This window comes from Balaenoptera borealis (genome assembly GCF_965194805.1).
Source record: "Balaenoptera borealis genome assembly, chromosome: 4".
Classification (NCBI taxonomy): domain Eukaryota; kingdom Metazoa; phylum Chordata; class Mammalia; order Artiodactyla; family Balaenopteridae; genus Balaenoptera; species Balaenoptera borealis.
This window is the reverse complement of record NC_138861.1, coordinates 126,497,962-126,619,857: the sequence shown is the minus strand read 5'-3', so window position 1 is coordinate 126,619,857 and position 121,896 is coordinate 126,497,962. Positions and strand designations below refer to the sequence as shown.

General features: G+C 35.6%; 1 long non-coding RNA gene across 1 annotated transcript; it reads right to left on the bottom strand.

The window, feature by feature from the left end:
- Window positions 1–5,435: 5,435 nt before the first annotated feature.
- Window positions 5,436–85,574, bottom strand: LOC309627615. Its single transcript, XR_014243857.1, has 3 exons — window positions 85,010–85,574; window positions 43,010–43,278; window positions 5,436–6,108 (listed from the first exon to the last, which is right to left on the bottom strand). It is a non-coding gene; the product is annotated as an uncharacterized lncRNA (long non-coding RNA).
- Between the last annotated feature and the right edge of the window lie 36,322 nt (window positions 85,575–121,896).

Sequence of the window (121,896 nt, the reverse complement as noted above, 5' to 3'; positions counted from 1 at the left end):
CTCTTAATTCCTTCCTCCCATCCCTTGTAGCATTGCTGTCATTCAGTTCACTTATATATTCATACCCAAGCATATATACACATATAAGATGTATACGTAAACATATATAATCAAGTACATGCTATTATTTTGAACTTACATGCTTGATCAATAAGAAAAATAAGTGTATTTACTTTCACTTATTCCTTCTCTGATGTTCTTCCCTTATTATAGAGATCTAAGTTTCTGACCTATATTACTTCCCTTCTCTTTAAAGGACTGCTTTTAACATTTCTTGCAAGGCAGGTCTATTGACGACAAATTCCCTCAATTTTTGTTTGTCTGAAAGACTCTCCTTCCCCTCACTTTTGAAGGATAATTTCCAGGGTACAGATAGGTTGATGATCTTTCTCTGACCATTTAAAATAGTTCACTCCACTCTCTTGCTTCTATGGTTTCCAAAGAGAAGTCAGACTTTAATTCTCATCTCTGTTTCTGTATAGGTAAAGTATTCCCCCCACACCAAATCCTGGCTTTTTATTTTCTCCAGTATTTCATTTTTGATTTTCAGTAGTTAAAAAGTGATATGCCTAGGTGTAGATTTGTTGGCATTTATATGGCTTGGTTTTCTTTGATCCTCCTGGACCTGTAGTTTGGTATCTGACATTAAATTAGGGAAAATTCTCAGTTATTGTTTCAAATATTTCTTCTGTTTCTCTTTTCCTTCTGGTATTTCCATTACATGTATGTTACAATTTACCCATAGTCCTTGGATATTCTGTTCCTTATTTTTGGGATTTGTTTTCTTTGCTTTTCAGTATAGGAGGTCTCTAATGATGTACCTTCAAATTCAGAGCTTCTTTCATCACTTATGTCTAGTGTGTTATTAAAACCAAAGTAATTCTTCATTGCTGTTGCAGTGTTTTGCTTCTAGTATTTTTTTAAGGATTTCCATCTCTGTTTATACTGCCCTTTTGTTTTTGCATGCTATGTACTTTATCCATTAGAGCCCTCTATCATACAGCAAATTAATCATAGTAGTTTTAAATGCCCTATATTGATAATTTCAACATCCCTGCCAGGTCTGGTTCTGATGCTCTATCTCTTCAAATTTTTCAAACTTTTTTTTGGGGGGGCGGTATTTTTTTTTGCCTTTCAGTATGCCTTATAATTACTTCTTGATAGCCAGACATGATCTACTAGGTAAAAGGAACTGTGGTAAATAGGTCTTTAGTAATGGGGTGGTGAGGTGTTGGGGGAGGGGAAGCATACTATAGTTCTATGACTAGGTCTCAGTCTGTCAGCGAGTCTGAAAGCTCCGCAAGTGTTTCTCATTTTTTTCCCTCCTCCCTCAGGTGGGATGGGATAGCTAGAGTGGGCTGGAGTTAGGGATATCCCTTCCCCCAGTTCCATTAGACTCTGATAAAATCCAAAAAGTTAGGCTCTGGTTAGTTTCTCCTGAGGTCAGGCCTTGTTAAAGAGAACAGAGTGTTCTGGTATATTTCCAAAAGGGTCCCTTTCTTCGCCCCCTGCTGGAAGCATGAGGGGTTATTTTCTGTTATTTCCTGAGAGCCTGGTGGAGCTCATGGAGGTAATCAGTGCCAGGGTAGGAAAACCTGAACTAACAAACTGCTGGTAGCTCAGAGTGGACAATTCAGTTTGAAACCCCAAGGGCACCCAGTCACAGGGAAGCCTGCACTAGCTTTTGAGGTTTATCTCCAGGAGTGCCTGCCACCATGTTCTCACAGTAAATGTTAGATTAAAATCACCTCATGCCTCCAGCAGGGAAGGGGGGAAAGGAACCCTTTTGAAATACAGGAGAACAACACTCTCAGCAAGTCTGCATTGAGGAGAATCTAATTAACGAGAAGAAAGCAAATATATTTAAGCTATGTTTTTATTATGACGTTTTTTCCTGAATATATTGCCAGATGATTTTAGTTAAAATATTATACAATGCTTTCTAAAGTTGTTGGTTTTTAAAATCCAATTCAGACAGAATACATGTGCCAGCTTCCCTGGGACAGCAACCGATACACTCTGTTCATTTATTCTGAGTTAACAGATAACACAGTCTTAGTAACTGAACTCAAGTACCTTTAATCTCATATACCAAAGTGAGTAATGGCTCAGATACGGATTGTTCTAGTGTCACAGAGATTATGCAGCTCCAGGTGAAAAATAGTGAAGGATTGTGTTCTCGTCAGCTGGCTTAATTTTTATACACAATTTTATTTGTAAAAATTTGATCCTAAATATTTCAGATTAAAAAAAATAGTGGTGGTGGGTTTATAAAAATTAAGAAAGTGAGTTTGAGGAAGAAAGAATAGCGAGTATAATTTCTGAACTTCAGGACAATTTCATACAAGAAGTAGAGAAATATGAATGTTAACATGTTAAGTACAGGAAAAGTGATGATCATTTAATTATAAAAGAAGTTTAAAATCTAAATGTTTTATGATAATTGACAGGAATTAAGTTTAAAGATAAAGTTTTATGTTTCTCCCCCAGAGTAAACTAATTTTACATTTTCGTGTTCTTTAGAAACGTTCATACTAAGTAACAAAATTAAGTTAACTTTAGATTGCTGGTTGTGCTTCCCTGGTTGACAGAAATGACCTTATTGCCCAAAGAAATTTAATTACCTATCCATCTGAAAAACTTAATTAGAGCACAGAATTTTGGGTTACTCAGATAGAGTATAATAATGTCTAAAAGATGATGTGCTCTGATATAGAACAGCTGAAATAATGGTAACAAATCAGTGACCAAAAGAATTAAAGAAGAATCAAATCAGCTGAGCAGAGGTTTACTAAACATTGAGGAAGGCTATCTATTCTAAATGCATTTAGTCTTACACAGCAAAGCAATGTCTGGAAAAAAAGTTTTACCTGAGATTTTTAAGATTTTGTGTTTTTTCTACCGTTTAATATGGTTTGGTGAAATAAGAGCCCAGACGGCATGAATCAGGAAACAGTCCCCAATGATTTTTTTTTTTTCTTAGTGTATGTCAACAATGGGTGCATCTTTACATGAATTTGTGAGGAAACTGATATCTAGCTGTGCATAAATCCATGCTATTAAGACATTTTAAATGAAAAAGAGTACTTATAATTAGCATGTATGTGGTAGAAGTCAGCTTCTGAAACTACTAGAAGCTGCTAATTTAGTTCTGAAGTCTTAAAACTTAAAAGGCATGAGAAGTGCTATATATGTGAGAGAATTCATCTGTTGCTACGATTTCTTTTAACCTATCGCTAAATGGCATTTTCATTCCGCATGCTTTCAACTATTCCTTATATTAAAATGACTCTGATTTCTATATTCTCTTTTGATTTCCTAAGCCAAAAATGTGCTAGACAACTAAACATCTCAACAGGCACCTTAAATTCAATAAACATAAAAGTGAAAAATCATGACCCCTAATGAACTTCATTATGATCCAGCCTTTCTGGTTTCTGCTTTTTTGTGGGATTTTTTTGAGAATTAAAAAAAAAAAAAGAATCAATGCCTAGTAACCTACCTACAGTAAAAATCTGGACGTCCTACTCCATTAAACTCCTTTCAACATTGTTGTACCCAGGCCACTTTGTAAAAACCGGAGGAAACTCTACCCAAAACTTGGTTTGAACGTGGCGACAGATGACGACACACATACACCAACAAGGTATGAAAAGATTTATGACTTACATAACTGAGCTCTCCAGGACGAGCAGAGCTGTCACGAGCAAATCCAAAATGGCATAAGAGAACAAGGAAAGCAGCCTGGGTTGAGGCTTTTATTGTGGTCAGGGGGCGGGCCCGGGTGAGGATTCCCAACAGAAGGCAGGCGATTGGGCGGTTTGAATCTCCTACACGTGCTAAAGGGGGAACACCTGGGCTTCCTTATCCTAGTGCCCAGGTGAGAGGCACAGGAAGAGGCAGCGTGAGGCTTAAAAGCTATTTGCAGTCAAGTATCAAAATAGAGTTTAACTCTTTATTACAAACCTCATCCACACAATCACCAACATGTTCTTCCAATGTTACTCCACAAATCTTTCTTAAAGTTTTTCTTTCCTCTCTTACTATCTTATTTTAGTTTTAAGTTATCCTCTTTTCTGAATATATGTGATATATTTCCGACTCATTGGATTACTGTAATTTTGTATTCAAATTCTATCCTTCACACATAGAGTTTCTAGAACACAGCAAGAATTATATACCTTTTTCCCCAAAGCATTACCTCCTCCAAAAACCTTTTGTCCTTAACTAAAACTAAAGGATGTCTTTAACATTGTACATGCAATTTGATTGATCTATTTGTTTATTTTTCTCCTATCTTTTATTTATCATCCATCAATCTACCTCCTTCAATAAGTTCTTTAAATGGGAGCCATGTCTACTAGTTACTGCATCATGTTAATCACCTCTGTGTCTGGCAGAGGGAATGACAATAACAACTGCTGAACATGTGAACATTTGGGGCTCAGGACCACAAAGACCCCAATCATCATCGAAGGCTCCCTATCCATGGAATTACATTTCTTTGATACAATCTGAGATTTAGAATTACATTAAATAGTTAGAATTATTTTAATTAAGAATGAGATCAAAGCTCAAATAATTCAAAACACATTTTCAGTCTTTATGTAATTTAGAAAATATATTTCTAACTAAAGATGAGCAGGTGATAAAGTAAGTTACACTTCTTCAATTTCTCCTTAATGTGTTTGGTGGCTTTTCCCACTGCACACTCTTAGGAAGGGGCTTCACTTCAAGATCACAAAGGCACTGCCTACTTTGAATAAAACTGCATTTGCATAAAAACTCATTAATGACCAAAATACCATATTCTAAAATTTCAGCAAATAATAGCATGTGAATAAAAATTTTTTTAAGTTTTCAACATAACATTTTGAAATGGAAATATTAGACAGAATAACTATGTATGTTCAGTTTTTTCCCAACATGTAATGCATCTGAACCTTTAATTTACCTGCATATACAATAATGGATTTCAAAAGTAACTAAACAGAAATTTGAATATAACTTCATTATTAATTATTTTCTATTATGTTAAAGGGGAGAGACTAAAATATTGCAGAGTACATGGAGTGGTTTTTTTTTCAGTCTTTGTACATGAAATTCATAGTATTTAATGTATTCTTAAAGTATTTGACATGAGAATTCACGTCACTAATATTTGGGAGATATTACCTAGAGCAAAAAAATGCATCTTTAGCAAGATATAATTTTGCTCTACAGTTTGATCCTAGATATTCTCCAAAACTGACAAAGCTATACACTATAAAGATTAGGAATCAAATATCTGTTTTCATTTGAGAGTAATCAGTATATAAAGTAAAAGAGATAAGATCATCCAGGGATTTGATTTAAAAGTAAAATAATTGTAGGTCACTTTTATTTATATTTTACTAATACTAAACTATGAGTCATTATGCAATCAATTAAAAAATTAAAAATCTTCAAATAATTGTCTTCCTGTATTTACATGCAGCAGTTTTACACGATGAGAAATACAGTGTAATTTAAACACAGCACAATGGTCTTCATATGGGTACATGGAGAGTGTTTCATAAATTTGGAAAGTCAATTTAAATCTTCATGTTTATAGTTGTACAAATATTTTTGTGTGCCTCTCTCTCCTTAAGCTAATTTTCAGAGTTCTAAAATAATGTAACAAAAATAAATAGCATACTTGGCTTTCCAAAAAAATCTAAATTACCATATATATGAATTTTAATTGATAAAAAATGATTTAAGTAATTATTATTAAGATATGTTGATATCTTGATTTCATAGTTAAGCTGATTAGATGAGTAACATGCTTTAATAGTAGATAGTTTCTTCAAAGGCATTTTTTAAAATGGTGTCAATTTGTAATTGTGAATCCACATGGAGAAAAATGTTAATGACTGTATGCTTTGATAGTGCCTTCATTTTTCATAATTCAGAGAGAAGTATATAATATACTTCTTTTATCTGGGGCAGAAAATAAAATAAAATGTGAAATTCTGAGGTAATAGGTACCTACCTGAACATCATGGGTGATCATCACTGCTTCCTTCTTCCCTCCAATCACCAATATCCATAACCATGCACTTATCTAAGGACGATGCCATCTTCTTCCTGAGAGGGAGGAGATGGTACATATGGAGATGCACTTTTCCAACAAAAAATCAAGTTGCTGCTTAAAAAGTTGACCAAATGCAGGCAGGCTTTGCAACGTATCCCTCCGAGCTAATGGAGACTGTGGAAATGCTCGTCACATATAGGCCCGTCATGGGTCACTGTTACAGACCTTCAGCCATACAGTAGTTGGGTACAGTTTAATACCCAATGCATAGATTAATAACTTAATTTAGGGTTGTAGTTTTTGAGTGAATTTTTTTAAGTAGTAAGACTCAGCTTCTATGTCTATATTTCATTCAAACCCAGGCAGACTGTTTGTATCCTAGCAAGAAATATTTATTCTTTACCATTCCTACTAAAGTCCATTAAAACTTTCAAAAAGGCCTCAAGAAATTATATTCCTTGGAAAGTCTAGGTCTGAGATAAATGCAGGTGTAACTTCTGATAATACATGTTTACAGTTAGTGGTCTGTTTTGTCCTGAAGAAAAATGTTCTGTCACTGAATTTTATTCATGTTTCTTGCACATCCACATGTGTTGATGGGCATCCACACGGCCCTAGCATTTCTAGAGAGCTGACATGGATTCCTCTCACCTTCATAATAGGGGATTTTTTTCAGTTGAAGTATAGTTGACTTATTAGTTTCAGGTGTCCAACATAGTGATTTCACATTCATGTGTTACACATTGTGCACCATAAGTCTAGTAATGATGTCACTATACAAGTTATTAAATATTAACTATATTCTGTATGCTGTACATTACACCACCTGACTTATTTATAACTGGTAGTTTCTACCTCTTAATCCCCTTCACCTATTTTGCCCAATCCACACAACCTCTCCTTTGCTGTCTCTTTTTCTTGTCTGATTGCTGTGGCCAGGACTTCTAACACTACATTGAATACAAGAGGCAATAGCGGGTAACCTTGTGTTACTCCTGATCTTAGAGGAAAAGTTTTTAGCTTTTCACCATTGATTATTGTTAGCTGTGGGCTTGTTTTATATATATATATATATATATATATATATATATATATATATATATATATATATGTATATATATATATATATATATATGTGTGTGTGTGTATGTGTGTGTGTGTGTGTATGGCCTTTATTTTGTTGAGGTATGTTCCCTCTATATCCACTTTGTTGAGGGTTTTATCATAAATGGATATTAAATTTCATCAAATGCTTCTGCCACATCTATTGAAATGACGATGATTTTTGTGTATTTTTTTAAATTAGTGTGTCACACTGTTTGATTTGTGGATATTGAACCATCCTTGAATCCCTGGAATAAATCCCTCTTGATCACAGCATGTGATCCTTTGAATGTGTTGCTGAACTTGGTTTTCTAATATTTTGTTGAGAATTTTTGCATTTATGTTCATCAGGGTTATTGGCCTGTAATTTTATTTTTTCACAGAGTTTTTATCTGGTTTTGATATCAGGGTAATGCTGGCTTCCTGGAATGAATGTGGAAGTTTGTTTTCTTCTTCAATTTTCAGAAGAGTTTAAGAAGGATAGGTTTTAATTCTTCCTTAAATATTTGCTAGAATTTCCCTATAAAGTTGTCTTGTCCTGGGCTTTTGTCTGTTGGGAGAATTTTGATTACTGATTCAATTTCATTACTAATGATCAGTCTGGTCAGATTTGCTATCTCTTCCTGATTCAGTGTTGGAAAATTGTTTCTAGGAATTTATCTATTTCTTCTAGGTTGTGCAATTTGTTTGCATATAATAGTCTGCAGTAATCTCATATGATCCTTTGTATTTCCGTGGTGTCAGTTGTAACTTTTCCTCTTTCATTTCTGTTTTTATTGAGTTGGGTCCTCTCTCTTTTTCTTCATGAGTCTGGCTAAGGTTTATCAATTTTGTTTATCTTTTCAAAGAACCAGCTCCCAGTTTCATTGATCTTTTCTATTGCTTTTTTAGTCTGTATTTCATTTACTTCTGCTATGATCTTTGTTATTTCCTTGCTTCTACTAACCATGAGCTTTGTTTTCTTTTCTAGTTCCTTTATGTGTAAGATGAAATTTTTGAGATTTTTGTTTGTTTGCTGAGGTAGGCTTCAATAGCTATCAACTTCTCTTTTAGATGCAGATAATATAATCCTGTCCCACGCTCAGCATTAAACTCGAGACTTGAATTATTAAGGCATATCAAACTTGAAACAGAAACTATGGTTTCTTATTCTGATTAGGTATCATATGTGAATATGGTAATGCTGTATTTAGAATACACTTTATTGTCTTTTCAGATGTTCTAGTTTACTAACTGTAGATGGTTAGAGTAAATGTTCTACTCTGAAAATTTACTACTTGCATCTTGTGTTTGGAAGGGATACAGTAAATTTTAAAACTCCTAAAATTTTTCTCATAGATGCATGAGAATGTTTTAATAGTATTTCATAATATTTATCATTTCAAATTTTAATTTAGTAAAAACAACTATATAACTTACATTTTATTTGAATGCAGAATGTCATGCTTTAGGAAAGAAAACAGTTCACTACTGAGATTTGATGATGTTATTAAATTTCTTTCATTTGTCATTTAATTTACCACTAGATGGACAGAGTCAGGAGTAATATTATAGGTATTAAAACTCCAAAATTCTAGGAGAAATAGAGGTTACACTGCAAACAAAAGTTTTCACTGGTATTGGCCTCACAGTCATGCTGAGAGTTTTAAAATACATCAGCATCAGTGTATCACACCAAAGGAACATGAGATAAATTTGATTCTTTTGCTTTGAACGGTTTATTCCTTTAATCCTGAAACTACTTTCCAATTTTTTAAAAAATAGGTGCACTTTGTTAATATTTTTAGCTTCTACAGCCATATTCAGTGATTATCCAGGGTTAACTGGGTTATGAGTGACTGATTATTTTGGTCTCTCCATTAGGCAACCTAAAAGGTATACAATCAATTTCTGACTTTGAATCACACATGAAAAAGACTAATACTAGCTAAGAAGTACTTAATGCAGAAGACAGAAGTGGAGATTCAATAGACCCTTACAATTTCAGTCCAAGTGTCTACTGAATTAGAGAAAAATCTTCAAAACAGAACACATAAATGTATCAAATTAATTTTCTATTGATTATATACAATTATGTTTATTCTTGAATATAAAGTTATTTAGTTATAGACTATAAAGACTGTAAATATTCATGCTTTGAAAATAAATGCCATTTGTCTGTGATGTTTCAATTATTTTCTCAAAACTTCAGATCTTTTATATGCAGGTATTTCAAGTAGGTCTCAAGCCATTTTATGAAAGCAAATATTCATGTTTGATTAACAATGTATGAATATTTAAGTGCATAATATTATATTGAAACTGAAGTAATTTTAACAGATGTAAACTTGCCACCAATGGAATGTGAAAATCCCAACAGAAAATGTGATTGCAGCTTAAAATCTAGAAGTTTATTTGGATATTATAACTGGCATTTCATGGACTGAAGTAACATGATTATGCAGTGTGTCTTAAAGGTAGTCTATAACAAAATAAGTGTTAACATTCTTTGCATTTTCTTTCTGAAAGTTTTAAAATTCATATTTCATTGGTATATCTGGTATATCATGTATTACTAGAAGCAAACTAATTATTTCTTTAATACAGCAAAAATGCAGCTTTGACCAGCTTCATTATTCTTCCTTGAAATTAAAACTGCCTTCCTGTGATAAAACTATATCAAATTGTTATGAAGATACATTGTGTTTCAGAACCTAGCAAACTTAAGTAGAATTGAAGTTTTTTATGCATGTGAAGGTGTACATTTGGAAGAAAATGCTACATTTTGCAATAATAACTGTCTTGTATTCCCTTTTTTATGATATGCTTGAATGTAGAATTAGACAATGAAAGAGTTACAATATAACCTGTCCATTATTTTATAATGTATAATCTCAAATAAATGTTTCCATAAAATAATAAAATTGACTAAGTATAAATTATGTATATATGTGTACTTTTGTGATCTCTATGTACTAAGCATGAATTAGCATGTCATTGTCTTTGTTAACTAACAAAATGGATTTGTAAACTTACATAAATATTTTCTAGCTCGTGTTGGCAAATTTTACTTAAAAAAAATATTTTCCAAACTCAACTTAACTTTAGTAGCCACTGGCAAAAAAAAAAAAAAGTGGAAACCTCAACAAAATAAATAAGCCCCATGTGTCAAAAAATAACATAGAAGTTGGAAATACTAGATGACTTTTAATAATGAAATAAAGGAAAGCTACGGTACCTATTGCCCACCAGCTTACTGAAGTATTATTTGATAAAGCACTGCTTTGGAAAAGTAAGACAGCAGAATTTATCCTACAGTATACTAAGGACTGATATGAGTTAATTCTAGTCAGATTGAATCAATATTCTTATGTCAGACTAAATTAGACCCTGCTGTAAGAAATACCCAGGATAAAACTAAGGGTCACATACAAAACCAACACACCAAAACTACAAAACATTTTTGAGAAGAGTTAACAGAAAACTAAATAAGTGGAGGGATATTTTTTGTTTGGAACATTTCACATTTTAAAGATGTCAATCCTGTTAATGCATTCTCTGCCAAAATACCAATAGTGCGCACTCGCTCTCTCTGATTAAAATAGCAAAATCAACCTTGAAAGAGCATAAAGATGCATGATTTCATCTACCAGTTATGAAGGGCTACTGAAAGAAAAACCCTCAAAAAATCTACAGAAACCAAGAGAGGGTGGTATAGATGCTAGGGTAGCAGATTGGAACAGAATAGAAAGTCTCAAAACCAACCTACATGTACAGTTAACTGATAACATTTCAGTGTAGCGAGGAGAAGATGGTCTCTGCAATAAATTCTGTTGGGTCAACTAATTGTGCATATGGAAAAATTAAATATTATTTTACCTGACACACAAATATTAACTCTTAATGAATTGTATATTAAACTATGAAAGTTAACAAATTACTTAAAAATAATAAAATGTTTCTATTAACTTGTAAGCAAAGATTTTTTAAACAGGACACAAAAGTGCTATTCATAAAGAAAATATATTGATAAATTTGACAAGATTATAAGTTTTTTATTCAAAAAGAAACTATAAGAGAATGAAAAGGCAAACCACAGAGTGAGAGACAATATTATAATATATATATATCAAAAAAAGGCCTGTATACTTTTAAAATTAAAAGTAAAAAAATAAGTAAGAATTGGGTAGGCTCTACCTGATGAAGTATTCCCAAATAGCAGGTATATATGTGAAGATGTGTTTAAATTCACTAATAATTATGGAAATATAAATAAAACCTCAATTCAGCATCACTACAGCCCATTAGAGTGGTTAGAGTGAGAAATACAGACAATACTACGTGTTGATGAGAATATGGTAAAAATAGAATTCTTATACACAGCTGATGGAAGGGTAACTTGACATATATCCTTTAGAAAACCATTTAGCAATAATTAACCTAGACCAAACATCTGCAAACAAAATGGTACAGTACCTCCACCTTAAGGTGGAAATACATTCATGAGCACACTAAAACACATGTTGAAGATATTCATAGTAGCACTAATCCTAATAGCAAAAAAATGTAGAAGTAAAATCACGTGTCCATTGATAAGTATTTAGATAAATGTAACTGAGATATATTCATACAACTTAATTATAGCAATTAAAATGAGCAAATTATATCCATACACAACAAAGTGGATAGGTATCAAAAACACAGCATCACAAGCAAGAAGCCAGTCATAAAAGAATATAGATTATATAATTCCTTTTATCAAAAATTAAATAACAAGGGAAATTATTAGGAATCAGGATAGTAGTTATACTGGAGCAAACAGTAACCAGAAGGAGAAACAAACGGGGCCTTTAAGGGTGTGCTTATGTTCTATCTCTTTATCTGTGTGCTGGTTTTATGGGTTTATTCAGTATGTAAAAATTGAGATGCACAATTTTGGTTTTTAAAATTTTCTCCTGGTATACTATATACTGATAACACTTTGCTTAAAAGATAATACAAATGTCTACTGGCTGTTATAAATATACAACTCCATTATTATACTCTATACAGGGCTTTAAGTGAAACATGAAAAGTATTAATAACAACAGTAAAAAGCTGTGTCAAGGCCTCTGAGTGCTGAGATGAAATCTTACAGCTTTGAGTAAAGATTTTAAAAAGAAAACAATATTGCAAAAACATATTGTTTTCAAATCAAGAAGTGAAAAAAAAAGTAATAACAAAATAAGCCTAAAGAAAATAGAAAATAGCAGGGAAATAGTAAACAGGGACATGAGTGCTTCCACTTTCTCTGTGTATGTGGGGTTTTTTTTTTTTTTAACATTTATTTTTTCCTTCCAGTTTTCTTGAGATATGATTGAACTGTATAAGTTTAAGGTGTACAGCATAATGGTTTGACTTACATCACAGAATGATGACCACAATAAGTTCAGTGAATATTCATCATCTCATGTAGATGCAAAATTAAGGAAAAACTCTTCCTTGTGATGAGAATTCTTAGGATTTACTCTCTTAACAATGTGCATAGGTAATGTAGAGCAGTGTTAGTTATCTTTATCAGGTTGTACATTGCATCCCTAGTACTTATTTGCCTTATAACTGTAAGTTTGTACCTTCTGACCGCCTTCATCTTATTCTCTCTCCCTCCACCCCCTGCCTCTGGTAGCCACAAATCTGCTCTCTATGAATCTGTTTGTTTTTGATGTATAATTGACCTAAAACACTATGTTAGTTCCTGGTGCACAACAAAGTGATTTAATATTTTTATATATTATAAAATGATCAACAGGATAAGTCTAGTTACCATCTGTCACCATACAAAGATATTACATTATTTTTGATTATATTCCCCACACTGTACATTTCATACCCATGACTCATTTATTTTGTAACTGGAAGTTTGTACCTCTTAATCTCTGTCACCTATTTCTCTGTTTATGGTTTTAATAATTAAAATACATGTAACAAATATGATGTAGTATTGAAACTGGCTATATCTAAGGAATGAATTTATAGATGCCTTTTTTAATATTTTTTCTTTTTTTTTAATGTTCTTTTTTATTTTTATTTTTTTAATATCTTGTTTTTTTTGTTTTTTGGTTTTTTTGGCCATGTGGCACGGCATGCAGGATCTTAGTTCCGACCAGGGATCAAACCCATGCCCCCTACGGTGGAAGCGCAGAGTCCTAGCCACTGTACCACCATAGAATTCCCTTAATATTTTTCCTTGTGGGTCTTTGAAATGTTTTATAATAAATTATTAGATGAATAAAAATGTATATTTGGCTTAGCTCTCTATCATAAATCATAAACATTTCTGCTGAATTTTTCTGTTATTCAATCAAACGGCGTAAGGACTTTTTCTCCACTAAAATGTTTTAAATACAGAAAATTTTTACCCTTTACACACCTTTAAGTTTATATAGACATCATGGAATGACGAATATTTTTAAATGGTCACAGGAGTCAGGGAAACATAGTTACTATGGGGATAGTGCCAGCTCATAAATTGTACTTATTGTTCAAATGTCTCTGAAGTCACGATTAACTGCATGCGTTTTTCACCTAGAGCTAAAACTTTGCTCCCTACACCAAGATCAAAACGTTAATGTGCTTTCTATCTTATGTAACAGTAGTTCTGTCTGTTTTCTCCTGAAAGCAGCTTATGCAGCTTAGAATTAAAGGTGCCTTGGAACTTTTCAAAACATAAATTAAAACCTGAAGCTATATTTATGCTCCAACGATAACTTTGAATAAAATGTCTCTTTAACCTCAAACATTTGAATAACTTTGATGTAAATTTCCCCATTTTCATTATTTTTCTGCACTTCAGGCTCAACTTTTAAAGTAAATTTTTGTTCTAGCATGCACATTCAATCTAGTCCAGATGGAAATTGATACACACATATATAATACAAATGAATGCTTCATGTGTGCATGTGCATCTATATCTATCTTCCCACCTACCTACCTATTTGCATGTCATACTTCTAAAATTAGCATTGTTTCAATTTGTTTGGTCCTACTTTGAAATATCTAATAAAATTAAAAGAATGTGAGATTTTAAAATGTACTAAGAGATGCATTTTCTAAAATTTTAAGATAATTTATAAATATTTCTTATGCTTTCTATTTATTTCTATCTACATTATATACTTTGTTCAGAATTCCACCATCTGTGGTAAAAAATGGCAATAATCACTTAATTCATCTTCCTATTTCCAAACATAACCCATCAAATCCATTATCTACCTATCTATCACAAGTACCTTTTAAAGAATAATTTAATTATTTGATAAATACATTGTCCCAATAGATAAAGTCCAAAGTCTCTTCCATAACACACAAAATCTGACACTCATTTACACCCTCAACTAACCTGTTCCCTTCTTGCTTAATCATCATCAATAATAAAGTGCTTTCTCATTTACACAATCTTATTTCACTCTTCTGTGTCTTTCTTTATGCTTCCTACATGAATGACCATATTCCTCTTTACCATAGTTTTTATTTTTCATTTTATTCTTAAGTTCTCACCTGTTTCTAAAAAGCCTAGCCATATCCAATCCCTGTATTTTTTTCCAAATACATCCTTCACTCAGCTGAGATTGCCTCTCATCTGTTCTCTGTAATACCCTACATTTCTATATACTTATCACTGTCTCCGAAGGGTAGATAATTTATATATATCCCAGTTATTGAATATACATATAACAATATACAAATATATATATTCACATACATACATACATATATACAATATTATAAACATATATGCACATATGTGTATATATAACTGCACATAAATGTATACACATATCTACATGAATATGTAATTTTAAATGTTTCAATATTAATGTGTGGTGGTTTTATTACTCATTTAAATGCCACTGAGGAAACTGAGCTCATTCATTTGTCTCTGTTTAGCTATATAATAGAGAGCATAGATTTGAACCCAAGAATACCTGAGCTAAATAAGCTAGTGCTTATTTCACAATGCTACATGTTTCTAATTGATGTATCAGAATTAAATGAAGTGAATCATCATAAGATAAATGGCTCAGTATCATATTTTAAACAAGAAACTTGTTTTTCAACTTTTTTTCCTCTGAAAGTATTTTCATACCCAAAATACATAATTATTATACATTCCAAAAATTATTAAATATGTCATTATGATTAATTTAAATTATTTAAACTGATATATAATTATGGAGTTGGCAGATAATATCCATAATCTTAGTGAAAGCTAATACATAGTTACTAAAGAGTTCAAAAATATTATTAAAATTGAATTCAATTAGAAATAAAGAAGCTGATTTCTAAATATGAAAGACATTTTTTTACTTCAAAAATTTTCTATGTAAAATGTATAGATCCATGAATGAAGCAATTAATTCATATATCCAAAATTATACCAGAGTACTGTAAAAACATTTACTATTTGTAAAAGGAACTAAATTAACTTTTCTTTATATTGACATCCATTACATCATCAGGTTTTCTTCCATATGCATAAAACATAATTTGGTGTCATAAATCTAGAGGCAGCCAAAAATACAAGCCCACATATAACATCCTCCCTATGCAAATTGTGCATCTGTTGCTGTATAAGGAGGCCAAATACTTTCTCCAACTAGACTCAGAAATCCATAATACAGGAAAGATAAAATCAATCAAAACCAAATTCTATTAGAAATATTTAAAATGGTAATATATTCATACAATATCATTATGTGCATGGAGTCACTAAATTTCATAGGATATTTGGACATTAAATCATACTTTCATAATCCAATACCCATTGTTCCCAACAAAGAAAAGTTTCCTTCGCATTTTAATCAGTATAATTATTACTTCTCAAACTATTTTACATTATCATATTAACAATTTCTTTTCTGGTTAATATTAAAATCTTCCCAATAGTCATCTATAACAGGAGGTTAAAGCAAGGGTAAAGTAACATGACATTTTTCTTAAATTTAAATATTATATAGAATCATTTTCTCTGTATAAGGAAATATTGCTTGTATACTCATGCTTTTATTTGCATTAATAATATGTATGACTTAAACATAAACAATGCTTTATAGTTTTAGAAACATGTTTACATAACTTTTTTTTTTTTTTTTTGGCTGCTCCACAGGGCATGCGGGATCTTAGTTCCCTGACCAGGGATCAAACCCGCGCCCACTGCAGTGGAAGCGTGGAACCTTAACCACTGGACTGCCAGGGAATATATTAAAAAGTCTGGCTCCAGGCCTAGATCCTATGTGTGATCTTTCAATTCTGACTGTAGGTCATCACAAGGCTTCACCTAGCAAGTCTCAAAGGGGAAAACAGCCCTCTGTGCACAAGACTGAGTGCACATCTAAGGCATTACAGTTTTCTGGAGAGAGATGTAAACCCAGATCCACTGACCTCCTCTAAGTCCCTCCCTGGCCAGCCATGCTCTGAAGCCTGTTTCTATTCTTAGCCCAGGTGTCTTCATTCAGAGGCCTCCTGGTGGAGGGGATGGAAGTTTAGGTTGAAGCACTGTTCAGGAGCTCCTGCTTAGACCTCCTTTTGGGGTAGGGAAGCTTTGACTAAGATACTTCTCCACTCTAACTCAGTACTTTTCTACTCCTAGCCCTTCCCTCTCTCCCACCCCCAAGCTCCCTGGGTCCACAAAATGTCAGGAGTCTTTTATTCAAGTCTTCTCAGCAGTGAGAGTATTACCCCCACTTGTGCTACATGTCATCAGACTGACTCTTCCCAATACCAGTCCAGGGGAAAAATGGAACATTCCTGCCTCTCTTTTTGGCTTCCTGCCTACACTGTTGCAGTAAATGAATAAAGGCTTGATTCTCATTTTCAGTTTGGCTCCTTGTCCTAACTGACCATTTCTACACCCAGCAGTTCATAACTTAATCTTATGTTTCTCCCAACCACTCTGTGAAGACAGTTGATCAACTATTAATCCCAATACATCAAAGAGAAAATCTGATACTCATGTAGAAAATTATGTGCTTTAAATATAAGACATGTTTTACTGAATTCTGCCAATGACATTTAAGATTTGTTAAATGTGCATTGCTACTAGGTTTGTGCTTCACTAAATACTTTTGAATTTATTATCTACATATTTAATAAGAACTGAGTGATGTTAGGTATTAACATTATTCACAGGAGAAACAACATCTAATACTTATGTTGCCCGTGGGTAGAGCTCAATACAAAAGTAATGATCTCCAGAATATACAATTTATGAAACAATCACTGATACCGACCTCTCTTTACGAAGTGATTTGTATTTTATTCTAAAGATGTTTCTGAGCCTATCTATTGCAATTGTTTTTTCTCCTAAGGGTATGATGCACTTGCATCAATGTCAGTGACCAGAGATTCACTATAAATAATCTGTAATGATGAGGCAGGGGAAAGGGATGTAATTAGAAGGATTCATGACAAGGGGTTCTCTTCCACCCCCCACTAGGGTGTCCTGCCACGTATTGTCACCAACGTTTTAGATCACTGATAAAACAAATAAAAACAAAATCAACAACAACAAAAAGAAGTGAAAGCCAAGCACTCTGCACCCCTTCTCAAAAGTATATTTTTTAAATGTTTACTTTGTATAGTAATATAATAGTAATATATTTCTTGTTTCCAAACTTAAAATTCTCAAAACAATACACTGTAAAAGTCTAGTTTCCATCCTTGTGCCCCAAATAAGTAGTCCTGAATCTAAACGCAGATAAAAAAAAACAGTGTCTTGAAGAAAATTCTGAAAATACTGTATGCATATTTGAAACAACACATATATTCTGTTTTTCTGCTTTTTTTTCACACTAATGGCATTATAGTATTAACAATATTCAGTAATTTACTTTCTTATATTTATATCTATTTCATATATTTATGTCTGTATTCTTAGTGGTCAATTCATACCAGTGCATATACCCATTCCTCATTCACATTTCAGCTACACAGAAACTTGACTGACATAACTTATTTACCCAGCAATAAATGGATGAGCATCTTGTTTCAACATTATTTTGCCATCAGAAATAATGGTGCAATCAGCAACAGTGCAATAAATAACTCTGCATATATTACTTTTTGTATGTACAAATATATCTGTAGAATCAACTACTTGAATGAAAATTACCAGGAAAAATGATTGTAGAATGGCATCTTTGAAAAATATAGTTTTAAAGTGATTTATTTGCTATTAATTACTTAATGTCTGTGACAACCACTAGAATATTAGCTCTTTAACTCTGTCTTTGATAAAATTTAGTGCCACTCCAAAGTGTAATAACACTGTTTTGCATCATGTCCTTGTTATTGAATGAATGAATTCTATGGACATTATGAAATGACAGGTTGCTTATCTAATAGCTGCCTATATATCCTTAAGCTACATACTCTCTCTCTGGAACACTTGGCATCATTAACTATTTTTTCCATTTTGAAACATTTTATACTACTATTGGCTTCTTTTGGCTTACCACTCTCTCCTAGCTTACACCTTTATACTATTGGCTTAACCTCTTATGCTACTGGCTTCTCTTTTTCATTTTTTTGCTGTTGTTCCCTGGGCCTTGTTCAAATACCTAAATGTATTTGTTGGAGTGCCTCATGGACTCATCTATACTTATCTAAATAATCTCATCTGGTCCCTTGTTTTTACTTACCATGCTGTGCCTTCCCACAGACATACCTTCAGCACTGATCTTTAGATGTTCATGTTAAACTGCCTTCCTGGATGTTTGAAAACATCCCAGTTTTAAGTGCATCACACCACCACTACCCACTCTGTTGCAAATGCCGGAATGCACTACTAATATGCATGTCTAGGCCAAAATTCTCTCTTAGCTACATTATTCACTAGGCTCCTAACTTTTCTTGAATCTTGTTCCCCTAAAAATCCATTCTTCCTAGAGCAGACACAGTGATCACTTACCATGCTAACGCAGGTACCGTCACTTCTCTTCTTCAAGCCATGGAGCGGCTGCTCACTGTTCTTGCTTTCCTTTCTTATGTCATCCACTCTTCTTCCTGATCATCATTCTCTGTCAGGCACAGTGGTCACCTTTACATTCTACTATTCATTTGTCAAATATTTATTGAACAACTATTATGTGCCAGTCTTTACCTTCACTGACAGGAACACTGCTGATAAAAAATGGGAGGTAGTCAAAAGGTACAAACTTCTGGCTATAAATAAATAAGTCATGAGGATGTAATGTACAGCATGTGACTATAGTTAACAATAGCATATTGTGTATTTGAAAGTTGCTATGACAGTAGATCTTAAAAGTTCTCATCACAATGAAGAAAACAATTGTAACTATGTATGGTAATGAATGTAGCTAGACATTTCATAATATATACAAATAATGAATCATTATGTTGTACACCTGAGACTAATGTAACATTATGTCAATTATATCTCAATTAGAAATTTTTTAAAAGGGAAAAATCCCTGTTTTTATAATGCTTAATTATTTTCAGAGGAAAACAGGAAATAAAACACAAATAAATACATAATATGGCAGTGGTAGAAAGTACTAAGAATGAGGAAAAAATAAACAGGTTAAGGTTAAGGGTCATAAAGTGATGAGAGATACAGTATTTACAATAGGGTTGCTAGTAAAAGCCATAGCTGTACTGAGGAACAGAACAGTAGGATGAAAGAGGAGCATTTACAAAGGACCTGAAGCAGGAACATTTTCTGTGCATTGAAAGAAGAATGTGACCAATGTGGCTGGAATGGTATAGGTGAGTGAGCAAGGAGAAGGAATTGAGGATAGTTTATCAGGAGGGTAAGATTATGTAGAGCCTTGTTTGATATGAAAGTTCTTTGGCTTTCATTGTGAGAGTAGAACCACAGAGATATGACACGATCTAACTTCAGTTTTGGAAAGATCACTCTCAGGGTAATGTGGAAACACAGTGGGTGGATATGGAAACAAGGATAAAAAGAAGGAGACTTTTTGGAGGCCAACGCAAAAATCTAAGTAAAGGTGATGGTGCCATGAACAGGCTAAACAGTGGAGTTATTCAAAAGTTATCTGATTCAGAATGCATTTCAAACTAGATTTGCTAAAGAATTTCATGTGAAAGATGAAATAGAGGCATCCAGGATGGAACTGTGCATTTTTGTTGTTGTTTGTTTTTAGCTTAAGCAATTAGAAGATGCAGCAAATTGACCAAGTTTAGAAAAAGCAGCTATTGGGGGGTGGAGTCTTGCCTTGTTCACAGGTCAGTTATCTGAGGTGGATCCAGAAAAGGGGAAAAAGGGCCGGCGCCCCTCGTCTCTGCCTGCGCTGGGCCTGCGGTGGGCTCTTGGTGCTCCAGCCAGGTGTCAGGGCTGTGTCACTGAGGTGGGAAAGCCAAGTTCAGGACACTGGTCCACAAGAGACCTCCCAGCTCCACATAATATCAAACGGAGAAAATCTCCCGGAGATCTCCATCTCAACGCCAAGACCCAGCTCCACTCAACGACCAGCAAGCTACAGTGCAGGACATCCTATGCCAAACAACTAGCAAGACAGGAGCACAACCCCATCCATTAGCAGAAAGGCTGCCTAAAATCATAATAAGGCCACAGACACCCCAAAACACACCACCAGACGTGGACCTGCCCACCAGAAAGACAGGATCCAGCCTCACCCACCAGAACACAGGCACTAGTCCCCTCCCCCAAGAAGACTACACAACCCACTGAACCAACCTTAGCCACTGGAGACAGACACCAAAAACAACGGAAACTATGACCCTGCAGCCTGCGAAAAGGAGACCCCAAACACAGTAAGTTAAGCAAAATAAGAAGACAGAGAAACACACAGCAGATGAACGAGCAAGGCAAAAACGCACCAGACCTAATAAATGAGGAGGAAATAGGCAGTCTACCTGAAAAAGAATTCAGAGTAATGATAGTAAAGATGATCCAAAATCTCAGGAATAGAATGGAGAAAATACAGAAATAGGGAAAAAGAAACAGCCAGTGAGGTTGGAGGATGGAGTTAGAAAATATTTCAAGGAGGGAATGATCAGCGCTGTCAAATGCTGCCAAAAGTTCAGGAAGATGAGGAAGAAAGAGTGAATATTGGATTAGGCAATGTAAAGGCTTTGATGACCTTGAGAATGGCCTTTTTTGTGGAATTATGGGTATATTAGCCTGAGTAAAGTGTGTTCGATATGCAATTAGAGGAGTGCCAGTGAAGACAGGGAACATAGACAACTCTTTCCAGGTTTTTAGTGTAAAAGAAAAAAAAAAACATAGTTTCTACAGTGATGTGAGGTCAAGAAAATATTGTTTTAATTGAGATGGGGATAACATAGCATATGTGGATAACAATGGGAATGATCCAGTAGAAAGTGAAATTTTAAAACACGATGTGACACTGCAAGAGAGAGAGGTGGCAGATGCAATTAAGAATGGATGGGCTTCCAGGGTACTTTCAATTCTTTCAGTTTCTGCTTTGGCTAATTTGAGGTTCTATTTTTAGTGTATAAACATTTAAGATTGTTATTTCTCCTTGGTGAACTGACCCTTTTATCAATATATAATATTTTCTTTTTTCCCTGGTAATTTTCTTTGCTTTGAGATTTACTTCTGATAGTAATATAGCTACTCAAGCCTTCTTTGATTAGCTTTTGCAGAGTATAATTTTTTCTATCTGTTTGACCTTAAACTATCTATATCATTATTTTTGAAGTGAGTTTCTTATAGACAGCATATAGTTGGGTCATATTTTCTTAATATTCTTTGACAATCTATGTCTTTTAATAGATGTTTTAAAATAATTTACACAAATGTAATTATTGATTGATTTGGACTTTTTTTTTTTTTTGGCTGCACCATGCGCTATGCGGGATCCTAGTTCCCCAACCAGGGATTGAAATCGCACTCCCTGCATTGGACGCATGCAATCTTAACCCCTGGACTGCCAGGGAAGTCCCTGGACTACTATTTTTTGTTATTGGTGTTCTTTCTTTTTTGTTCCTTTGTTTCCCCTTTTCTGTTTTATTTTGGGTTATTTGAATATTACGTTCCAGCTTAATTTATCATTTGTAATTTTGAGTATATCTCTTTGTATAATTTTTTTAGTTGTTATCCTAGGACTTAAAATGCATACAGACGATTTAAAATCAACATTTTTTCTACTTCAAGTGAAATTATATACATATATATATATACACACACACACACATAAACTATACATATATACTATGAATATATTCTCCTCTAGAGTTCTTAAAGCACGTTTAGCAATTGAAGCGTGTGTATGCATATAAATAACATACATATATGTGTGTGTATATATATATTACACAATTGCCAAACATTTGCAAATATTGACTTAAATATTTATCATTTCTGTTGCTCATCCTTCCTTCCTGATAGTCCAGTCTTCTAGGTTTCCTTCTGGTATCATTTCCTTTCTTTCTGAAGAACTTTCTTTAGTAACAATTTTAGACCTTATTTGCTGGCTATGAATTTTCTTAGTTTTTCTTCATCTGAGAATGTATTTTCACTGGCTATAGAATTTAGCATTGACAGTTCTTTTCTCTCAATACTTTAAATATGTTGTGCAACTCCATGGTTTCTGATGAGAAATCTCTAATTATCTGAATTATCGTTACCCTAAAGGTAATACTTTGTTTCTCTCTCTGCTGCCACTGCAGTCACCAATGCCATGGCACTGTCTATGATCCGGGGCACGAGGAAACAGAAAAAGGTAGAAGAAAAAAGAGTTACAGGGGTTTTTCTCGACTCACTCTGAGCTTTAGAAGTTGAGTTTCCTGCTCCTTAAGCCCAAAGTAGAAAGCTTCTCCTGGAGCTCTCTGTCTGCACCATCACATTCTACCCAGGTTTCCAGCTAAGCTAAGTTCACGTGAGGGGGCTAGAGGCATCAGAGAGGAAAATAAAAATTAAGATCACGTAGGTTCAATGGTACTTCGAATCTGGTCAGGCAGTTTCTGTTTACTTTTCAATCCTCAAATACTTTCCCCACTCATTCTGTCTAGATCTCATTGTTGCATTCCAAGGTAGAGTCAGGGTGGCATATGTGGACACCATATTACCTGGATAGTATCCTAAGGAAATTTCTTATGTTTTCACCTAGGATTAAGGAAATAAAGGATCTATAGGAATAATTTAAATGGAAAATGAAAGCAAAGAAAGTTTTCCTGTTTCCCCCTTATTGTTTTCTTCTACATTTCAGTTAATACATAGACTATTTCAATACACCAAGTATACCTATTTTATATCTGCTATCATATGCACTGTTTCTCCCATCTTCTACACAGGTATATTATGTTTTGTACCTGTCTTTAACCTAACCAAGAGACACTGATTTGAAACAATTCTGTTATCCAACCTACCCAACCTACTCTGGGAATGATTTGATCAGTATGTCTGTGTTTTGTATGTCCAAAGCCATTGTAAAAAAGTTTGAACTTATAAAAAAAAATGATGGATAAATGTGTTGGGGTATGTTCATATGTCTGAGACAATTTGTAAGAATATTAGGTCTGTCTAAAATGCTTCTGAGTCAAATAACTGAAAGAGGGTATGTCACCAAAACCCTGTAATGGAGTTTCCCTACACTGACTACTACTCAAATCCCAGTTCCTCTATCAGAGTCACCAAAGTCATTCTCATGCAATGGTTTCATTTTCTGTGAAAATCACAAACACAATCACTCAAAAATATCTGCAGTCACTACACTATGAGGTTGTAGACAATTTGGATTAACTGTCTTATAAAACTGATGAATGTTAAAATGTTCTTTGTGTTAGTTACAGGATGTGCTTACAAGCAAAATTACAGTCATGGGAATAGCTGATAGTTTCAAGAAATAAAATCACCCATTTCACAATATTTTCACAACTAGAAACCAAAGAACACAATTTTGTGATGTGAGGTGTAATGAAAAACATGTTATCATCAATTCAAACTATTTATATTTTTATATATAAAGTGAAAGCCTGTAACTTTAAATCTAACAGTGAGGAAGTGAGAATACTTTGTGCTTGTAATGAGATTTCAGTCAGTCAGTGGAAGGATAAGGCAAGCTGTGCTACCTTTGCCAAACTGTCAGCTTATATAACTACCTTGTGGGAAAATCACTACTAATGTTTGAGAATTCCTAATGCCTTAGAGCTCTCTTCATGTGCTATGACATGATAATAAGCTATGCCAGGCTGTGTGGGCTCTGTCTCTGCCAACTCATGAATATATTTTTCAAAAAGTTCCATAAACAGACGGGAGTCTAAGCTGCTTCTGTCTTCAGAGCCTTCTGTCAAGAATTTAGAAGCTCTCTTGTTGGAAAGACAAAATTAAATCGAAGCCAAATTGAAAATGTCAATCCTTACCAAGAAAATAACATTTAGGTCATAGTCAACTCCAAATGGTCTCAACATCATAAGAAATTGTAATTTCTAATCCAAAATATTTGAATATCTAAATCATATATTAGTGAGGTGTATTCTGAGCTCTGTAAAGTCTGTGAGGAAGTATCATACTACTCTCCTGCTTCGCCAAAGCAGTGTTATGAGTAACCTGGCTGTTTCTTTGTTCTTTACGGTTTACGCTTCTACTTTTTTCACCTGAGTTCCTTACTTCTAGACTTCTTTTAAATTGATGTTGAAGGGAGAATAAAGTTAATTGTCATCATGAAGAGGTAGAAATATATGCTTGCTTGTTTGTTGTTTTTTACTTATGTTGCAACTTGCAGAGTCATCACTATATTGGAATCATAATATGGTAGACTGCAAAATTTGCCACAAATCCATCCTTTCTTTGTGCCCATATCCTTTGTTAGTGCATCACTTTGCCATATGATTTCCTTTGACCAATGGGATATTAGGGAATTTGACATAGTGGGGCTTGCTTATTGGTTGCTTCAGGAAATGTAATGGACTTGGAGAAGCATCTCTCAGATCCTCCTTTATGGGAGGATGTATTTTCCAGCTTCAGGGAGTGCGGTTAGCAGACTACCTACAGTTATCAGCTCCCTCAGAGTCTACCTCAAAGATTCATGTTGCTGGAGGTGAAACCTTTAGGACAGTCACTACTCAATCTAGGGCTCCCAGATGGGCTGGAGTGAGGATTCACTGGAGCTATTTCACAGTCTGACTTCTCTCTCTCCCCAAATATGCTTGTTTTTGTTTCTGTTTATAGATGTTGGTCACAAATAAACATCATGCACCCCACAATCCATCTCCAAATCTGATCCTGAAAAATCCATCCTGAGACAGAACTCCATCACCACGTAAAGAAGCCTGGGTTAGTCTGCTAGAAGAAGAGATAACATGCAGAGAATAGATGAGCTACTCCAGCTGAGGCTCCACTGAACCAACCAAACAGTAGCCAACTGGTTAACCGATTAAAGACACGGGAGTGAGCCCAGCTGAGAAGAGCAGGAAAATCACTCAGCTGAGCCCAACCCTGGTACAGGTTAGCAGTTTGTGATGGGATTAATGGTTTTTGTTTTAAAACACTTAGTTGTGTAGTGGTTTAGCACAGAGGAAAGGTAACATTAAAAAACTTTGGACACCTAAAACTGAAGGACTGCTGAACAATTGGGAGTTTGGGATTGACACGTACACACTGCTGTATTTAAAACAGATAACCAACAAGGACCTACTGTATAGCACAGGGAACTCTGCTCAATACTCTGTAATAACCTAAATGGGAAAAGAATTTGAAAAATAATAGATACATGTAGATGTATAACTGAATCACTTTGCTGTACACCTGAAACTAACACAACATTGTTAATCAACTATACTCCAAAATAAAATAAAAATTTAAAAAAAGGAACAGGCAGTACTGATTCATTGATTTGAATGAAATTCAAACTAGCAAAAGGACCAACAACTTGGACTAAAGGGGTACGAGTTACTTAAACTGTGAAGGGGCCTCTGGGTCCCCAACTGTCTACAAACAGAAAGCACATGGGCAGAACTATTAAGCTGCAAATATGGACTATTTCTTAGGAAAAATAAAGGAAGTCTTGGAAAAAAGAGTAAATAAATTGGAGGGCAGAGCCAAGAGACTCAAAGAACGTTGAATGGGGGAGGAATTCCCAGAGAGTATCAGAGAAAGAATGACAGAGGAGCCACTTCCAGGGCGCAAAATCTAGGCATAATGAAGGTACAGTCTCTGTCACCAGAGAGCTGGATTTCAGAATGCTAAAGAGCAGCAGCTCTTATGGGAAAAGAAGTGTCCAGTGTAAGTAACCCCTCTCTCAACACTGCATGTTGGGTGAGTCAGCGGCAGAAAACATCTTTTTTTTTTTTTTTTTTTTCTTTTTAAAATTTATTTATTTATTTGTTTATGGCTGTGTTGGGTCTTCGTTTCTGTGCGAGGGCTTTCTCTAGTTGTGGCAAGCGGGGGCCAATCTTCATCGCGGTGCGCGGGCCTCTCACTATCGCGGCCTCTCTTGTTGCAGAGCACAGGCTCCAGACGCGCAGGCTCAGTAGCTGTGGCTCAAGGGCTTAGTCGCTCCGCGGCATGTGGGATCTTCCCAGACCAGGGCTCGAACTCGTGTCCCCTGCATTGGCAGGCAGACTCTCAACCACTGCGCCACCAGGGAAGCCCGAAAACATCTTTTTAGTTCATTAGTTTCTAGATCAAGAGTAGCTGTATTCAAGGAGCTGCCTCCATATATGATTAAAGCTCACGAAATCCTGGACTGCATGGCTGATACCATTAATTTTATGAGATTTTTGGAGGTCCTAGGATGGCAGTGAGGATAATCCTTTTTCACAATTATTAAATTCAGGAAATTTAATGTTGACATAATACTATTATCTATAAATTCTGTAAATCAGTCTATATTCTAATTTAGTCAGTTGTCCCAATAGTTTCCTTTAGGGCATTTTTTGCTGGTACAGGTCCCAGTTCGGATCATGTGTTGAACTTAGTTGTCACGTCTCTTTAGTCTCCTTTCATCTGGAAAGGCAAATCAGCCTTTTTTTGTCTTTTAAGAAACTGAGGATAATTTTTATGTGAAAAGAATGTGCAAAATTTCTAGCCAGAGGGAGTACTATAAATTGTAAAAATGTCTACAAAAGTTTCCTCTCCTTTTAAAAAAAAAAAAAAAAGTTTCTTCTCCTTAGTTCCATGTCCTTCAGTAATGATTTCTCACAATGAGAAATTATATTGGCCATGTTACCTACTTTGCCAGTGGGTCAATAAGTAAATGTAACACAAGTGAAGGCTTAAAAATGCTTGTGCTTTAAGGTAGGTTTGCTTGTTGACCGTGGGGAAACACAGCAGTGCCCTGTGAACTAGCCAACCTGCTGGCCAATGAGAGACCTCATGGAACAGAGAAGAGCCTAAACAGCTGATATTTCCAGGGAGCAAAATCTAGGCCTAATGAAGGTACATTCTTTGTCACCAGAGAAGTAGACCTTGTAATACTTGCCTGGCCAGATTTCAGGATTCCCTGCAGTGCCCCCTTCCCTAGCTGACTGGCAGCTGACAGCGGACATGCACAAGGGTGAATCAGCTGAGATGAATAAAATTGCCCACCTATGTCAACCCAAATTGCAGCCACAAAACTTGAAGCCAAATACACTGTTTAAAACCACTAGGTGGTTTATTACACAAGAGCTAACTAAAACAATCAAATGTAAAGGGTACCTTGAATGAATAATTTCATGAATATTAAGCCACAATGTAATATAAAATGGACTTTTAAATCTTTAATGTGACACAATCCTTGAGCTGCTATATGCATTAGGTATGATAATATTTCAAATTTAATTCCTTCTCACTACTTCGCCACAGTTCAGTTTTTACTTGAGAAGACCAGCATATTGTTATGAGAAATATCATATCGCACTGATATAAATGCATTATAAAAATAAAATTCAAGTAATATTTACTTCAATTAATTTTAACATGATTGCTTATTGGTTCCTGAACATATAAATCAATCATTTTTGATAATTTGACATTTTAAGTATATAATTTATTAAAACAAAAAGTCTTAAGTAACTTCATAGTTTTCACTTTGAAGTAGTGTCTTCTACTATATTTTTAATTAGCAGTACCTAATTTTGAACATAAATGTACTGTTAACCATATATATTTAAGGGTTATATATATTTAAGGATTTCATCATGGACTGTTTAAAAAAAGTAAAAAACCAAAATCATCAAACTATCATATTTGTTGAGAATAGAGAACCTGGGAAGGGGGTTGAAACTACGGCTCTGTTACATAGTCCTTTTATGTGGCAATCAACTTTCCGTTCTATCTACGGTAAGAAGCTTGTCCATGGCCAAGTCAATAATTATAGAATCAAATGGTACATCAACTTCCTTCCAAGGTTTAACTTGGCACACAGTGCTTTGAAAATAAAACCATCATAAAATATTACAACTCTTGAATCTAATATCCTACTAGTGTTTCTGACCCAGTTAGGGGAAATAAGTTGAAATCCTTTCATTAATATGTTAACAGAATCATTTTAAAATTGAATTTTGATAGTAATCTCCTTGAAATTGCTTATAAAGAATGGTAATATATTGCTGAGTTTCTTATGCTACTTTTAAACAGATAATATCTTTTCTATCTTAGGACCTTAAAATATCAATGCCAAGTTCTGTGTTCATCAATTTCTTGGCAACAAAATAACTTTTAATCTGTTTATTCTTGATTTGAACATTTGCTAATTCTTTTGTTTAATTTGTGAAGAATAAGTTTGGTAGAATGTTTAGATTCTATTCAAATATAGATATCTACTCAAGTATAGATACCCTATAATTGTAGGAGGTGAATACGATCACACTTTATAAATATTGCCTAGGTGGTGTCATATCTAAGCATGTTGTTTGTAAATATTGATGGGTTAAAAAAACCAGTGGGCAATTTATTAAAAATTCAGATGGCGGGACTTCCCTGGTGGCACAGTGTTTAAGAATCCATCTGCCAATGCAGGGGACACGTGTTTGAGCCCTGGTCCGGGAAGATCCCACATGCCACAGAGCAACTAAACCCGTGTGCCACAGCTACTGAGTCTGCGCTCTAGAGCCTGCGAGCCACAACTACTGAGCCCACGAGCCACAACTACTGGCCTGTGCACCTAGAACCCGTGCCGCAGCAGGAGAAGCCACGGCAACGAGACGCCAGCACACTGCAACGAAGTGGCCCCCTGCTTACTGCAACTAGAGAAGGGCCGTGTGCAGCAATGAAGACCCAACGCAGCCAACAATAAATAAATAAATAAATGTATTTCTTAAAAAAAAAAAAAAAAAAAATTCAGATGGCCAAAGAATCATGTTGGTAACATTGTATTGCTAATTAAAAGCTAGGAGCTCCAGGATTTGTGAACCATAATTCTAAAGGAATTCATTGATAATAAAATCACCTAAGTGAACATATTAGATAGTATAAGAAAAACATAGCAGTGATCTTTTTCCATATGACAGAAAAATGAAACATTTTGAAATAACATTTTTTTCTATGTCTATCTTTTTTAGTCTTAAAGAAATGATAAGAAATGGGTTACCATAAACATAAAATAGTCTCAAAGATATTTGTTCAAAATACAAAATCCTATTCTACTCCTTCCCATATGAATCAGAATTTTAGAAATCAAAGCCCAAGGAATCAAGCCCAGAAGTTGATTGAATAAGTGCTTCTCAAAGTAATTCTTAAAATAGAGCACTTACTAATGAATATTTTTATGTTGATATACTATCTACTGCTTAGTAAGTATCCACCTTCGACATGCATTGTATGCAAATGCCTCTCAATCTCATTTATTTTACTGCACAAAACAAGCATATGATGTAGATATTCTCATACTTATGCTCCAGGTGTAGAAACTGTGGTGAAAAAGTATTAAATAATTAGCCAATGTCACATAAATATTAAGGAATAAAGCCAGGATACAACTCAGGTCTGTCTGATTTCAAAGGAGATAATAATAATTTCTCATCTAAATACCCTAATATTTTACTTTGATTCTTCAGGTCTTAAGCTGACTACAGCAACCAAATTCAGTAAATGAAAGCTACTATAAATGTTATCACTGTGTATAGATATTCAGAAATTGATATCTAAATTGTATGATAAACAGACACTGAAATTAGAAGAAATCACTAGGATAAACTTAGTGGTATCTTAATTTAAATATGTTTTATTTCTTGAAAGCTTCTACTGTACTCCAACTTCAGGAAAGGCTGTGAAAATAGCATAAAATAATAAATACATAAACAGTATCAAAGGGTTATAAGGTAGGTGAAATAAATGCTAACAAATAGATAGATTGGAGTAGGTAAGATTCTTGTAGGAACAAAACATTTATGAAGTATTCATCACCTTGTTGATGGATGCTCTCTTTCTACACACACACACATACACACACACATACATTTTTTTCTTGTGGTGTCTTTGGTTTTGGTATCAGCATAATATAATACTGGCTTCACAGAATTCACTGAAAAATGTTTCTTCCTATTCTACTTTTTGGAAAGTTTTGTGAAAGGTTGGTGTTAATTCTTCTTTAAACATTTATAAAAATCCCAGTGAAGTCATCTGGTTCTGGGTTACTTTTTTCCAAAAAACTTTTTTTTTTTTTTAATTACAAATTCAACCTATTTTGTTGTTATAGGTGTATTCATATTTTCAATTTATTTTTGAATCAGTTTTGGTAGTCTGTGTCTTAATAGGCATTTGTCCATTTCATTAAGGTTATCTCATTTTTGCATTAATTTATTTATGATGTTGCCTTATAATTATTTTTATATTTCTGTAAAATCTATAATAATGTCTTCTCTTTCAAACTTGACTTTAGTAATTCGATTTTTCTCTATTTTTCCTCTTGGCCAGTCTAGCTAAAAGTTTGTCAATTGTGTTGATCTTTTCAAGGAATCAACTGTTGGTTTTGTTGGTTTTCTTTATTGTTTTCTTTCCTAATCTCTATTTTATTTGTTTCTGTTCTAAGCTTTATAATTTACTTCCTTCTGCTTGCTTTAGTTTTAGTTTGTTCTTCTTTTCCTAGTTTCTCAAGATGGAAACTTGAGTTGCTGATTTGATTTTTTTCTTTTTTCATATAGACTTTTACAAATAATGTGTTTAAAGCTGTACTCCATAAGTTTTGGTATACTGTATTTCATTTTCATTTATCTCTAAGTATTATTTAAATTCTCTTGAGATTTATTCTTTGATGCATTGGTTATTTAGGAGTAGATTTTTTATTTCCTCCTATATTTACTTTCCCAAATTTGTTATTGTTTACTGATTTTATTCTATGATGGTTGGAGAACATACTTTGTATGATTTAAATGCTTTAAAACATATTGAGGCTTGTTTTATAGTCCAGCATATGGTCTATCCTGGAAATACTCCACATGCACTTGAAATGAATGTGTCTTTTGTTGTTATGGGTAGAATGTTCTATAGTTGTAAGTTAGTTGTGTTATAGGTGGAGTGTTCTATAGTTGTACTCCCAATTGGTCTATAGTATTGTTCAAAACCTCTATTTCTTCATTCATCTCCTAATTAGTTGTTCTAATCAATATGGAAAGTGAGGCACTGAATTCTTCTATTATTGTACTGCCTATTTTTCCATTCTGTTAATTTTTGCTTTATGTATATGTTGTTAAGTGCATATGTATTTCTAATTTTTTTGTCTTCCTGATACATTAACACTTTCATCATTATAAAATGTCCTATTTGTTTCTAATTACAATTTTTGTACTAAAGTTTGTTTTGCCTGAAATTAGCATATCCAATCCAGCTCTCTTTTGATTACTGTTTGCATGTATATCTTTCCATTCCATTACAATAGAATCAATTCATTTTTTTCCATTCGTTTTCCGTTTACTTCATCCAATTTGTGTTTGAACCTAAAGTATCTCTTATAGGCAGCACACAGATCACATTTTTTTATCCATTCTATCAATCTCTCCCTTTTGAATGGAATGTCTAATCCATTTATATTGAGCATAATTACTCATATGGTAGAGTTCTGTCTGCCATTTTGCAATTTATTTTCTATTTTTCTTACTTTTTTGGTTCCTATATTTTCTATTATTGCCTTCTTTTGTGTTAAACAGGTATTTGCTAGTATACCTTTAAATTTTTTTTGGTTTTCCTTGAATAAATGCTCACTAGATTGTTGCAAGCCTTTGGTTAATCTACAGAGTTCTGAAAAGGTTGATTTTGCCTTTTTTTTTTTTTTTTTTGGCCAGTGTTCTCATTCTTTTTATGGAAGTTAGGGTTTTTGGAGGGCCTTATTCTGCTATTCTCTCTGATGTCATCCCTTTGGACCATTTTTGATTGACATATTAGAATTGTCTGAATAACTAACTTGGTTACAGCTTCATATTTCCAACTATTAATTTAAAAGAGCATAAGTGAATCTATACCAGTGATTAATTTATCTGTTATGATTTTTTTAAGGGCCCAGTTTCCATCACATTAGCTATTAAATTCACATTCTAAAAAGTCTTCTTTAATAGCAAAATGAGTTTATAAAATTCCCAAGGCAAAAATCACATACTTCTAAGAAGTAATTACTTTAATTATGAACACTGATACTCTTCTGTTACATACCTGATTTTTTGCATTAATTTCAAATTAGATTATCTGCTGTTAACTAAATGTAAAATTATCCAGAGAGAATACTACAATTTCTGTGTCTCAAAATGTATCAAAGAAAATTGGAAAAACATTTTTAATGGCTTCAAAATGCCTAACTTTATATAAAACAAGTCTAAATGAAAGCACATGGTATATATGATGTTTCTGTAATTTATCACCTTACTGTAGTTATGAGTAATATGGATGAAATGAATTCATAAAGTCATCTAATCCAAACTTCTATTATCTCATAAACAGATGGTAACCCAAATTTTACTTAGATACCTACAAGTATAAATATCAATAAAAGACAATTCCTGAGACAGTTTGTTCCATCTTTGGAAAGCTCTAATTATTATAATTTCTTTACCTAAATGAAGTCTACTTCTTTGGAATTTATATGTTAGTTCCTGTCTGAATTCTGGAATAAAACAGAACAAATATTACTTTTCCTGCATAGAAGAACCTCACATGGTGAATATAATGAAAATACTACACTTACATTTCTCTCACGTAAATGAATAAATAACATAAACACAAGAATTGTAAAGTCTTCCTTTCATGTGCTCCTGTTGAGCTCTCAGAAGATAAACTTAGAATCAGTACTGAAAACATGGTTGGAAAAAGCGCTAGGAGTTGTAAGAAATCAAGATGTGTGAACATCCCTTGCTATTCCTCCCAAGAAGTGGAGGTAAATTCCCTTTGAACTTTGGCTATCCTTAGCAATTTCTTGACGTATGATACTGTACAGAAGTGATATTCTGGAACTTTTGAGAATGGACCCTAAGAAACCTTGTAGTTTCTATTGAAGTCCCTTGAAATGCTCTTTCTTAGGGTGTTCCTTCTTGGAATGTTTCCCCTAAAAACTTAGCTTCCGTGTTGCAGAAACCCAAACAACATGAAGAAATTATATATAGGTATTCCTTTTGAAATCTCCAGCTGAACCCCTAGCCGATTTCCAGTATCAACTGCCAGCCATGCCTGTGAGAATGAAACAACTTGGAATTCTAGCCTGGCTGGGTCATTTAATAACCACAGCCTCAATGCCATCTGATGCAATCATATAAAGAACTTGAGGCAAGGAAACCCTAGCTGAAACTGTCAACCAACAGGATCATGAAAGGTAATGATGAATTGTTTTAAGCCTTTAAGTTTAGAGTGCCTTTCTTTTCTTTTTCTTCAGTAAGAAATAAGAGGGACAGAGAAATAATCTCTTGTTCTGAATAGAACTGTTATATTAATGCAGGCTCTTTGTACGAATTTATGCTTTGCACTGCTGGTTAATTATAGCTATATACTTAAACTCCTAACTGAAAATTTTAACTAAACTAGTAAACTAAGTCTTACAGATTTTTTAATTGTAAAAAAATAAACATTAGCACATTGTAAGTTTAGATCTTACTTATTAAGTTAACATTTGCAGAGAGATTACAAATAATTTGCTTATTTTGAATGAAAAATAATTTCACAGGTACCATACATTATTAATCAGCCTTTAATGTTTGGCCTAAAAACCCTCTATATAGAGCCTCAAATATTAAATATGAGAACTTGAGAATTATTTTTTTTGCACCTCATATTGGAGAAAATGGTTAAGTATTAAAAAAGAATAACTGAGTAATATTGAAAATGTCTTATAAACCATGTGAAATGAATATTCAAAGAATAGGAAAGATCTATGACAAAATTGCTATTATCTCTAAAATTCTAGAAAATAATTACCTTTACTTTTTATTTTCTATTTCCCCTACCAATTTTGACTTTATTATCAAAGTTCTCCCTTTTTCCCATACAAGTTAAGAAAGAAAACTAACATGGTGATAAGGACCAGAAGAAACAACTAAAATTCCAAGTTATCTGTAGATTTAGTATATTTAGTGTAGATTTAGTATATCCGTAGATTTAGTATATATATTTAGTATATTATAATGTGCACGGTGTGGATTCTTTTAACATTTCAATGTTCCCTTAGAGTTAAAAAAGAGTGCTGTTTTTAAAAATAGCAATTTGCAAAACTTAGAATTCTTAGAATTCTTTCCCTTAGAATTCTTTCTCTTAGAATTCTTTCTCTAAGACTTGCTTATATTTAACCTATTTATATACTTTATGTGAAAATTAGTCATTTTATTTAAAAAAGTAATTTTCTAATATAATTTCCTGAATTTAAGTGTAAGAAAACATCAGTTGTTTCAAATAACAAAGTCTTCCAAATTGTTTCACTCTCACAGGCATGGCTGGCAGTTGATGCTGGAAATCGGCTAGGGGTTCAGCTGGAGATTTCAAAAGGAACACCTATATACAATTTCTTCATGTGGTTTGGGTTTCTAGAGCATGGCAGCTAAGCTTTGAGAGGGAATTCCAAGAAGGAACACCCTAAGAAAGAGCATTTCAAGGGACTTCAATAGCAACTACAAGGTTTCTTAGGGTCCATTCTCAAAAGTTTTAGTCTTGAGGTCTTTTTTTTTTTACTTTCCTAATGACCATAAACTGATGGGTTTGGGCAAAGTTCATATTAGGAAAAGGATGCTAACACGACCTAGTCAGTAAGGCCTTTGGGGCCAATTCAATGTACTGCTGTAGATTTCACATCTAAATGTATAGTTGGGATATATTTGTTATATGCTTATATATCACTGTCCCATAAATACTGGGGGGTGGGGGAGTCTACAGATTGGAAGGAGCTGCAGGTAGAGAAGTGTTAGTACTTTGGGGTCCACAGAATTTTAATATTCCTTTGAGCTAAAAGTCTCTGTGATTGATGATTTAATGTTTGGAAACAAACATCCTTTCTGGGAAAGAGAGGCAGCTTTACCCAGAAGAGCCCCTTGGGGTATTGTACTCATCACGTCTCTGATACAGATACCAGGAAAACCCATTTGAACAGCAGATTGATAATGAACTCCAACTAAAACTTAATGTCTCACCCATGGAAACCATGTGATTCTCGCTCCTGACCTTCCCATTTTGGGAGTGGGTCAACTCAGACTCAACAACTAACAAGATTGGAAGTGCCCCAAAACCCTCACTAATCAAATGAAAATAGTACCTTTAAGATGAGAGCTGATAACGGTGATCACTTTGTAGTGTATACGAATATTGATTTATAATGTTGTATACCTGAAATTCATATAATATTATATACCAATTTTACCTTATTAAAGAAAAAAAACATGAAAAGAACAGAGCTGACAGGTATCTCACAGCATCTAGGGTTTAGATAAAAATGTTAAATCTATCTTTCGGAAAGAAATTTCATTTCCACTCAGCTATCTGAAGGAACACTGCTGGCTCACTGGGGCCCTTGACTCAGAGGATTCCCTAAATAGCTGGGTCTGGTTTACTCATGGTTCAGCTAACCTGGAAAACAGTGGTGTCCACTGGGCTGCTATGGCTGGTCAACTTGAGTGGCAGCAAACCAGAACTGAAAATAGACAATGATTGTTACAGTAAGTGGGCAGAAATCCAGGCCATTCTCAATTGGTTTTGACCAATACTCCCCTTGATAAACCTCGTTACATTTTTACTGACCCTTGGACTGTTGCTGATGACCTAGCTATTGGGACAGCCACTTTGACAACTACAGACTGGCAGATTAAAGGCTCTGGACTATGGAAACAAATCATTGTTGCTGATCAAACTGTTTGGGTCACTGATATAGATGCTCAGAATAAGGGCAATTCTCTGATGAGAGAACTAGATCACCACTGTCGCTCCCTAGATCCATCATCATATCTGATATAACAACGCCATCTACCAGTCAAAATTCTATGTACAAAGTAAAGACTCTCTCTGTTGCAGACGCTACCACTGCACTCCAGACTGTTGTTCCTGTCAAAACCCGACTTACTTGTCTTTAGGTGAAGGAGACTATACCGCATGGCCCCCTTGCCCTCTCCCTGCCTGCTACCACTACCAGCAATCTGACTACCTCAGACCTTTGACCCCCACTGGTGGCGCCTCACTGCTCTCGATACATTTTGGGTTATGTTATTGTTGCTCTAACACAGAAAATTGACTGTGGTCCCACTACTGTGGTCCTTAAAGCTAATCTGTGTTACGTTTTTGGCTTTTCAGACCATTTGTAGTCTGACAATGGTGCATTTTTTTTTATTGCAGAAACCACTCAAAAATGGACTCATGATCAATGGATTCCATGTACTTTCCAGGCTATCTATAATCCAGTCATCTGATATTGTTGAGCATTGGAACAGCTTGCTCAAAAATTAACTCAAAATATTCCTGACATACCTCCCTCCCCTCCTCCTGGTACACACTCCTCAGAAAGACAGTTTAGTCACTGAATGTAGTTGTCTCCAGAAAAACATTATCTCCTCTTGCCACTTCCTGGGTCATTATCAGGATGACAGTGGTGAAGCGTTATATAATCCTCATTGGAATATTCCGGACTCTTCACTGATCATTCCTTGGCATGTTTTCTTCTTTCCCTTAATGGGTCTGCCTGATTGGCATGCTTTCTGAATAGCAATCTTTCCAAACAGGAGCCTAAGAAATTTAATCTCATTCAGCTGCTTGGATTATTTTGTTGGATTGATATATTCCTAGATAATAATGAAAATGACCACTTGGTTGAGAACACCACTGACAATGGATATGATTTCGTCCTACTATGCAATACTAATTAATAAAATGAATCAAATAACAAACGTAACAACATGTAAGAATCTCAAAACCTTAGGCTAAGTTAAAGAAGAAATGAAAGGCCATGTTATTTTTAATTACCTTTATATGAAAGGCTAGGAAACAAAATTTCTGTAGTAACAGAAAGGTTATGGTTCTGGATCCATTTGTTAAAAGAAGGGAACAACTGAAAATAGGCATGAGGAGTCTTTTAAAGGTGATGATATTGTTCTATATTTTATTATGGCAGCATTCACATGACTATATAATGACCAAAATTCATCAAAAGGTACCCTTTAAACTGATGAATTTCCTAATTCAAGTTATATCTCAACAAATCTGGAAAACAGTATTATTCTTCTAAAACGTGATTTTTCACAGTAAAAAAAAAAACAAAGCCCATCACCAAGATCCAGATTAGCTTAAACAAGTCCCTGTACTCTCACAACTACTAAATTACCAGATCTTTCAGAAATTGTCATAAATGTCATTTCCTAAGGAAAGCATTCCATAAACAGCTTCCTAGCTTAGCTTTAGCCATCTGTGATTATTTTATAACACCTTTCCTTTTATTTAATACCAGTTTACTATGACTTTAAAAATTATATTTATATTTTATGTTTATTTTTGTGTTTAATGTCTATTAATTTGTTAAGCTCATGAGAACAGGGCCCATACATTTAAAATTTTATCTTTACATGTCTAGCATTGTTCCTGAATTCTTGGTTATTTAAGCAATAGTTAAAACTCAAACCTAAAGAAAGCACCTCCTAGCTTCTCTTTCCATATAGTCTCTGTTTATTGCAGAGGCTTTTCACATTAAAAGTAAGCCTTTATACTGGGGAAATTTCTTCAAGACTACTACACTGAAGGTAGAATACTTTGAGATAAGGTGTCAGTAAGGACCCGACAGCCTCCAAATCTTGACTATAGAGGAGTCACCACAGAAACTTGTAAAACTAGTCCAGTATTGAGTAGATTATGAGTCAAGCTCAGATAAACTATTCTATTTTTTTCTCCCCAAACAGTTTTATTTCCCCAAAAAGAGGATTTCAATTACATTGTTGCCAAACAATATATCTCACCCCTCTGAGCAGAGATCAGGACAAAACCTTAAACGGAGAACTGGTCTTTCTTTCACTTAATTCACTTACTTATTTGATGGATGCTTTTCAGGACCAATCTCCTTTGTGGTTCCCGTGCTTTTTCCACTGTTTGTGGTCTGCAGTAGTCCTACCAACTACGGAGTGAATAACTCCGTGGCATCTCTTTACTCAGAAAGGGGAAATATGACCTAAGTCATCTTCATATTTAGTGAGTTAAGAGCAAATTGAAGGATAGATTTGGAGCCACAGAGGAACACGATTTGGATAGAAGATCTAAATGTAGTTGAAATGAAGAAAAAAAAAGTTCAATAATAGTAGTAGATATGAGGTGACTCTTTTCCTTCTCTCTCCCAAATCTAGAGTCAAAATCTGAAAATCAAGGAGATGCGATCAATGTTGAACCTGGAGAGAGGAGAACAGGGATTGGAGTGCAAGCTTACACTACTCTGTCTACGGTGAAGGAAGAAACAAAACAAATGTCCAGTTCAGTTCACCAAGACAGAGGACTGGATATTTACTGTGGACAGAAACATCCAAAGGAAAAAAGTACCTAGATTATCCTTTAATATTTAATGCCAATAATCACACCAAGAGATATTACTAACACCATTTGATATTTTTGAGCATTATACTGGGAAATTTCAATAAACTACTAGATCTAATCCTCAAAACAACTCTACCTGTAGGTTTAGGTAGAATTAATTCCACATCTACTGCCATTCAGCATATTAAAGCCAGCAACAGAATTCTCCCATATTTATCTGACTACAAAGTTTGTACAGTTTCCTCCACACAACTTCCCTTGGGTATCAACTATATCTCAATAACTAACCACAACTTTAGTGTCTAGACATCAACTCAAGGCATACCAGCTTGTCATGAACACAAACACCATCTTTCTATAGTAAATGAACCTGCACCTGGCAGTTTGTCAGTCTGGGAGGGTTGGGGTGGAATCTGCAAACGTTGTACTGGCAGAACAGATCTGATGTCTTTGAGCTATCAGAAAAATGCTTCATAGCACCTTGCACGGCTCTGTCTGTAGAGTGAGTATTGAATGAATAAGTAATTTAAGCAAGGAATCATTAAAGGGAGAAATGAAGCAGTAACAAAACAACCAGGAATTATAACCTTGAATGAATGAACATATATTGTAACTTTTTTAAACAAACAATCAAAAGCAACAACATTCGATTTTTCAGGATTGCCTTTGCTGGGAAGAGTAAACAGATTTAATTTTTCTGAAACAACACTATAAGGAAAAATTCTATTAATGTTATCAATCAGCAGATGGTATATAAAATAAATCCAGAAATAAATCATTATAACTGAGATTTTCCTAGCAACCTCTCCAGATGTTTAAACAGAATAAATGTGGCCACCTGTGACTGCTTATATACAAAGACCATTTCAATAACTACATATAAACAAAACAACCAGGATTTTCATCAGCCCTACCAGGTGCCCAAGTGCATGAGATTCATTTCACTCCCAGGAATTCTTTTTGAGAAAAGAACCTGATGAAAGAGATCGTGAAGAAGCTGCTTATGACTTATCACTCAAAATACACGGATGAATTGACTAATGCAGAAAAGAATTTTCAAAATGCCAGAGGCCATATTGACATGTTGTTGCTAAGTGGTTTATGTATGAAATGCTGAGTTGTAGACAAGCATGACCAGATGTTGGCATCCTCATGGCATCTCCTGCAGTGAAACTTGCAGCAGTGCTGACCAAATCCCAGTGTAGGAATTTTCATTTGTATAAAAATTGTAGCGAAAGAGGGAGCAGTAAATCATGATAATGTCTAATTTTTAATCAACTATTCTAATTTAAATATTCTAACTGAATGATTTTTATCCCTATCTGTACATTAAAGCCATATTAAAATCACTTAAGGGGCCTGTAAAAACTCTCAGAAATGAAAATAGTCTAATTCTATGATTCTCATCACTGTCTGTAAATTAAAACGATATTAAAGCCACTCAGTGGAGCTTTAAAAACTGTCAGAAATTAGATCTCCTAAATAAATCATATATCTGAGGATGGGGTTAAATACCGCTCATAGATATTCCCCCCAAATATATAGCCAGAGTTGAGAAATTACTGCTATATAAAACACACACACACACACAATGTAGGAATTTTTTGAGAATAATTTAAAACCTAAAATGTTAGCTATGAATAATTTAAAGGAAACAGATTAAAATGCAAATTGGGTACATAATTAGAATGGGAGAATTTCAAGAAAGCTTTTAATAAAAAGAAAACTAACATTCACTGCAAAAGGAAAATGTTTTATCTTCTATTGTAGACACAGATTAATGGAAAAAGAAGGATTACAGAAAGGGAAAAAACACATAAACAGAAACTATAAGATGGGTTGTAAAATCCTAAGAATAAACTGGAAGCTCAAATATTTGTTGATGTTATCCATATTTCTGCTCCATACCAGCCTAAGATTTTTTTAAAAAGTGACAATATTTTTAAAGTTCTTGACTTAACGCTCTCCTGTAAGATCTAAAGCTCCACTTCAATGTCATCCTCATGTCCTTCCCCACCTCTTTTTCTCCCACCTCACCACCAACTGTTACTAGGTATGACCAGCGATGTAATCCACCCAGTTTTCAAATTGCAGCTGTCATTAGCTCCCTTTTCCGTGTTAACTCTCTATAATAGGGAGATGAAGCAACTCATGTCAATGAGTGTGATGTCAAATTCTGCCATCTTCCATGGCTGTGCTTCAGTTCTACCCAGAAATCAAACCGTAAAGGACAATTGTGTTTATTCTGTCTGCAAAACAAACTACACATTCAAGCTAAATACTGTGTTAAATTGTTATGATTCTCAAGTAAGACCACTGTACTCTGCCACTCGTCCACATGTGGCACACAACACAGCTTCTGCATAATAGCACCTGAACTCTGTGTGCCAAGCCACAAAGCTCTACGGCCAGACTCTGGCTGCTGCCTGCTGCTGTGAGTACCCACCACTACGAACCGAGTGAAAAGGAACAATAACCTACACTACAGAATCATCCAAAGCCCACAGTCCTTGGCTGAGCACTGCGAGTCATAAATGCTCGCCAGTCTCCAGGTGATCACAGTACTAAATTCATCGGGCTTCACATCTGTTTTACTTCAGCGCCGATTCCCCTCGCGGAGAACTTTCCCCCTTGCATTCTCCTATTTATGGTGCTCTGTTTCCTCTTCCTACCCTAACATAATGCTTCTCTTTTCTAACACAAACCTGTGCGCTTTAAAACTCCTGCTCCGTTAACTTACAACACCCTCTTTTCCATGTCCAGAATTTTGTCTTTCCAAAGCTCCATTCACAAGACAGCAGAGTCCTCTATCATTTTTATGTCCAAGTTTCTCTTTCTCTTGACCCCTTTGCCTGTTCAGCTAAGCTATATCATCCTTGTTTCCAGCATACTCTCTTTTTTGTCTGATAATTCTGGGATGCAGGTATAAATTTACCACATAGATGATACTTGAAGATAAGGGACTAGTTGAGATCTCCCAGAGGAAGGGGAAGATGCAAAGAGAAGAGAGAATGTGCGCACCTTGGTTACCATTTGCAGCTATTTCTATTTCATTCTATCTTTTATATATATATATTTATACATATATATATATTTCAGTTTTGTACTGTGCTAGACATTTTACGTTTACAATCTCATTTATTATTCAACAACATCTACCTCTGTATGATGGGTTTACTAACCACATTAAATAAATATGCACTTTCAGATATGGGAAATAAATGGCCCTGAGTCACAAAACTATTAACATGAAAAGAAAGATTGTTTCTCTGTGGCTTCAAAAATTCATGTTTTTTCCACTATGCTCGTTGTGAAAGACAGATTTTGAACTAGTTTGTGCATATTTTTACTTTCCCACTTGAGGTACATTAAGAACAAAATAAGTCTACCCACTGAAAGAAGAAAGCAGGATCAACTCCCCATTTCTTTCTTCCCTCTTTCTGGCTACAGGGAATTTTCTTTCACAGAGTAGCCATTCTTTCCCAGTAAAGTCATGATTTTGGACTCCTGGACTTTGACTTTACTGCCACTGATTCCTACTAATCAAATCAGAGGGGATTGGTGATCTCAGTAAAACACTGAAATAGGGAGGATGTGCCAACCAAACAGCTATAACCTATAACAAGGGCTAAGACCTTTAACTGTGGTCCCACTTACCAGCTCATGTGATCATGGATAGGCAAACTCTTGGTGGTTCTAACCCCAAGATGTTGGATCTGATTTCCCATTGGTAACTCTACTACTAAAACCAATTTAGAACAATTGTTAACTTAATAAAATTGAATTAAATGGTTTATTTAGTGAGACAAAGCCTAATACATAGACATAAATTAATTTTATGGCCAAGTCTCATGAACAGTTAAAAAAAAAAAAAAATCTCTGATCTCTTATGTATCTTATTCCAAGATATACCCACTTCTTTAAAAATATTAAATATTATTCCAATTATCCAATGCTCTATAGTACATTACTATAAAACTTACTGGCACAAAACAGCCATTGATTCTGTGGTCAGGATTTCAGACAGGACACAGCAGTGATAGCTTGTCTCTGTTCCACAATGTTGGTGAAATCCCAGAGACTGGGGCCTGGAATCTTTTGAAGAGTAATTGACTCACAAATCTGGTGATTGACACTGGCTGTCATCTAAGGGTCTCAGTTCCTTTCCACTGTGCCTGTCCATGCAGTCTCTCCAGATGGGCTGGTCCAGGCTTCCCCACATCACAGCAACTGGGTTCTACAGTCATGTAGCCTGACAGAGAGATAGCCAGACAGAACCTGTAACATTTTTAACACCTAGCATTAAAATTACATAGAATTTGCTTCCACCATATCCTATGGAGTCAAGCAGACCCCATCCCAACACAGGTTCTACAGGAGGGAGTACAGATCCCACCTCCTGGATGGAAGAGTGTCAGTCACTCTGTAAGAACAGCATAAGAGAAAGGATATGTGGCCATCTCTGAAAAATGCAATCTACTACAAATATGGACATGAGTTTACCATTCACCAGCGAGAAGGAGGAAATTCTTCGTGTCCTTGTTCTCATTTCTTCATCCTCTGTTGTTAGGTATTCACAAACAATTAATTTAAAAATTTCCTATATACTAAACCATGTCTCTATAAGGAATATGTAGGTATTTATAAGACTTAACGATAAAATGTTCATATTTTAGGGATAAATAGCTAATTTCAAGAAATTTCAGCTTTCATTGATATGAAAATGATGGTATTGAACAAACCTGTAAGCAATCTTGTTGTGAGATGTACTGTCATATCTATGTAGGGATCACAAATGCATTTGGAAGAAAAGTAGGGTAGCATTTTAAAAAGATCTAAATCACAATAAATGTAGGAAAAAGAAACTACCAAATAAATTCCCAGTGACAAATGTCTCATATAACATCATAGTTGTGACATAATAGTACACATTATTTTCTATAAATGAGAGTTTACTTATAAAGAGACCTTTAAGAAAATATGACAGCACTATAGAACATCTCTAGAAAAAAGAAATTACAGACAAACTAGATAGTGTGCACCAACCCTTACAGTTTTATTAATGCTATTTTTCCAGGTAAATTAATTCTAAGTAATTTTACGTCATTACTAATCTCTCTACATTATTATAGTTCTCATGATTTTATTTGGCTAACATAATTCCCAAAGGGAACTATACTGGGATACATATTTCTTGCAATTATGAGACCATGAATGGTCAAAACTTACTTTAAGAAAAATAACATGCAAAAATTGCCACCTTTGATTAGAATTATTGGCAATATATTTAATTCAATACACTGCCTTTTCCTAAGATGATTCTGCTTAAAGTGTTTTGGACTTACCTAAAAATTTCTAAAATAGAAAAAGCTCAACAGAAAAAGGAGGTGTTTTTTGTTTTGTTTTGTTTTGGTTTTGGTTTTTGGTTTGTTTGTTTTTTAAACCTAGCAGTACCTTTATTCTCATGTATAGCCAACACTGTGGAAGGCAAAAGCCTAAGAGAAAATCTATTAGAATTAGGTTAGGCTAAGATTTGTTAAAAAACACAAAAAATAAACTGAGTTCAGAACTGCACAAACACACAATAAGTTTCAGAAAAAGATGAGTGCAGGATTCATCTAAAATGGTTACAGCCTCTGCATCCACTAATTACCTAAATCACCTTTGGAAAGTTACTCAAACTTTCTAAATCTTAGCGTTTTTCTCCTTGAAGTGCTAAAAATGAAAGTATTTACCTTATAGAGATGACTAAAAAAATAAAGAATATAAAGCATTAAACACAATTCTTGACACATGTTAAATATCAATAAATATTGCCTCTTGTTGTCATTTCCATCCTTGCTCCATTGCTTCTTTCCACTAATATCCTATAAAAGTGTTAGCACTCTACTAATGAGGAGAGTATTTCAACATTACTGATCCACTCTCTTTATAAGATGCATGTCTTTCCTTACTTCCCTGGCCATTCCCTAGGTTTGCTACCTCCTTGCTCTGATCCCAAACCCTCCACTGGTAACATGGGGACCCAGCATGTCAAAATACGATGTTAAGAGGAAGCCACTTTTACATGAGTTTTGGTTAATAATTGCAAAAATCAGTCCAAAATTTGCACACAGTACCAAATAGAATTACCTGAAATACCACCTCATTAGAAAAACCTGAACTAAATTAATGTTGACCATTCTACAATACTGATTACCAGGTTTTATGAGGCATATATATGTGTGTGTGTGTGTGTGTGTGTATATATATATATATATATATATATATATATATATATGTATTTCTGACTCCAACTTGAGAACAAATGCTTATTTTAATACGAAAATATAAATTATTATATACAAAATACAAATATAATGTTATATAATATTATGATAGTATAAAATATAAGTGTATTTAAAGAGTTAATCCTGAAAGATTTTTATGAAAGTAGCTGTGGTGATAAGAGTTTTTAAATCTTCCTACATCTCTGAAACCAACCCCATTCTAAATTAACCCAATGCCTTACAACTTGTCATTTGTCATTTATCTTTCAAGTATGTAGTACAGCCTGTGAATGAATATTTATTTGCATAATTATTTGATTTTCCCACTAAACAGTAAGCTGACAGTGTGCATTTGTTTTGTTTGTTCCTACAACCCCAGTTCTTAGTCAATAGCGAGCAATAAGTAAATATTTTTGAATAAACTGATACCATAACTGCCATCCCTTGTTCTATTGTTCCTTTATTCAATTTTGTCAGTAAAAATAAACTGTCAGTCTCCAGGATGGATACTCGATAACTCACAGAGGAATTTTAATATTTGTATAATGAGTATGTGGAGAATACCTTTAACCCAGTAGCTGAAATTTTTCATTTTATCACATAAATTATAATTAGTTTTTATGCATTTATAAGTTTAAACTAACATACATAATTAAACATTGCATAAAATTTTTCTAGATTATGCGTCAAATATCAATAGTTTCTAAATAGAGGATACATGACCAATACAATTTTATGAAGTAAAGTAAGATGCTGTTTTCTGTTAATGTTTATTAATATTACACAAAAGAAAAAAGAATCAATGTTCATCTTTTACAAGCAACACATTAAGGCTCCTGATTAAATAAGTAATTTTTGTCACTATCCTTACTAACTTTGGGGGGCGGTGGCTTGAATTCATGTTAGTAATAAGATTAGTACTTTAAAAATTTTTTTCATTTCATACTTTTGAACAAGAAAAACGTTTTAAATTTTTACTGATGAATTTAACACCTATTGAATATTTCAGTATTTTGTATACAGGACAGTCTGCAAAAAAATGTAATTTGAAAATCCCTACAATGATAGAAAGTTTAGCAGATTCACTGAACTATATAAAATGAAAACAAACCTAAAACAATCACTTTGGTTAGACTGCCCCATTTCCTAAGAATAGGGGAAATTGAAATTCATGTCTTGGTTAACAATCTCACAGTATTGACAATTTACATTTACATGAACACAAAATAGATTTTCTAAATGTTTGCATATTTTGATACAATTTGGAGTTAAATATAGATAACAAGTAATTTTGCTTTGATTTTCAATGGGGCTTCTCCAAAAGCGATGGCATTTGAATCAATACTTCATATTAAAGAACTACATATGTAAGAAAATACATTTCTCCAGAGACTGGCTGCATGGGGTGGGGATGTGGAATGCATGTTTGACAAATTAAATTAGAGCTTTTAGAACACAGTACACACATAAACACATATATACATCCATGTGTGTGCATGCTTGTGTATGTGTGAATGCAAACAGTACATGAGGGAAATAATCAACTCATGAAAGCATGTTTTAAGACAATGTGTTTCCTAAGGGGAAACTGTGATTGGTTATACACATTTCACTTTATGGGAAAATGTGGTAACTCTGACACCTGGGGAGGGAGGAGCCCTGAAACAATGGTTGTGATCTGGGAAGGTGAGGTATGGCGGTGAGCACCCAGCAAGGTAACCAGATATAGAGTTGTCATACAAAAGAGGCTAATCTTCGTCCAGAACAAAACGGAAAAATAGGTTTTTAATCTATAAAGGTACTATAAATTTGATAACAAAATGGTTGTCTTATCTTATGTAAATGCAATAATAAAATTATTACTTTAGGAGATAACAGCTGAATTATTTAAATAAAATGAGAGAAATCCTATTGGACAAATTCTTTAGAAATCAAAAAAAAGTACAAGGTTAGTTAAAAATCTGGCACTGATACTGAAATAGAAGTTAGAGGATGTACAAGTGGGGAAAATATACAATTCTTTCAGTAGAGAGCAGGACGCCAATCAAGACTAGAATATGGCATAGGAGGGAAAGCTGAGAAAGACATAAAGAACAGAGCAGAGGTTTCTAACAGGGTACCAAAACAATTTGAGAAAAATGGGACAAGATCAAAACTTAATGTCTAGACCCAGGGCATAAGGTCCAACTGGGTCACAAAGCAAGAATGACACATTACTAAGCCTTATATGTAGGGAATTAAAACTCCTTCAGTGCAGCCTGCCTCGAGAGCATGAAATGAGGCAGAAACTAGAGATGGAGCCAAGTGGCCTCAGCTGCATAGAGATGGGACCTCTGTTTGCCTCTCCAGTTATTACTGAACGCCATCCTCTTGGGAAGGATGCAGAGCTGAAGATTGGCATGGACATACGGGGACAGCAAAGGGCTTGGAAATCTGGGCTAGTGAAAAATAAAACATTGAGTATCTGACTGTGGAAGGAATCCAATGCAAACACAAGACTGGGTTAGGGAGAAAAAACTGAGTGACTGAAGATCTTGGTATGGCCATAAAGAGCAAAATTATTTTCTTCTTTCTCTTTGATTAAATAGTTGAATCCAATACACATAAAATTTTCTTTTTTAAAATGGTAAACAGTCGTAAAATTTTAAAGTCACTATGCTAATCATATTTCTATTCATTTGACTATAATATTATATTAAAATACCAAATATTGCATAATATTATACTGTGTAGTATATATACAGTAATATATTTCATGAAACACTCATTTACTTCATATTTGAAAATATTACAAAACATCTAAAAACTATTAGATATATTCAGACACTACTATCCTTTAGCCTTTATTTTAATTTGTAACTTCTAAGGAAAAACTGTTTAGGGAAGAGTGTGTGCAATTTTCATTGAATCCTCCTTAATAACTTGGTCATTAATTTCAAGTAAATCTAACATGCCTTTATGAGAAGAGCTTTACAAAACTGAAACTGATAGGATTCATTTACCTAAAAATCTCTAGCTGGCAAACAAACTAATTAAAATATTATCATAAAGTCCTTAATGTCAGCAAGTTGTTCAGCATATTTCAAGTGGCATTTTGATGCTATAATCTTTTGGTTCTATGTTAGAAAAGTGAATGTGCTCAGTAATCTAAAAAAAAATGCAAACTGAAAATAGACATTCCAGCTATTATATATTATCACGTTCTGCTGAACTTGGAAAAGAACAAGAAAGAACATTATTTGAAAGAATGATGATAAAGCCATCAAACAGTAGGACCTTTAGTAAGCTTTTTTTTTTAGAAACATTGCTTTATTTCTACTAATAATTTAATAGTGTTGTTATTAAAGTTTATCACTTGATATCTGCAAAGTTTTTATGATTTTTAAAACTCTATTTGCCAAAATTTAGGTAGTGTTTCAATTGAGAATACACTTTACAGATGATATTACTTGTTGTTTAAATCTAATGTTATTTTATTTCCCCATTGATATTCCCTTTTATATAAAGTTACAAAAGACAGTAAGAGATAGGATTCTTGAAGCAAGGTTGAAGTGATGTGAAGAAAGGGTCATGAGCCAAGGAATGCAGGCAGCCTCAAGACTCTGAAAAAAACCCCAGAAGGACTATGTCCCCAGAGCCTCCAGGAGGCATGCAGCCCTGAACAACACCTTGGTTTTAGACTTCTGAAGAATTAAGGGGGTGTGCCCAAGATAGTTTAGTTGGAAGACCCTGAGCTCACCTCCTCTCACTGTCACACCAAAATTCCAATTATTTACAGAGCAAACATCAATGAGAAAAATGTGAATACTAACAGAAAACTTTTTCCACAACTATAGATATAAAAAGGAACCACAATGGGATGGGTAGGAGGTACAGAGATGTATTATAGTCAAGATCCAAACTTCTGGGAAAGGTGACCCATAAATGGGAGGATAATCATAATTGCAGAGGTTCTCCCCAGGCGTAAGGGGTCCAAGAGCCACATCAAGCTCTCCCGACTGGGGTACTGGACCAGGAAGATGAGCTCCTAGAACATCTGGCTTTGAAGTCCAGCAGTGCTTGCATACAGGAGAGCCTGAGGGCTGTAGGAAACAGAGATTCTGCTCTTAAAAGGCACACACAACATCTCACACACCCTGAGACCAGGTGCAGAGGGAATAATATGAAAGGAACATGCATCAAACACACTTGCTGATCTTGGAGAACCTCCAGAGAAGCAAGAGGCAACTGGGAGTCCCTGTGGGGACACAGATGTTGGCAGCAGCCATTTTGGGGAGCTCTTTCTACCATGAGGACACTGGTGCTTGCAAGCACCACTTTGCAGTTCTCCCTCTAGCCTATTAACAAGGAGTTTATTTGCCCACCAGCTGGTAGGCACACGTCCCTGGACACCCTAGGCTCAGCAGCCAGCTATGTGGGAACCCAGTCCCACCCACCAGGAGGCTGACTCTACAATTGGGCTCCCACAGGTCCCCCAGCAAGCAGCCTCGTGACCTGACACTGCCTACCAGTGGGCAGGGACTGGCCCAGACTCCCCTGGCCTTGCAGCCTGCTGTGCTGGGATCACTCCATGCACCAGTAGACTGGCACCAGCCCCAGGCCCTAGAGCCAGCTGCCCCAGGACTTGGCCCCACCCACTAGCAGGCCAATACCAGGACCCCCCAGATGCCACAGCCAGCTGCCCAGGACATGGACATGTCCACCAGTGCACCAGGACCAGACCCAGGACCCCATGGTCCCATAGCCAGCAGTGCCAGGACCCAGTCCCACATACCAGCAGGCCAGCAGCATCCCACATAGGGGCACCCCTAGATCATACTGCTCTGATGACCAGAGGGGAGTGTGCTGCTGGGCCTCACAGGACATCTCCTACATAAGGCCACATCTCCAAGACTGAGAAATGTAACCAACCTACCTAATAGAAATAAAAACAGAGACTCAGGCAAAATAAGGCAAAAGAGGAATATGTTCCAAATGAAGGAACAATATAAAACTTTAGAAGAAGAACTAAGTGAAGTGGAGATAAGCAATCTACCTAATAAGGAGCTCAAGGTAATAATCATAAAGATGCTCAACAAACGTGGGAGAAGAACACTGGAGAAGAATGGGTGAACACAGTGAAAAGTTTAACAAAGAGTTGGAAAATATAAAGAAGAACCAAACAGAGCTGAAGAAAACAATAACTGAAATAAAAAATACACTAGAAGGAATCAACAGCAGATTAGAAGATACAAAGAAATAGATCAGTGAACTGGAAAACAGAGTAGTGGAAATCATGCAAGCTGAAGAACAAAAAAAAAAGAATTAAAAAAATGAGGACAGTTTAAGAGACTTCTGGGACAACATCAAGCATTCAGATTATAGAGGTCACAGAAGGAGGAGAAAGAAAGGAGCAGAGAAATTATTTGAAGCAATAATGCTGAAAACTTCCTTAACCTGGGGGAAAAAAATGGATATTCAGGACCAGGAAGTACAGAGAGTCACAACAACATCAACACTAATAGGTCTATACCAAGACACATTGTAATTAGCAAAAATTAAAGATAAAGAGACAATCTTAAAAGCAACAAGGGAAAAGGGAACTCCCACAAGACAGTCAGCTGACTTTTCAGCAGAAACTTTGCAGGTCAGAAGAGAATGGCACCATATATTTAAAGCGATGACAGAAAAAACTTACAATCAAGAAAACTCTATCCAGGGACGTCAGCAACATGGCAGAGTAAGACAGTACCTTTCCATATCCCCTTCAATCTATAACCAGTAAAACATCCAAAACTCTAAAGGGTGCCTCTACCCAAAACAACAGGATGCCAGAGAATTCCACAAATCTATACATTTAAAGGTGGGTGGACTGAAACACATAGAGGAGGTGGAACTGAGGGAACAGCAGAGTCAGTGTCTGTAATACCAGCACTCTGACCATGGCACAGAGAACCCAGTATCAGTAAGGAAGGTGGTGCACATGACCAGCGTCCCCTTCACAGCAGCACCCATGGCCATGGCCATAGATAACTGGCCAGCAGAGGCAGTGGGGACTGGGACCCAGTCCCTCCAATGCTGAGATGACCATGAACCCAGCCCCTGCCCCGCCACTTGCAGTGGCAGATCCTGTGAACCTTATAACACGAGACACAGAAGAGGCAGCTATGTAATGTGGCTCCCTTTGACCATCCTCCTTCTGCTACAGCTGCAGAGTCTGTGACTCAGGGGATCCTGGACACAAGGGAAGAGCCCACCATGCCAGTGACAATAGCAGCTCTGGCAGAAGCAAGGCAGCAACGACCTCAGAGGCAAAAGAAGCTATAATGAAGGCACAGAGCCACAGTTCTTATAGAGGCTGTGGAGGCTGGAATGTGCCAACTCTCAAATATAGCCAGAGGCAGCTCAGGTAGGAGAAACCAAAAATTTGTGTTATAGCACCACCTACCAGAAAACAAAAGAAAGACTCTTAATATCTAACTTGTCATTTAACTTCAAATACAGAGACAGAGGAACAATTCATCAAGTATCGTGAAGAACCACAGTAACGCTATACCACAGGAAGAAAATGACAATCCTCCAGAAACCAACATAGCTGATAGAGAATTCAAAATAACTGTCAGAAGGAAACTCAATGAGCAACAGGAAAACTCAGAAAGGCAGTTTAAAGAGCTCAGGAATAAAATTAATGAACAGAGGAATACTTTACCAAAGAGACTGAAACTTTAAAACAGAACCAAACAGAAATTCAGGAGTTGAAGAACTCAATAAATGAGATGAAGAATATTTTAGAAAGCAGTGGACATTGAGCAAATCACATGGAAGAGAGAATTAGCAGGCTTGAAGATCAAAATCTAGAAATGATACAAGTAGAAGAGGAAAGAGAAATAAGATATAAAAAAATGAGAAAATTCTATGAGAGCTACCTTACTCTTTTAGAAAGGGCAATGTTAGGGTAATGGATATTCCAGAAGGAGAAGAGAAGAAGAAGGAAGCAGAGAGTGTATTTAAAGAAATAATAGCTGAGAAATGAGGAAGGAACTGGATATACAAATCCATGAAGATAATGAACACCAAATTACCTCAGTGCAAAAATATCTTCTCCAAGAAACTTTATATTAGCACTGTCAAAACTCAATGACAAAGAAAGAATTATAAAGGCTGCCAGGGAAAAAAAGGATGGTAACCTATAAAGGAACCCCCATTAGGCTCTCAGCAGATTTCTCATCAGAAACCCTACACACCAGGAGAGAATGGAATGACATTCTTATTAAAGATTAAAGATTAAAACTGTGAAACAAGAATACTCTATCCAAGAGAGTTACCATTCAGATATGAAGGAGAAATAAAGACAAATAAAAACTGAAAGAGTTCATCAATACTAGACTTGCCTTACAAGAAATGTTGAAAGTAGCTCTTCTACCAGGAACAAATAGGCAAAAGTACACAAAACTTTGAGTAAGGTGATAAACAGAACCAGAAAACTGCAACTCTTTATAAGAACAGCTTTTCAAACACTTTATTATAGCCTAAAGGTTAAAGGGAGAAAAAAAGAAAGCAGAAAAATACTGCTATTGCAGTTTGGTAACAAACAGTATAAAAAGGAATAATTTGAGACAACAAACACATAAAATTGGAAGAGGAAAAGGAAAAAAAACTCACATAGGTTAATGAAGATAAGATGCCATCAGCAGAAAAAAGACTATTGAATCTGTGGCAAGTTTTATACAAACCAAAAGGTAACCACAAAACATAAGCACAGAGCAAAGACATGAAACACAAAAAGAGGAAACTGAGAAAAATGTCATAGGAAACCACCAAACCAAAATGGCAGACAGAAACACAAGGAAAAAGAAACAATGAAGATATAGAACAATCAGAAAACAAAAGATAATACTGCAGTACTAAGTCCTCATCTATCAATAATCACCCTAACTAAATGGATTGAATTAACCAATCAAAAGACACAGAGTGGCTGGGCAGATTAAAAAACATGACCCAACTCTATGCTGCCTACACAACTCAGCTCTGAAGACAACCATAGGCTGAAAGTGAAGGGATAAAAGATGATAGTCCAAGCAAATGGCAGCAAAAAGAAAGTGTAACTATACTTATATCATGTAAAATAGACTTCAAGATAAAAAGGTAATAAAAGGCAAAAATGGTTAATATAAATGCACCTAGTTTAGGAGAACCAACATGTAAAAAATAATTATTAATAGATCTAAAGTGAGAAATTGGCAGCAACACAATAATAGTAGGTGACTTTAACACCCCACTTACATCAATGGATAGATCGTTCAGGCAGAAAATCAACAAGGAAACATCAGCTTTTAATGAAATATAAGATGAGATGAATTTGATAAATTTTATAGAATATTCCATCCAAATGCAGCACAGTATACATTCTTCTCAAGTGCACATGGAACTTTGCCAAGGATAGACCATGTGCTGGGACATAAAACAAGTCTCAGTAAATTTAAGAAGACTAAACTCATACAAAGCATCTTTTCCGATCACAATGGTATGAAGCTAGAAATCAAGTACAAGAAAACAATTGGAAAAATCACAAACATGTGGAGACAAAACAACATGCTACTGAAGAACTACTGGGTCAATGAAGAAACCAGGGGAGACATAAAAAAGTTACCTGAAGAAAAATGAAAATGAAAATACAACATACCAAAATCTATGGGACAGCGCAAAAGCAGTACTAACAGGCAAATCTATAGCAATACCTCAAGAAACAAAAGAAAAAAAGTAAAAAAAAAAAAAAAAAACTAAATAAACTAAATTACCCCCAAAGGAACTAGAGAAAGAAGAATAAATGAAGCCCCAAGTTAGTAGAAGAAAGGAAATAATAAAGATCAGAGCAGAAATAAATGCAATAGAGACTAAAATGACAATAGAAAATATCAATGAAATTAAGATCTGGTTCCTTATAAAGATAAACAAAACTGACAAACTGTTAGCTAGATAGCCTCACTAACAACAACAAAAAAAGAGATAAATAAAATCAAAAATAGAAGAGGAGAACTAATAAGGGATACAACATAAACACAAAGGATTATAAGAGAATATTAGAAACAACTCTATGTGAACAAACTGGACAACCTAGGAGAAATGGACAAATTCTTAGCATCATGTAACCTTCCAAGACAGAATCACAAACAAAGAGAAAATCTGATAGACCAATCACTGGTACAGAGATTGAAACAGTAATCAAAGAGCTCCCAAAAAACAGAAGTACAGGACCAGATGGCTACACAGGTGAATTCTACCAAACAATTAAAGAAGATTTAATATATATCCTTCTCAAACTATTCCAAAAATTGAAGGGGAGAGAATACTTCCTAAGTCATTTATGAGGCCAACATCACCCTGATACCAAAAGCAAAGAGAACACACAAAAAAAGGAAATCATAGGCCAATATCTCTGATGAACACAGATTTAAAATTTCTCAAGAAAATATTAGCAAACTGAATTCAACAATATATCAAAAGGATCATACACCATGATCAAGTGAGATTTATTCCAGGGACACAAGAATGGTTCAACATCCACAAATCAATCAATGTGATACACCACATTAACAAAATGAAGGTTGAAAACTATACGGTCATCTTAATAGAAGCAGAAAAAGCATCAGACAAGATTCAACACTTATTTATAATAACTCAGTAAAGTGGGTATAGAAGGGAGGTACCCAACATAAAAAAGGCCATATATGAAAAACCCAGAGCTAACATCACATTCAAAAGTAAAAAAATGAAAGCTATCCCTCTAAGTACAGCAACAAGACAAGGATGCCCACTATCTCCACTCTTATAGTATTGGAAGTCCTAGCCAGAGCAATTAGGTAAGAAAAAGAAAGAAAAGGCATCCAAATTGGAAAGGAATAAGTAAAACCGTTACTATTTATAGATGACACAATACTATGTATGAAAATACTAAAGACTCCACCAAAAACTCTTAGAACTAATAAATGCATACAGAAAAGTTGTAGGATACAAAGTCAATATAGAAAAATCTGTTGCATTTCTATATATTGGGTTGGCCAATAAAGTTCATTTGGGTTTTTCCATAACATCTTACAGAAAAACCCAAACGAACTTTTTGGGCCAAACCAATACTAACAATGAGATGGGAGAAAGAGAAAGTAAAAAACCATTCCAATTACAATCTCAACAAAAAGAATAAAATACCTAGGAATAAATTTAATCAAGATGAAACACCAGTACACTAAAAACTATAAGACAGTGGTGTAAGAAATTAAAGAAGATATAAATAAATGAAAAGATATTCCATACTCATGGATTAGAAGATTTAACATTGTCAAAATGTCCATATTACCTAAAGCAATCTACTGACTCAGTGCAATCCCTAACAAAATTCCAAGGACATTTTTTACATAACTGAAACAAAAAATTCTAAAATGTATATGAAACCACAAAAGATACTGAATAGCCAAAGCAATCCTGAGAAAAAAGAACAAAGCTGTAGGTATCGCACTCCCTGATTTCAAACTATATAACAAAACATAGTAATCAAAACAGCATGGTATTGGCAGAAAAATAAATACATAGATCAATGGAACAGAATTAAAAGCCCAGAAGTACACCCAAACATATATGGACAATTGTAAGAAGGAAGCAAAGAACATATAAGAGAAAGGATAGTCTCTTCAATAAATGGCATTGAGGGAACTTCCCTGGAGGTCCAGTGGTTAAGACTTCGCCTTCCAATGCAGAGGGCGTGGGTTTGATCCCTGGTCAGGGAGCTAAGATCCCACATGGCTGGCAGCCAAAAAACCAAAACATAAAACAGAAGCAATATTGTAACAAATTCAATAAAGAATTTTGATGGTCCACATGAAAAAAACTGTAAAAAAAAATTAATGGCACTGAGAAAACTGGACAGCCACATGAAAAAAAATGGAATTAGACTACTATCTCAAACCATACATGAAAATTGACTCAAAATGGATTAAAGACTAAGATCTGAAACCATAAAACACCTAGAAGAAAACATACAGTAGGCTCTTAGTAATATCTTTCTAAATATGTCTCCTCAGGCAAGGGGAACACAAGTAAAGATAAACAAATGGGATTATATTAAACTAAAAGTTCTGCACAGCAAAGGAAAGAATCAATAAAACAAAAAGACAACCTACTTAATGAGAGAAGATAATTGCAAATGATATATACAATAAGGGGTTAATATCCAAAATATATAAAGAACTCAAACAAGAAAAAAAAGAAACAATACGATTAAAAATTGAGCGGAGGGCCTGCATAGACAATTTTTCAAAAAAGACATAGAGATGGTCAACAGGCACATGAAAAGGCATTCACCATCACTAATTATTAGGTAAATCAAATTAAAACCACAGTGTGATATTACCTCACAGCTGTAAGAATGGCTATTATCAAAAAGACAATAAATAACAAGTGTTGAAGCTACAGTAATCAAGACAGTATGGTACTGGCACAAAAACAGAAATATACATCAATGGAACAGGATAGAAAGCACAGAGATAAACCCACACACATATGGTCACCTTATTTTTGATAAAGGAGGCAAGATTACACAATGGAGAAAAGACAGCCTCTTCAGTAACTGGAGCTGGGAAAACTAGACAGCTAAATGTAAACAAATGAAATTAGAACACTTCCTAACACCATACACAAAAATAAGCTCAAAATGGATTAAAGACTTAAATATAAGGCCAGACACTATGAAACTCTTAGAAGAAAACATAGGCAGAACACTCTATGATGTAAATCACAGCAAGATCCTTTTTGACCCACCTCCTAGAGAAATGGAAATAAAAACAAAAATAAATAAATGGGACCTAATGAAACTTGAAAGCTTTTGCACAGAAAAGGAAACCATAAAGAAGACGAAAAGACAGCCCTCAGAATGGGAGAAAATATTTGCAAACGAACCAACTGACAAAGGTTTAATCTCCAAAATATACAAGTAGCTCATGCAGCTCAATATCAAAAAAACAAACAACCCAATCCAAAAATGGGCAGAAGACCTAAATAGACATTTCTCCAAAGAAGACAGACAGATTGCCAACAAACACATGAAAGGATGCTCAACATCACTAATCATTAGTGAAATGCAAATCAAAACTACAATGAGGTATCACCTCACACTGGTCAGAATGGCCATAATCAAAAAATCTACAAATGATAAATGCTTGAGAGGATGTGGAGAAAAGGGAACCCTCTTGCACTGTTGGTGAGAATGTAAATTGATACAGCCACTATGGAGAACAGTATGGAGGTTTCTTAAAAAACTGAAAATAGAACTACCATGTGACCCAGAAATCCCACTACTGGGCATATACCCTGAGAAAACCATAATTCAAAAACAGTCATATACTGCAATGTTCATTGCAGCACTATTTACAATAGCTAGAACATGGAAGCAACCTAAGTGTCCATTGACAGGTGAATGGATAAAGAAGATGTGGCACATATATACAATGGAATAGTACTCAGCCATAAAAAGAAATGAAATTGAGTTATCTGTAGTGAGGTGGATGGAACTAGACTCTGTCATACAGAGTGAAGTCAGAAAGAGAAAAACAAATACCGTATGCTAACACATATATATGGAATCCAAAAAAAAAAAAAAACTGGTTCTGAACAACCTAGGGGCAGGACAGGAATAAAGATGCAGATGTAGAGAATGGACTTCAGTACACAGGGAGGGGGAAAGGTAAGCTGGGATGAAGTGAGAGAGTGGCACTGACATATATACACTTCTAAATGTAAAACAGATAGCTAGTGGGAAGCAGCTGCATAGCACAGGGAGATCAGCTCCTTGCTTTGTGACCACCTAGAGGTGTGGGATAGGAAGGGTGGGAGGGAGACGCAAGAGGGAGGGGATATAAGGATATATGTATACATATAGCTGATTCACTTTGTTGTACAGCAGAAACTAACACAACATTGTAAAGCAATTATACTCCAATAAAGACGTTAATGTTGATTTAAAAAATAATAATAAAACCAAACATTATCAGAAGGAAAAAATAATAACAAGTGTTGGTGATGATGTCAAAAACTGAGAACCCTCATGCACTGTTGGTAGGAATGTAAATTGGTGCAGCCACTATGGAAGACAGTATGGAGATTCCTCAAAAAATTAAGAATAGAAATACCAGCTATCCCACTTCTGAGTATTTATCCAAATATTATGAAAACACTAATCTGAAAAGATATATGGATCCTCATGTTCATATCATTATTTATAATAGTCAATATATAGAACAACTTAAGTGCCTATTACCAGATGAATGGATAAAGAAAATGTGGTATATATATTTTGAAATACTACTTAGCCATTCAAAGAGATGAATTCTTGCAATATGTGACAACATACATGGACCTCAAGGGTATTATGCTAAGTGAAATAAATCAGACGAAGAAAGATGATTATGGTATCAAATACCATATGATTTCATTCATGGGAAATATAAACAACTAATAAACAAAAATAAATATATGAACAAACCAAACCAAACAAAAACAAACACATAGGTAGAGAGAATAGAGTAGTGGTTACCAGACTGGTAAGGATTGGGGTGGAAGAGTGAAATGGGTAAAGGCGATCAACCATATGATGACGAATGGAAGCTCAATTTTTGGTGGTGGGCACATTTCAGGGTATATAGTAGTAAAATGTAATGTTGCACACAAGAAACTTATATAATGTTATAAATCAAAGTTACCTCAATAAAATAAATTTAAAAAACACTCTATTCAGCAAGGCTATCATTCAGATTTGAAGGCGAAATAAAGAGTTTTACAGACATAATAAAGGCCACATATGACAAACCTACAGCCAACATCATACTCAATGGTGAAAAGCTAAAAGCATTTCTTCTAAGATCAGAAACAAGACAAAGATGCTCACTCTCACAACTTTTATGCAACATAGTATTGGAAGTCCTAGCTATAGCAATCAAGCAAGAAAAATAAATAAAAAGAATCCAAATTGGAAAGGAAGAAGTAAAACTATCATGGTTTGCAGATGAAATGATACTATGCATACCTCAAGATGCCACCAAAAAACAATTAGAGTAAATGAATTCAATTAAGTTGCAGGGTGAAAAATTAATATACTGAAATTGGCTGTGTTTCTATACACTAAAAACAACTATTAGAAAGAAAAATTAAGAAAACAATACCATTTATAATTACATCAAAAAGAATAAAATATCTAGGAAGAAATCTAACTAAGCAGGTAAAAGACCTGTATTTGGGAAACTATAAGACACTGATGAAAGAAATTGAAGACCACACAAACAAATGGAAAGAGAACTATATTCATGGATTGGAAGAATTAATATTGTTAAAACGACCATACTACCCAAGGCAATCTGCAGGTTTAATACAATCCCTATCAAAATTCCAATGGCATTTTTCACAGAATTAGAACAAATAAATCTAAAATTTGTATGGACACACATAAGACCCCAGATATGAAAAAACAATCTTGAGAAAAAACAACAAAGCTGGAGGTATCACACTTTGCTTTTGAACTATACTACAAAGCTACAGTAATAAAAACAGTATGGCACTAGCACAAAAACAGACAAAAAATCAGTGGAACAGAATAGAGAGCCCAGAAATAAACCCACACTTATATGGTCAATTAATCTATGACAAAGAAGGCAAGAATATACCATGGGGAAAAGACAGCTTCTTCAATAAATGGTGTTGGGAAAACCAGACAGCTACATATTAAAGAATCAAACTGGACTACTTTCTTACACAAAATAAAAACTCACAAAAATACACAAAAATATACACAAAATATACACAAAATACACAAAAATAAACTCAAAATGGATTAAATACTTAAATGTAAGACCTGAAACCATAAAACTCCTAAAAGAAAACTTGGGCAGTATGCTCTTTGATGTCAATCTTAATATTTCCTCTTCAGGCAAAGGGAACAAAAGCAAAAATAAACAGGGCTACATCAAGCTAAAAAGCTTTTGCAGTGAAGGAAGTCATTAATAAAATGAAAAGACAACCTACTAAATAGAAGACATTTGCAAATGACATATTCAATAAGGAGTTAGTATTCAGAGAGAACTCACACAACTAAATATCAAAAAAACAAACCTGATTAAAAAATGGGTAGAGGACCTGAATAGACATTTTTCCAGGCAAGATATACAGATGGCCAACAGGATGAAAAGATGCTCATCATCACTAAGTCATGGGGGAAATGCAAATTAAAACTGCAATGAGATATAACCTCACACGTCAGAATGGTTTTTAAAAAAAGGACAATAAATAGCAAATGTTGGTGAGGATGTGGAGAAAAAGGAACCTTCATCCACGTAAATCAGCGCAGCCACTATGGAAAACAGTATGGAGGTGCCTCAAAAAAATAAAAACAGAACTATTATATGATCCAGCAATTCCACTCCCGGCGGATGGTATTTGGTATTTATCCAAAGAAAATGAAAACACTAATTCAAAAAGATACACATACCCCTATGTTCATCACTTCATTATTTACAATAGCCAATATATGGAAGGAATCTGAATGCTCATGGATAGAGGAATGGATAAAAAAAAATGTGGTATATATGTACAATGGAATGCTACCCAGCCATTAAAAAATAATGAAATCTTGTCATTTGTGACCACATGGATGGACCTGGAGGGCATTATGCTAAGTAAAATAAGTCATATAGGGAAAGAAAAATACTGTATGATTTCAGTTATATGTGGAATCTAAGAAACCAACAAACAAAAAAAAGAGCAATCATGACAGAACAGAAACAGTCATTGATATAAAGAACAAACAGGTGGTTGCCAGAGGGGAGGGTGATGGGAGTCGGGTGAGAAATGGATAAGGGAGATTAAGAGGTACAGTAAAAACTTCCAGGGACAAAATAAATGAGTCATGGGATGAAGTGTACAGATTGGGAGTATAGTCAATAATAATGTAATATCTTTGTACAGTGACAGATGGTAACTAGCTTCATCATGGTGATTATTTTGTAATACACAGAAATGTCCAATAACTATGTTATGCACCAAGAACTTACAAAGTGTTGTTGGTCAATTATACCTCAAAAACAAACAAACAAACACACTAAAAACGATCAGATTTGTGGTTACCAGAGGCCGGGTTTGAGGGGAGGGGGATGAATGTGGTAAACTTCCAGTTATAAGATAAATACGTACTAGGGATGTAATGTACAACATATTAATATAATTAACATTGCTAGATGATACATGTGAAAATTGTTAAAAGAGTAAATCCTAAGTGTTCTCATCACAAGGAAAATTTTTTCTTTTATTTTGTATTTGCATGTGATGATGGATGTTCACTGAACTTATTATGGTAATTATTTCATGATGTACGTAAGTCGAATGATCACGCTGTACACCTGAACTTTATACAGCGCTCTATGTCAATTACATCTCAATAAAACTGGAAGAAAAAAAATAAAGTTACAAAAGAGGTTGGATTTTCTCAAATTGTTACAGCTCAATATTATTTTTTTCAGTATATGTTTTCAAATATTTATAATCCTTCTATATACAAAAAGGTGCTCTTTATTCCTTTATTCTTTTGTCAATTCATTTGCCAAGTAATTTGAAAGCCTATTATGTTGCAAGCCCTCTTTTACTCCATGGAGAGATAGCAGTAAATATCATTTATTTCAAACACTACAGTGCTAGGGTCCAACCCCTGTCCCCTACCCCAATAGTATTAATTTCTCCCTCACTTCTCATTTTGATTCCTATGTTATTTACAGTTTCTTCTCTCCAAAATTCCTTCTTTTTGCCCACATTGTTTTTTAAACATCTTTATTGGAGTATAATTGCTTTACAATGGTGTGTTAGTTTCTGCAATAGCAGAAACTAGCATTAATAGTTTAATTAGCATTAATTCCTCCCTCACTTCTCATTTTGATTCCTATGGTATTTATTGCCAGTTTCTTCTCTCCAAAATTCTTCTTTGTTCCCACATTTTTTTTTAACATCTTTATTGGAGTATAATTGCTTTACAGCAGTGTGTTAGTTTCTGCTTTACAACAAAGTGAATCAGCTATACATATACATATATCCCCTTTCCCACAGTGTTGAGAGTTAAATACAAAATCATTTTCTTCTCCACACCCTCAAATTGGTTGTCATTGCCTATAGCAGCAATCTTAGACCTCAGAAGAGGGACTATGAAAGTTTTCTGATCTAGGTAGAAATTTTAATGCTCCATATTATAATGTAGGGCAATATTTACCCAGATTTACTATCTAGAGAACTAATATTTATAGATCATGCCTATTATTTTTGGGAAAAAAAAGGTCTCCTTGGTCTCAGAGGGTCTGGCAATGCACAGCAAAGGTGCACTTGAAGCCATGTGTCTATATTTAAGGATAAAGTGAAGTTAGTGCTCCTGGTGCTACCCATAAAGTAACAGTTTTCTGTTTCTACAAGAATAAATAAACTTTATAAATTCTAACTGTGTTTATTATAAGTTTGAGTAAGGTACAGTGAGGGTCAACTGCCCAAACATTCCAACTCTATCAATTTCACACAGAACGCCATCACACTTTAGTGGGCATCAGTGTTCTTTACAATATTCAGAACAGCCAGAAACATCAAACAAATAAAACCCAAAGCATCAGCTGTACAGCCAGTTAGCCAGACATGGGCAAAATGAAGCACTGCTGATATTTCCATGGGTTAACATGGCAAAACCCCTATATTTTTTAAAGTAAAATGTACTAAGTGCAGGTTTGTGAAGAAATGGTATATTTTCGAATTTGGGTACTTGATTTGGGGAAAGAGCACATATATCATGGAGTTATCTCCAATTAATCTCCTTTACAAATAATCAACTTGAGCAGACATCAAATCGGTCATTTCTAGAAGAAATAGCAACAGGGTATAGCGTGAGAATTTAAATCTCAAGTAAAACATTTTCTATCAAGGAAATTTTCATATTTAGTTTTTCCAAGTCATGTTCAAATCAATCAGAAGATATTTCAATTTATTTAGTCCTGGACGAAATCTATAGGATCTGCCTGGAAAATATGACTTGTCCATTTTGGATTTACTAAAATTCCTTCAAAAAAACACTATATAAAATAAATAAGCCATGGGGATATAATGTACTGTATAGTGATTGTAATTAATAATACTGAGCTGTATATTTAAGTTGCTGAGAGAGTAGATCTTTTTCTCTTTTTTAAAAATTTATTTATTTTATTTATTTTTGGCTGTGTTGGGTCTTTTTTGCTATGCGCCGGCTTTCTCTAGTTGCGGCGAGTGGGGGCTACTCTTGGTTGCGGTGCATGGACTTCTCATTGCAGTGGTTTCTCCTGTGACAGAGTAAGGGCTCTAGGCACGCGGGCTTCAGTAGCTGTGGCACACAGACTCAGTAGTTGTGGCTCGCAGGCTCTAGAGCACAGGCTCAGTAGTTGTGGCACACGGGCTTAGTTGCTCCATGGCATGTGGGATCTTCCCGGACCAGGGATCGAACCCGTGTCTCCTGCATTGGCAGTTGGATTCTTAACCACTGTGCCACCAGGGAAGTCCCTAAGAGAGTAAATCTTAAAAAAAGTTCTCATCACAAAAAAAGAAAATTATAACTATGTGTGGTGATGGATGTTAACTAAACTTTTTGTGGTGATAATTTCGCAGTATATACAAATGGGGACTCGTTACATTGGACACCTGAAACTAATATGTTAAATGTCAGTTATATTCCAATAAAAATAAAATTATTTTAAAAAGGAACGTTATACAGGGTGTCTTCAAGATAATGTGTTTTCCCCTTTGCTTTTCCCTCTTCATCAGATGCTCTTGGTACCACAGTGTAGTGCAAAAATACAGCTATTGGAATTGAAAAATGGTAGCTCATTTGTAGGTTCCACCACTCTTGTTTCCTCATGTCTATTCCAAATCTCCTTGATTTTGTCACTACCTCTACCCCTCAGGGTGAGAGGTTATAATCTCTGAGTGTTATATGGCAGAGGGGACAATGGGTTTATTGATTGAGCAAACCATTATGATGACCCCAATGCTATAATTAATGAGTAATCCACTCTCACATTCCTGGGACTTGCCAGTGTTTATTTTATAGCTCAGGGAAGCCACCCAGTATGGAATGCCAAGTAAAAGGAAAATGCAAAAGAGCGTTTATAGTATCTTTGCAAAGCTGAATCCAGGCAGGGCTTTGGGTTTTGCTACCCTTGGGGGATAAAGGAAGAAGGGTCTGGTAAGTATGTGTTTTGTAGATGTGCTTGATAATGTTTAGAGACATGGTAACAAGAGGGTGGTGTTTAGTTTCCTCATAATTAAATATCTCTACTTAGATCCATGCTATCCTCCTGTTGCTGGACTTTTTTTTTTTTTTTTTAATTTCCTCAGAACACAACAGCTAGCATGAAAATCAGTTACCTCCTTCATTTTTCTTTCCCAAATTGTAAACAGGCAGAAATCTCACAGTGGAGGTCCCACAGTAACCAGGTACTATAAACGCTTTTTTCTGATTTTGCTCTTCCCTGCAATATGAGTATGATTAACATGGGCTGAGATTTATGAACAGTCACCATCCCTGATGTTCTATTCCCTGTCAACTAAACTTTCATCTTTTCCTGCATCCTTCCTCCCATTTCGCCCTCATTCATTTTTCCAGTTGTCCTTTGCATAAACTTTATTTATCAAGACACAGACCTTTTATGTTTGCCTGTTTTTAGAAAAAAAAAAAAAAGTGATTCAGGCATCTTTTTCCCTTTCCAGAATATCATAGTTAAATTCGAGGCAAAAATATCAATTCATTTGAATCATGCAGGAGTTAAATTATGTCTGCCCTCCTTGATTCTCCATGGCTCTGCCTTATTTGATTTCCTTAAATCTGACTTTGGGGGCTGTTTCTATTTACATCAGAATTGATTATAATCTTTACAAGTATCTATCGTTTATTAGTTTACACATAAATGATAAAAAGAAGTTGGAATTTGATTGTTCATGGCTGGATTATCCTGGTCTCTTGTGGTCCCTTCATTTCCCCATTTTCCCCATACTTGTCAGAAATAAAGGAAGACATAAGGGACAGAACTCAAATTCCTCAATTTTAAGTGCTCTCACCTGAGTTATTAAAAGACTATGTTTTCAATATAATTGTAAATTATTATTTACTAATATTACATAACTATTTTTATGACATCTCTCTTCAGTATTTCCTACTCTGATATTATATAAAAACTATCACTGATTGTAAATTTACCAGTCTCAAGCATTGTGCTAAGCACTATAAAATTATCTCATTTAATGCATACAAATCACCCCACGTGGTAAGTCACGGTTAGCCCCATTTTACAGATGAGACAAATGAGTCAAAGAAAGCAGAAGTAATGTGCCCCAAGTCAACAGAGTTTATGGGGAAGAACTCAGACTCAAATCTAGTTTGAACAACTCTAAATCTGTGTACTTTATATGCCATAGACTTTAGAAATATGTTTGCGTTTTTAAATTAACTATAATTTTATTCAAATTTTCAATACTTCCATGACTCTATTTAGAATTTACAAGTACTATTGGTCCTCAGTGGCTTGGGAGAAAGTATAAATCTAAGATAAGAGTGTAGTGTAAGTGTCTGACAATAAGTTTTTTCTTTTGATTGTAACGTGTCTGACAACCATGAGGCATCCATTTCCAAGACCTCCATCTTGAATAAACATATTGCCAGCATATGATATAGCTACTAATAAATGAGATAATAAACCAGGCATCTCAGCCCATGAAGTTCCCCTTTTAGAAAGCCCTGAGTAACCCAGATAACTGACTGCTTTAGAGACCCCATTTTTCCCCTCCTGTGCCCTAATTTCTGCTCTTATATTTTAAATTTGCCAATAAAGAGTGAACCGGTGAAACCCTAGGCACCTCACCCATGACCCCAATCAAGTCAGAACCCCAGGTCTGTGTTCCCTCTCTTTTTCTCCACCCAAGACTTCGCCGTGTGGCCCCTGATGTGTCGGGTACATCCTCTGGGACTTGTGAGTAACAGATATTTTTTTCAAAATTCCCTGATGGTTGTTGCTGAGGTGCGTCTTGCATTCATTGTAAGAACGACAAGGGCTGATCCAGCCACAACATTGGCTCCAAAAGGGGAAATGTCTGTGGGAACTTGCCATAGGTAGTAGGGACCCATGTGAGTGCCACAGGTATTCTCAGCCGATAGATTGAAACCAACACAAAACAAAGGGGTAGCAACCTCTTGTATTTCAGCTCCCTTAGTCATGGATTGCCTTCTAAATAATAACAAAAAGAAAAAAATTTCAATTTCCTAAATCAACAGCCATAGGCTCAGAATGAAATAGGGTTAAGACTGTCCTTCGACAGTTCAACTGTTCTTGGGCATCCTTGAGCTAGTTATTTAGATACAGAGTTTCTTGACATGGTCTCTATCCTAGATTCCAAAGAGATAGTGCAGGAAAATCACTCAGCAGTGTCTGGAACATAGCAAGGGCTCAGCAAAGGGCAGCCATTATTTTTTCTCCCATCTTTATCACAGTATACACAAACTTTTCATAATTCAAGAGAAAAAATTAAGTACTATGTAACACACTCAAAACTCTTACAAAATAAAATCAAATGTACTGTTTTGGCAGTGCTATCTTTCTCGCTCCACTCTGAGTTAAATGGATGACAATTCCAACAGGAAAAGAAAAGTATTTCTTTTACTTTCAAATTTTACAATTTTTCAGTTTTAAAAATTTCAGAGTCACTATTACATTTACTAACAATTCTCACCACAATATATTTTTTTTTCTGTTCTCAGACTATGCTGGTGGTATTGAGGCAGCTGCATATGTTATACGGATATCTTATGAGGCAATACCCTCCCCGCCTGAGTGCAGCACACTCCAATGCTCCAAGGTCTCCTGGGCGGATCAAGAATATTATCATCATGAGCTCTGGGAAAGACAGAAGAAGGATCCTTTGGAAAAAGGAAGAAGAGAGACTGATATTTGTGATGAGGGAACAAGAAATAAAGAGGGCTTCATTTTTCAGGACTTAGAGTTGAACAGAAAAATTCAGTTGCCATAAAATGTTTCCTGAATAACTTTAGATAGTCAAGGGTTTGTTTGTACTGGTCTTCCCATGATTTCCCCTCTCTCTCCCACTGCTGCACAAATACAAGTGGTCCAAGTGTCCAGAACCCATGTGCAGGTCATTCCTCAAGTGCTCCAGGACTCCTTACAGTTTAGTAATTCTATCTACCACCTCCCCCCAACATGCACACACAAAGAATGCGAATGCATCCATGATAATCCCCCTGGATTAGGCCAGGATTAAGAGGATGTTATGGACAATCTCTACTCCTCAATGTCATTGGTGATCCCCATGCTGTGACTTTAGCAGTGCTGTGGATATAATTTTGTCAGGGACATTGGCAGCACTATTACGCATAAATGGAAAACTCTCATGTATGAATATCTGCAAAGATGGCAAAACCATCCTCCAAGCAAGAAATTTTAAGAGATACAAGGGGTTGTATCTTTTTTCTTCTGAGCAACTACACTGCAAAGTCAAAACAAGGACCTAGAGTGGAGACGGTGAAGAGCAGGTAATATGAAGAGAAACTGCACACCAACATGATTTGGCTTAAAGACCTTTCACTTATTATTTACTTTCTTTAACAAGGCAAGCAGCAACTGTGAGCAAGCAGGAGGGGAAGGGGTGGATGCTGTGTGCTCCCTGTGTAGAGATTGAAGGGTCTCTTTTATTGCCTTGGCTGCTGATTACTCTCAGCTGGCATGTCTATTTCTTCTAGCAGATGTCTTTGCCCTATTGGTCCCCTTATGGTCAGCATGTGACCCCCAGAAAGCAGCTCAGCTCACTCAAGAAACACGCAGCGAGTCAATTTCAACGCCCGTCAAGTCTGGCAGGCCAGATGGGCCTCCATGCTAATGAGGGCCTGGGTGATCTGGGTTTGCCTTGCATTCTACTGTCTTGAAGTTGCATCTGGCATATTCTGACTGGTGACAAAGACTCTCTCCATGAACAAACTTTACTTTAGATAGGCTCTTCTGAGGCTCTTTTTTGTCTAAGCCTCATCCTTTGGCCTCAGTCTTTGCTGGGCCAGCAAAGGCCAGTTGTAGCAAGATTTCTACTAAGTCTGTTAAGTGAGAATCCACCAACCCTTGGTATCTGATCAACCTTGATATCTGACCAAATTCTTTATCCCCCTCTCTCAATATCTGATCACCCTGGCCTGCCTTCAGCAAGAATCCTGGTAAGTTGGTTTAGCAAGAATCCCCCTAAGTTTGATGTTTCCACTTAGTAATTTTCCATCCACTGACACTGACCCACCACACACACACACATACACAACGTGACTATAAATTCCCAAGAGAAAATAATATACAAATAATTTCTTAAAAGAGTTTTTAATAGCAGGCATGATTAAAAAATAACAACTCTCAGGAAACTAGAAATAGACTGGAAATTCCTTAATCTGATAGAGCACATCTATAAAATACCTAAAAGTGAACATCATACTGTATTCCTAACAGCTTTTCCCCTTAAATAAAAAAGAGCACTATCCTTCTGCTAGCACCACATTTACCCAACATTGAACCAAAGGCCCTAGTCACTGCAAGGGAGCAGAATAATGAATTAATTAACATTGGAAAGTTAGGAATATAAGTCATTATTCTCAGGTAAAAATGTATTTAGAAAATCATATGTATACTCAGAATATTCTGAATATATATAAAAGGAATATATATACAAAAACATTAGAAATTATTAAGTGATTTTAGTAATGGCACAGGATACAAAAGCCATTTTATTTCTATATATCAGTGTTCCAGTTATCTACTGCTGCCCCAAAACTTAGTGGCTTATACAGCAACAACCATGTTCTTAAATTTCAAGGTTGTGTGGATCAGGAACTCAGGGAGAGCTTGGGTAAGAAATTCTTCTGTGCTGTGCAGCATGAGCAGAGGTTTCTGTGATAGATGGGCTAATCTGGAACATTCAAGACTGATTTATTCACATGCCTGCTGTCTTGATGGAAATGGCTGGAATCCTAGGCTCAGCTAAGGCAGTGGACCATAACGCCTACACAGGGCGCTTCCAGTGTCGGAGACTCAAGGGTAGTCAGATATTTACATGTCAACTCAGAGCTCACAGACACAGCAAAACAAGAGATGGGAGGAAATTACCCGGGCTGGGTAAAGAGTCATTTCTATTAGCAAAAGCCATAACGAAGCCCATCAAGACTCAAGAAGACGTATCAAGGACCCCATCTTTTCATGAGGTAACTGCCACAGCCAGTGACAAGAGTTAAACTAAGCTCTGTGTTAAGTATCATGCACAAATTACCTCCTTCAATTCACTCATACAATCCATTTTTTAGGTGAGAAAATCAAGGCACAGAGATTAAGTAAATTGGATAAGTCTCAAAAAACTGACTCTTCATTAAAAAAACAAAAACCAGAGAATTTGGGGTATCTCTTTAGAAGAGAAATACATGTTTTCACAAATCCACAAATAAAGAATAAGTCAATTCACATGTATCGACAACAGTATTAATCTGTTACGCAGAGTATTAAGAGAAAAAAAAACCTCTAGTGACAAAATGACAACTTGTAAACAGCCACGTACAGCAAAAAATCCAGTTTATTTAAAGTACCAATGAAGCAATGGTATGGAGATGAAGGTGGAAAAAACAATCATGCTAGAAAATGTCATAAAAATGCACCATATTTGTAATAGGGAATTGTGTGTGTGTGTGTGTGTGTGTGTGTGTGTGTGTGTGTGTTGTTTGCTAGATACAAAGATACAGAACAGGAGAACAAAGAAAACATGCAGCTCTCAACTGGAGAAAACTAATAAATATACGTGACTGTAACCAGCTTTCCAAAGACAGGTACACTGTGCTGCACATGATTTATATGTTTAGCTCCTGGCTTGAAAATGAAAATCAGCATTGGCTCCAGAAAAGCTGTTGAATTTTTCTGACGTCCAGCATTACAAGAAACTGTTCAACGGCAACTTTATTCTCAAGAAGCTAACTGACTGGCTTGTAACTTTATGCAAATTTCTACCTGGTAATTTCAGTCTGGGGAGGGGAGGCAGGAGCAGAGAAGAAAGGTTTCACTTACTGAGATGTATAATTCACGGTTAATAAATTATAACAAGCACTAATAAGTAAAGAAACAGTAGTAGCTTAAGGAGAACATAGGAAAGAGGCATTAATTTTCCTCATTAAACGTACTTAATTAACACAGCTCTCCTCTGGGGGCCAGGAAATAATGAGACCATGACAGCCCCTGACTATGAATGCTGCTAAATCTCTTTAAAAAAAAAAAAAAAAAAAAAACCTACAATTACAAAAAATCCCTCCTATTACATTTGAAGAACGATTTAGAAATAATAAGAAAAGTAATTTATGTCTGTAAAAGTAAACAGTACATTTCTGTAACTCTGTAATTTTATAGCCACAAATACATATACACACATACACTCACTACTGAAGGATGTATGTATACATCCTTTTCAAAATAGGCTGAATTTTTTTAAGCACACAATGAATTGATGAAGAGTGTATCTGTAGTTGGTGCACACAGTTAAATGGGAATTTATAAACACCCACAACCCTTTCTGAGACGAAGCACATTTTGCAGGATAGATAATAAAACAATCATTTGAGGACATATCTCATTCAGCACCTTCAAGCATTATGAGGTAGGTGTCTTCATCTCCATTTTTTATATGAGACAACTATGGTTCAGAATGTTATGAAACTGGCAAAGGTTCTGCTCTAGTGAGTATCTGAAATCCCACCATTGGTTTGCTCAAACCCCAAACCCATTATCTTTTCACTTTCCACCTAGGCTTTTGTAGGAGGCAAAAGACAATTTCTGGATTCTACATGCATAAATTAAGATGTATCCTGAAACTTGACCACTGAGCTTTGATCAGTTTTCCAAGGTCAGTCACTGGGGGTGAGGAGTTAGGGCACGGCAGAAAAGCGAGCTATCCGCTTAAATGCCTTCCTCAGACAAAATGATTCAGGCCCCAGTAGCTAAGGAAAAAATATGTCAGTCACCACATTAAATGATTAATTTAGAAGGTATTTAAAGTGAGCACTTTCTACTACATTCCACCATGCCAGGGGCAATGACATGCCTAAAGAAATACACCACACACGTGAGCCACAGAAGCCTACAATCTAATGTGAAGGCATTAAGCGAAATGTTAAATGAAGGATAATTTGTGGTATAGATCTTCCAATGTGACTTGTTTCATGAGTTAATTTAGGAATTAGATTTTCCCTAAAAATTAGTGAGGTATACAATTATTTCTGACTCCCCGCTACTTCTGTGTCATCTGAGTATACCTGAGCAATGACCTTAATTGTGAAGTGCTTCTCATCTTTTCTTTTTTTCTACTTTGTTGGATCATTCTTCCTTTAATAATAATCAGTACATACTATGCATTAGTTTTGCAATCCATAGACTAAATCTGTGATATTTCATTCAGTCTTGGAGCTTTAAATACCATCAGTATGCTGACAAATGCCCAGTTTATACCTTGAGCATTGAGTCTTCGTGATCTCTGCACTCATTTATTCAACACATCTTCACTTGTATGTTGAAAACCCACTTCAGCAAGTAAAATGTGACTCTTGATCCTTCATCCTTAATAACTGGCACATACCATACATTTGATATATTAGATTTTTAATCCTTAGGACCAAACTAGGAGATAGTTTCCATTAGGCTTCTCATTTCAAACATGAGGAAACTGAGGCACTCAGGTTACAATATATGCCTCTAGCTAGTAAGTGGTGGAGATGGGATGCAAACTGCAAACCCAGTCTGTCTTCAGACTCCATCCAATCAACCATGACCCTCTATTGCCACATCTCTTCGGACCTACCTCCAACATAAATCTCAATCTGGATCACTTCTTTGCATCTTCACTGCCACCATCCTATGACATACACATGCATCTCTGCTCAGAGGTCCAATAGGTATCTCAAACTATACATATCAAATTTTTGTTTTTGCTCTCCATTCAGTGAGATAAAACTCACCATGTCAAGCACTGTGCTAAATAATTTTAATGCAGCATCTTCTTCAATCCTTAGAGCAAGTGATGAGACAGGTATTATAATTCTCATTTTATACATGAGGAAACTAAGGAACAGAATTTAAGAAACTTCAATATCGAGGATTAACCAAGATGGCGGAGTAGAAGGACGTGCTCTCACTCCCTCTTGCGAGAGCACCAGAATCACAACTGGATGCTGGACAATCACTGACAGGAAGACCCTGGACTTCACCAAGGAGGATACCCCACGTCCAAGGACAGAGGAGAAGCCACAGTGAGACGGTAGGAGGGGCGCAATCAGAGTAAAATCAAATCCCATAACTGCTGGGTGGGTGACTCACAGACTGGCGAACACTTATACCACAGAAGTTCACCCACTGGAGTGAAGGTTCTGAGCCCCACGTCAGGCTTCCCAACCTGGGGGTCCGGCAACAGGAGGAGGAATTCCTAGAGAATCAGACTTTGAAGCCTAGTGGGAATTGATTGCAGGACTTCGACAAGACTGGGGGAAACAGAGACCCCACTCTTGGAGGGCACACACAAACTAGTGTGCGCATCGGGACCCAGGGGAAGGAGCAGTGACCCTGGGGGATACTGAACCAGACCTACCTGCTGGTGTTGGGGGGTCTCCTGTAGAGGTGGGGGGTGGCTCTGTTTCACCGTGGGGACAAGTACACTGGCAGCGGAGGCTCTAGGAAGTGCTCCTTGGCGTGAGCCCTCCCAGAGTCTGCCATTAACCCCACCAAAGAGCCCAGGTAGGCTCCAGTGTTGGGTTGCTTCAGGCAAAACAACCAACAGGGAGGGAAGCCAGCCCAACCCATCAACAGTCAAGTGGATTAAAATTTTACGGACCGCCACAGCAACAGTCAGCTCTACCCACCACCAGAGCCTCCCATCAAGCCTCTTAGACAGCCTCAACCACCAGAGGGCAGACAGAAGCAAGAAAAACTACAATCCTGCAGCCTGTGGACCAAAAACCACAGTTACAGAAAGATAGACAAGATGAAAAGGCAGAGGGCTATGTACCAGATGAAGGAACAAGAAAAAACCCCAGAAAAACAACTAAATGAAGTGGAGATAGACAACCTTCCAGAAAAAGAATTCAGAATAATGATAGTGAAGATGATCCAGGACCTCGGAATAAGAATGGAGGCAAAGATTGAGAAGATGCAAGAAATGATTAACAAAGACCTAGAAGAATTAAAGAACAAACAAACAGAGATGACCAATACAATAACTGAAATGAAAACTACACTAGAAGGAATCAATAGCAGAATAACTGAGGCAGAAGAACGGATAAGTGACCTGGAAGACAGAATGGTGGCATTCACTGCTGCGGAACAGACTAAAGAAAAAAGAATGAAAAGAAATGAAGACAGCCTAAGAGACCTCTGGGACAACATTAAACGCAACAACATTCGCATTATAGGGGTCCCAGAAGGCGAAGAGAGAGAGAAAGGACCAGAGAAAATATCTGAAGAGATTATAGTCGAAAACTTCCCTAACATGGGAAAGGAAATAGCCACCCAAGTCCAGGAAGCGCAGAGAGTCCCATACAGGATATACCCAAGGAGAAACACGCCGAGACACATAGTAATCAAAGTGGCAAAAATTAAAGACAAAGAAAAATTATTGAAAGCAGCAAGGGAAAAACAACAAATAACATACAAGGGAACTCCCATAAAGTTAACAGCTGATTTCTCAGCAGAAACTCTACAAGCCAGAAGGGAGTGGCATGATATACTTAAAGTGATGAAAGGGAAGAACCTACAACCAAGATTACTCTACCCGGCAAGGATCTCATTTAGATTTGATGGAGAAATCAAAAGCTTTACAGACAAGCAAAAGCTACGAGAATTCAGCACCACCAAACCAGCTCTACAACAAATGCTAAAGGAACTTCTCTAAGTGGGAAACACAAGAGAAGAAAAGGACCTACAAAAACAAACCCAAAACAATTAAGGAAATGGTCATAGGAACATACATATCGATAATTACCTTAAACGTGAATGGATTAAATGCCCCAACCAAAAGACACAGACTGGCTGAATGGATACAAAAACAAGACCCATATATATGCTGTCTACAAGAGACCCACTTTAGACCTAGGGACACATACAGACTGAAAGTGAGGGGATGGAAAAAGATATTCCATGCAAATGGAAATCAAAAGAAAGCTGGAGTAGCTATACTCATATCAGATAAAATAGACTTTAAAATAAAGAATGTTACAAGAGACAAGGAAGGACACTACATAAGGATCAAGGGATCAATCCAAGAAGAAGATATAACAATTATAAATATATATGCACCCAACATAGGAGCACCTCAATACATAAGGCAACTGCTAACAGCTATAAAAGAGGAAATCGACAGTAACACAATAATAGTGGGGGACTTTAACACCTCACTTACACCAATGGACAGATCATGCAAAATGAAAATAAATAAGGAAACAGAAGCTTTAAATGACACAATAGACCAGATAGATTTAATTGATATATATAGGACATTCCATCCAAAAACAGCAGATTACACGTTCTTCTCAAGTGCGCACGGAACATTCTCCAGGATAGATCACATCTTGGGTCACAAATCAAGCCTCAGTAAATTTAAGGAAATTGAAATCATATCAAGCATCTTTTCTGACCACAACGCCATGAGATTAGAAATGAATTACAGGGAAAAAAACGTAAAAAAGACAAACACATGGAGGCTAAACAATACGTTACTAAATAACCAAGAGATCACTGAAGAAATCAAAGAGGAAATAAAAAAATACCTAGAGACAAATGACAATGAACACACGACGACCCAAAACCTATGGGATGCAGCAAAAGGAGTTCTAAGAGGGAAGTTTATAGCTATACAAGCCTACCTAAAGAAACAAGAAAAATCTCAAGTAAACAATCTAACCTTCCACCTAAAGGAACTAGAGAAAGAAGAACAAACAAAACCCAAAGTTAGCAGAAGGAAAGAAATCATAAAGATCAGAGCAGAAATAAATGAAATAGAAACAAAGAAAACAATAGCAAAGATCAATAAAACTAAAAGTTGGTTCTTTGAGAAGATAAACAAAATTGATAAGCCATTAGCCAGACTCATCAAGAAAAAGAGGGATAGGACTCAAATCAATAAAATCAGAAATGAAAAAGGAGAAGTTACAACAGACACCGCAGAAATACAAAGCATCCTAAGAGACTACTACAAGCAACTTTATGCCAATAAAATGGGCAACCTGGAAGACATGGACAAATTTTTAGAAAGGTATAACCTTCCAAGACTGAACCAGGAAGAAACAGAAAATATGAACAGACCAATCACAAGTAATGAAATTGAAACTGTGATTAAAAATCTTCCAACAAACAAAATTCCAGGACCAGATGGCTTCACAGGTGAATTCTATCAAACATTTAGAGAAGAGCTAACACCTATCCTTCTCAAACTCTTCCAAAAAATTGCAGAGGAAGGAACACTCCCAAACTCATTCTATGAGGCCACCATCACCCTGATACCAAAACCAGACAAAGACACTACAAAAAAAGAAAATTACAGACCAATATCATTGATGAATATAGATGCAAAAATCCTCAACAAAATACTAGCAAACAGAATCCAACAACACATTAAAAGGATCATACACCATGATCAAGTGGGATTTATCCCAGGGATGCAAGGATTCTTCAATATACACAAATCAATCAATGTGATACACCATATTAACAAATTGAAGAATAAAAACCATATGATCATCTCAATAGATGCAGAAAAAGCTTTTGACAAAATTCAACACCCATTTATGATAAAAACTCCCCAGAAAGTGGGCATAGAGGGAACCTACCTCAACATAATAAAGGCCATATATGACAAACCCACAGCAAACATCATTCTCAATGGTGAAAAACTGAAAGCATTTCCTCTAAGATCAGGAACGAGACAAGGATGTCCACTCTCACCACTATTATTCAACATAGTTCTGGAAGTCCTAGCCATGGCAATCAGAGAAGGAAAAGAAATAAAAGGAATACAAATTGGAAAAGAAGAAGTAAAACTGTCACTGTTTGCAGATGACATGATACTATACATAGAGAATCCTAAAACTGCCACCAGAAAACTGCTAGAGCTAATTAATGAATATGGTAAAGTTGCAGGATACACAATTAATGCACAGAAATCTCTTGCATTCCTATACACTAATGATGAAAAATCTGAAAGAGAAATTATGGAAACACTCCCATTTACCACTGCAACAAAAAGAATAAAATACCTAGGAATAAACCTACTTAGGGAGACAAAAGACCTGTATGCAGAAAACTATAAGACACTGATGAAAGAAATTAAAGATGATACCAACAGATGGAGAGATATACCATGTTCTTGGATTGGAAGAATCAACATTGTGAAAATGACTATACTACCCAAAGCAATCTACAGATTCAATGCAATCCTTATCAAATTACCAATGGCATTTTTTACGGAGCTAGAACAAATCATCTTAAAACTTGTATGGAGACACAAAAGACCCCGAATAGCCAAAGTAGTCTTGAGGGAAAAAAATGGAGCTGGAGGAATCAGACTCCCTGACTTCAGACTATACTACAAAGCTACAGTAATCAAGACAATATGGTACTGGCACAAAAACAGAAACATAGATCAATGGAACAAGATAGAAAGCCCAGAGATTAACCCACGCACCTATGGTCAACTAATCTATGACAAAGGAGGCAAAGATATACAATGGAGAAAAGACAGTCTCTTCAATATGTGGTGCTGGGAAAACTGGACAGCTACATGTAAAAGAATGAAATTAGAGTACTCCTTAACACCATACACAAAAATAAACTCAAAATCGATTCAAGACCTAAATGTAAGACCGGACACTGTAAACCTCTTAGAGGAAAACATAGGAAGAACACTCTTTGACATAAATCACAGCAAGATCTTTTTTGATCCACCTCCTAGAGTAATGGAAATAAAAACAAAAATAAACAAATGGGACCTAATGAAACTTCAAAGCTTTTGCACAGCAAAGGAAACCATAAACAAGACGAAAAGACAACCCTCAGAATGGGAGAAAATATTTGCAAACGAATCAACGGACAAAGGATTAATCTCCAAAATATATAAACTGCTCATTCAGCTCAATATTAAAGAAACAAACACCCCAATCCAAAAATGGGCAGAAGACCTAAATAGACATTTCTCCAAAGAAGACATACAGACGGCCACGAAGCACATGAAAAGATGCTCAACATCACTAATTATTAGAGAAATGCAAATCAAAACTACAATGAGGTATCACCTCACTCCTGTTAGAATGGGCATCATCAGAAAATCTACAAACAACAAATGCTGAGAGGGTGTGGAGAAAAGGGAACCCTCTTGCACTGTTGGTGGGAATGTAAATTGATACAGCCACTATGGAGAACAGTATGGAGGTTCCTTAAAAAACTAAAAATAGAATTACCATATGACCCAGCAATCCCACTACTGGGCATATACCCAGAGAAAACCGTAATTCAAAAAGACACATGCACCCGAATGTTCATTGCAGCACTATTTACAATAGCCAGGTCATGAAAGCAACCTAAATGCCCATCGACAGACGAATGGATAAAGAAGTAGTGGTACATATATACAATGGAATATTACTCAGCCATAAAAAGGAACGAAATTGAGTCATTTGTTGAGAAGTGGATGGATCTAGAGACTGTCATACAGAGTGAAGTAAGTCAGAAAGAGAAAAACAAATATCGTATATTAACGCATGTATGTGGAACCTAGAAAAATGGTACAGATGAGCCAGTTTGCAGGGCAGAAGTTGAGACACAGATGTAGAGAATGGACATATGGACACCAAGGGGGGAAAACTGCGGTGGGGTGGGGATGGTGGTGTGCTGAATTGGGCGATTGGGATTGACATGTATACACTGATGTGTATAAAATTGATGCCTAATAACCTGCAGTATAAAAAAACAAACAAAACAACTAATACTAAACTTTCATTGGGTTATTTGTATGGGAATATGTTAATATAAATGTTTCAGACATTACATGAAATTTCTAAAAATCTTATATTTGTATTTGTATGGAAATATGTATGGAAATATGTTAATATAAATGTTTCAGACATTACATGAAATTTCTAAAAATCTTATATGTTCTGGTATAATGTTATAAGTAATAATCCTAGTTATTACTTTAAAGTGTATATCTCAGAAATAACTAATTTTCTTGTCAACTGCATTATTATGAACTTTCCTCAAATCTTTAACTGTGGTCATTTTTAAGTCTTTTGTCATTTACAGACAGTTCTGGGTGTACTCTGATGCTCTTGCAAATATGTTCCTATAAAAGGCATTCATCTTCAAGAAATTCATGGAAAAGACTCTGACAAGTACAGGTTTCTGGTAACTGACTGTACTGCTGAACTGAATGAATAAGCATTTTCAGAACTCTAATGGAAAACTGATGAACTCATAAAAGTGCTAACAAAAGATCAAGATGAAAAAAAAAATTAATTACATGGGACTGAGTGAACTGATGAGGATGAGTATAATTTTTGTGACTTTCTGTCTGAATTAAAAAAAAAAAATCCCACAAGGACTCAGAGGCAAAGAATATACAAATCAATTTTCACTGCAAAGTAAAGGAGCTGTTACAGTGGAGGATTACTGGACTGAATGTCAATATTATGACATAGTATGAGTGTGTTTCATGTTTGGTAATTGCAATCATTGTTGCTTTTGTTGTGGTCATCCATGTACAATGCTTGGTGTCAGTCTATTTATCTCTTGTAAAAATAAAATACAGTGTGTGTGTGTGTGTGAAAAAAAAAAAAAAAAGAAACTTGCCTGTGGCCAGTATGTGATGAAGATGAAAGCAAGCAAACCCTTTCTGTCTCCAGCGCCCATGCTCTCACATCCACTGCACTATACAATCCCTCCTCTCCGGGTCTTCCCTGCCGCAGGAATGCACTTCTATCCACATGCCAGGCCAAATCCCTGGGATTTATCCTTGATTTCCCCCCTTTTGCTATTTCAGTTCTTCCCAAAATACAATTATTAAGCAGATTCCCCTCAGTACTACTTCCACCATATATCTCAAACCTGATTACTTCTCCCCATCTTCACTGCTATTATTCTCTTACAGTCCAGTGGGTGGACTGTGTCCCCTCTTCTTGTCTGTAGAAAGAGCTTTAGTCTCCTAGGCCTTCCCAGAGTTCCAAAGAGCAGACCCAAACAGCTAATTATGAGCGAAGTGGAAAATGCAGAAACAAAGGAAAGCAGTCAAGCAAGGAATAATAGCCTGAACAACAGAGTCACAGGACTCCTAGTTCCTCCTGAAAGGGGTATAGGTAACAATCTAAATCATATCTTTGAGTTGTTCTGCAGACACTAAGACCCCCACTGGTAGAGGATGTTGACTACCCAATGACCACAAGCATATAGAGCCCAGACTGGTTGGAACCAGAAGACTGATGATCAAGACTCCCCAAACATCACCCTGTTACCTCATGACTAACCAATCAGAAGAATGTCCATGAGCTAATCAGGGACCCTACAACCCTCACCCATAATGTTGCCTTTAAAAACCCTTGCCCGAAAGCCATCAGGGAGATCAGGTCTTTTGAGCATTAGCTGTTCATTCTCCTTGCTCAGTGTCCTGCAATAAATGCTGTACTTTCCTTCACCACAACCAGTGTCAGTAGACTGGCTTTGCTGTGTGTCGGGTAAGCGAACTTGAGTTCAGTTCGGTAAGAGTTTCTCACTCGAAATCTCAAGCCCTTTCAAACCTATCTGGTTATGAATCTGACAAGGGTAAATAAATAATTTTTTAAAAAGGAAAGGGTAAAAAATGTTTTTCAGTATGCAAGTGTGAAAGACAAGAAGAAAATAGTTGTGTTCTACAAGGGTACAAGGAGAATGATGTCATATTTGGTTAAGGGTGAGGTGCTGGTAAGATCATGTTATACCAGAAGCTTCTGGAATTTCTTTAACAGATGACAGAGAGTAATTACATAAATATCTTCAAATATTTTAAATGTCATATTACAGATAGATAATAAGTTATTCAGGGAAACCAGAGTGTCTTAGAATTATGTCCATCACATAATGAAGAGGCTGAAGTCAGGGAGGCCAACCACATCTTGTCGCAAAACGCCCTTTGTTTAGGCAAAGCTTAACATGTAGACAGATGATGGGGATTCTAACTCTCAGAGAGGATGTTCTGTGCACTCAATTTTACCACACAATTACTAAGTTCAAATGAACGCGTGTTGGGTCTCCCTTAGTAACATTTTAGAGAATTTCACACAGCGCAAACTGGTAGAGACTTCAGAAATGATTAAATCGAATTTTCACATCTAATAAACAAAGGAATTGAAAACAAGATAAATAATGACCTATAATTTATAAAATGCTTTCCCAACCATGGGCTCATTACATTCTTATAATAGCTAGGTGAAGTACAGTAGTTCCTCAGTACCCACGGGGGATTGGTTCCAGGACGCCCTGAGGATACTAAAATCCACACATGCTCAAGTCTCATATATAAAATGGTTTAGTATTTGCATATAACCTATGCACAACCCCCCCATATACTTTACATCTCTAGATTACTTATACCTAATACAATGTACGTGCTCTGTAAATAGTTGTAAATATTGGGTTGGCCAAAAGATTCATTTGTTTTTTTCCATAAGATAGCTCTAGTAGCACTTAGTTGTCTTTTACTTCATTCGAAACAATTTTGTTAGACTGTATTGTGACACCTTTTAAAAAAAAACTTATCGAAATTGGTGAATTTTTGTGTAGCCATTTTAATATTGAAGATGGGTAAAAAGGCAACATTTTTGGCATATTATGCTTTAGTATTTCAAGAAAGGTAAAAACGCAACTGAAACGCAAAAAAAAGATTTGTTCAGTGTATGGAGAAGGTGCTGTGACTGATCGAATGCGCCAAGTGGTTTGCAAAGTTTTGTCCTGGGGATTTCTCACTGGATGATGCTCCAAGGTTGGGTAGACCAGTTGAAGTTGATAGCGATCAAATTGAGATGTTAATTGAGAACAATCAACGTTATACCACAAGGGAAATAGCCTACATATTCAAAATATCCAACTCAAGCGCTGAAAATCATTTGCACTAGCTTGGTTAAGTTCATCGCTTTGATGTTTGGGTTCCCCATAAGTTAAGTGAAAAAAAACCTTCCTGACCGTATTTCCGCATATGATTCTTTTCTTAAACGTAATGAAAATGTTCCGTTTTTAAAACAAATTGTGACGGGCGATGAAAAGTGGATATTGTACAATAATGTGGAACGGAAGAGATCATGGGATAAGTGAAATGAACAACCACCAACCACACCAAAGGCCGGTCTTCATCCAAAGAAGGTGATGCTGTGTATATGGTGGGATTGGAATCGAGTCCTCTATTATGAGCTCCTTCTGGAAAACTAAACAATTAATTCCAACAAGGACTGCTCCCAGTTAGACCACTGAAAGCAGCACTCAACGAAAAGTGTCTGAAATTAGTCAACAGAAAACGCATAACCTTCCAAGTGGAAAGTGTTAATGCAAGACCGCATGTTTCTTTGATGACCAGGCAAAAACTGTTACAGCTTGCCTGGGAAGTCCTGATTCATCCGCCATATCCACCAGACATGGCACCTTTGGATTTCCATTTATTTTGGTCTTTACAAAATCTTCTTAATGGAAAAAATTTCAATTATCTGGAAGACTGTAAAAGGCACCTGGACCAGTTCTTTGCTCAAAAAGATAAGTTTTGGGAAGATGGAATTATGAAGTTGCCTGAAAAATGGCAGAAGGTAGTGGAACAAAAGGGTAAATACTTTGTTCAATAAAGTTCTTGGTGAAAATGAAAAATGTGTTTTTTATTTTTACTTAAAAACTGAAGGCACTTTTTGGCCAACCCAATACAATGTAAATGCTACATAAATAGTTACTTGTGTGCAATAACTTTGTTTTGCTTTTTGGAACTTTCTCAATTTTTTTCAAATATTTTCCATATGCTGCAGATGTGGAACCATGGATACAAAGGGCAGACTGGAGGAGGTAAGGCTATTTACATTCCCATTTTAACAAAGGTATCAGTCCAGCGTTATGAGTGTCTGAAAAGTCCCATGACCATTAAACTGCCATCAAGGGGCTCCTGCCACACAGGAACAAAAATGGAAAAGGAACATAAGATGCTGAGACTTAATATTTCTAAAAGGGGTTGAATAAGTCTTTCTCTATAACATCAGTGAGATTTCCTTACATCCAGTTTATAAGCAGCTTTATGTAGTTCTCTGAAGGCATAGACATTAGAGCTTCATTTACTAACAAAATCATAACATTCTATTTACGGTATAAAACAAAAAAGAAACATTATTATTGACAGCAGAGATCTGAATTCATAAGAAAATTCATTATTTCCTTTACTTACAAGAATGAAGAAAAATACTAGAAAAAGTAAGCAACTACTATTATTTCCAATTAACACATTATCTTCTTCATGAAGTAATAGACTAACAAATCAATAAGAAAAAGAAAAACCCCAATAGAAAAATGGACAATTAGCAGTTCCAAAAATAAAAATGGCAATAAATATATTTCTGTTTTTTGAGAAACAGATGGAATACAGAAAACATTTATAAATAAGGAAGATGAGTCTAAGCAGAAAGGGAAGAATAACTGCTATCAGAATTAAAACACCTTGGAGGGAAAGAAGGGAGCGAAAAGAGAAAACATAGAGAAGGAGTAGAATTCCACTGGTGTCTTTGAATTGGGGTAATTGATGTAAAAATTAGATGATAACACCAGTTTAAAAAAAGGGGGGTGGGGGGAGCTAAACTGAGATGGATAGACATACTGAAGGTCAGGAAAGTTTGAAAACAGTTCATTATGTGCCTCACTTAAACCAATAGATTTTTTTTTTCCTGTTATGTTGTACATATAATGAGTTTTCTGAGTACAAGTATTTTTAAATTCAGGCATGAAAGAATATCATCCTTCCTGTTTTCATTAGGAAAGTAACCTTTTGTTAATAAAAACAGGTTTCCTCATCCTAATGTATTAATAAGTGCACATTTACACTGTAAATGTATATTTACACATTATTGACAAAAATGTCTCTTAAGGACACTTTTGGAGTGAGATGAATGTGAGGGGTCAAACATTACCTAAGGCACAATGAACTTGGTATTAGACCATAAGGATGTCATACATTCCTTAGGAATAGAAGATTTATCTTAGAGTCACTGTCGTGTAAAATTCCACTTCTCTGTGTTTGTGTGTGTGTGTTTGAAGAAGGCACAGTAATTATTTAAAAATAGTTAATCTTCCTTGATATCCAGAAATATCTTGTTCTGCTATCATTTAAAATAATTCTCAAGTCTTAGTGCCTTTTGGAAAATGCAAGCATGTTTCTAACAAGTTAGTTAGAAACATGGGTGCTCCTTTACGTGGAATATTATCAGAAGCTTAGGTTTTATTTACTAATGAATTTCTATGTCAGCAAGTATATATTTATTACCTACCATATCCCAGCAGATTTCCATGGGTTATGAGAAATTTAAAACAATAAGAGAGGGTTATAGCTCCAGGTCTTTTATTGTGATACTTTGCTCCTATACCCTTTCATGTAAATTGATGATGTTAGATTAAATGATTTGCTAAGAATCTTCTGGCTCTGAAATCTTATGATATTCACCTAAAAAACTGTTAGTGAAGAATACTGCGGTGGATTAAAGACAGTCACAGATGCTTTGCTATTTTCCCCATCAAGGGATACTGCTGATTTCTCATCTCTAGAGTCAGGGATGCCCTGTAACTGCTTAGACTGTTGGAGGTGGGGAAAATGATGCTGTACAGGTCCAGGTCTAAGGCTTGAGAATGCCTGACGGCTTCCACTTTCATGCTCCTTGATGACCCTGAGTTTCCATGTAAGAAATGTGGCTACTCTGTTAGGGATAACACATGGAGACACCAGATGGAGAGAAGAGGCCCTGGAGCTACTTGGAGAAAGAGGGACACGCTGTCATCATAACCTACCAGTTGACCTCAGACGCCTCCAGCCCCAGCTGCCATCTGATTATAACCACGTGAGACCCCAAGTGAGGGCAGCAGCAAACTGCCCAGCTGAGCCCAGTCAAGCCACGGAACCATGAGAGATATTAAAAGCTACTATGCTTTTCATTTAAGCTTTTCATTTAACTTTAATTTGTGTTACCAAGTTCCAGGATTCTTTGTTATACAGCGATAACTGAAACAGATATATCTCAGTATTACAATAGGTATAATTACATTACTTATCCCACAAATGATATATCTCAGAACATACATAATAAAGTACCTATATAAACATATACAGGCAGTTCTGCTATAATCTAACATATGCAGCGCTAAAAAAAAGTCACCAAACTGAAAAATCTTGCAATGTAAACTACAAGGCCTATGGGAAACATGGAGTTAGGCAGACATCACTCAGAAACTCTGTCAGTGACACATAAAAAATAAAGCTAGGAACCGAATTAATATGACAGCACAGGTTTAAACACGTTAAACAATTGACAAATACATAAAGATTACAATAAAAATGGCACTTTACCTTGAGAAAGTCCTCAAGTTTGTGGAGTGGGTGTCAGAAGAGTCGCAGCTGTAAGTTATTGTGAATTGGCCCTCATCACCAAAGGGCAGCTAAAGCACACCCTGACTGCAAGAAAGTTAAACATTCCCCAAATTAAAAAAAAATCCAAAGTTACAATTTCCCCAAACCCACCTCAACCATTGTATATTTCAATTCCAGCTCATAATAAACTTCATCTGTATGATATATGGTCCAGTAAAAAGATTAAAATACTTTCCCACCTATCATTAAAAATAACTTTCAATTTTATCAAAATTACTCAGATATTTGCCATAATTTTCAGAAATACTATTTCCCACCCCCAAGAAATAGCTAAAAGGAAATGCCTATTGTAAATCAACAAAATTAAGTAATAACAAATCTCTTCACAAAAATGCAAGTGTTGTTTTAAGATATTTTATTATTTTAAAATCCCTTCTTTTTAAAGATGCTAAATAAAAATTTTAAATAATGAGACCAGTTTTGGGTCAAGATTTTACATACGTGAGGAGATGGCTTCCTATTTTTCCTGTTAAGAGCATTTACGTAAATACTGTGGGAATAGGGGAAAAAGAGATAAGCTTTGTTAGAGAAGCCTCTTGGCATGTATAGTCCTGTTTTTAAGGATCTCTACTTTACATTTGAAGTCCAGGAAAGTTAAAAATGCATGTTTTATGTAGACTTTTGAGAAATCCTCTTAAAAGGTATTCTGCTCCAGTACGGCTTGCTAAGGGCAAAGAAAGAATGCTTAAGTGTTTGAACAGTTTCACTTGTCTCAGTATTTAAGTATTAGTATTTCAAGGTAGATATTTCCAGCTTTTTAAAGTGCTTTTCTCAGAATCCTTCCAGATTGCATATGTTGCTATATTACAATTGTTTCTAAAAGAAGTAAAACTTCAATCCTAACTAAATTTGAGATTCAAATAAGCTCCCAGTAAGAGGAACTAATTGAAAAAGATATTAAAATACATTCTGTCGAGCTGGAATCCCTGATATGTTACACAATTCCAGTCCCTCAAGCAACGGAAGACTTAGTTTAACAAACCTATTGAAGAGGCAATAACAAGTTTTTGGTGAAGATCAATAATTAAAAGGGGGTACTCCCTCTTCTCAACGCTGGAATGTTGCAAAAAGAGACACATAACTCACACTGATAAGAGGTGTTTGTTTCGTTCTGTTTGATTTAATTTAAATGATTTCAACTAAGAGAACAAAATTAGTTACTTGGTCAACTTTGTCTCAGTAACTAAACCTAAGAGAAACAAAAGTGTTTCATTTCTTTTACAGTTAATATGTTTACAAGTCATTATTTTTGGACAGGCACACTTACCTGAAGTTAAACTTCAAGCAGCTAATATCGGCACGTGAGAAAATTTTCAGCCAGGCAGGACAGAGCAGAGAACTGCACGATCCATCCCCACCTGTTTCCCTTTGGAAACAAACTTCACAAGCAGGTGCACTGGTAGAGGCCCCATAACCTCGCGGTAGCACGTTACTCAAATCAGCCACGCAAGATCTAAGAACCTGGTGAGACTCAGACCGCAAAAGCCTAATAAGCAAAACCCATCCGGGAGGGACTGGCTTTGATCCCACCTGGAAGACAGATTCTAACTAACTTGATAACAAGATGCCCAAGCGCCACAGCTGAGCCTGTAACGTGCGTTTAAGAATATTTTAAGGATTTCTAATTAGATAGGAAGTTAACAAATATACATACAAAAATAACCTCAGCATACCAAAACTTTCAGGACAATGTTTTCAACCCCAAATACTCCAGGGAAGCATTTCCTCTTGGTCTAAGTAAACTTATTTAAATAAGAGAGGGAAAGCTAGTTAAATAAAATGAGTGTCAGTTTCAGGACTCCTTTTCGAACCGCGAAAAACTTGCCCTGACCGTGCGCACCGCCTCCGGAGTCCGCATTCCAAGTCGCCGAGGACCGCCCGGTCCCTGGTGGTTCCCTCGGGCTGCGGGCGTCCGGGGATCCGCCTTCCCGGGTCCTCGGCCTCCGCGGCTCCTCGCGGCGGCCCCGCCGTTCGGGCGGCTCTCGGGGGCGACGCGGAGCCGGGAGCCGGGCGGGGGCGACGCGAGGGCGGCCCTACCCCTGGCGCTCCCTGGTTCCCTCGGCTGCGGCCGGTGAGCGCCTCTCCGGTCCGGGCGCGCCGGGGGTCTCGTGCGCTCGCTCCGACGCGCTCCGTGGCCCCAGGGCCCGCCCGGCCGCGCCGCCGCCGTCGCCGCGCCCTCCGCCCGCCTCCCCGCTCCCGGCCCGCGCGCGCTGGCCCACCCGCGGAAGGGGAGGAGGAGGGGTCGGGAGCCGGGAGCCGGAGGCGCCTCCATCCACCTGCCTCGCACCCGGGTCGCCCCCGCCGGTGGGCCTGCCCTCGGCCTGGGCGTGGGGTCCCGGGCGTCCCACTCTGATCGGCCGGATCCGGGCAGGTTGCGGGCAAGTTGGTGGCGGTCGCTAAAGAACAACCCCGTCTCGCCGCCTGGGAAGTGGGTGCGAGTCTCTGAGGCGACGACGGAGGGCGGGTTTCGGAGGGCTCCAAAGTTGATTATAGTCACGCCCAAGGGCATCTACTCCCAGCTTCTTAGCACAGTGGGTGGGAATAGTCACCGTTACTCCGACGCTTCATGTAACGATAATAATTATTAGCACAGTATTACACTGTCATTTGGCCTCGGCATATTTATCCTTAATCACTGCCACCTGCCCGCTCTCACGGCCTTCCTGGAGTTTCTTTTCTTTCCTCACGCATACTCTCTGGACTGCCTGAGAGCTCTGCCAGCAATGGGGCTGAGATTATGAGTCTAGACCTACATATTCAGCTCGGCGCCGCTATCACATAGTAGGCTCAAAGCTGGTTTCCTTGAACGAATGCATGAACCACTGGTGAAAGTCTTTCTATAAATGAGGCTCTTCCCTCCGTTCTCCAGTTTCCTGAAGAGTCAAGTGTTCTAGGCTCTGGAAGACAAGTGGAAGGACTGCAACGGAAAGAACATGTTTGGATCTAAGGCATGAGGTTTGGCTGCCCCAAATTTGTGTTTTATTAAGGGTCTTTCTTTTTTTAATTCTCATTTTGATTCCAAATAACTCAGAAGGTATAAATATTTTAATAAATAGGAATCAATCTATGGTCATGCTTTCTTTTGATATTTGTAGGTCTGCTACTTAGCACTACCTTCCTTTTATGGAAACAGTACCTGGATTTTGCTTGGAAATAAGGAATCGTCCCCCACTCTCTGCACATGTGCTTCAAGTGATGCCGACTCCTGCTGTGACTCCAATGCGCATGACCCTGACCTGTTCAGTGGAAATACCTTGCTTTCCTGGTAATGGAGATTATTTCAGAGATATTCATCTACTCCAAGTCAGGGCAATTAGATACAAACACTTAGTTCTGGAACTTTGTGAACCCTGTAAGTTAGAGTCACACAGAGATGTTTAAATCTTAGCCACTGCAGGTCTGTTACGCTAACGTTAGGGCACCAGGAGGGAAAAAAACTTGGGACCCTGTAACATGGTTGCTGATATGTAGATGGTTACTCCTGAGGATACTGGCTTTGTAAACCACCTGGACCCTCAGATCTTGGAAAGGTGCCCACCACCACCTCTTTCTAAATAAGAGATAGCACTTCTGTACTGGAAAATGCTGCAGAGTTTCTCCTCCACAAGTGAACATGTATCCCCCTCAGAAGTTTCACTCACCAACTCTTTTGGCTGTAAGGCCCTTATCTTGGAATGGGTTCCGCCATAACCTGACGGGGGACACGTTGCACTTGATATGAGAGGAAAGAGGAATTGAAAGAATCAGCACCTACAGGAAGAAGCCAGACGAGTTTACCTGGTAGGAAGCTTTGCGGCTGCTTGATCAGGGTGGCCAAAACATTTAAGTCTGAATAAGGATTCATTGACTTGGGGGCACTTTCTTGGGATATAAGCTATAACATCCTAGGAAGGACCCCAAGGGGAGAGGTGAACTCGCTGCTAGCATGGCTCTTAGAAAGCGATGGCTAAGGCTAAGTCAAGTGGGAATATCTAGGTTGCTCTGGCAGACTCACAGAAGGGACTAAAGAGGCTGAAGGAGGTGGGATTGCTGTGCTGGGGTGAATTTGAGGCCAGAACACCCACCAATGGATTGTGTTCCACCAGAGGGCCAGACAAAGCACTATTCAGTGAAGGCCATCAGGAGTGTACTGGTGAGAGGGACACTGGCATCACTAAGATGTTTATTGGAGATTCTCCTCTACAGACATGAGTTAATAGCGGGAGAGGTGAACACAGAGCTGGGCTCATTGATGTCCATGAAGATGATGGCCTGGCCAGGAGGCCAGGGGGTGGTATTTAATAACCAGAAGGCAGGAAGCTACAATTACCATAAAGACCCACAAGGTCACAGGGGCAGTCAAGAGGGGTTGACACACAGGGAGTTGAAACTGTGAATAGAACATGGTTCCTTTTTGGCCGCGTGGCATGCAGGATCTTAGTTCCCCGACCAGGGATCAAACCTGTGCTCCCTGCAGTGGAAGCACAGAGTCTCAACCACTGGACCCCCAGGGAGGTCCCAAGAACATGGTTCTTAAGAACAGAAAAGATCAACAGCCAATATAGTGCTACGTAACATCTACAACCAGAAGAAGGTAATAATAACTGAAAGAAGTCACTTAGATAAAAAGGCATGATCCTAAATCTATTTCTCCGAAAGCTAACAGCTCGGAAACACTGTTATGGGTTTTCTTCTGGCACTCAGACCCAGGTCTCTGGATTCCGCACAGACTTGGAGGCCTGAACTTGGCGAGGGTCTATATTTAGAAGGGTGCGGAGGAACAGGGCATTCTTCTAAACCATTGTGGCCAGCAAGTCCTCTAGTTCAGTTAGATACAAAGAAGCCTCATGAATCGAGCAGCACCCCCTGGCTTGGCTCATTTGTTCAATTACCTCAATGAGAATATTACCATCACTCAGTAGGACTTATCTAACAAACTCTTAAACTCTGGTTGAATCAAACTATTAGATAAGAAAATGTGACCTCTGCTACTAGTAGAAAATCATCCATGACTGTCAGAATTTCAAAAGTGGGAAGAATTCCCAATTTTGTCAAAACTTTGAAGAATGCATTCTAGTTTTGATACTTAATTTCCTAGAAGATGCATAAAATTTCTTGGAAGAAAATTAACCTATTCATGCCATTTATCATCATCTCTAGTCTCATCTAGACAGCATAAACTTCAAACAGAAACTTAACTTCCTGCAACATGCTGACTATTGCAACTTTGTTGAAAAAACAAAAGATATAGAATGAGAGGAGGAAGAAAAATTCTGTTCAAAAACAGATGGTATAGGCAAGATGATGTCCTGCTTGTACAGCACCCTAGATGTTCAGTTTGCTTTTTGTATAACTTCCCTGAACTTTGCAATTTTAGACAAGAATTGCAAAGACCCCAAATGCTACATATTATATTGTTTCATTCACGTGGTCTTCTGGAAAAGGCAGAATTGTAGGAAAAGGAAATATATCAGGGCTTTCCAAGAGATGGGGGAAAGGGAATATTTCTATGCAAAGGAACCTCAAAATGGAATTTGTAGGGTTATGGGACTATCCCATTATATTACTGTGTAGATGTGTCACTATTCTTTAGTCAAAACCCATAGAACTATACTATACACTATAAACAGTGACTTACTGTATTCAAATTGAAAAAAAAAATAATCAGGATGTAGGGAAGGCAGGATGGAATACAGATTGTGACAAATCTAACCTTATTGCAAATATATGACATAAGCTTACAGAAGTGGGTGGGGAAGGAATAAGCTAAACTACGCAACTCTGGAAAAGTTTTCTCAGATCTTATAAGGCTAAAATCATAAAGAACTGTGAACCAAAATTGTACTCTAGTTGGAAAATTTGTCACAGGGCTACCATTTAGCAATTCTGATTCTACTTTATATGTATAGTATGGTTCAATTAATAGGTAAAAAATATTACAGATGAGAGCCAGATTTCTCTTTTACAATAAGGTACAATAAAATAAGCAAGTTGGGAGTGCTGGAATAGACACGAATGTTCTGGATTAGAATCAGACATATCAATACGAATGTATGTTTATTTTTAATACATACATAGATATACATTTAAATATATGTGTATATGTGAGCTAGTATACATATATATGGTGTCTAGCTCTGTTGACTGAGAGGGTCTAGAAGCAGTGATACCCCAGTGGTAAGGACACATACACAAACCCAGATATTTCTTTCAAAATACCATTATTAAATAAAAAGAACCAGAGATCTTTGGAAAAATTGATGATTCTAGTGTTGTTGGCAGGGGAAATAAAAGATATGCCTGAAACATCTTGTAGTGCCAGCAAATACAGAAAGCACTGAAAGAAAGAAAGAAAGAAAAGAAGGATAGATGGAAGGCAGGGAGAGAGGGAGGGAGACAGGGACAGTGGGAAAAGAGAAGGGAGGACACAAAGGGGTAGGTAGGGCAAAAGGACAACGGAGCCTACTGGGAGAGCCTCCAATGGCTAAACTGGAAACAATTTGAGGAAAAGAATAACAATAGTATTGGATAATGACAAAAAATAAAATAAACATCAATGAGTCCCTACTAATATAAATGATTAGATAAATAAATACATAAATAAATAAGGGAGAAGTGATAAATCATCCTCACAGAAGAATTCTAATCAATAAATATAGAAGAAATAAGGGAGCTAGAAAAGCATCATTAGGACACCACAGTAATAATGGCTAAATGCAAGATCCAGTGATGAATGCTCAAATTAGTATGAAAATATTTCAGAAGCAAGATACATGCATAGCCTCACAGTATATTCCACAATATGAGGGTGTAATATCTTTCAAACTTTTAAATTTCTTCCAGCTATAATCATTCCAGTAGTCTTCAAATATCTTATCATTGGGGCAATATTTGTTTCATAAAACTTTCAAAATAGTTCATTAAATTAAACACATATAAACTGGAGTTATGTACAATAATAGTCTGTTTATGGTAAAGATATGTAGCCACAAAACATTACTTGTATATTTAGTGCACCACTGGTGACACAAAATATCAGAATAATTTAGTGCTATGTGATTTCTCTTGCTCCTGGCTTTTAAATTTGCTGTCAACAATAGCTTCCCATAAAAAGTATGCTAGTACTTACTATCTATCCTCAGAAAAAGATGTATAATGAAGATGAAGGAGATGTTCTCACAAAGTTAGCTTACAGTCTGCAAAAAATACTATAATAATTATAGAATCAGGTTTTCTTTGAACAAGATTTTGGTACAGAATCCAGAATTGGCTTCCAATATAGGCAAAAATTTTTTCCATCACCTGATAAAATTCTTATTAAAATAATAAAGTTTTAAAATCTGAATACAGACTATTCCTAACAATATTTCAAAGTATTCTTTTCACTGCTTAAATGTTGGCTTATAAAACAAATATTAAGAATACAAATAATTCTAGAGTTATTACAGTACCAAAAGTCAAAAGTAAACAACAGATGGGGGGATAATTATTTTTTAAAAGAATCATGGAATTTTTTATACAAACAATGCCGATTATTTGTAAGTACGCAGGACAGGTTAAAGAATCAACATAGTTATGGTAAATTTTCCAAATACCCTTTTTAAAGTGCTAATCAATCTATGTGACCTCTTTATCAGACATAGGACACTTTTTACGGTGTATCTGCTTCTAGTTATCATAATAGCTTCAAAACAAATCTCCAGTGAGTATGCTATCCAAAAGCAGGAAGTATAGTAAAAGAAAAATAAGAAAGGCAAAAGGTACTTAATTTACAGTTCCAAATAAATTATCACAGAATCTATTAATTTCTGATCTTTGACTGTATATGGAATTCAGAGAATATAATTTAAACTTTTCCCCCAGAGAAAATAAATGAATTTATCAATGCTGTTACATTATCTGATAAAAATATTACTCTTGATACATTTAGAACAGCGAGTGTGAAACAATTTTCTTTTACTATATTTACTCAGCCACGTTGTATGCTACATTAGGCATTTACTGAGGGTACATTTTTTAATGTATTTTCTATCTTGTCATTGATTTTTCTAATTCTAATAACCATTGGAGTTTGCTCTTGATCATGGTTTAATATAAGTCAATACCCTGCTTCTGTCAAATAAATATCCCCTTTTGTTATTTAACTACTGTAATATTTCCTTTGGTTAACATAAACACTGTCCAAGGTACTCCCATCCTAGTAGATATAATAAAAATGAAACAGCCACAAAAAGATTTATGCACTCTTGAGTAAGCCCTTTATCTTATTAGATGCAGAAGAATTACAGTGCTCTGTCATGACACATTCATCCCCCTAGAATCAGTCTTTGGTGATTCCCAGGGCTTGATCCACTGAAAATCTGTTTTAACATATTGTCACTGTTTATCAATGGACTGATGTCTGAAATATAATTCATGATCTTAGTGGCCCTGGGGAAACTTCAGTGGGATTTGATTATGAATAGAATTCAGTAACTATAGGCTTCAACCTTCTGTTTATATTATTTATTCAAATGTTGTATCTATACCCATCTTCCAATGACATATTTCATTTTCAAGTTTATGCTATATGTGTCTGAACTTCTCTAAATGTTTATTTCTCCTTGTGGATATAATTTTATATGGTAGATAATGAACTTCTTATTAATGAACTTTGTGGTAAGTACTTTAGAAATGAGAATGGCTTTTCAGAATCAGTAATAATAATAATCAGTAGAACAAAACAATCAAAAATAAATAGAATATTTGTCATATAAATTCACAGACATACTCTCCTGTGGTTTAATTAGAGAATATAGTTTACTATTTTATCAAAAAGTGACAAAGCAAAAATTAAATGTTTCTAAGAAGCAGAAGAAAGATTGTGATGCCGCACTTTTGTCTCTTAGACAATTTTGGGGTAAAGTTTGTTTCTTGATGCTTTGAAGTTTAGGGTTATGGAGGTCCTTTGAATTTCTCCTTTGTTCATGCTGAGGGTCACATGTAATGAAAGTTTAATAATGTGAATGCTGAAAGACTTATTCCAAAATTTAAATAAAATATATTTTATTTCTAGAAAAGTATGCTGTGATTCATATTTATCTGTGATTCAAAACCTATCTTTGGACAAGAAAATATAAAACTGTTTTATAAACAAGGAAGAGTATAATAGTGTATAGGATCCATTTATTTGATTTAAAGAATGTTATATACCATTAACATAATTTGATAATGCATGGCTCAAAAAATGGTATTTGTAAACACAGAGAAAAAGATATAGACGTTTGGAATTTTTGCTGGATCAATAAATTCATTTTAATTATTTTTATCAGCTTTGTAACAGAAAGGAAATTATTAATTAGCTGTAGGCCACTTAGCTAATTATTGTCCTCATTTAAAACATAGTGAAACACAAAAATGCACAAATTAACAAACTTGCTAAATATATGAATTATATAAGTTAAAACACTTCAATTATTCTGATTTAAAGAGATTGTGAAAAGAAATTATAAATAATCCAAAATTTTTAACAGAAAAAACCTAAATACAATGCTTTTATATTCTGGAAATTTGGCTTCTTAATTGTTTAGAACAAACAGGAGATCAATTTTCTTATTTAATTATTGCATCCTTTCTCAAATGAAAAAATAAAATGTAACTAAATTTAAATTTATTTCAAGTTTAGGTAACTTTTGTTTTTATGAGATAAAAGTAATCCATAATCGTATTAGAAATATTGAATTATATAGCATAATATGTGATACTTATAGAACTATATTAGAAATATTTCTAACAATATTAGAAACATTGAACATCCCATTATAGGGAATATCCTAAGAACATTTTGATGTAATTCATTCAGATATTTTTCCTATTTGTACACATTATTTTTTCATATAATTGAATGGTGCTATGCTAGGATATGTTGGTTATTTCCAAAATTTTGCCATCATAAACTTTAATAAGCAAAATGGCATACTTGTGTATACAAATTTTTTCATATTTCTGATTATTTCCTTTGGATAGATTCCTAGGATTAGAATGGTGGCATTAAAGGAGATGAATACTTTAAAATGTTTGCTAAATAATTTAAAACTTGTTTTTGAGGTTAGTTCAACCAATTAATATTCAGAGAATGTTCATTTTACTTGTCCATACCATCTATGAATGCAATGACTTTAAATCTTAGAACATTTCATGGGTGAAAAATGCCATTTAACTTGTATTTCTTTGAATATTATTGAAGATTAAAAGTAATTAGTTTGTATTTTGTTTTCTATGGATTGTTTGTACATTAGTTTGTTTTATTCCTTTTGAGATTTTTCTTACAAATTTCACAAGTATTCCACATATTTTTATTATCAACCAGTATTTTGCTATATTTTACTCTATTGATTTTATCTTAATATTGTTACCATTATTCTTATGTGCAATTGAATAAAGTAACAATTTTACCTTTTTAATGCTTTTTTGTAATTCATTTAAAGTTTGTTATATGTACCCCATCCAAATGTTCCCTTAAAATGTATAATGGTGCTCCTTAATTTTTTATTTCATGTTGCTTTTATCTATTTTGAATTAATTTTGATAGGTGATGGGAGATGAGACACTTTCCTGTTTTTATATTTCACCCCCAAAATGCCAATGATCTACATATAATTTATTGAAAATGCCACTCCTTTTCCACTGGCTTGTGATATTTCCTTTATCATATGTGAAATGTTTATACATATTAGGGTCTGCTTCTGATTTGTCTGATATGATTGTCTTTTCATGCATCCCTACAGTATTGTTTCACTTACCATGCCTTATAACAAGCTTGACTATCATATAGTAAAAAAAATTTCCTATTTCATTTTTTTCAAAACAATTTTCATTTACTTTGCCTATTGTTTTTCCTGAAGAATGTTCATATTTTTCATAATTATTCAAGTTCTAAAATAACCACTGTAATTTCTATTAGAATTCTATTAAATCTTTATATTATTTAGATATTGTAAATTTATATGCACTCAACATAGGAGCACCTCAATATAGGAGCAAATGATAACAGGCATAAAAGGAGAAATTGACAATAACACAATAATAGTGGGGGACTTAAACACCATATTTACATCACTGGAGAGATTGTCCATACAGAAAATCACTAAGGAAACACAGACCTTAAATGGCAAGTTAGACCAGATGGACTGAATTGATATTTATAGAGCATTCCCTCCAAAAGCATCAGAATACACATTCTTTTAAAGCACACATAGAACATTCTCCAGGATAGATCACATGCTGGGCCACAAAGTAAGCGTTGGTAAACTTAAGAAAATTGAAATCACATCAAGCATATTTTCTGAAGCAAAAAACACAAACAGGTAGAGGCAAAACAATATGCTTCTAAGCAACCAAGGGATCACTGGAGAAATCAAAGAGGAAATTAAAAAATACCTAGAGACAAATGAAAATGAAAACACTATGATCCAAAACCTATGGGATACAGCAAAAGCAGTTCTAAGAGGGAAGTCTGTAGCAATACAATCTTACCTCAGGAAACAAGAATACCTCAAGTAAACAACCTAACCTTACACCTTACACCTAAAGCAACCAAAGAAAGAAGAACAAATAAAATTCTAGTAGAAGGAAAGAAATCATAAAGATCAGAACAGAAATAAATGAAATAGAAATGAAGAAAACAATAGAAGAGATCAATGAAACTAAAAGTTGGTTCTTTGAAAAGATAAACAAAATTAATAAACATTTAGTCAGACTCATCAAGAAAAATGGGAGAGGGCCTAAATCAATAAAATTAGAAATAAAAAAGGAGAAGTTAAAACCAATACCACAGAAATACAAAGGACCATAAGAGACTAAGCAACTACATGCCAATAAAATAGACAACCTAGAAGAAATGGACAAATTCTTAGAAAGGTATAATCTCCCAAGACTGAACCAGGAAGAAATAGAAAATATGAGTAGAACAATTACCAGTACTGAAATTGAAACTGTAATTTAAAAACTCCCAACATACAAAAGTCCAGGACAAGATGGCTTCACAGGCAAACTCTATCAAACATTTAGAGGAGAGTTATACCCATCCTGAAACTATTCCAAAAATTACAGAGGAAGGAACAGTTCCAAACTGATTCTATGAGGCCAACATCACCCTGATACCAAAACCAGACAAAAATGCCACAAAAAAGAAAATTATAAGCCAATATCACTGTTGAACATAGATGCAAAAATCATCAACAAAATACTAGCAAATTGAATCCAAAAATACATTAAAAGGATCATATACCATGATCAAGTGGGATTTACCCCAGGGATGCAAGGATTTTTCAATATCTGCAAATCAATCAGTGTGATACACTATATTAAGGAATTAAAGAATAAAAACCATATGATCATTTCAATAGATGCAGAAAAACCTTTTGATAAAATTCAATATCCATTTACGATAAAGACCCTCCAGAAAGGCTCATAGAGGGAACTTACCTCAACATAATAAAGGCCATATATGAAAACCCACAGTTAACATCATACTCAATGGTGAAGAGCTGAAAGCATTTCCTCTAAGATCAGGAACAAGAAAAGGATGTCCACTCTCACCACTTTTACTGAACATAGTTTTAGAAGTCCTAACCATGGCAATCAGAGAAGAAAAAGAAATAAAATGAACCCGAATTGGAAAAAAAGAAGTAAAACTGTCACTGTTTGTAGATGCTGTGATACTATACGTAGAAAATTCTAAAGATGCTACCAGAAAACTACTAGAGCTCATCAATGAATTCAGTAAATTTGAAGGATACAAAATGAATACACAGAAATCTATTGCATTTCTATACACAAACAATGAAAGATTAGAAAGAGAAATTAAGGAAACAATCCAATTTAACATTCCATCAAAAAGAATAAAATACTTAGGAATAAACCTACCTAAGGAGGCAAAAGACCTGTACGCAGAAAACTATAAAATGCTAATGAAAGAAATTGAAGATGACAAAAACAGATGGAAAGATATACCACGTTCTTAGACTGGAAGAATCAATAATGTTCAAAATGACTATACTACCCAAGGCAATCTACAGATTCAGTGCAATCCCTATCAAATTACCAATGGAATTTTTCACAGAACTAGAACAAAAAATTTTAAAATTTGTATGGAAACACAAAAACCCTGAATAGCCAAAGCAATTTTGAGAAAGAAAAACGGAGCTGGAGGAATCAGGCTCCCTGACTTCAGACTATACCACAAAGCTGCAACAGTATGATAGTGTCACAAAAACAAACATATAGATAGATCAATGGAACAGGATAGAAAGCCGAGAAATAAACCCATGCACTTATGGTCAATTAATCTATGACAAAGGAGGCAAGAATATACAATGGAGAAAAGACAGTCTCTTCAACAAGTGATGCTGGGAAAACTGGACAGCTACATGTAAAAGAATGAAATTAGAACATTCTCTAATACCATACACAAAAATAAACTCAAAATGGCTTAAAGACTTAAATTTAAAACCGATACTTTTAAAACTCCTAGAGGAAAACACAGGCAGAACACTCTTTGACATAAATTGCAGCAATATCTTTTTGGATATGTCTCCTAGAGTAATTAGAAATTAAAACAAAAACAAACAAATGGGACCTAATTAAACTTAAAAGCTTTTGCACAGCAAAGAAAACCATAGAGAAAACAAAAAGACAACCAACAGAATGGGAGAAAATATTTGCAAATGATGTGACCGACTAGGTATTAATTTCCAAAATATACGAACAGCTCAGACAGCTGTGTCAAAAAAACAACAACAAAAAAAATCAAAAAACAATAAAAAAATGGGCAGACGATCTAAATAGACATTTCTCCAAAGAAGACATACAGATGGCCAAAGGACATATGAAAAGATGCTCAACATCACTAATTATTAGAGAAATGCAAATCAAAACAACAATGAGCTATCATCTCACTCTGGTCAGAATGGCCATCATCAAAAAGTCTACAAATAACAAATGCTGGAGAGGGTGTGGAGAAAAAGGAATCTTCCTACACTCTTGCTGGTTGGCTCAGCCATTGTGGAGAACAGTATGGAGGTTCCTTAAAAAACAAAAAATAGAGCTACCATATGACTCTGAATACTACTTCTGGGCATATATCCAGAGAAAACCATAATTCGAAAAGATACATGCACCCCAATGTTCACTGAAGAACTATTTACAATAGCCAAGACATGGAAGAAACCTAAATGTCCACTGACAGATGAATGGATAAAGAAGATATGGTATATTTATACCATGGAATATTACTCAGCCATAAAAAAGAATGAAATAATGCCATTTGCAGAAACATGGGTGGACCTACAGATTATTGTACTAAGTGAAGTAAGCCAGACAGAGAAAGACAAATAACATGAGATCGCTTATATGTGGAATCTAAAAAATGATACAAATAAAATTACTTACAAAACAGAAAAAGACTGACAGACATAGAAAACAAATTTATTACCAAAGGGGAAAGGCAGGGGGAGGGATAAATTAGGATTTGGGGATTGACATAATATACACACTACTATATATAAAATAGATAACCAATAAGGACTCACTATACAGCACAGGGAACTATACTCAATATTTTGTAATAACCTATAACAGAAAAGAATCTAAAAGAGAATATATATATTCAGTTATATATAAATATATATTGGGTTGGCCAAAAAGTTCATTTGGGCTTTCCTTAACAGCTATGGAAAAACCCGAACGAACTTTTTGGCCAACCTAGTATAACAGAATCACTGTGCTGTACACCTAAAACTAACACAATATTGTAAAGCAACTATAACAACTAAAGGAGCTATACCTCTAGATTTTCATGAAAATTTTTCTTTGATGTTGGAATTTTTTTTAAATTAACACCATGGGCAAAGCAATATCACTTTTTTCATGTCTTATGATCTGAATGTGTTCCCCCAAAATTCCTATGTTGGACCCTAATCCCCAAGAGCGATAGTATTAGGAGGTGGGGCCCTCGGGAGGTGATTAGATCATGAGGGCAAAGCCCTAATGAACAGGATTAGTGTTCTTATAAAAGAGACCTCATGAGATCCCTCATCCCTTCAACCAACTGAGGATACCAGAAGTCTGCAACCTGAAAGATGTCCCTCACTCAACAATGCTTGAACCCTGATCTAGAACTTTCAGCCTCCACAAATGTGAGATATAAATATCTGTTGTTTTTAAGCTACCCAGTCTCGGTATCTTGTTGTAGAAGCTCTAACATACTATAAGATCCATCATATCTGGCTTATGATCTTTGGTTCTAGATTAAATGTTTTTATTTTGGAATATTGGAAATTAATAAATAAGGCTTATGAAGTGAGGCTAAGATCCAAGAAGCTAAGATCTAAGAGCTAAGACCACAGAGTTGAGTGGTCGCAGAGACACAATGGTACTCAAAGCTTCTGGACTGTCATTCCTACACAATATATTTGTTTATTAATTAAGAACTCTTTATTATGCCAAGTTTAGAAAGCAAATGAAGTTTTAATTTCTACATGAGTATTATAATAAGAAACCTTTTAAGATCCCTTAACATTTAGGCGTACAGAATATAAAGTTTATTGTCTTTTCTTTGAATAAGTGCTAGTTCTACTACTAGGCTTCTAAAAATCCTTTTTTTAATGCAATCTCCTAAACACCACTTGCTTCCTAAAGATTCAACAATAAAAAACTCTGACTTATTCTGCCAATATTAAAGCAAATGACTTCTTTAAATTAAAATTAATTAAATTTTGCCCAACTGATTTGCATCTTGCATAAAAATGTGGAAACACTGTCATCATTCAACACTCCAATGGCATTGGCATTTGAGACATAATTTATTTAAAGAGAGCTTTTTGTGCTGCCTTGCTCATTTTTCAAATGTCTCCTCCAAGCAGTGGGTTTCAGTGTGATGACCTCCGTGTCTCTTGAAATTCTCAGAATAATGAATGATTTGCAATATCATTTATATTTTAAATTTTCTTATGAATAATTGTTCATATTCTTCATACTAATTCCAAGACACCACTTGCATTCTAAATTCCTTCTCAATGTCATCTTTTTCTTTTAATTTCTCACTCCCTTTTCTCATTAACTTACTGCCCCTAACTTTGCCAATCAACTCAATGGCACTTTAATTTACAATAAGATTTCACATTCGACACACAACTATCATAAATGAAATATGCTAAAAAAGTAAATACCTCATTTCTGTGTAGGCGGTCTACTCACCCTTCCTTCTTTCTGTCTTTCTCTTCCTCAATCTAGTCTGTTTTCTTATCTTCAATAATCAAAGCATTGCTTTGATTAAATCATTCTTCTACTAAAATTCTAATGATCTTAATTAACTAAAGTGCTGTACATAAATCCTTTATCCTTGTATTTTTTAAATTTTGTAATGTTTGTTAAATTTTGCCCAACTTACCTCTAATATTAATTTAAAATATTTATAAAAATATTTTCCTATTTTAATTCTCTTTTCTATTTAAATTGATCATCTCTAGATATTAGACTAATTTGTTCATTGTCTCTCAAACCTTACTGTCCAAGTCAGTCCTTTGGGTATTTGTTCCCCAACATAGACTTTCCAGCACATCCTTTTCTCACAAATTGCAGGATAATTTGTTGAGACATTGCTTACATTTTGCTATGCTTTTATTTTTCCCTCACTATTCTAAGCTGGTTTCCAAGCATGTAGAATCTTGACTAAGGAAAATTTTATTTTCCCAGAGGGAAAGAAGAAACTTGTCATAGAACAGGTTTTCCTAGCTTTGTTTTTTTCCAGAAGGCAAAACACCTTGAGAGGGATTTTTATTTATTAAGGGAAGTAAAGGGAGAACAGGGAGGGTGGGGAGAGAAAAAGATAGGAAGCCCATGAGTGGGAGGGGAAGGAGATTAGCAGGTAACAAGAATATAGGCAAGCACTACTAACTCCCTAGCGGGGCCCAGGATAGGTGGCCACACAGCAGAGGGTAATGAGCTGATTTCTGGAAACCTCAAAGAGGAGACAACTTAGGTAATAGGGTTTCACCAGAAGCAAAGATTCTTGTACGCAAACTTGACATAGAAGCAGTAATTGCCTGGAGCTGATGGACTGCATTGACGTGAATAACATAATTAATTATACATTTTTTGCACATCTAATGTGTAAAGTAAGATCCCCCCCTACAACCATCCATCCTCTGAGACTCAGTTCAAATTCTACATTGTTGTAAAATTTTTTTTCTGAAATACCTACAGTTCAAATAATTTCTTTACTTCTGAATTGACTGTTCCTTTTGTTTGTACTTTACCATGGACTTCCCATCTTATCTCTTTCATTTTATACACAGATTATTTATAATTTCTAGCATGTATGGTTATTTATAATTTGATGTTTTCTATCCTTTCTCTACTAGATTAAAGTATAAGCTGCTTCTAAAGCAGGTACTATGATTTATAGTCCTAGTAGCCTTCAAAATTCCTATTGCTGTGCCTCACATCTAGAAAACACAATTAATATTGATTCAATTTGATTTATTCCTATTTAATTTTTGGCCCTGGTGGCCATACATTTCCCCATTTCTCCTTTGACATTTAAAGTATAAATATGTGTATTTCAGAAAAGATTTTTGTCTAATACCTTTCCAATGCAATCAGATTACTTGAGTTTTAGAAGAGAGAGTTCAGCCTTCAAATAATAATTATGACTTCAACAAACCCAATAAGATTTCAGTCTTTTCCTGAGATAAATGACAAGTGAAAAGAGTAGGTTTTGTTTTCTAATCCCTCAGTGTCTCAGGTGCGTCAGGATTGCTTCCTCGTGTTTAGCAGTGTTGCTAAGCTAACCTTGGCAGTTTCTGACTTTCACAATTTAGTTTGTTTTATCAGAAGTGAACACTGAGTCAGTGTGAGACGTGTTACCATCTGGTACACAAATAAATCCTCTGAGACTCAGTTGATGTTCTTACAGGGACGCTCTGTTCCACTTGATTCAGTTTCCTTGGTGTTCAAAATTATTATTTTATTGGAACTGAAAATAAATACAGGTTTAGGAAAAATTAAATAACTTTTTTGCTGTAATTTTTCAAAGAAAACTCAATTAGTTCTCCATTTTGGGACAAAGGAGAATGCTGTTTTCTTCTGTCTGAATAGAAAGAATGACCGACTTAAGCAAAAATGAAACTCCTGATGTTAATGAAAGTTTTCTTCAGTTCACAGCATCCTTTGCTCAGAAGAGCATTGAATAACTCCCATGAATTCTCTAAGGATTTATTCTTTTGGAAAACTGTCAGATTTCTGGCATGATCTTTGACTTTAGATGGATATTTCCTGTTTAAATCAGTGAAAGTAAAGAGATACAATTAAATAATTAATTCTTTTCTAACTATGCTGACAAAATAGAACTTTATGAATCAAGTCATAAAAACAAGGACCCTTATATATTCTTGCCATATTATATGTTTACTCTTACATAAAAGCAAGCATATTTTCCAGATCCTAATGTATAACCCAATTACAAACACAAATCAATTGCTGCATATTCAGTTGATGCTTGTGATTTACTGACTTCCTTTAATCCCTCCTCCTGCATGTTCAATCTATATAGCTGGGTCTTTCAGACCTCTGTTATTAGGGTGGTAACCTCCCCAGACTCTGCAATAATTCAGGTACTGACTTCAGCACTCAGGTGTTCTTTCTGCCAGGCTTACTGTGTCCCACAGCAGGGAAGAAGGTTTTTGTCTTGTTTCTAAGAATAGTTTTGTGTTTGAGTGCCATGATTATAGTAAGTGCTTTCTGCCCTCATAATTTGCCTGGTTCTTTACTTTCTTTTTTTGGTTCTCCTGTAATGCCAAACATTGACCACTGAGCTCCATTCATGTTCACTGGACTTCCCTTCTCCCCAGACCTCTGCCCCCTGGATACTTGGATCTCAGGCCATCCACCCACGGCCCTCTACTTCTTGTGCATCTCCTTCATAGCAAATTTTAAAAAAATCATATTTCTTATTTTCAGTCATAAAGTTGACCTTGCAGTCCAGCTAAACTTAGGCAGGAGATAAGGGAAAGGAAAGCTAAGAAAGGCAATAAGTAAAAGCAGAAGTGACAGGGGATGAGAGCAGAACAAGGGCAGCAGGAGCTATTCCTGGATACAGAAATCATGGGTGGGCATAGTAGAGTTGAAATAATGGTTACCTTCTGTGGGTGCTGGCATTCTGGGCACCAATACTGGCTTTCACAACGTTCATTCCTTCTTTCACTTGACCAGAGATTGCATGAGCCCCATAGAGCCATCCTTCGCACAACAGATGAAAAAACTAGATCATATGAGAGGGTCCAACATCTGTCAGAAACAAGATATCAGGACCAGTGTGATTCTACATGAAGTTCTCATCTGTGTGGGTTTTTTGTTTTTGTTTTTGTTTTCCTGGTAGATGATTTTCCGCTAGTGTCATTATGGCATGTGAAATTGCACCCTGGCATGAAAACCCAGCAATCTTTCTGTAAATTTAGGATTCCTTATATTATACTACTTTCTCTCTGGTGTTTAGAGCCCAAGCATTTATGCTTTTTTTGGAACTATATTCGAAAATAACTCAAAGGAAACGGTGTAAGGTTGAAGTACACCACAGAAGTTGGTTATAGCTGGAATCAGTTCAGAAACCCAACATTATGGCTCCAGGAAGTATCATGTGCAATGTGCCCTCATAATTTATTTAGGCCTCCACCAAAGTCAATCATCTTCTTTGGATAGTGTGTTACCCATAAGAGGCTGAGTCAGCATCCTAAGCATTGCTACTTCCTCAGTGGGGGAGTTTTGTCCTCAGGCCTGGGCTTTTCCCATCTGTAGTGAAATGCTATGTTATCTACCCAGCTGGGTCATGGGATTTAAAAAGTTTTACATATCCGTGGTCATGCAGCTTGGTGTGGGGTGCATCACTATTGACTATTGACTATGGGAAATGGCTGTTTGAAGGGTGGATAGTGTTACAGCACGAATCTGGGAGTAGAGAAAAAAAAGGACTCTATTTAGTTTTGTTGAGTTGGAAAGCATGTTTGCTATAAATGAAACTGATGCACTTTGAGGCCTAGAGGGCTTTCTTAGGTTCATTGACTCAAGGCCTGTTCAATAATGTTCTACGTTAGGATACCCTGCACCAGGGCCCTCTTCTCTCCCCTTGATTAGTTAGGAGTTATTCTTTGTGTAAAAATCACAGAGAAATAATATGAATTGATAAAGATAATAGGTGAAGTTATGGAGTACTGAAATTCTACTTTAACTGGAGGCAAACAAAAACTAAACAAAACTGTCCTCCCCACTGTGTTGCACCTCAAGTCCCAAGTTCTCCATCCAGGTTCCTTTTTTTCTCTACCTTTCAAAGTCTTCTGTCACTTCGCTTGCTTTATTAATTGTATCCACTTTTACTGAGGTAACACTGGTTTACAACACTATATGAACTTCATGTGTACAACATTACATTTCTATTTCTGAATACCCTATAGTGTGCTTGCCACAAAAAATTGTTTCCACGCATCACCATATGGTTGACACCCTTTACCCATTTGCCCTCCCTCCACCACTCTGCCTTGGTAACCACTACACTGTTCTCTGTATCTATGTGTTTGTTTTCATTTGGTTTGTTCCTTTATTTGCATTTGTGTTTGTTTTCCATAGTCCACATATGAGAAATCAGTATTTGTCTTTCTCCGTCCGACTTATTTCACTTAGCATAATACCCTCAAGGTCCATCCATGCCATAAACAAAGATGAGATCTTGCTATCCAGCGTTTTTGTTACAAGTACTAGAAGTGAGGTTGACTGTGTATACTCTACCTTGTTCAGGACCAGAAGAGCAGTTATGTTTATAAGGGTATAAACAGGAGAGAAAAAAATGCCTTCTGAAACTCCAATCCTTCTCCTCAACAGAGTAAGACCATCACATAACATTCAGTTTCTACTTCCTAGCGTATGGCTCAGAAATTGCCTCCAGATTGTCAGGTGGGGCGAACGTGGCCCTCAGTTCTTTGCTTTAGCTCTCTCAGTTAGCACAGTCCTTTCTTCCTGTTGACAAAGTATGAAATCTCTTTTTCATATATTTGCCAGTTTTTCTAGTTTGTTTTATTGCAATAGGAAGGTAATTCCCTAGAGTTAATCCTTCATAGATAAAAGCAGGGACACCCTAACTAGTGCCATTTTAATGAAACATTATTTGCCAATCCCTGACTCATAAATACCAGCTTTCATTTTCACAGACTCTTTCCTTGAAGATGGGCCTTTCTTTGATTCTGTCATAGGAAGCAGTAGGAGGGGAGATGCAGATGTTTTCAGTCTGTACTTAATTAAGCATTGCCAGTTCTTGCGGGTGGCTTTTGACAACCGCAGAGCTACTGCACCACTTCAGTTTCACCATATGCACCATTGTTCCTCTGAATACACTTTCTTAGATTTATGACAGTTTTGAGCAAACAGGTTAGCACATAATGTATTGTAAATCTGGGATTATACTTCAGTGAAAGAGAAAATTTTAGCAGATGACAAACTTTTACAGTTCCTGTTCATGGTGTGTTTAGTAGAAAAACAATTAAATTCTACAGAAAATTCCTTTATCTCACTCTACTTTCTTTAATCACAGCCCACATAAAATTTAACTAAATCCGTCAGCTACGGGTAGAAAAAGTTTTCTTTCTGCATTATCATTATTCTTTTACTTTCTTGGGAAAGTTGCAGACTATTTCTGTAGGTACCACTTCCACCTATCTTAACATGGTGTTTTTCATAGTCCGATTTTGTATGTTTCAATGGAAATGAAAATCTTTTCTAGGACAGTACATGGTTAGACATATATAAATGAATTTTTCTTGTGCTTGTGAATATGATAGTACAGATGAGTATATAGTGACAAATTTTCACACTAAACTAGGAGAGGGGCTCAATTAATTTCTGTATCAAATTCGGTACAGACATGCTTAATGCACTATTCTGCTTTCAATCACCACACTCATTCTAATTTATAATGTTTCTGCAGTACAGTGTAAAAGAAACAACATGGACTCTTAAAATAAACATACTCTAGTTTACTCTCTGGCTCAGTAAAACATCTCTCAAGTGAGCAAGAGTGTATACACACACAAATACACACACACACGTCATATAGAGAGAGCTATATATGAAAGCTTAGTTATGAAAATTAAGTGAGATAGTATATTAAAGTAAAGCATATTAAAGTACCTATTATACAGAGCACATTGTAATTCTCATGCCTGATAGCTAATATTATGAATATTATTTTACTTTATAAACCTTTAAATTAAAAAATATAACCATTCTGGTAATTCTAGATACTCAAAATTTCACATAATTCTGCATTTATCAAGATGAACTGAGATATTAATGAAAATCCTAAATTTAATTGGCCTTCTTTCCAATGCTGTAAATGGGGTCCTGCTTCTGCCCTCTTTTGTTGTCTGGCTCCAGTGCCACCTTTTCCCAGCAGAGGTGAGCACTGGAACACACAGTTGTTCATATATTACCTTAATCCTGCAAGTACTTATCAAACAACTCTGAAGATTATAATAAATAGGTGTTGAGACCCTGTATAGGAATGGATAATCTGGGGTTTAATTCTATGAAATGGAAGGGGACCTCATTTGTCTTAAGTATCTTTCATATGTTAGGGCCTTTACATAGGTGATCTAATTTAATTTTCTATTAAGCAGTGAGAGAGAGGTTGTTTTTCCACTTTCTAGATTGGGAAACCAGCTAAGAGGTGAAATTACTTATTTAAGGTCACACAAGCAGTGTGACTTAAGGGCTTGCTTATATTTGGAAGTATTACAATGCTGCATAGACTATATAATTCTTACCATTGTGTCTCCATTACCAAATGAAAAAAATTTTTTTAACATCTTTATTGGAGTATAATTGCTTTACAATGGTGTGTTAGTTTCTGCTTTATAACAAAGTGAATCAGTTATACATATACATATGTCCCCATATCTCTTCCCTCTTGCGTCTCCCTCCCTCCCAACCCTCCCTATGCCACCCTTCTAGGTGGTCACAAAGCACCAAGCTGATCTCCCTGTGCTATGCAGCTGCTTCCCACTAGCTATCAATTTTACGTTTGGTAGTGTATATATGTCCATGCCACTCTCTCACTTTGTCACAGCTTACCCTTCCCCCTCCCCGTGTCCTCAAGGCCATTCTCTAGTAGGTCTGCCTCTTTATTCCCATCTTGCCCCTAGGTTCTTCATGACCATTTTTTTTTAGATTCCATATATATGTGTTAGCATACGGTATTTATTTTTCTCTTTCTGACTTACTTCACTCTGTATGACAGTCTCTAGGTCCATCCACCTCACTACAAAAAACTCAATTTCATTTCTTTTTATGGCTGAGTAATATTCCATTGTATATATGTGCCACATCTTCTTTATCCATTCATCTGTTGATGGACACTTAGGTTGCTTCCATGTCCTGGCTATTGTAAATACAGCTGCAATGAACATTGTGGTACATGACTCTTTTTGAATTATAGTTTTCTCAGGGTATATGCCCAGTAGTGGGATTGCTGGGTCGTATGGTAGTTCTATTTTTAGTTTTTTAAGGAACCTCCATACTGTTCTCCATAGTGGCTGTATCAATTTACATTCCCACCAACAGTGCAAGAGGGGTTCCCTTTTCTCCACACCCTCTCCAGCATTTATTGTTTGTGGATTTTTTGATGATGGCCATTCTGACCAGTGTGAGATGATATCTCATTGAAAATATTTTAATTGTATTCCTGTAAAGCTTAAAAGTTCTTGATGTATGATCAATATAGATCTTTGCTTTACTTAGGGGCAAGATTCTAACCATCAGCTTAAACCCTGAAGGAGCATTTTCCTCCTTTCCATAGATTTAATAGCAAACTTTTACCCCGGATGTCCCTTTGTAGTGATACACAGGCTCGGTATTTTCTATAGATAACACAACATGCGATAAAAATATGCGGAGGGGAAATAAACGGCGTGGGAGCACCATCCGTTGTCCGCAGGCAGCGCGTTGGCAGCAGCTTGACAGGCACCCTGCTCCCTGACGGCGAGGCCAATGCGCCTCGGCAGCGGCTGCAAAAGCAGCTTCGGGTGATTAAATCTCAGGCTTCTGTCAGGAAACTGCCTGTGATGTCTTTTGTAACAACTACTTATGTCTCATTACAAGCCTCCTTTCTTCCCTGCAGATTCGGCTCTGGCATCCCGAAGAAGTGTTTTCATGTGGCCTGTCTTGTTTTCAGATCTCTTACCTTCATATTTATGAATTTAAAATGTTGATATAGTACTCATGAACAAAAAAGCAGAAAATGGAGGAAATGTATTTCTGAAAACATTAAAAACTGCACATGCCTTTTAATGTAAAGATTCTTGTGTATGTTTTTAAACATATGAAATTGCACTACTCTGTTTTCACTGATATTTTCTAACAACTAATTTATTTCAAATAACATCTTAGCATCTTATCGCTGTGGGTTGTGCAGTCTAAATAAAAGGGTGTAGAATTTCTTAAGCTTACAATCTAATTTACACAAGCACGGGCAAACAAAAAAAATGAGTGCATTCAGACGGATTGTTTGGGTGAAGACGGTTTATCATGAAAGAAGTGAAGACTACATAATACTCAGGTATGTTAGTTCAAGGAGGAAGCTATTCCAGGCCTGAGGCGTCATGATTCTAGATAAAGAAATGCAAGTAAATGAGAACTGGGTACATGAATATAAAAATAAAGAAGCACTAGGCCACATACATATTAACATGCTTCTCCCATCTACTCTTTTCCACTTTGTCCCCTTATCAGCCTTATTTCCACTGATGAGTGGATGTATGCTTCTTCTCAGATGAAGTACTTCAAGAATGTTAATAGAGATAATGTCAAGTTACTCTGGGAAAAGAAGCTAGTCCACCTTACTAGAGTCTATTAAAAATTAATGTGTGGGCTTCCCTGGTGGCATAGTGGTTGAGAATCTGCCTGCCAATGCAGCGGACACGGGTTTGAGCCCTGGTCTGGGAAGATCCCACATGCCGCGGAGCAGCTGGGCCCATGAGCCACAATTACTGAGCCTGCGCGTCTGGAGCCTGTGCTCCGCAACAAGAGAGGCCGCGATAAGTGAGTGGCCCCCACTTGCCGCAACTAGAGAAAGCCCTCGCACAGAAACAAAGACCCAACACAGCCATAAATAAATAAATAAATAAATAAATAAAAATAAAAATAAAAAATTAATGTGTGCTCACACCTACACCTCCAGAACCAATGCCAGAAAAATTGTGGCTACTAATCAATAATTTGACCAGGAAGGACCATGCTTCTTCTAATATCTTACCTAAAATTTTGCCATTTCAAACTATCTATTATGAGCAAATAAACTCATCATTTATAATGCTGATACCTTGGGGGTAGGTTACAAGTCAGTTTCTCACAATTCAGCACTGACCAACAGATTGCTAATTTCTTAAGGAGGTAGATAAATTCAATTGAGATAAATGTGCTTTAGTTGTATATTACAAATGTTTTAGTTGAGCTTGATATATAGGGACTGAAATATACCATACTGAGACTCTTTGAATAGCTCCAAAGCAGGATGAGAATCCTGGATACATGGCAGATGCATGTCAAAGGATGAGCAGCAAAACCGCCCACCTTTATTGGTCTGAGTCACACTGTCCAGTACATGGATATATAAACATACCTGAAAATTTATCATAAAGCCATAAAATAATATGGAGCCAAAAAAGTACTTGGCGGGAAATGGTTGATGAGACAGTAAGGTAGGAAACTTGTGAAATGTGTAGAAAGAATGGGAATATAGGAGGATATTATAAAAGTGGATGGGGAATACTATAAAAGTGAATCTCTAGGGAGAAGATATTTAGAATTGCTGACACTTTTCGAGTAACAATTTCCCACTCCAAAATACCCCTCTCAAGACACCTTCAAAATATTTAGAATCCTGTTTTTAATTCTTTTGAGAAACTGACTAAAGGAGTAGTCAGTAACTTAAGTAACAACCCAAACCTCATTTCAGCTAGTAAATTAGTATGCCTAAATTATCCAACAAACTTCCTGACTTCAAAGTCCATATTTTTTCACCTCTGTACTACTCATATTTTGAGCAGCCTAATCTAGAAAACTGGTGAAAACATCCTATTAGCTGAATATTCTTGTATACGTGTCATGAGATATATATTTTATAAATTCTTTTCTAATTAAATAGCATCTCTCTAATAAAAATATAATAAAATGTAATTAGCCTATGTTAATTTTCATTAAGGTTGGCAATGCACATGAAAAGTCTTTCGTATTTGTAAAGCATCATACAAAAGAAAGGTTTTGTTCTGATCTTCAGTGGGCAGTTGTCATGGTCTTTGAGCTGAAAATACAAAGTCGACATATTCAACACAAACTTTAAAAATAGTCATTTACTATCAATTATCAGTGAGTTATTTTACAATTAGTAACTGGAGGGCTGATGTTAAAGCATGGTGTGGTAGTAGTGAAAAGGGCATTGCACTATGATTCAAGAGAAGTAAGTTCTAGCCCCGGGTTTTTCATGTGTTACTCAGGGAAAGTTATTCTTTGAAACCCACATTCCTCATTTCTGTAAATAGTGATGCAAAGATCTGATGAACTGGATATATGTAACCAGGACACTAAACAAGCATGATTCACAGAGTATAATCAAAACAAAATTTGAGTTTTTTGTTTTTCACCGTCCTAAGTAAATGTATTCAACAGAGGAAGGGTATTTTCCATATCTACCAGGGCTCTGACAACCCATGTCAGATTGCTTCCCATGTAGAATCACCCACTCAGGCTCCAACACCTTGTATTAAGCTGTTTTTTAGAGAGGATGCCCATCATGCTTCATTTAGGCTTCAGCATCTCATGTTGGACAGCTGTCCCACACAGACACTTTCTACAATACGCATACGACTGACTCATTCTACCTGCCACTCCTTACTACATCTGCATCCTCGTCACCCTGCAGGCTTGACTACTTACTTAAACTGGTCCACTCCCCCATGTCGATCCCTCCTCAACTGGCCCACGCTCCCACATCTCAAGTCATGTTGCCACACAGGTTCTTCCCTTTATGTTCTTCAGACTGGATTATTTCAATAGATCTGCCTCGAATTTCAGCTTTCTTCTGCTCTCTCTGATCTGTGATAAGCCTATCTTGTAAACTTTTATTTCAGTTTTTTGTATGTTTTAGTTTTAGAGTTCCATTTTTGTTTTGTTTTGCTTTCTGTGTTTTATAGATTCCCCATTAAGTCAATTTTATTATCATGTTATCATGAAGATTGTCTTTTTTATATTTTGGAAAACATCTCCAGAAAGGTTTACTGTCCAGGAAATGACCTTACTGATCTCAATTATCGCCATTCGGGAGGATTGTTTTCAAATAATAATTGTTTTTAAGAATCAATAAAGTAAATTTCAAACAAAATAATGATATTTGCAATTTTTAAGGTCCTCCTTTGCTTGACTTACTTAACACAGTTCACTTCTTAATCTTATAAAAATAAATCTGTGGTAATGTTTGTTATGTCAGTTTTACAGGGTATGAAAATCAAGTTGTTGAGAGCATGTAACTGGTCCAAAATCTCATAATGCAAAAGTTGTTAAGTTGGAATGCAAAGTCAGGCTTGTTTAAATTCAACGCCAAATGCTCCATCCATGATTTCATATTAGATAACGTACTAAGAACAGTCTCTCTGCTTTGACAGATTAAGTTAAAGCAGAATACCAAACAAAAAGTAGTGGTTGTGCTTCTAACACTTTTTCCCTACACTGTTATTATTTCTGTTGAAGAGTGAAATGGAAGAAACTGAGAGAAGAGACAGATTCTAGATTTCTGAGTACTTGTGTGGAATGACCTTTTGCTTATGGAGTTAGGGATCTAGCAGTTTTCTTTACCGAAATGCCAATGATGTCTTTTTTTTTCTTCATCTTTCTTAGCACCCCAATCTACCTAACACCCACTGGCAGAGAGTTGAAAATTTTCTACATACAGCCTTGTAAATGACAGGATGATTTGGTACCATGGTAATTTCGATGCTTTTTCTTAGCTGAGTGACATGCCCTGTAAGTTGTGGCCTATAAGAAAGAGAATAGGCTCTTTTTGTGACTGAATACAATGTAACCATGTGATACTATTGATTTCTTTTTAGCTTTTGGAGATTTATGTATGAGAAGTAACATTTTCAAAAATGATTATGGAATAGGAGAAGTAGAATACATGCAAAGTTAAATGTTACTATATGTAAGTAGAATTAGTTTTACTAGTAATATCAAACTGTATATACTGCAGAATGGGTTTTGTGTTTCAGTATAGTTGAATTGGGAAACTATAGATTTATCCTAAAAGTGGAGCCATCTATTAAAATACTACTGAGTGGCCTTAAATGTCATTCTACTGTCCTTAATTCTATCTTCTTTTTATGACCGAATAGTATTACTATTTCTGATCCTTGCCTTACTCATCAGATTTAATTCTAAGAAAACTATTAGTTATTTCTGAAATCAAATTGTAAGAAGTCTCTGGCTCTAACATTAACTTGAACAATCTAGAATATTTTTAAAAAATCATCTGAGGCTCTGAGTTTATTTCCCTTTCTTCCAAACTATCTACTGCGTGCATTTTCTATTGGGAAACATATCTAGTCAACTCAATTAAAAACTTAACACTCCCTATGCCTAGAGTGTTGCTTTTGCTAAATTCTGTTTAACTGATTACCTTTAATGGTCCTTTTTCACTCATCAGTTATAGAATGTCACCATTGTTTTATAGATAGCTGATTCCTTACTTAGTCTCTCTTTTTCCCAAGGAACTGATGCAGAAAGATCATAAATTCTTCCACCATGAGGAATTAATTGGCTAAGCAGTACTCTAGAAAGCACACCTGTACAGCTCTGCTGCTGTTTGTCTGTAAGAGTTATGACCACTGTAGTAGATAGGCAGTAGTGATTGTTGTTTCTGTTGTCATACTAGCTTTGAGACTTTAGATGAGCAAACGAACTTGCTTAAGTCTGTTGCCTCGTGTGCAGGAAGTGAATATTAACAGCATTTACCTCTGTTCAGAATTTATTAAATTTGATGATTTGCGTAAAATGTTTAGCAAATATTGGGCACATTGAAAGTGTTTAATAAATGTTAGATAATAATATTGTTCTTTTATTGTTAATTATTATTTTACTATTATTATTATCTCAAGTTCCAAAGTTCCCTATATCCAAAGAATCCTCTGGGATATACCTTGAATTTACTAAAAATCTTCCATAATTTAAGATATTAAACTAAAACACCATGATGTAATAATTTTCTGAGCTTTAACATCATTTACTAAACTCCTGAATTTTTGCTATGGTGTAGATGTTTAATATTAGTTTAAAAGTATGTATGCAAAATTGTAGGTATTTAAACATATTTAATATATTTAAAGGAGATATTTGAATACATTATGATACAGCTAACTACAAACTCATTTACATAAAAGATGACAGATTTTTTTTTCTGAAATGTGCCAGAACTGGTTCTGCTTGAAAGCAGGGCTGACAGTGAAATGGTATCTGGAATTCTTCCAGCATTAAACACGTAAACATATGCAATTTCTATGCACAAATTAGCAACACTTCTCATTTTAGTGTATTCCAAGGTCAAACAGGCATTTTGATTATTTAGAGAGTTTTGAATGATGAATTATACGAATGCTTCAGGTCATGCTCTAATTATATCTCTATTATTTCCTGAAGAGCAGGAAGGTTTGTGCAGGTATGTGGAATTATAACAATATTAAAATTAATAATAAGATGATATAAAAACATGCTTATGACAATAAATACATAAGTATGACAAATGGATAATTTTCTACACAATTTACCAAAACTACCATGAGAAGTAAAAATGTTGAATATTCCTATACCTGTTAAGGACATCGAATCCATAATTGAAAAATCACCTCCACCCCAAACAAAATAAACCCTTCAATGGCAAGATTGCCAGTTTCACTGATAAATCTTTCCAAACATTCAAGGAAGAAATAATGCTAATCTTACACATATTCAAACTTAGTTCATGAGACCAACAGAAGTTTGATACTAAAACTTAAAAAAGACATTATAAGAAATTATAATTAAATACACACTAACTCTCATAGATATAGATGGAAGAACCCTAAATAATAACAAATAGGATCTAACAGTATATAAAAAGGAAGATTAATTATGACCAAGAGCAGACAATTCCAGGAGTGTGAGTGGGATTTACCATTGGAAGATCAATCAGTATAATGCACCACATTTATAGGATAAAGAAGAGAAGCACATTATTTCTTGTAGATGCTGGAAATATATTTTCTTAAATTCATCACCCATATATGATAACTATCCTCAATTAACTTGTAATAGAGAGAAACTACCTTAATCAGATGAAGGGTATCTATATCTACACTTACCTATCACACCTATTGCTAAATCTATCTATGTTTTATAAATTACAGATATTACAGTCAATAGCAAAATATTAATGCATGTCTTCTGAGGTTAGAATGAAATATTGTACTAGAAAATCACTGCCAGTCAATAGCACAAGGGGAAGAAATGGCATAAACATTGAAAATAAATGGTAAGACTTGTATTTATTCATAAATGACTTTTAAAAAATTCTATAAAGCAACTATCAGAATTTAGATGTAAATTTTGCAAATTCATCAAACTTAATGTCAACATACAAAATCAATTTTATTGCTATACATCAGTAAAAAATTGAAATTAAATATGAAAATACCATTTATAATAGCATCAAAATTTGCCATAAAGATAAAAATCTCAAAAAGTGGAGTCATAGAAGATCTCTAAACTTAAAACTACAAATATTTCTAAGAAAAATTAAACCTAAAATTGGAAATAGATACCTTGTTAACTGATTAAATAATTGTATGTTGAGATCTATATTGTATATTGTTAATATCCTTAAATTAATATACAGAGTGAATACAATCTAAGAAATATTTCAAGCCCTATTTAAATAGAAGCTGAAATACAACGCTACTACTCTAATCTGAGAAAACATAGAAAATTAGACAGTATTCTACATATTAAGCATATTAATTATGTAATTATTCTCTCCCCCAAAAGTAAAATATTTTAAGGCCAGATGTCATAGTCTAAAATTTAAGGACTGCAAAAGCCTAAAACTTATATATAAAGGCAATAGACTTAGAATAGGTAATGCAAATTTGAAGAACAAACACAGTATTGGAGGAATTATAGTACCATATTTCAAGGTTTACTTTAAAGCTTTGGTAACAGTGTATAATTAGTGCAAGCTTAGGCAAATTGAGAAATGGAAAAAATAAAGAAACACTCAACTATGTTCAATTAATTTATGGCAAAAGAGACAATGCAGTTCATTTAAGGAAAGAATGATCAGTTTAGCAAATTTGGCAGGAGCAAAATTGACAACTACCATACAATATACCAATATTAATTTTGTATGCATCATGGACACAAACATGAAAGCTGAAACAACCAAGATTATAGATTATAGATATAAAATTTAAAGATTATAAATATTATGGAAGTTTACATAGGAGATATCTTTGTGATATTGTATAGTCCAAAATACATTATTCAGGTCACAAAGGGTATTAGACATAAAAATTAATAAATTGGGCTTCATTAAAATTAAGAACTTCAGTTCATCAAAATACAGTCCTCAGAAGTAAATCGGCAAATCACAGACTGGGAGAAGATATTTCAAATTTATATATGAGAAAAGATTAATATCCAGAATATGTAAAGAAACACCACAAACAAAGAAGGAAAGAAAACGCATAATTTCCATATTACACACATCTCTGGAAAATACACTTAACTAAAAAGAATCTCCAAATGGGCAATAAACTTATAAAATCAGTCTTAATACCATTATTCATTGGATAAATGAAAATGAAAACCACAACGAAATAGTACTACACATCCCAGAATGGATAAAAATTTAAAAGTTGACAGTTTTAAGTATTAGCAAGAATGTGAAGCCAGTGGAAGTCTTGTACTTTGAAGGAGGGATTGTAAACTGATTTTAAAAAGCACTTTCGGAAATCTCTTGGGCAGTACCTACTAAAACTAAGCATTTTCCTATTCCATGAGCTGGTAATTTCATTTGTATTTATATGTCAAAAAATAAATTTACACATTGACTATAAAAGGCATGTAACTGTTCATAGCAGCTTTTCTCCTAATAGCACCAAACTATTAACAACTACTTGCTGTCAAAAGAAAAACTAAAATTGGAAACAACCCAAATGTCTGTGAAAAGAAGAATAGATGAATCAACTCTGGTATATGCATACAATGTTATCTTACACAAAATTTTTTTAAATGCACTTTTATACACAATAACCTGCCTGAATCTCAGGGACAGTATGTTGACCAAAAGGAACCATATAAAATGAGTCTATCATGCATTGTTCAAATTTAAATAAATTTCAAGAACAAGTCACTAATATATGATGACAGAAGTCAGAACAAAGGAGTCTGGCAGGTAGAAAAAATGAGGAAACATTCTGTAGTAGTGAACATATTTTATATCTTGATAGGTGTGTCTGTTACACACGTCTGTGTGCGTTTACTTCAGATTCTACATTGTAATGCATATAGACACAAAATCAATAAAAATTTAAAAAACATTTATTAATTAAGGATATTTCTTACATTGCTTTAGATAAAAACATTAAACATGCAGTAGTCCATTTTTATCCATCTTAAATAAAAGTCAGCAATGCTGATTTGGAACAACTGCTTACGTAACTACGGATATTTGATTATAGAAGCTGGACTGCAAGGAAACTCCCTTCTTGGTTCTGTTACATTCCACCATGTTCAGAAGTTTCCTTTCTTGACTCCAAACCCAAATAAGGAATTCAATTCCTCTTTCTGTAGGAGTTTATAAGTCTCCTAGAATATTGGACAGTATATTGTCCAGGGACAAGCCGGAGGACATTTCCACTGTTAAGACCGGCTTGTTACTACTATGTTGTCTGCTCCTCCCCACTTTGAAAACTCTACTCCCTCCACACCTTACACTCTCATCTCCAATGGTCCCTCCTCCACATCCAGTGTTGCTCTTCTCTGGGAGGATAAACAGTGGATCTCCAATCAGCATCGGATCATCAGATTATATCTGATTCATAGCAAGTACAAATGTCTTTTATGTGTTTTTTTGTTGTTGTCTTTTTTTTTTTTTGTACTTATTTTTACTTTGGTATGAACCAGAGTTGCCATCAAAGTCCCAATATGGGAGTTAAATGAACAAAACATACGTTTAAAAATCAGTATAGTATTTTGATGTAACCACTTCATACTTCTTTTCTATTGTTGACATGGCTATTGTTATAAAGTATCTCTTAATGCCTTTGTGATATAATCTAAATTTCTACAAACTATATCAATGTAACATGTTTTTTTTCCCCTCTATTACTGCAACTTTTGCCTTTCCTCTGAAAAACACTTATCTCTGAGAATAGAAGTCATTTAAGTAAAACATCCTTTTTAAGTTTAAAGTAGAAAAATATTATTTCTTTCAGGGTATTTTTGTCTTTTAAAAATCATTTATTTGTTTTCTATTTTAACTCCTATGATGAAAATATTAAATAAACAATGGTAATAGTATAATAATCTCCCAGATTCACTAGTTATACCTCTGCATTATTCAATCTATTTCTTTTTCTCCTATTCTGTCTCTGGAACACTTGAAAGCAAAACCCTAACAATGTTTAGATTCACTCAAAACACTTTAGCATGTGCCTCTAACATGGAAACTTTTTTCTTCAATAGAATTATGCAAAGTAGCAAACAGTTATTATAACATTTATCTTCGACATATTGTAACACTTCAAGCTCTGTGAAATTTGTATAGTAAACAGAAAGGCTGTACAAATTTTGTAATTCCTTGTCATCAAGCTCTACTGATTATTTAACAGGAAACCTTTTAGAGGACTAGAATTTTTTCTTATTAAGACCTTGTAGGCTAGATGAAATTGGAACATTCTCTAACACCATATACAAAAATAAAGTAAAAAAAAAAGTAAAGACCTAAGTGTAAGGCTGGAAATCATGAAACTCCTAAAAGAAAACATAGGCAGAACACTCTGACATAAATTGTGGCAATAGTTTTAAAATCTGTCTCCTAAAGTAAAGGAAATAAAAACAAAAATAAGCAAATGGGACCTATTAAACTTAAAAGCTTTTCAATAGCAAAGGAAAACATCCACAAAACAAAAAGACAACCTGGGACTTCCCTGGTGGCGCAGTGGTTAAGAATCCGACTGCCAATGCAGGGGACATGGGTTCGATCCCTGGTCCAGGAAGACCCCACATGCCGCAGAGCAACTAAGCCTGTGCGCCACAACTACTGAGCCTGTGCTCTAGAGCCCGTGAACCACAAGTACTGAAGCCCACGCGCCTAGAGCCCGTGCTCTGAAACAAGAGAAGCCACTGCAGTGAGATGCCCACGCACCACAACAAAGAATAGCCCCCGCTCGCGCAGCTAGAGAAAGCCCACGTGCAGCAACGAAGATCCAACGACGAAGACCCAACACAGCCAAAAATAAATAAATAAATTTATATTAAAAAAGGACAACCTACTGATTGTGAGAAAATATTTGCAAATGATATGACGAATAAGGGGTTAATATCCAACATCTATAAACAGCTTGTACAACTCAACATCACAAAACAAACAACCCAATTAAAAAATGGGCAGAAGACCTGAACAGACATTTCTGCAAAGATGACATACAGAGGGCCAACAGGCACCTGAAAATATGATCAACATCATTAATGTAAGAGAAATGCAAATCAAAACCACAAGGAAATATCACCTCACACTTGTCAGAATGGCTATCATCCAAAAGAACACAAATAACAAATGTTGGCGAGGATGTGGAGAGAAGAAAGCCCTCGTATACTGTTGGTGGGAATGTAAATTGGTGTAGCCACTGTGGAAAACAGTATGAAGGTTTTTCAAAAAACTAAAACTAGAACTATGTGCTAGTTTATCATAATATCCAATTATCAGATCTTTTTACTACTCTCATCCTCTTGGTGTCTCTGAGGTTTCTTTCTATTCTTTAGACAGATCAGATACATGTGACTTAATTTTGTCACACACTACCTGATGTTTCAATCCATCACATGCATTGCGATAAACATCACTAAGATACCTCCCTTTCTCTAAGACTTACCAGTGTCGCCCTGCTTGTAGTCATTGGATTTGTCAATAGACATTATTTATAACATTGAGTACATTTTCTGATCATGAAAATTTACTTCTTCTGGAGTGAAAACAACACAATGTTGAAAAACAGAGAAAAAAATACAAGGAAAATTCAACAAAGAAATGCCCACCATTAACATTTTTCGGTGTGTTATTCCAATGTCTACTAATAGTACAGCTGTTGTTTTTGTTCCCTGTCCACACGGGTGAATTCTCACAATTCTTTCAAACCTCAGAGAAAATCCCCATGCCTTCACTGACTTCTACAGGATTTTTTTTTGAATTTTATTTATTTTTTATACAGCAGGTTCTTATTAGTTATCTATTTTATACATATTAGTGTGTATATGTCAATCCCAATCTCCCAATTCATCCCACCACCCCCCCATCACTTTCCCCCCTTGGTGTCCATTTGTTTGTTCTCTACATCTGTGTCTCTATTTCTGCCCTGCAAACCGGTTCATCTGTACCGTTTTTCTAGGTTCCACATATATGCATTAATATAAGATACTTGTTTTTCTCTTTCCGACTTTCACTCTGTATGACAATCTCTAGATCTATCCACATCTCTACAAATGACCCAATTTCGTTCCTCTTATGGCTGAGTAATATTCCATTGTATATATGTACCACATCTTCTTTATCCATTCATCTGTCGATGGACATTTAGGTTGCTTCTATGACCTGGCTATTGTAAATAGTGCTGTAGTGAACACTGGGGTGCATGTGTCTTTTTGAATTATGGTTTTCTCTGGGTATATGCCCAGTAGTGGGATTGCTGGGCCACATGGTAATTCTATTTTTAGTTTTTTAAGGAACCTCCATACTGTTCTCCATAGTGGCTGTATCAATTTACATTCCCACCAACAGTGCAAGAGGGTTCCCTTTTCTCCACACCATCTCCAGCATTTGTTGTTTGTGGATTTTCTGATGATGTTACAGGATTTTAACATAACTAAACATATTGCATTTACCTTTTCTTTTTTTATTGCCAAAGTCTTGTGGGATTGTAAGGAGGTGTCATATCATTTAGTGTACAAAATACATGGGGGAACTGCTCCCTGGAACCTTCAGGCTCCCAGCGCTGGACCACACTCTCACCTGTTTCTCCGTGCAGCCCTCAGGCTTGCTCCCTTCTCTCACTCCTTGGTAATTAGAGTCACTTCATTTTCCCACATGAATCCAAAAGCTATTTTCAACAAAAATGGTTCTTTCCCTAAAAAGGAATATTTATACTTGTTACTAAGAGAATAACTTTGCATGGCCTCCATGACTTTTTACAGATATATTATCCAAATAATCTGTAAAGAGAAAAGGTATGTCAGATGTGTGTCATCAGAAAGTAACTGAATACCCAAGTCAAAAACAATTAAGCAAAAAGGAAATATGTTGGCTTACACAAGTGGTCATCTGAGGGATGGTGGATTCCCCAAAGTGGGTAATCCTTGGTCCATTTCCCTGTAGTCCCCTTGGCTTTTTTTTCCATGTAGTAAGGTGACAGTGATAATTCAGATTTAACATCATCGTGTTACTCTCACGA